The sequence below is a fragment of the Biomphalaria glabrata genome, chromosome 7 (assembly GCF_947242115.1).
Source record: "Biomphalaria glabrata chromosome 7, xgBioGlab47.1, whole genome shotgun sequence".
Lineage (NCBI taxonomy): Eukaryota > Metazoa > Mollusca > Gastropoda > Planorbidae > Biomphalaria > Biomphalaria glabrata.
In genome coordinates, this window is record NC_074717.1 from 18,595,884 (window position 1) to 18,716,199 (window position 120,316).

At 35.8% G+C, this 120,316-nt stretch overlaps 5 protein-coding genes across 23 annotated transcripts in view; 3 read left to right on the forward strand and 2 right to left on the reverse strand.

Annotated features, from left to right (window-relative positions):
- LOC106059697 (COX assembly mitochondrial protein 2 homolog) overlaps nt 1–1,977 on the reverse strand; it is a 15,415-nt gene extending 13,438 nt beyond the window's left edge. The window contains exon 1 of the mRNA XM_056036118.1: nt 1,836–1,977. The gene's annotated coding sequence lies outside the window, so the exon portion shown is untranslated. The remainder of the gene's footprint in view (nt 1–1,835) is intronic.
- A 2,038-nt stretch (nt 1,978–4,015) lies between these two features.
- Nucleotides 4,016–17,248, forward strand: LOC106059700 (centromere protein N-like). 2 transcript variants are annotated; one of them, XM_056036552.1, is made up of 9 exons: nt 4,016–4,245; nt 10,773–10,818; nt 11,208–11,258; nt 12,122–12,210; nt 12,813–12,992; nt 13,461–13,562; nt 13,722–13,797; nt 14,783–14,916; nt 16,232–16,826. In XM_056036552.1, the coding sequence occupies exons 1-9, from the start codon at nt 4,075–4,077 to the stop codon at nt 16,244–16,246; spliced, it is 864 nt and encodes a 287-aa protein (XP_055892527.1). In that variant the 5' UTR covers nt 4,016–4,074; the 3' UTR covers nt 16,247–16,826. The 2 variants fall into 2 exon arrangements, with proteins under 2 accessions (XP_055892527.1, XP_013072841.2); XM_013217387.2 differs by lacking the exon at nt 16,232–16,826 and adding an exon at nt 16,866–17,248 and having other exon boundaries at nt 4,017–4,245.
- A 280-nt stretch (nt 17,249–17,528) lies between these two features.
- Nucleotides 17,529–60,570, reverse strand: LOC106059698 (septin-7-like). 12 transcript variants are annotated; one of them, XM_056036546.1, is made up of 15 exons: nt 60,428–60,570; nt 59,267–59,736; nt 40,025–40,045; nt 35,936–36,215; nt 32,491–32,600; nt 27,704–27,804; nt 27,373–27,507; nt 26,778–26,895; nt 26,549–26,641; nt 24,967–25,115; nt 24,086–24,205; nt 23,645–23,780; nt 23,322–23,467; nt 23,010–23,049; nt 17,529–20,740 (listed from the first exon to the last, which is right to left on the reverse strand). In XM_056036546.1, exons 2-15 carry the CDS (start codon nt 59,612–59,614, stop codon nt 20,738–20,740), a joined length of 1,800 nt encoding a protein of 599 aa, XP_055892521.1. In that variant the 5' UTR covers nt 59,615–59,736; nt 60,428–60,570; the 3' UTR covers nt 17,529–20,737. The 12 variants fall into 12 exon arrangements, with proteins under 12 accessions (XP_055892521.1, XP_055892520.1, XP_055892523.1 ...); XM_056036545.1 differs by having other exon boundaries at nt 60,356–60,511; XM_056036548.1 differs by lacking the exon at nt 40,025–40,045 and having other exon boundaries at nt 60,356–60,511.
- A 7,959-nt stretch (nt 60,571–68,529) lies between these two features.
- LOC106062127 (antiviral innate immune response receptor RIG-I-like) lies at nt 68,530–87,975 on the forward strand. 7 transcript variants are annotated; one of them, XM_056036555.1, is made up of 6 exons: nt 68,539–68,678; nt 79,539–79,610; nt 80,642–80,694; nt 80,788–80,989; nt 83,039–83,131; nt 86,445–87,975. In XM_056036555.1, exons 3-6 carry the CDS (start codon nt 80,672–80,674, stop codon nt 87,003–87,005), a joined length of 879 nt encoding a protein of 292 aa, XP_055892530.1. In that variant the 5' UTR covers nt 68,539–68,678; nt 79,539–79,610; nt 80,642–80,671; the 3' UTR covers nt 87,006–87,975. The 7 variants fall into 7 exon arrangements, with proteins under 7 accessions (XP_055892535.1, XP_055892530.1, XP_055892534.1 ...); XM_056036554.1 differs by lacking the exon at nt 68,539–68,678 and adding an exon at nt 73,789–73,876; XM_056036558.1 differs by lacking the exon at nt 68,539–68,678 and adding an exon at nt 74,077–74,170.
- Nucleotides 87,976–96,600: 8,625 nt separating this feature from the next.
- LOC106051592 (uncharacterized) lies at nt 96,601–113,050 on the forward strand. Its single transcript, XM_056036608.1, has 5 exons — nt 96,601–96,856; nt 101,925–102,114; nt 107,346–107,441; nt 110,129–111,298; nt 111,600–113,050. Exons 1-5 carry the CDS (start codon nt 96,834–96,836, stop codon nt 112,860–112,862), a joined length of 2,742 nt encoding a protein of 913 aa, XP_055892583.1. The 5' UTR covers nt 96,601–96,833; the 3' UTR covers nt 112,863–113,050.
- Nucleotides 113,051–120,316: the final 7,266 nt, after the last annotated feature.

Sequence of the window (120,316 nt, forward strand, 5' to 3'; positions counted from 1 at the left end):
AAATCTGTCTTTCTTGATATGGCGTAAAAAGAAAATGATATAAAAAAAATATAGATTATAACACTTTTGAAACACCATACTTTTCACAAAATTTTAAGATTATAACACTTTTAAAACACCATACTCCTCGTGTGTTCGATAAGTTCTTAATATGTTCGATAAGATAAGATAAAGGTAAAAAAGTGTTCGATAATTTAAGCTTTTGAAATCATCAACCTGACCCATTTTAACATCAAATATAAGTTTAACTATGAGTAGTAATAGAATAAAACATGTCTACTTTTTAAGAAAAATGGACGAGGAGTTCACAGATACAATCAGTTTTTTTCTAGGTCTAATTTTTACGGAGATACACAAATTCAAACAAAAAAAATGTCGGCGAATGAGCTTAACTTGTTCGATAAACGTAAGTTACTGTAGCTAGATCTAGATACTAGATCTAGAGTCTATATAAATATAATCTTTTTATAGCCTATATAGTAGATTCTTATATTAGGCACACCATATTCGGGAACTAGGTCAAATTTTTATTTTATTTTTTTATTTGGTGACGGTTTAACTTACAAAAAAACTGAAAGCAGATTCTTATTCTGCAACCAAAGGACTATAAAAATAGCTGTGTTTCTTTGAATTACCACTCATAGTCAAGATTTTATTTTAAAATAAATCAGGTCACTTCATGCTCCTATAATAAACGCAGTTTTTGTGCTTTCTCCTTTAGCGCACATCGAGCACCGTTAAGAAACACCACTATATTATTGCTAATAAATTATATCTGTGTTAATTAAAAATTATTTAGATTGTATTAAAAGAAATAGATTCACTTCTGCAATATGTATTTATAGTATTTTGTCTCTTTATATATGCCTACCTATATAATCTATGTGTAGAAACAGACAGAAATAAATCTCTATAAATCATAGATCTATAAATTAATTATTATAATTTAATAAACATGATATTTTCAACTAGGCTACATGTATTCTCTGTTTCTTTTAATTCCCATCCAAGGACCCTCTTCTTTTCATATTTTGGATGTTCGTTTTGTTACACCTTAACATCCCCTCCCTCCCATAGATGCTTATAATTCTTTTCATGACTCTCTCCCCCTTCCCTCCACTGCCTGTATGATAGGTTGTGACACAACAGGCTTAGTGTATACCTCTCCTCACCACCAGCTCTCGCCTGGTGTGATCACCTGCAGTGGGCATGGTCTCTGGCTTCAAATTAGCAGCCCGCACTTTTTCTTTCATTCATAAATTATATATTCTAGATATCTCGATCTAGGTCACTTTTATTCATTGAAAAAATCATAGATTTATTAATCCCAGTAATATTTCTTATTACGATTTTGCCTTGTGCACTATAGGAGAATGTGTTAAATTCATTATTAATGTTGAAACACCTCCTTTTTTAATTTTATTTAACAGCTTACGGAATAAATGTGATTGAAATGTCTTTCTTAAGATTTTTGGAAGCTTATTTTGATAGATCCACCAGCCTACGATCAAACAGGCTCATAATATAGCCTTCATCCCTTATATGGGTATGAATTGCCGGGGAAGGTTTATACAATAGCTTTACATACTTGGTTACCGAGAATCTAAAAAACTGCCATCTGCTTTGGAAAAGCGGAACAAAAATATAGGAACTTATCTAAAATTGGACATGCACTGTCCCGAAACATCGTTTTTAGCTCCAAACATAAAAATAAGTTAATTATAAACAAAAAAAGCGACGTGTTTCTTAAAGGAGAATTTGATGAGCTGTGCCTAATATAAGAAGCTACTATAGTTAGTAGGTAATTAAATACATCGATCACTATCTTAAATTACTTGCTAGATCTACTTAGATCTATATATCTAAATCTAGAGTAGATTCCAGTAGATCTAAAAGGTCAAAACATCTGGATCTGGTCTTAGAAACTGTAAGGACGAAAAATATAAATAAAAAAAATTGTTACAAAACGGAAAAGGGGGGGGGGACACACTGACCTATATAATGTTAATACATAGAAATCGTAAACTATATTATTTTTTTTTAGATCTATATATTTATAGACTATAGTCTATATAGAATCTATAATAGGCTTAAAGACACATTTGAGGCCAAAAGAAAATCCGCTGCCGAGGACAGATGCAGATGGCGAAAAGAAAATCTTAATCGACAACCGGCGGACAATGGTTATGCTGCCCTAAATGTGGCAAAATATGTAGGTCCAGTGGCATAGCATCCATGGCGCGCAGGGTCTCAATAAAAACGCCCCCCTCCCACGCGGCCATTTGGTGCCCAATGTCTGTGACTTACCAAACATAAAAATATAGTTGTAAAAATATAGTTGCCGGTACTCAGTGATGGATTGTCTAACTACTAATAAATTAATAATAATAATTCGCTTGTCTTCGAGTCCGAAGATTGATGAGGAATACAGTATTTCCCGTGGCTGCGCAGCCCCAGCTGTGACATGCATATTTTGCAACATCCAGGGCAAGCATAACCATTGTCCGCAGGTGGTCGATTTAGATTTTCTTTTCGTCGTCTGCGTTTGTCCTCGGCAGCAGATTTTCTTTTGGTCTCAAATGTGTATGTATGTGAGTGACCTCCAGCTGTCTCGTTCCGACGCCGCATGCAGCCAGGTGCTCTCTTCTATGTCAGCAAAGGAAAGTTGATGACGCCTAAGCTGGTCTTTGAAGCGTTTCCGTGGGGCGCCTCTGTTACGTCGACCACCTTTTAGCTCACCAAAAATACGTTCGTCTTCCATACAGGATACGTGCCCTGCCCAGCGTAGCTGTCGGACCATAAGAAGTCCCTCTATACTGTCCATACCGGCGTTCGCAAGGACATCGCTGTTTGTGGTGCGGTCCTGCCACCGTATGTCCATGATGGAGCGCAAGCATCTTTGGTGAAAGCGCTCAAGAAGTTTTAGTTGTTTTTTTATATAGTGTCCATGTCTCAGAGCCATATAGAAGGGTTGAGAGAACCACCCCCTAGTAGACATTGATTTTTGTAGGCGGGTGGAGCGATTTGTTCTTCCAGACTCTCGCCTGAAGGCGTCCAAAAGCGCTACTAGCCCTGGCCAGATCTCGACGGTTATCAACTTCCCTAGAAAGTGAGGTGTCTTTTGACACTATACTGCCTAGATATGTGAAGTGGTCTGCCACGTTAAGTTGCTGTCCGTTTACTGTGATCCTTGGGTCTGAGTATGTTTCATTGGGTGACTTCTGGAACATGACTTCTGTTTTCCCGAGGTTTATATATAGACCGAAAGAGGCGGCAGCGTATGCAAATTCGTTTACCGCGTTCTGGAGGTCATGTTCATTGTGAGCTAGCAGGGCGCAATCATCGGCATAGAGAAGCTCCGTTATGACCATCTCCTTTGTTCTTGTATGGGATAGTAGACGCCGGAGATTGAACACATTGCCGTCAGAACGAAACCGGATGTAGATGCCTTCATGCAATCGCTGCCTCATTTGACCCAGCATTACGCCAAAGAAGATAGCGAATAGAGTAGTGGCAAGTACAGCCCTGCTTCACGCCATTTTCTATTAGGAAGTGATCAGAAAGGGCACCATTGTGTCTGATCTGGCCTCTTTGTCCTACGTGAAACTGCTTAGGTAGGTAGGCATCCCAGCCTAGCCAAAATCCTCCACAAACCATCGCGACTGACCGTGCCGAAAACCTTGGTGAGGTCCACAAAGGCAGCGAACAGTTTTAGGTTCTGCTCTTTGCATTTTTCTTGTAGTTGTCGCAGAACAAATATCATGTTAGATGTACGTACCTCTACCGGCTCTGAAACCACATTGGCTTTCAGATAAGACCTCGTCCACTAAAGACTGGTTTAGTCGGTCGGGCAACACTCGAGCAAAGATCTTTCCTGCTACTGACAGAAGTGTAATGCCTCGATAGTTGGAGCAGTTAGACTTGTCACCCTTTTTGTATAAAAAGTAATATTTTTTCCCCACATTGAAAAAGAGAGAGTTATATAGCTCAGTGCTGACAGCTGAGAGGAGTGAACGGAAATAAAGTTGTACGCAGACGCGGTTCTTTGTAAACAAATAAAAGTTTGAAAGTAAAATGTCATCAATGATAGAAGAAATAATACAATCTATAATTGCAAGATGTAGAGCATCGACTATTAAAGAAACGTTTTTGCGATGGGGACGTTTTAATAGTTCACAGTTAAACAACCAGATTTTCTCAGGACCTAAAAAACAAATTTATACCAAAATACTTAAACTTGTTCAGGTAGACCTCATACTTATACTAGATTTTTCTACTGACTAGACGTCACTAGATCATGAGTAGATCATAGATCTATAGATCTAGTTAAATAGTAGTTAAAAGTTATGACTTAGACTTATGACAAGTTATGATAGACTTATCATTATCATGACATGATTTTGATACTAACTAAGACTAAGTAACTGACTGAGTTCTGTCAGTTCTGACTCTTACTCATACTACTAATAGTAATAGTAATACAGTTATACAGTCTTGAGTCTAATACAGTAATTTTACTGGATCTAGTACTTGTACTCATACTCTTCTAAGTTAAGACTCATATACTAGTACTTGTAGTCATACTCTTCTATGTCATGTAACTAAGTACTAGTCTAGTACTAGTACTAGAGATTATAGTAGAGTACTAGATTTATAACTAGACTAGATCTACTAATAAATAATACTAATATACTCATAACATAATTGACATAATTATAATATTATATAGATCTAGTACTAACCGCAGTCAGTGTAGTCGTAGATTCTTGATCTAGATAGAATTAGATTATTGATTATAGGCAATTTCTTTACAAGGTATCCAGACACTGGAAATATTTTATTTTACCACATTTTGAAAGAATTTAGATTTTCTTCTTTCAGACCAATCTTTGCTGCAGAGAAGCTTTTTTTGCGTCATGTACAATAATAATCACTAATAAGACATTTTAAAGATTTTTTTCAGGCAGATAATCCTAATTAGTCATTGAACTTGTTTCTAATATAAATGCTGGGTTATTGAGACTGTTGAATAGCTGTTGTAAGATAAAGCTATTTATTCTGGTGCTTGAAGTTGTTTTAGAACGCAAACAGTTGTTGTGAAGTAGGGCACAAAGCATCAAGAATTTAATAATTTTTATCAGCATAGTTAAAACTTTCCTTTTAAAAACACACTCGGCCTTTTATGCCCCTGATTTCATTCTTTGAATTTAGGCCTACATAAGTAACGGAACCTAGCTAGTCGTTAGTGACTATAACAGTAGCTTTTGATCTGCCACAGAAAGATATGTTCTGCAAGTCAGGGAACATCAGTTTGATTCCCTTTATCATGCTAAGAGAGAGATTAAGCTCAACCAATATTTCAGTAGCTTTTGATCTGCCACAGAAAGATACGTTCTGCAAGTCAGGGAACATCAGTTTGATTCCCTTTATCATGCTAAGAGAGAGATTAAGCTCAACCAATTTTTCTTCTATTAAAACCTCTGCCCTTCTCATCTCAAAAGAACCCTCTCCTGAATTTGGTGGTTAACAAAATATTGAATCTAGATTTAGAAAAGATCTAGATCTGTATGCAACTTGATTAACAGTTGATTGGTTTTTAATGTGCATAGGGCTATTTAAAGGTATTTTAACAATCCCAATGAATTGTAAGCTCTATCGTAAAAGTGAGACCTATACAAAGTTAGAATAGCCATAAAAAATCTCTTTGTAGTATGGCAGAAATTGCTGCTTTTGAGTGGATCTAGGTCTAGTTACAGATGTATAGAGCCTTGAGCAAATAGACCTAGTCAGTAGTCTACATCTATAATTAGATGTACCCTGATCTAGATTAGTTCTAAATCTAAGTCTAGTACACACCTGGTCACATTTTGATATAGATTGGAATTAGATCTATATCTTAATCTAGAATTTAGTAAAATAGAGATATATTTAAATCTAGATCTAGATCTTAATTCTAAATCTAGATTTACCTAAATTCTATTATAGATGCCTGATATTGTAAAATATCTGTATTTCTAGATCCATTGTAGATGAATTAGAATTAATCTATCAATTAATTCCCATTCAGTATGAAGACGTCATGTGAAATAAAACATAGAAAGGAAGTCTGCTTTATTTAGATCAGTAAAATCGAGTAAACATTTAAATGTTTGTGCATCAGCGCGTGCGAAAAATAAAAAGCCATATTATCTCGTAGTAGATCTAATAGGAATAGTCCATTTCCAGGCATTGAGGTACTGATCTATATTTATGATTAGCAATAACTACTTTTTTTTTCTATTCTTTTTTTTTTTGGCTTTAGAGGGGGAAATGCGTATTTCAGATTATAAACCGTACTCGCGTATTTTTATGTCCGTTTGCGTAAAAATATGCAAGATGCATATTAGTAGGCAACTCTGCTATAAACAAAACTACTTTTAAAGAATTAGATGTTACTGATCCAGCTAACCAAACCATTACATACATCTGGTTAAAGTATAATTTCTTTAGTAATGAAAATTTCAATTCTTTTGAATGAATTTTCTGTTTTAGCTATTATGGAATGTGGAATACACTAGAGGCATTATGATCATAAAATCATTGCCAAGTGACAAGAACGGCATCATTCTAACATATTCTAGAAATGACAAAAACTAAAAGTTCAAACATTTTGACAAAGGTACAAAATGTCATGCCGTGCTTTGAAATCAATTTCTTTTCACAAGTGAAGTCTCCCACTATAATCTAAAGCTTCTTCCCTGTTCTGAATTGTAGTTGTATTTTATACACAACATTGCAATAATATGCCATGCAAAAGTTCTTTTTATTGAGCGACAGAATGTCAGTGCTCTTCAGCAATTGTTAAATTGGTTCAGAAATGCATAAAAAGAAGCATGAAAACTTGAAAAGGTTCCTTCTCAAAGAAGTAAGCATGCAACTCACTATTTGGATGACACAGGTTCATTAGGAAAAGGATGTAGCTGTGACCATTGTAAACTTTAAAAAAAATTGTGCTGAAGAATGAGTATTTCAGAGCGAGAAGCCGCCTATTTGACAGGTTAATGCTTTCAGATGAATCACACAGAAACATGGTCTATCTTGGAAAAGAGATAGTCTTTGTATTTTGACTCTATTTCTGTCAGAAAATCTTTTGGAAGTTATGTAGTTTAATATTTGTAATTTGATGAAATTTACAATACTGAACACAATCATCATCACATGGTCCAGATCCAACACCTTACCACAGTGAAAAATGCAATGAAGCGTGATACCTGGTTCCATTAGACTATACAACTTTTTGAATAATTCTTGCTGACAGCCATACTGCTGGCTCCATCAATAGTCACTCCGGCTAATTTTCCCCAAGAAAAAGAAAGATCCAATAGCCACTCTTCTGTTGTTTTGAAATAGCTGTTGATACCATGAATAAAACCATCCGTTGAATTCTTCTTCTTCTTCATCGTTCTCATTGTTATGTTGGAGTGTTCATATGACTAGACCAATACATGAGATGAACTGCGCAGTGGTTTCCAAATCAGGGAGCTCTCCATATAGTTTTCTTTCTATTGGGGTGATTTGGGGCCAATGTCTTATACGGGCCTCTTGGTAGAGAGAGTAGTTTTGGAGGACGTGGTCGGCATTTTCTGGTGATACTCCACATGGGCAGATTTCACTGGTTCCAATTTTGAGCTTCCGGAACATGTGTTGTCGCATTCTGTTGTGTCCGGTCCTGAGTCGAAAGATTAGACGTTGGTCTTGTCGGGATAGCTTATAGTAAGCATCATCTTTCTTGTGATTTGGATGGGAGCTCGTCCATTTCTCATTTATTTTATCTACAATTAATTTCTTCATTTCTTCTGGATAGAGAGCAGAGTTTACTTGTGAGTTTGTTCTCCCACTCTTGGCGAGTGTGTCAGCCTTCTCATTTCCTGCTAGTTGTATGTGAGCTGGTATCCATTGAATGACAGTTTTTTTGCTGTTGTGGTTGAGCTTTGTGAGTGCTGTTCTGAGGTTTTTAATATAAGGGGAATCAGAGTTTTGCAGGCTTTGGAGGGTTGTTTTTGCGTCTGTTAGAAAGACAATCTGACTGTGAGGGGAACTTGGATGATTTGCTAGCATGGTAGCAGCTAGTGCTAGTGCTTCCCTTTCTGCTCTGTGACTGTCAGTTGCAAAGGATTTTTCTAGTTTTCCTCCATCTGGCCATTCGATAAGTATTCCAGCTCCTCCATTTGTGGTGGCTTTATGGGATTAGCCATCCGTGTAAACTCTGATCCACTGATTGCTAGGGTAATTGGTATGTAGAAAACAGTTCACTATTTCCTTGAGCTCTGTTGGTCTGTAATCAGATTTTCTTTTTATGTTTTCAATATGGTCCCTTATAGTAGGAAGAGGGCTTTCGTCCCAGGGTAGAGATTCATTATAGTGTATCGAGGATTCCAGAGTAATTTTTTCAAGTTGGTGTTTCTTTTTTAGGTTTAGAGATTCCTGTATGAAATTGGTCCTTTTGAGACGGTTTTTTGTGCCAGTTTTGTGGATTTTTGTTCTGAGTTGGTGCCTCTCCAAGGTTTCCAATTTTGTGAATTGGGAAAGGATTTTTATTTCTCTTCTTTCATCCAGAGAGATCAGGGCAGCGGTTTCCTCCATAGCTCTTATGGGTGTTGTTTTGATTGCTCCTGTCATTATCCTTAGACCAATATTTTGACCAATATTTTGAACCTTGTCTATTTTTCTAAGGTTGGTTTGGGCTGCTGAGCCCCATGCTGTGGCACCATATTCTAGTACAGGTCTTACATAACTGGTATAGGTCTTTTTCAGGATGTTGTGATTTACTCCCCAATCTGTGCCAGCTAATTTTTTCAAGAGGGATAGTCTCTGGATGCCTTTACTCTGTGTTTTATCTATTTGGTTTTTCCAGGTTAGTCTCGGGTCATAGGTGACTCCAAGATAAGTAGGGCTGTCATTTTTTTCTAAAGCTTCCTTATCTAATGTTAATTTTATTGTTTGTTGTTTTGTTGACAGTGAGAATATGGTATATGTTGTCTTTTTTGTGTTAATGGACATGCCCCAGTCTTTGGACCAATTATTGAGTTTATCAAGAGCATCTTGTAATTGAAATTTCGATGTTCCTACATATTCTTCTGTGCTAATTAAGGCCGTTGAATGATATTAGATATGTCAGTGGACTGGTCAGTAGTGAAAAAACCCATTTTGAAATATACAGCTTTGTCTCCTATTGGATTGGAGATTGTCACCCATATCTTCCAATAGTGTTACACACAAAAAAAAGGCTTCAACTGCATTCTTCTTTTTAAAATACATTTCTCCCATTACAAGAAAATTTTTATGCATTTGCCATCACAAATTAAGGGAGGCTTGTATATGAATATTGAAAAGAAATGTCAATTAGAGACATTTTTGTAGATATAAAAATTTATATTTTATTTGTATCTTTGAGTCTGTTGTTCCCTATTTCTGAACTTTAGTTTTTATTCAGATCTAAAATGGTATGTTCAATTCATGTTTTTATGACACATAGCTCTAAAAGGTGAATGACATAAAGCAAGATGGTTAGTTTTGTACTTTATATATAGTCTATACAAATTTTATTTTTTTAAAATATATTTATTTATGCTTGAAAGCTGAAAAAAATTATTTGTTCTATACTAAATATTAAGAAATAAAAAAGAATTATGATTCAGTAACACATTTTAAATTATTTATTAAAACTTCAACACATATGTTGTTGTTTTTTAAGTCCATTAATGTGTCACAATCTGAGATGGTGCTATGATGTCACGTTGAAGATTATCTTGATCTATATAGCACAATCAATGATCGTGGTTGCCGAGGATTTAGAAATCATCAGTTGTTAAGATGATCATTTAGAAGTTGCTAGTTGATAAGATGATCATCTAGAAGTTGCCAGTTGATAAGAGGATCATCTAGAAGTTGATAGTTGATAAGAGGATCATCTAGAAGTTGCTAGTCGACAAGACGATCTAAGTATATTATTATATATTCAATGAAGAAACTTCTCTTTGTCTAAAACAAATACTTTAATTCAAAACTTGGAAAAGCTATTCACAAATAATTACAATGGTTATATGCACTTGAATATATATTTCTATTAAATAAATGATCTACACAATAATATAATTTATGTCTTCTTCCTTTGAGTTCTAACACGAGACTCTAGTACCTCTTATCTCTAACACGTTCCGCTCGACACTGCCGGTAATATCTCCAAGCTTACAGAGCTTTGGGCGTTTTGCCATGTGACTAAATATCTCTTTGCCACTTGGTTAAAATCGGACCAATAAATGCAGCTCAATGTACAATAATTAATATTTCAAACCAATCACATTTATTTCAAAACATAATTTTGTTGCATGATGGAAATTCCCGAGGTAGCTAAAATTCTGGCTGGCAGACCTTGTGCTAAATATAGATACAGTGTACGTGACAAATGAATATTGCTATTAATTGTGCTGAGAAATATTAAGAAGTAAAACATTCAAATTGTTGTTGAGTGTTAAATGCTACAGCTCTAACATACAAGATAAGAATTCTAGGATATTTTGTTTTTGCAAAGGAAATGTTATAAGTGTGCAGAATGTTGATATGCTATTGATGTTCACTTAACATAAACTAAAGTTGTAAGTTAGTAATAAAAAAAGTTGATTTGAGAACAGTCTTTGGGCCATGGTTATAATCAAGTTAATGTCTACCCATATATATTATGAATTTTTTCTAAATTTAAGGTATTTTAATATTCTTTTTATTGTGTCAATCAGGAGAGCAATTTGAATGAAGAAATTATAGGTGATCTTGAACTTGTCTGTGAGTACATTATATCAGTGTTTATTATTATGTTTAATATGTTTACTTTTGAATGAAACTTGATATAATTTGCTATTTAAATTAAATACTTAGAAAATGTATGTCAATGAAAGGTAACATACACCAAAGCTTCTAAAGCACATTTATTGAAGACAAATTGTTTTATTGTTGTTATTAATCCATTGGGGTAATGGTATGGGAAACAATAGCGTAGTTAATGATTAAACAATAGCCTTGAGACTATAGCACATAGTTAGCAGTGTTGTATTCTTTTGACAAGAAATATTGACAATAAATAAGTTTTAGTAAATTAATTTTATTGACATTCATTGATTTGTATAAGAGAAATTAATACTCTTCTTAAGTGTTGTTTTTTTGTTTTGTGCTAGATATGCAGTTACATTCCAGAAAAAAACAGTGGAAAGTGTATAAACTATCAGGTAATTTTATTGGTTTCAATGAATTAAATACAGGTATTGATCAACTTAACTTATATTATTTTTTAAGCTAAAATATTCCTTAAAAAAATTAATTACGTCCTACGCTTATCCATGTGTTAATCTTGTCAATTAAAGTCTTAAACTCTACCAAGTCATTGATTGTTTGGGATGATTTGACTTCACAAACACAATCTCTAGCCACAACTGGTATTTTCTACAAATGAATTTCTTTTTGTATGCGCCTGTATTTTGTATGTTTTGCAGTTGTCAAACCAGTTGTATTACTAATGTAATACTTGACTTAAACGAAACAAATGTAAAAATAAGAAACATATTGGTGCAGAGACAATACAAATAACATGAAAATTTCATATTCTATTGAAAAGAAAATAATGCTAAATATCTGTCGTGAAAGAAAAAATGATAAAATAGGGCCTAAAGATTTTTTAAAACATGATTTCACAGTACTTTACATACCCGTATGGCCTACTCAACTTACAATATCTATTCAATAGCACAATATTTGCAATGATTACTATGACATTAGGACCATAAAAAGATCATTCAAATGGATGAGCTGATTTTCTCCCAGTATTACTTATTTATTACTTTATAAACTTCATTTATCTATTGATTGCAAAACACTTGTCTACTTGGTCTACTCTTCTAATAAAATCTTTGCTAACAAGTTGTAAACTTATTTCTGTGAACATTCTGATTTTAACAGAAAGAGGCATCTTTGTTTTTACTTTGAACTTTTTGTATTTTGTTCATTTGTTACAATTATTATCAGTAATCTTCATGTATATCTTATAAAAAAAAAGTAATGCTAAAATATCTATGTATTTTTTTTAATCACAAAGGTAACAATTTGCACCTGAACTCTGACCCCAGAACTTTAAGAGCAAAAGTTTTGAGAAATTTACAATTAGACTGGAGGGATGGACAAGTGGTGAGATTTAAGTATTCTCTTTGTTCTGTCTTTCATGTGTAGATTTTAAAAGCTAAAAAACAATATTGAAAATATGGTCCATATGGAAAGATACAGGCCAGAGTCCTCCATGGGCTGTAAGACCACTGGGATAGCTAGATCCCATGCTTTGTCATGTAAAAGTCAAATCCTCTTCAGTCCTATAAACTTTTACAATATTTTATGGTGAGGCTGATAATTTTAAACATTGTCATTGTGTATCTATTATTAGACTAAACCTCTATGTAACTCTTATTGCATAATTATCAATAAAGAATTCAAACATCTTGAACTTCATATTATTTAGTTTCTATTTAATGTAAACATTCCAAGAAAAGTTATGAATGATGCAAACTTGAACAATAAACTATCAATCTAGAACCATAGGTTCAAAAGTCAATATTTTTAGTGCCTCATTTAAAGAAGAAGATACTTTTTTTATGTGTCCCTCTAAAAGTTTAAATAAATTCTCTTCGACCTTCAAACATCAGTTTCTTTTCTTAGCATGGCATTTCAAGAGATGCAGTATGACTTGATATGTGTCTTGGTGATAACAGAATCTTTTTCTTTTCTTTATTGTCTAGTTTGGGAACATGGGTTTATTTGCTGGTGGAGTGTGGCTGCGAATGCACATGAGCTCAATTAAAGGAAGCAGGAGGACGTCCTACAACCACAACAGTTCAGTGTTTGTTGTCACCTTCCCTGGATCCCCTTATTTTATTCTGAGTAAAGCAGGAGTCAAACATGTTCAGCTTGTCACTAAGGTAGGCAGCTTATGTCATTGAACTAGGCATGCTTACTAGGATAATCTTCATCAGGGAGTGACTTTGAAGAGAGTTGAAGTTCTCCCTCTGTCTCAGTCAATACTGTTAATATTCTGTTGTTATATATCCAATATGAGCAAAATAATTACAGATGCCTTGCCTTGAATCTTAAAACTGAGTTGAAGATGAACTGTTGATCTTTTCAGAAAACTTTATTTTCTTGCACCAAATAAAGAAAAGGATCATGGCATATTTATTAAGTTTGAATTACTGATTTGTCAATGCTTGAAATATTTTTTTTTTTTTTTTGCAAAGATCAAAACTGTTTGCCCCCACTACTTAATTACTTTCTATTTTCTAGTTCTGTACTTGACCATTTTCTGTCTTTCCTAGTTTATTTGTGTTCTTTATGGTTTCTTATTGAAAATTTTAAAGAATGAAAAGAAATATTACTCTGCACAATTACAGGCTATTACTACAGCTACAAATGCTGAGGGTTTAGTAGACATCCAACTCAGTGGTCACCATTTGGCATCATTGGCTGATATTGTTTTAAAAGGCAATGGACAGGTCAGTTAGTTATCTATTTGTGTGTCATTGCATGGTCATGATAAATTCATACTGTTAAGTTTGGGATTGTAAAATATACTGTTGCTCAAAATTTCATAACAAGGAAGTGACCTGAATGAAGTCATCAATGTATATTATTATATCTGATTTAATCCACAGATTCAGTCAACAGTGTATAGAGAACAGGAAGAAGAGGAAAACCCATTTGTTGACAAAGGAAGTAGAAAAAGAAAAGGTATATTCAGTTTAGCATTGTGCTGGCTTCAAAGAAAAGAAACACCAAATTAAAATAATTGTTATAAAATATATGCGAAATACCACTCATCTTTATGAAATCTTTTAAATTACAAAGCGGATTTACATGAAATTTTGTACACAGATTTTTCTAACAGTCTTGCCTCTTATGTGAAAATTTAAAATGGTTTTGATACACAATCTTGAAACAGAAATTTTAGAAAATATGCAAGCCTTTTATTACCATTTGTGATAATTTTGCGTTATTTTCCCAAAATATCTGCAGTCTATATATAATTTCTATATACACATTTTTAATCACACAAAATATTTCTTCCTTCTTTTCTTAAGCATTGGTGCATAATTTGACATTGTAGACACTTTATAGAAATAATTATTAATATTTCTTCTCTTCCAACATTAGAGGTGAAAGTACATGTGGGAAAGGGTTACAATGTGGGAGATAGAAAAGAAAACAGAATACTAGAATTCACTGGCTAATATTATGTATGTTGGGAATGTTATAATTTGTTGTTCCAATTGGAAGTGCAAAAAGGGGGGAGGGGGTGATGTTCCAGACAATATAAAAAATTAATTAGTTTAATGCATCGAAGACTGAATATGAGGGATACTAGAATTCATGGTTCAAGAGTATGTGTGGGAAGTATTAAATATTAGGCTTTAATTAGGCTAACCTTTTTCTCTTCACCAATTGGCTGACATAAGAGAGATGGGGGGTCATGTTTGAATTTTCAATCAATATGTTTTGGGAGATCTTTGAATTTTCAATCAATATGTTTTGGGAGATCTTTGAATTTTCAAAAAAGAGTAGGCCTTTAGTGTAATAAATCAGGGAACGAATCAATGAGCCTAGCCAGTTGGTAAAGCTAGTTTATATATAACAACATACAAATAATTCTGTCTCCAGTTATTCTTTGTTTTCACTTTTCAAAGCTTGGAATTTTTTTCTTTTTTTTTTCTTTTAGCTCCTGAAGAAGATACAGGAGATCTAAATGATATCAATGATGAGGACAGCGAAGAGAAAGAATTTAGAAAATCAAAATTGGTAAAACTCTTTGGCACAGAATCCCAACCAGTCCTTGAGAAGCTGGATTACAAGGTGAGCAGTCAAGGGATGACATTCTAATATTAAAGAAAGAATCTAGCATGTAAAGCAACAAATATCTACATTTGTAGAACCATCCACAGTTGTAAAAGCCATTTGTTCTGTGCTCTTACACTATATAGCCATTGACATTTTGTTTTCTAGATCAATGCTAAGACAAAGACAAACAGACACAAACACTCTTTTGTACCCCTGGCAATCAAATCATTAAATAGAAATAATTTGATATAATTTTTTTTCGTATGTAAATTATGAGTGAGTCAGGTATGGATGTACATATTTCTTCATAGTTACTATGTTCTGTTTGGTGTAATGCACTAATTGTAAGACAAATTTCCTCACGGACAATAAAGATTATTATTATATGTCACTTAGTATTGCATTAAGTTCTGTGACATTTCCCACTTTGTCATTTTCACACCAGCTCATCATTATCACATTTACAGAGTAACCAAGCTTTCATTGGATGTTGCATTTTATACAGTTCCTTAAGTTTGGTCAAGATATTTTTCTTCCTAAATAGAAATCCTCCTTGAACATTCTGTTTGACAGTCTCTTTTCAATGTTTTTTTTCTTTATGACTCTTTGATTCCCCAAAGGATTGTCTGCAATATAAACAAGTGCATTAGTTTCTGATGCTTACAATCTGTTTCTTGTCACTTATCTCATCTGCCCCTTGACTTTCGTCATAGGGTGCTGTAACCGTGCATAACTAAATCCCTCAATTTTTCCTGGTCAGCAGCTTTTCTTAGTAGGATATCAAGAGAGAGGTCGGTCTATTCTTTTACATTGTTCTTTCAGCTTTTTTTTGGACAATCCTTTCTTTATGCTCCCTCCATTGTACCTTGAAGGACGACTTTTGACAGTGAGTCATATCTTACAATATGACCAGCTCAGCTTTCGCCAGAATGTTGACTTGTAAAAGTACAAACTCATTAGTCATATTTTCCTGGTATCTGATACCCAGCATTTTTTTTGTAGCATTTACTCTCAAAGGTTTGAATTCTCCTTTGAGCCTCAGCGTTCAGTATATAACTTTCACAACCATATAGGAGTACAGAGACTACTAGCGAAGAATACAGCTTTAATTATACTTGGAAGCTGATATTACTCTTCCAGATTTTCCAGTTTGCTCATGGCAATGGATGCCAATCCTCAATGGGTTTATATCTCTTTATTGATCCTCCATCTTTAGTTATGTTTGACTCTAGTTAGATATTTAAATGTCAAATTTTTCTAATGTTTGACCATTCAACTGTATGCAAGATCTCCACCACATACAATTTTTTTCTTTTTTTTTCTGCATCAGAAATATGTTCAATAGAACTGTGGAGATAATACATCCTTGCTGCTCTCCTACAAGTACTGAGCTATTTGCATTATGGTGCAGGGCTTTGGTAACATCAATAATGTTATGTTCCTATCTATGTTGAACTTCCTCATCACTTGCTAACAATCTGTTGTTAAATATTTGTTCAACAGTGCTTCTTCCAGCTCTAACCCTGCCTGTTCTTAAGTAAGGACCTCCTCAGCTTTTCTCTTGAGTGTGTTGAGAATTATCCTTAGCATTATCTTTCTTAGATAACTGATTAGACATATCATTCTATAGTTTTGGCATTGTCTCAAAGTTTCCTTTCTTGGGCAGTTGAATACTAGACTGAAAAAAAAATTGTCAGGTAAGTAACATTGGTGTTTATAATTGAAACAGAAACTGAATCGATTGTACTTTCGTTTTAAGAGCAATTTAATATTGATGTGTATGGTACATTTATTTCATCCATATAGCTTGTTCCATACTAACTTGCCACTTGTGTTTATCTTCACATATGAAAAACTTGCCACTTGTGTTTATCTTCACATATGTATTAACTTCATAACATTCTTTAAAATATTCATCTATAAATTAAATGTTTTGAGTTACTTGAATTTTATTTATGTTACAGTTAAATGTAAAGTTCCATGGGAAACCAGTGATGGATACAATGTGTAAATCCAGTGTTGAGGTCAAAGGTCAGTCTGTATTAGATGGAATCTATGAACTAGCCAAGTGTGGTGTTCTCAAGTTCCCACTGCCAGCCCACTTAACCACAGTGGCCAGCAGTGCACAGCGCAACAGCTTCACAATACAAGCTAGGAACAAATGAATTCTGTGTCTGATAGCAATGTAATAATTATTTATTATAACTTACTTAGGTCCTCCCACCATTTGGCACTTTGTCTCCTCAAAGATGTCACTGGCAATGTCTGAAGCCTCTTATAATAGCTTACATTATGATTTCTTAGTCAAAACTTAAGAAATAAATGATGTTCTTTCAGTATTTTTTTAGGAAGTATTTTAAAACAGCTTTGTTTGTATATGTATATATTTGTATTAATTTTTTTTTTTTAATGTACATTTGACCAATTATAAAAAAGGTGTCTAAATTAAATATATGTATTGTATTTTGATCAATGGAGGATTTATTTTATGAATACTCAAGATTGAATAAAATATTCAACTAGTAAGTAGTATTGGATAGTTTGAATAATAGAATACTATGTACATACATTTTGAGAATCATCTCTTCTCTCAGTACATTACACAAAAACAAAGAAACAAAAAAAAGTTTTATTAAAATGTTTATTACGGTTGAGTTGTTTTCATTGTTGGTCTAGTAAAAAAAAAGAAAAAGGCCAAAACATACAGATGAGCAGGTTACAAAAGTACAACAAAGAATACAGTGTGTCATGGTGGTGGAGATGTAGTGTTTGATTCATCCAGTCAATATCTTAATTGCACACAAACAAGATCTTGATTTAGGATAACATTCAACCAGTTAATGCACCTTTGATTACCAAAGAAAAAGATTAACTAAGTAAAAAAGTAGTTTCTGTGTTTTAATTAGTTTATTTCTGTGAACTAAACCTGCGACTCTTTCTTATGATTCTTATTCTACTTGTAGATCTATGACTTTCACACAATATTTGAAAATTATTGAACTGCTTGATGTGTCTGCCAACTGCACCCATTTAACCCTAATCATATATGCACAGTATTGACAAAGTGTTCAGTATAAATTTAATGTTCATCAATAAATTATTCTTTAATTAGATTAAATGTGTGACTTAACCAAAACCTAAATGTTGACAAGGTTAAAGATAAAAAAAAAAAGAAAAAAATTGTAAAATTGTCACATCCTCACCACTGATGAAAGTGCTTGCATCTTAGTACATATAGATTAAAACTTGTTAAATCTAGATATAAGTATTGGCATATAGCGTTTTTGTTCTATGAGTTTCTTTATACATATACACTCATAAGTATGCTAGTATCTATGTACAAAGTGACATACACACAAATACAAACTGAATATTAAGTAGACATTATAAATTAGGTCACACAATAACACCCTAGTCTTCATACCATAAGAGTGGCACATGTACCCAGCAACTAGATTCTTCTGGATTCTAAGTCAGAGAAATGTGTGGCTCATTTAGGAAGACCACTTTAACAACAGGCTTTTTTAAACGTGTATGTACAGCCCTTTATCTGGGGTAGGCTAAGTCTAGAACTTAGTCTTACATAGATCTGTATGTACAGCCCTTTATCTGGGGTAGGCTGTGTATGTACAGCCCTTTATCTGGGGTAGGCTAAGTCTAGAACTTAGTCTTACATAGATCTACAATGTGTGCTCTTTTTTAATTCTAATAAGTTTTAATAAAAACAACATAATATCAAATGAAGTTTCCTTTCTGATGTTGCACTGTTCCAATAAATGGCATCTGATGGGAGTTACTACTAGTGACCATCAATTTATTCATTTCAACATAAGCAAGAAATGTATTTAATCCTTTTTTTCAAAATAGGCATGTACTTCAAAAATGAAAACAAAACAGTGTTGCCTTTGTTGACCCCATTTAAACTCAGTAAGATATCACCTGTGATTTACACACACAAAAAAAAGACATAAAACATGTTCACAATAAAAAACAAATGCTGTCCATGCAAATATAGAAGCTTCAAGCACAAGGATTACTATTTACAATGACACAAACATTGAATACAGCCAGAAAGAATGCATAGCACTGAAGAAATCAAAATCTTGAGTCCGAAAGAAATTGTTGAAATGTTTCTATTGGTGATCCAATGGTTGAGATGTCATTAAGTATTTTAATTCATAACTAATAAGAGTCAAATGAATTTTGGACATCTTCACAGATTCAAATAAATTTAATGAACACAATTTGGAAAAAAAAACATTCTTCAATAGTGCTAAACACATTGAGAAAATGAACAAATTTTAAAGGTCAAAGGTACATGTTTTCAAGTGTTTTCATCCTACCAAAAATATAATTATGGAAAATAATCAGTCCAAAGCTACTCCATTGTTGTCTATTCTCAACCTTACACTGCAAATCAAAATCACTGCTTACAGTAATGACCTGCTTGTAGAAGATTGATTTATTAAATTCCCAGAAGTGGAATTGATTTCAGCCTTAAAGGACACAAAGTTAGCAACTCTAAAAGTAATATATTAGTTATCTAATTATACAAATTTAGAATTAAGATTTAATATCTTGCTTTGGGATTAGATTTAGCTTTTTCCAAAAATTTTCAGTAGGTACAGCACTAGTTGAATAATACATTCCAGACTGCACATAGAAACAATGAGCCTTATAAAATAGTTTAACATCATAAAATAAAATAGATAAATATATACATTAGTCACTGTAGCACCTTTTCAATTATTTTGGCCAAATTTATCTCAAATCAGGAATATAACTATGAAACATAAAGAGAATGCCTACAACAGACAAATAATTATACTAAGCAAATTTAAATCTGAGACATTTGTTGTAATAAAGATGCTCCTGCTACAGTCTAATAGCAAATGTGTAAAATTAATATTTGCATATCAATGTCTTCATTCACATTGGTTTGATGTAATAATATAGTCACTATTTTTTGTTCAGGATTTTAAAAAAGGAAACATATCTAATCTATTTACATATAAAACAACCATCTCAGAAAGTAACGCAGAAGTACAAATTAAAAATGTTAACAAGAACTTGATTTAAAAAAATAATGTGCACAAATCAAATGAGTAATAACATGCTAATAGTGAGGACAAATCAAAAGGTTTTAATTGAAACAAAACACAGACCAGAATAATTAGGGTCAGTGCCATGAACACATGTGTCAGTATTATGTGGGAATAATATACAATGCCATACTGCTGCTCAACACATATTCAGTGATGAGTTGCAAATGTTTCATTGAACAATTTCATAACAATACATGAACAGATCCTTCTGAGAGAGAGTCCCTTCTTTTCTAAGTACTTCAGTATTTATACATGTTATTCCCAGACACTATTGGGCTTAGCATTATGTTTACACTGAATTATATTGTATGAAATAATTGGTCTAAAAACATACATAACTACTCCCATAAAAACATTTTGTTATTCTGACAAAAAAAAAAGTAACACCCAATAATTCCGTACAAAATAAATAAATTTCTAGAAATAAAGTTAATTTCACAATATATAAGAAAAAAAGACCAATTTTTAGCAAATGATAAAATTATATTCAAGTCGACTTCTTATTGACAATACAAGTGAAACATACATTTGAAATAAATAAAGCAAAATAATTTGTATACTCCTAAAATAAACAATTTCATAAATGACTTGGACGAAGATTGTTTTTGTGAGTAGCTTTGTGCACACACATTTGGTACAGTAGTAAAAAAAAAGTTCTAAGTAGTTCAAATGGCCCCACTTGACTTGAGTAGATATTTATGTTGTCTTAGAATAGTCCTTTCTTGGCTTTTTTACTGGGAATAATGAAAACATTAGACAAGAATTATAATGACCATCATGAAGTATGAATTACTATATTACTAAATAGGAAATTACTATAGCAATCTGGACAGGTGTTGTTTTTTTTTAAACTGAATTATCTCAAGTTTCTCTAATGATGATGTGATCAATTGTAATCAACACTAAATGAATGTACCAGTACTTCAGTCCAACAAGGCAGTCATGTCCTTAATACTAAGCTCTATCTTACCTATAATGGCCATCACTCTAAGACTTTAAATTAAATATATATTGCCTTTATCATTGAGTGATAACTTGTAAAAGAATGTGATGTATCAATAACCAAATAGTAACAGTTATGATTGTTTCAACAAAGGACTAAACAAAACCTATAAACAAGATACCAGTCTATACATAATCTCAAACTTGTAATTAAGTTTTTGTTGTTTTTTCATTCAATCTTTTATTTCTGTATTTATATAAATATAATACTAGTTAAAGAAAAGATGTTAGAGTACAATGTTGACACTATTAGCTGGTTTATGTCAATGATAATCATAGAACTTAAGGAGTTAGGAACAATGATTTGATACACTGTTGTCATAAGATGCTCATTGTTCATTCACTATGTTTGACTACAAGGAATTCTTTTTCACCATGTTGGGATTGGATGTTATATTTACAGAGTCGTAGGGCCTAAGTGTTGTATCACATGGAAGCATCAAACAGAAAGGATGAGGATGAGCAAAAGTACATTAACGTAACTCACAAAATGTCCAGTCTAAAGAAAACTAGTACATTAACGTAACTCACAAAATGTCCAGTCTAAAGAAAACTAGTACATTAACGTAACTCACAAAATGTCCAGTCTAAAGAAAGCTAGTACATTAACGTAACTCACAAAATGTCCAGTCTAAAGAAAGCTAGTACATTAACGTAACTCACAAAATGTCCAGTCTAAAGAAAGCTAGTACATTAACATAACTCACAAAATGTCCAGTCTAAAGAAAGCTACTGTCAAGTTTCCTTTTAAAACCTAAACGTGCAGTCAAGTTTCCTTTCAAGACCCCAATGGACAGAGCAGGTGAAGAAGAATTCACTTGTTTTTATAGTTGAGAATGGCCACTTGACTTTCCCTAACAAATGTGAGCTACTTATTTGAACTGGGTCTATTCACATATTTCCCTCTTTACCCAAAATTAAAAAGCCTGTCTCCATTGGGTAATGAAATCAAGACAATTGAGTTCAGCAATCAACCCAAAAAAAAAGGAACAATGTTGCTTGAACAAATGTAGTGAGCATATTGAAGTAAACCTAAGGCAACAAGACTTTCACTAGAAGGTAAGATGGCCAGTGTCAATCTAGGAAGCTAAGGAACCAAGAGAGAACAATGAAGCTGATAATACAGAGCTTTTTTTTTTTTTTGTTCTAAAGTTTGTAGCACATCCCACAATGCAGCATCAGCACAAAGAGCTTATGAACATGGCAAACAGTGATACAATGTGATGTCATACTGACAACTAGAAACATTAGGACAATGATGAGTCACTAAGTGCAAATAAAAATAATTTATCTAATCAGATCTTTGGTTCTAATGAGACACAGACTAAGAGATGGTGTTCAGTTTGTGCTCAAATGAACTGACAATGCTGAATATTAAAATACAAGTAATATGAACAGAGCTTCAAACAGAAAGTCAAGAAAAATACATTCCTACAAATAGATCATACAATAATTAGAAAAAAGAAAATTCAATAAAAACTACTAGATATACACTAGTTTAATGTCAACACAAGATATACTGAAGCATTCCATTGGGTTATTTTAAGACTTTGATACTACAGGATCCTATGTTTATATATACAATGTTAATCAAAGATTAATTATTGATATTAATAATGATGTCTGTTTTTAATCTTAAGACTTTTACAATATTTCAACATGGAAACAATGTGACAAGCACCCATCAGATAAAATCAGGAAGTCTTCTGTAGCAAGTCCAAGTGTGAAAATGAGATCACACAGAAATAGGCCCACTTTTGTGTGTGTAGGCCTTCTGTTTTATCTGATGGACTTCAATCTTGATTCTTTTCTATATTTGTAAGACATACACTTTCATTCATCAAGGCCATTCATTGTTCATAAATATAGGTTATAAAAAGTTTCATATATAAAAAAATAGAACAAAACAAAAACCATTTGAAAGGAAAATGAACTAGTGAACAGACTTGTTAAATGTTAAGAAACAATTAAAACAAAGAAATTAAGAGTTTGTAGGAATACCTTCAGTGACATCCACTTCCTGCCTTTAGTGTTGGGGGAGCTGAACAGAGAGTCAAGTCAGACATACACTCATTAAATCTAGGACTAACTACAAGAACATTATATAATCTATAAAGTCAGAAATGAAGGAAGCTGACAGCCTACTGAATTGGTTTCAACTTCCCAATAGGACATGAAAAGGTAGCTGTAAAGCTTTGGGTTGACAACCTAAAACACAACTAGCAAGAAGCCACTAATGTGTGCTCACTTTAACCTAGACCAAACTCTAGAAAGAGAGAGAAAACTTCTAGGCTGATTACTAAGTCTACTTACTCTTTCTGGTTCTCTAGAGAGCGCCTCCTCTCTCCCCACTGTTCCTCCCATGCAGCCTTTTCTTTTTCAAACTCTTTCCACTTCTCATCCAACTCTTTCTGTTGTTGTTCTAAACTCTTCTTCATTTGTTCCGATCTTTTTTGAAGCTGAAACACAGATAAGGCCAATAAGCTAGAGACACAACATGTGAATAAGCACTGAATAACTACCAATTTAGATCTAAACATTGCCTAGTCAGTGTTGGCTACAGAACATAAGGTTATGATATAGTCTGGTAAGATGATACTCTCATCATGTATTCATGAATCAACACAAAACCTTACATCTGCTTCAGAATCCTTCAGTTTTTGTCGTTTTTCTTTGACTTTCATTTCAAAGACTTGTTCCATTTCAGCCTCCATCTTCTTCATCTTGGCATTGTGCTCTGCCCTCTCTTCAGCCATCTGACTTAAAGGATCCCTAGACAACAGCATCATAGATTACAATTGGCATTATTAAATAGAAATGGAATTCACACAACACAACACATTTTATACAACACTGGTTTATGAAACCGTAACACATAAATTAATAATTTAATTTTATAAATCTGTCTATTGATTTTTAAAACTATAAGATGCACTGAAGTCTTACATTCATGATAGACATTAGCTTAAAATATAGGTTAGTGATACACTGAGGCAGAAGTGTAGAGTAGTTATATATAGTTAATTTACTATCATCATTTTTAGTAAATGAACAGATTATTTACAAAGATGACTTACTTAGTTAAAGAGCCTGGCTTAACTTTATTTCCTTCTGATGTTGAAGGAGCCAGTTTGTTGTAGCGGAAGTTTTCATAGTGGACATTGTTGGTCACATCCTTTAAGTCTTGCATGTGAGTCCTGGTTGGGACAAAGACATGGGCACCACATATTTACACCAGATTTTCAACTCTTTCACAAAATCTATTTCAAACATTAAGACATCTAAAGACCAGGAGATAAAAAAACAACAACACCACAACATTTGTATTTCTTTACTACTCAGATTGAAAATGTCAAGGATCTAGTCGTATGTTCACCAAACATAACCAGATCAACTCAGTTCATAGTTTTCCACTCAACAATGCAGACATCCCAAAAATTTGTTTTGGTTCTATGCTGTTCTTACTACACTGAAATAGTTCACGTTTTGGCATTATGCTAAAATTTAGTTTTTATAATCTTTTCATCTTGAAATATCTTTGACCTTATGTCTTTAACAAATCATCATAAGAGCTGATTGTATTAAATTTTTTGTTTGTGTAATGAAATGTTCATAAGTTTTTTTGAAAATCTCATTTTCAGTATCTGATACACCTAGGACATCCAGATTTAGTGCCCCAGAAAAAAAAAAAGATATAAATGACATTGTTTTCAAATCATATAACTTTTTATAATTAAATTCAATCAGGTTTCATAACTTCAGCAAGATTTATTTATAACATGTTTGTAAATCAGACTTCTAGCCTAACGCTAACAATACGCAATATAAAGTGACCAGGAATTGTTCCATTCATTTACTTTTTTTAAATAAAAAAAAACATACAAAAGTGCTACTTAAGCTATTAAAAACAAATTCTCCAAATCTGAATTATAACCAATGAGTACTATGTAATGTTTACCTAATGACCATATTCCTGAGTGCTATGAAATCATTGTGGTCTAAATTCTCCACCTCAACTACACCCCATGGATACTGACGACCTCTGACCTTTTTGCCACCAATGTCTATCACTTTGTCACTGCCGACTACCGCAAAAGGTACCCGATCCTGGTAGACAAAGTTCATACATTAAGTTCATGGAAATTCTTTGCTATGTGAATGTGTCTTCATAAACAAAAAAAAACCCTAAAGAAACTAAATATATATAAACTAAATAAAACAGAGAATGTAACAGCCTTGTAGGTGGACACTGAAGCTCAGTCACATAAGCTCAAAGCTAAATTGCAGGATAATTGAGATCTCATTTGTTTATTGATTATTACAAACTGTCTTTTGAATTTTTATCTTAAAATTTTTTAATATGTATGATTCTATGTGCAGTATGCATAAATAGTTTTTAAAATACTTTTAAATAGCTTTTGAACCAATGACCATATTTGAAACATGACGAAAATTAGACTATACAATAGCATACTAGAGAATAATTTATTTCTTTTTACAAGTAAAATTGACTATGTATTTCATTTTTAAAACATGTTTATAGAGAACTAGAAATAGCCTTTGCAACTATTGCAAGCTAGATGAAGTTTACTGGGGAAAAAAATTGCATTATCATATTTAGATTTTTGAGTTAATGTTTTTTTTAAAAAATGGTTTATGTATATGCATCAGTAATTTAAAAAAACAATAGGGTTCACTTCTTTTTTTTTTTTAGAAGACTTTCAGAAGACCAAAAGTAGTTATGGCACTTATACCAAGGCCCTTATATCAAGCAAGATGCAGGTGATCTTGAAAACAGATTTTCAATTCTGATTTTTGTGATATTTCCATGTCAGACAATACAAAACCAAATAGTGAGAGACTTCTCTGGGGAGGAAGGAAGTGCTCAACTGGTTGTCCAATAGTACATTTGCATGAGAAGTAAACACTAAGCTGAGAAGTAAATATGGCCAAAGACTACTTGAAGGTGTCCAAAAGCTATTGGCTAGAGACTCAAAATAAGCTTGAATATCAAATGTGATTTTTAATGAGTAGAAATAGGTAGATTAAAAAAAAAATTATTGTAATCTAAGTCATCCATGGAACAGTGTGTGATAAGAAGAGCCTATGTACTACATACAAAACTGGATGCACATTATACAAACATGATGTCTATAAATGTGAATTAAAGAAATTATTGATTCTCATGGACTAAATGGAATGTCTACTTTCATCAGAATTGTATTCACAAAAATATTTTAATTCATCAATGATAAGTCATTAATGATAGGAAATTTGACACCTTTATGTTTTATCACATTTAAATTTCATTTAAATTATTTCTATCTATAACACTACTTCATAAAAATACTTTCTTGTAAATACTTTTATTTTGTTCCTACCATTTAGAAAAGCAGCTACAGCTTTAAGCATACTGAGGTTTATGTCAACAAATGTTTTTGTAAGAGTAAATTCGGTCACATTTTTCTTTCAACTACTACTGATCTATTCATGTCTCTCTTTCTAAGTTTTCCAATCAGAGGTCTGCTAATCCTTCTTACCCGAAGTTTTTTCTGTATTTTCATCTCTTCTTCATCGTCACAGTCAGGGAATTCATAAATTCTAATCTTGTGTTGAGCTATTTCATTGAGTATCTGACAATTAAAATTCAATCACATAATTGTAATACTAGTCAACAAAAGATTGAAAACAAAATATGATAAATGCACTACATTAATTGTAGCCTATAAAAATTAAAAAAATTCTACTCTATCAAGTGAAATAACTTACAGTTTTCTTAAACTCTCGACAAACTTCAGGCGTTAGTGTATCAGCTTTGGCAATAAGGGGGATGATGTTGACTTTATCATGCAAGCGTTTCATGAACTCAACATCCAGAGGCTTTAACCTGTAACATATTGGAATAGAAACAATGATAAAGGTGTAGGGAATTACAATAGTACTAGAGAGGACATTTTTAAATCTGTATTACTACACAGCGATAAAACAAACAAACAAACAAACAAAAAAAGAGGGACATCTTTTTTTTTCTATATTTATGTGGGGCAAGATGCATGGGAGAAAATATCTATTCTAATCCTTTTGATTTATTTATCATTTTTAGGATGTTTTAGGATGATTTCTATGAAAGGGAATATGGAACCAAATAAAACGAATAGTTGTGAAAACAGGTCAATCCAACACAATATGTCAATTATGATTTGGCAGCAGAAATGAACATCTTCATCCAACTATATTGAAACATTAGATGTAGAACAGCATTCAGACTAACATTAACAAACACTTAACCAGGGTAAAGAAAAAAAAACATTACTCTTATTGTTTTGCATATAATTGCAATAAAAATAAAACAATTGAAATATACCCATGTCCAGTAGGTGCAATAAAATATAGACAACAATGGACCCTTGTGTCAGCACATGCTGTACGATTGACTCGAGATTCTGCATTTAAATATTCCTCGTATTTGCTATCTATAAAGTCTGTTATCGGCAACCAGCTGCAAAAAAATTCAAAAGGTCAAAAATATTAATATTGTTATATTTAAATATTGCAACAAAAGTACAAATCTTATGGATGATTTTACAAACAATAATCTACTGGATCATTTCATAATAATGTAATAATGCACCATTAATTAAATTCTTATACAAATAAAACATAACCACTGCATTTATCAATTGTGTATAACCTACCAGTTGCTATTGTCTACTGCATCACCGAATCCTGGAGTATCAACTACCAACAGTCTGAGCTGTACACCATTTTCTTTGAGGGTCACTTGTGTTGTGTTTACCTATAAAACAGTCAGTATGTATTCAGTTCAACAATTCAACCTCAAGTCCAAATTATGTTAGAATGAAACAACACAACAAATACAATCCCTACATCAAAATATGTTATGGTAGAATACATGATTGCAATAATAGAACAAATCTAATAATCCAGAGATGAAATTATGGATTTAATATAAATATTTCTATCATGGTGTAACATGTGCATTTGTTTTAGCAAACTTCTAAGAATTGCTTTGATCAGTCTGCTGTACTCTGGGCCTGTTTTAAAACTATATGACCCAAACTTACAAGATTTAATGGCTGCACCTTAGATTTCCTCATATTAAAATATCTATTTTCTCTCTTTAAATGTCATTTTCATATGCTGTCATTTTATTAGCTACAAGCATATCCATTTTTCGTTGTTTCAGCAATGAGCTTTACTTTAGTATTTACAGTTACATAGTATAATTTCAGTCACTGAAAATACTCGTAACAGTAATAGTTGATAATACAAGGTTGAGATAAGTCGCCATCACAAGCGGCTAAAAGCACTAAAGAGAACAATGGAGCAAGTCTCCAATTGTATACAAAGAAATAAACTTTGACTATCGATGTAGACTGGAATGTCATTTATCAATGACCACGGTTTGTGGGATGTAATTAGTCACAGGTCAGTTTGGAAACTCTGGGAAATAGGTGAGAGCTAAAGAGAAGATAGAATGTAGCTGAGATTTTAAAAACAATTAATGACTAGAAACAAGGTTTACACATAGAAAAAAATCTTAGTAACACCAAGCATTTTAAACTACATATGGGCAGTCTCTATGCCCTCTATTATGCTTATAAACAAATCAACCATCTAACAAGGTTACAAAAGACAGTTTGTGTGAAAACACAAACTCAAAATTGGCCCCCGAAGTGGTCCACCCAGGCAGGCTTCAATATTTTCACAAAGAACATCCGAATGAAATTATATCAAAGACAAATGAGAGATAAGAATGGAGAATGAAGGTTAACAGATCTTGTGTAGTGCCCCAACGATCCCGCAGATCAATGGATAGGTGAAAGTGAATGTAAAGTTAGATGTGAACCTGGCCTAACTAGTTACCCTTTCAGACCTTGTGGTCTATAGGGCAGATGATGTAAAGTTCATCTGTTTTGTGGCCTACGGTTAACGAGGGTGTCATGTAGCCCAGCACAACGACCAACCGCCTTTACTTTTCCTCAACTAATGTCAGGTACCCATTAGAGCTGAGTGGACTCAGAGGTGCCCAAAGATTCCAAAGTTGAAAATCCCAGTCTTCACCAGGATTCGAGCCTGGAACCCCCGGTTCGGAAGCCAAGCGCTTTACCGCTCAGCCACCGTGCCTCCCCTGGCCTAACTGATGTCATACTTGATCTAATTGTTTTTAAAAGGCTCAATCTCTTATTCGAATCCTCAAAAAAAAATTTAGAAAAATAATTTCTGCAATAAAAAAAAGTTCAGAAAAATGAAGTTTACAAGATTACTATTCGTTTTAAATTAGGTCTAACTAACATACTAATTAGCTTTCTCTCTTTAGAAAACTGCTTGCATAACTGATTTTAAAAATTAGATTTTCGCTTTCAGAAAAAAAAAAGTAGCCGTTGCATCAGAACTTTGAATGGTCTAAAACAGTGTTTCTCAAACTGTGTGCCGCGGCACACTAGTGTGCCGCCGAAGATTTGCAGGTGTGCCGCGGAAGTTTTCAGAACGCCACACATGCAGCGTTACACAGGTTTGTCTACTATTAAATTTTCATTTTACGTTGCGATGACATCTCCACTTGCAACGACCAGTAATAGCAGTGAAGCGTTCCATTATGACGGAAAGGGCTGTTAGCTATTCAGGTTATGGAAGTTTACACCATACATATATTATTATAATGACTCAAATGTAGGCCGCCTGTGCTGATGCATAGCAGTTTTTGAATTGGTAATGATAATAAGCGATGTGTTTCATGTAAATTGTTTAGGTTTATGCTAATAATAACAAATTATTACTAAGCCTTATTCATTGTTATCCATGAAGAAATACGTTAGCAAGAAGGAAACTGCGAAAGTGCTCAATGAAAAGCAAGGAACCAAACGAAGGCACAAAGAACATTACATCGGATATAGTTTCATATCTTCGGGACCTGAAGATGCTCCATTGCCATTCTGTCTGATCTGAAATGCAACTCTGTCGAATGAGGCGCTTGTTCCAAGCAAATTGAAAAGACACTTAGAAACAAAACATCCAGCTGTAAAAGCGCAACCAAAGGAATACTTCGAAAACATCAGGACTCAACAAAATAAACAAGCTAAGAACCTTACGAACTACCTAAAGCTGCCAGAAAAGGGATCGATTGCAAGTCGTAAGGTTGCTCAATTATTAGCAAAACGCAAGAAAGCACACATGGAGGCTGAATCAGTCATTGCACCAGCTTTAGCAATAGTTGCTGAAACTATCCTTGGACCCGATGCCGCCGAAAAAGTTTAAAAAATTCCTTTGTCAAATGATACTATCTCGCGCAGAATTGAAGACTTATCGTCAGATTTACAAGATCAAATCTGCGAACACTTCGACGTGACTGACGATGAAGTGTCTCTGCTGTGGTCTCTTCAAGTTGATGAATCCACTGACGTTAGCGGCCAAGCCCAGCTGCTAGCTTTTATTCGGTTCATAAAGGATGACAAATGTGTCAACGAATTCTTATTTTGCAAAGACTCACCAACTACGACCAAAGGCGAAGATATTTTCAAAGTGGTGAACAAAAAACATTTTGCTATTCAAACTACAGTGGAAAAACTGTGTCAACGTTTGCACCGATGGCTGTCCTTCCAAGCAGGGTAATAGAAAGGGATTCGTCACTCTTGTGCTTCAAGAAAATCCAAATGTGTAAGTTGTTCACTGCATGATCCACAGAGAAGCTCTTGCCTTCAAATCTTTGCCGAAAGATTTGATGTCTGTTCTGGATCAAGTGATTGAAGTTGTAAACTTCCTCAAATCTCGACCGCTTGCATCCCGACTTCTCTCTCAGCTCGTGAAGCAGTGAATTCAGACTACAAATGTATCCTGTATCACACCAACGTTCGTTGGCTCTACAGGGGAAAAGTGTTAAAGCGTGTCGTCCAACTCAAGGCTGAGCTGATTTCATTCTTGGAGGCTGAAAAAAAAAACTTTGGATTTTCTATTCATGGCGAGATCTGGTGGGTTACGGTGACATCTCTCTCTGATTCATTTGACAAATTAAATTCATTGAATTTAAGTCTTCAATGACCATCGGAAACCATCATCACTGCAACCTAAAAACTGAAGTCATTTGGTGAAAAATTGTCTTTGTGGCAAAGTAAGATCTCGAAAGGAGTCTTCGACTGCTTTCCTACTTACAATGAATGTGCTTCAAATAAAAAAAATCACCCCCGAAATTCTGGACACTTTGACACACCTGAAGTCAGCATTGCAGCATTATTTTCCAACAGTTGGAAGTAATGAATATGGATGGGTCAGCTATCCATTTGGAAACAATAAAGCTACAAATCTTACAACTGAAGAAGAGCAGCTCATTGATTTAACTCTTTCTCTCCTAACTGACGATACCATCGTTGATTCCATAAGAATGTGGTAAATAATTACGGAGAGAAAGAGTTAAAAAACGATGCAGTTCTCAAGTCAAGTTTTGCCGAGAAAAGCCTGGATGTGTTTTGGATTTCAATCAACAAGTTATATCCTGCAATCAGTTTAAAAGCAATGAAAATAATTCTTCCATTTGTATCTTCATGGTTTTGTGAGTTTGGATTTTCAGCACTGACTGAACTCAAGTCAAAGAAAGGAGAGAGACTTCTTACAATAGACGATGAAATGCCAGTTTGTTTGTCGACTCTGGAGCCTCGATTAGATCGCATTTGCTCTCAAAAACAGGCACACCCTTCACATTAAATGTAAATACTTAAAAACAGGTATAATATTTTTTTTTCTTTTTATTATAAAACAGCTGTTGCTCTTCGTGGTGTGCCGCGAAATTTTTGTAGTGTTTTTACTGTGCCGTCAGACAAAAAAGTTTGAGAAACACTGGTCTAAAATATTGTGATGTCGGATTTTCAATATCTTTTGTAGTTTACGAGATCTAAACGGGACGGACGGACAGACATTTTGCACAAAACTAATAGCGTCTTTTCCCCTTTCGGGGGACGCTAAAAATCAATGCAACTTTGCTACACAGGTAAAACTATTTTAATTGTAATTAGGCTTTCAATATTTGAAGAGATTTAAAACTTCATAATATTTTCAAATAGGTCTGTTTCTTTGTTACCAAATAAATCTTCATGTGCCTTCAATTGTGTCAGTAAATTTGAGATAACTGCTTAGCAAAAGAATAAATAAAATAAACAAATGATCACTGTTTTATGATACCAACCAAAATGGCTGATGTACTTAGTGCATACAAAAATAAAAGGCATTTATTAATCTCATATATGCGTTACTAAAAAGCTCTTTCAGATAAAATAGTGTTTAACTTTAGTGCGATTGCATTTATTGTTAACATTCTCATATACCCAGTTCTTTGTTTTCTAGAGTGATGATCAGCAAGTCTAGCATTTGTTTAATAGATTGATAGCTGGCTGGAGGCTTTCAAATGATTCTGTGAGTCTTCCATATAAATCTGATGTAGCTTATTACATTGTAAAAATGTGACCCTCACCTTGACAGTTTTCTGTATTCTATGTGATGGACCAGGGTATTCAGCAGCACTGTAGAGATCAGTTAGAAACAAAGAGTTGATCAGCGTGGACTTGCCCAGGCCTGACTCACCTAAATAATCAAACAGAGGATGTTACAGACTTTTCTCCTAACTTATTGTATTTATCAAATTATTTTTAGAAAATGTAAGTAGATTCCCTGTGTTAAATGTTTAGAGATCATTGATATAATGAATATAGTACAACAGATGCACACACACACACAACTGCAGGATGGCTGCCTAGTTATACGGTAGGCACTCTGGACTGTCTTGATAATCCCAAGTTATAACCCAAACTGCAACCATCCCCAGAATGTCAAAAACTTGTAATGACAAAAAACAAAACAAAATCAGAAATGTAAACTTATGGTTCAATAAAGTTATTTGTAGTGAAATTATGAAAATGTGTGCCTAGTTTTTCAAGTACCATTACTAAGTTGATCCATTGTCACTAATCAACTTTGCAAACAAAATGTAAAACAAAACTGCAACATGACATTACAATCACAAAGCAGAGACTGTAAAATCTACATCATGATAAAACAAGATTATTAGATTATTAAGTCACTCAGAGTGGGGGGCAGTGCATTGTTAACAGAATGACTGATCTCTTAAATCTCTGTTGGTGAACTTCTAAGGTCCCTGAGGACTGGCAAAAAGGAGTGATTGTAAAGCTTCCAAAAAGGGCAACTTGGCAGACTGCAACAATTGAAGGGGCTCTGTCCCGGGCAAAGTTTTCATCACTGTTCTGTTGAGACAGCTTCAGCTGTCTGAAGATAAGAAGCTCAGAGAAGAGAAAGCAGGCTTCAGAAAAGGCAGATCATATGCAGAGCAGTTCTTCGATCTACGAAATATCATAGAACAAAGTCTCGAGTACCAACAACGGCTAATGATCGGTTTCGTAGACTTTAAGAAAGCATTTGATAGTGTCCACTGAAAATCACTATGGAAAATAGAGAATACGGCATCCCAGAAAAATTTGGCCAGATTCTACGACACCTATTCAGTCAATCTAGTTGCAGCATCAAAACAGAAGAAGGAACAACCCATTTTTTTTAGCATCGAGACAGGTGTGAGACAGCGGTGCATCCTATCTCCCTTCCTCCTCCTCCTAGCCATCGACTACATAATGAGGAGAGCAATGAACCAGACTGCCTTTGGTATCCAATGGCATGAACAAATCCAAATGACAGACTTGGACTTCGCCGATGACGTTGCACTACTCGGGGCTACAAAATAAATGCATACAAGAAATGACAGAGAGCCTAGATAGAGAGACAGCCAAAATTGGCCTCCACATAAACTTGGATAAGACTATAATTTTGCGAGTAGGATATATGTCAAAGGATGCCCTAGTCAGACTTGGCAAGTCGAAGCTTGAAGAGTTAAACAAGTTCACATATCTTGGTGGCATCATAACAAACGATGGGGATGCCTACCATGATGTAGCGTGCAGAATAGGAAAGACAGGGAGAATTTTCCAAGGCTGCAGCCTATTTGGGCAAGTCAAGCCATTGGACTTGAGACAAAAATACACCTTCTCAACACAATCGTCATCACAACAGCAACATATGCATGTGAGACATGGAAGCCATCTGCTGAAATTGAGAAAAGACTAAATGTGGCTCAACAAAAATGGCTGAGACTGATTTTGGAAGTCAGTTAAAAAGATCGGGTCTCAATCCTATGCCGAACTGGAAGTCGAACACTTAGTGAGGTAGTGACAGAGCATCGCATGAAGTTTACTGGACATGTTCTCTGACAAAGTGAACTGCGCATACCAAGAGTTCTAATGACATGGAGGCCAATACAAGGAAAGCGCAAACAGGGAAGTCCTCGTATAACTTGCCGCCACACTTTCATGGAGGACCTCAGAAGAGTGGACACCAGGTGGGAGGAGGCTTCAGACATTGCCAGATCTTTGTAGAGACAGTTTGCCACCCAATGTGCTGAACGACGAGGGAGGACTTAACTTAGTAAGTAAGTAAGAGTGTTAGTGTTTTTACTCAGATGCAGGTCCTTGGACATCTGATTGGTAATCAAAGCAGGTAAAAAGGCTGGTTTCTAATATTTTAAGTACGAATGTCAAAAACTATGAGCTACAAACTATCAACAACCACAATCATACCTCCATCTCCCCATAAATACATGAGGGCTAAGTAAAATTGTTGATGACATGATTATGTTGTTCAGACAATGTTATTATTATTATTATTATTACTGATATTATATATTGCTCATATTTATAAGTATTCAATGAACTGATTGTTATGAGGATATAAAAATCTCTCATTCATAGCCTCTAGAAGAGGTCCTTACCTTTCGTCAAGTGTCTAAAGGGCCATTGGCATCTTCTTTACCGGTGACAATAGTAATAAATAACACTAAACACTGACTAAAAAATCTTGTTTAAAACAAAATATAAAAAATCCTTTTTATAAAAAACAAAGCTTATCTAAACTCTGCCCTTAAATCAATATCCATCAATAATGTACACATTTCTTCCCTTTTTCAATATCAAACAAAATAATTACCAATTAATAACTGTTTAAAGTATCAACTTGACCGGATATTGTGCGAGGGAGAAATAGTGATAACAATTAATAAAGGGGACTAAACCCAACAAATTAAGCCATATCTGTGAATACTGAATAATTAGATTCCCTTGTTGGTATCAAACAAAATAATTAATTACCAGTAATTGACTAATTGGTTCCTTTTTTATTGATCCATGCCTTGTCTACGCCAATGAATAATTGTGCAAGGTTGCAAATCCCACAAAGGGTGTCTTATCTTATCTTATATAATACAGACGTTACTTCAAAAAAGAAGATGATTACGTCCTACGCGTCATGCATTTAGTTATGCATATTACCAATGACTTAAATTCTGCCAAGTCACTGGTTTTCCTGGCTAGCTCAGGCAAGCCATTCCATGCTCTAATAGCACTAGGGAAGAAGGAGTATTTGTACAAATTTGTCGTAGCATATGGGACGAGGAATGTGCCTTTATCTTTGTGTCTTTCAGAGTATTTTATTAAATTTTGTTTTTGTATTTGAAGATTATGGTTCAGTGTTTTATGTGTGGGAGAAATAACGTGTACACACTTTTTACCATACAGACTGACAGAGATAGTTGATATAAGCTTTGTAAAAAGTGGCTACTTATATGCATACAAAAAGCTTTTTTTCTACAACACTTCAGTTATTTTAATTTATTTTGAAAAATATCAAAACTATAAGTAAACATGTTTTGAAAAATATACAAAACAACCAGCTGCCTTACTGACTTTGGTCTTTTAGATTAGTAAATAGTTTTAAAATGGTGATTGTGCTGTATTTTAAAGAAAAAATGAACATTTTCAATTTTAAAATTCAGGGTCTACACAAAATAAACACATACTAACCTACTACCATGAGCGTAAACTCAAATCCACGCTTGACTGACTTCCTGTACACCTGATTTGGCAAATTAGCAAAGCCTACATAGCCTTCCAACTCCTTGCGAGTCTCTGCACCATATTTACGTTCTCTCTCCTTCTCTTTCTCCATTTCAGAGTGTGGATCTTCCTTTTTGATTTGACGATCTCTGTCTCCTCCTACAACATATCGCCCCGTTGGATCAAACTTTGTCGTTGGCCCGTCACCTCCGGCTCGAAAAAATGCATCTCTTTTTGCTGCGTTGATCTAACGAGTGTACAAAATTAATTAATTTTGAAATGAATACTCTTTAATGTCAGTATAATTTCTACTCTAAATGACAACAAAAAATGCACATCTTCTAACAGACAATTTTGTCTTAAGCATGTAAGCTCTAGCTGCTAGCATTGAAATGTTCCAGATCACTACAACCAGTCAGGCCTAATAGTAGAAGTGATAAATCTTAAAGTAGGGCCAAAGTTCCTTGAGTGACACACACATTAGTTACAATGTAATATGTCAACAAAGATGTTTACTCAGATAAGAATGTAGTAGTCTACTGTTCATTATAATCTGCAAAGACATGACCTCAATGTTAAACATTCACTGACTTGGACTCAATACTTAAAGTAGTCAACACATATTCGAATGTAGGTCATAGGTCATCACAGATTAGCATTGTTTCAACTGAATCTGTGTAGTCAAGTGAAATACTACACTCATCCTTGATTGTCATATCCCAATGCCAATGATATATTTATATATATATAAATAAATAAGCAAAGCGCTTAACCACTCAGCCAATGCTGTTGTCTTTATAAGTCCTTTAAGATGTATTACAATGATTGAGATATAACAAAATCTTAATTTATTTGCAAGCTTGTATAAATATTTTATCAATATAAACAATGTAATAAATAAATAACTCCTTAGAAATACAACTTACTATTTCAAAACTGTTGTCAAAGCAATAAACCTTATTCAAGTTCAAGAAGCAAGCCTGCTACTGAACATCTATATCTACAAATACATTGACTAAGCTTAAGGCTGCGACTGCAATAGGAATTTTTTTGTTGTCTCCTATACATGCAATGTGCACAATAGCAAGACTTTTTTTTATCAGTGTTTCTGAATACCAGTGGTTCTAAATCTTGTATCAAAGCAGCTTAGTAAAATGACAAATGTGTTGTTTACTTGGACTACTATCTAACTGAAAGTAGCAAGAAGGACTAGAGAGAATCTGTAATTCTTCTAAGGGATTCAGTTTCTTTCAGCTGCATGTCTCACAAACTTTTGCACTATTTTAAGCTGATCAAATGATTTTCTGTTCAAACTTTGCTAATTTAGCCCACACTAGACTTTAACTAGCATTGAGAAATAGGATCAAATGAAAGGTTCTCTGCTTCTTGTAAAGATCTTAACATAGTTCAATCAAATACTTACACCTACAAGAATGTCAAAGCACCACACCCACAATGATGTGAGAATACCTGACTCGTCTATGAGGGGAGGCTGGGAGGGAGGACTGACAGGACAGGGTGGAGGGGGGGCACAGAGATAACATTGTCTTGAAGCCATCTCAGATGTACACCCCACTCAATCTCTGGCCTCTCCATAGAAATACAGCCAGAGACTTGTTGTTTCTAGCTAGATGTAACACAAACAGGTTGGGAGGAGGCTAGACATGACACACTTGACTGTGTTGTCTCACCTTGACACAAACAATTTGAGAACCATGCCCTCTCTCTGCTACTGGGCAAGGTTTTGATTTCTTCAGCCCTATACAATTTCTTTTAAACTAAAACATTATCAGCTAATATCAAGTAAGCAAACTGACCACTCAGTCATGTCTGTTGAGTGACTCAATCACAGAGAGAAAGTCCCATAGATTTAGTGTGTGTGTGTATATATATATATATATATATATATATATATATATATATATATATATATATATATATATATATATATATATATATATATATATATATATATATATATATATAAATGAATAAATAAATATATATTCTCCACCAGAGACTGTAGCTATCAGTAAATGAAAGTGATACTGCAACATGACCTGTGGAAGTGTTGGAGGTGGTACCAATATAATGATATGGACCTCCACTCAGTACTGTGGCATAAAGCTGATGAGGAGAAGTATTCTACATCCAGTGATTGGATATCTGACAAGCTTTCACTGACTAAAGAAACTTTTTGTTCTCTTTCTACAAATATTTATGATCTGTTCTTTTCTAAAGACTACATGAACAAAAGGGCTCAAAATTTGTTGTCCAAACTAATTGCACTGGAGTCATTGTAGTGGCCAAGATAGTTTCAAGCTAGGGTTACAGAATGAGACCAAATAATGACGAGAAATACATGCTTTCAAGTCAATCACAACATTGAATTTGTTAAACATGAACAAAACATTGGAGCTTTTAAACAGGACAACATGCATTTGAATCAAATCTACTAATCAATAAGTCAAGGTTAGACATTCCAATCAAACAATGACAAGTCTACAACAGAAAACATTCACATGCAACTGACTCATCAGAATGTCACAATATTTACAGTCCTAACAAAATAAACAATACTAATATGTAGGCAATAACTGAATACAATTAAAACATTCAAACTTTACATCTAAATGTTGTGAATTAGTATTCAACATAAAACTTTCCCTAGATAGAACAAAACTATATAACACACAGACACTGAGATATTACAAAAGTCAACCTGCATGTACCTTGGATTAGTGACTAGAAATAGTATTGAGTCCATATAGATTTTGTCAAGTCAAAATATTAGGAAAACCAATTAGCCACAGTTTATTTTATAAATATTTGATGTGCACATTAAACAAGGAAGAGAATGAGAAATACATCTCTAGCACTGACAGATATCTACATGCACAAACAGCAACACCTTACCACCTTCACGTATCAAAGTACTGAAACTACAGTCTGTAGTACCCTTAACAAAAGACACTGAACAGTCAGTAGACCTGTAGTACCCTTAACAAAAGACACTGAACAGTCAGTAGACGATAGAATTCCCACCAGAAACTAGATGCCGGATAGTTCCCATAATACATAGCTCTAGATTAGATGAATAATCTCCAGTATCAACAGAGTGGCTAATCTAATGTGTGTATGCACTGAACACAGATACCAGCCTTGTAGTTTATTGCAGCCGTTTAGTGTAGTCAAGCAGTAAAACAATCAAGACCATGGACTGGGTTACGGTATAGTGAAGAAGGGGTGGGGGAGGAAGGGCTGTAGACATTTGATTAGACAAGGGAAATAATTCTTCTAAAGTGAACAGTTCACTTGTATGCAGATACACAAATATCAAAGTAGCCAGATAAAATTGAGATTTTCTGTACATTTTTTTCTAAAATCAGTGTTTGGTTTTTTTTTAGTTTTTTTTTTAAAGAAAACGCTAAATGAACAATTGGTACGAACAGCTACAGAAACCATATTATTGTACGACCATCCTATTCCATTGCACCGGGTCTACAAGTGATCTCAAACAAAATCTAAGAAGTAGCCTGGATAGAAATGGAAACGTTCGTTTGATGCTCACCAAATCTCACGAGATGAAAGAGGGAAAGAGAATGACCAACAGAGAAATGGGCCAATGAAATGACATCACAACATTTTCTTTCATGAACTTTGACATGTATTTTGGTGGATAGACTGCTGCCGTGTCTAGATCTAGACGTCAATATCTAGTGTAAAGGAGATTCTCATACCAAAGAACAGTACATTAATGTTAAATTGGGTCAAATTGTAAATAGTTTTAATGAAATATTTGCATACATGTATTTGAATTAATAGTGAACTGTTTAAAAAAAAACAACAAAAAAAAAAAACAAACATCGCAAGTCAATGTAAAAAGTGGCTAAAGTCACAACTAAAATGGCATCACACAAATGTGAAATGAAAAAAATTAGGACGTTTTTAAATAATGAAACAAAAGAACTGAACTGATTCAACGAGCAAAACGTCAAACAAGAAAAGCTGTTAAGAGCAGACGACGGGCAGTGACACGTGGTTTCCAATACTTACAGATTCCGTGGTTTCAATATGCTGAAAATAAGAGATGATTGATGAGATTGTTGTTGAACACATACAAGGAAGTGGAAGGATTGGACACACACACGTTGGGGGAACACAGGAAGTGAATTAACAGTGGAGTGTACATAGATCTATGTGTTGACATGACGATAGCACTTGGTTAGCTTGGTAGAAAAGCGACAGTCAATTTAATGGTGCGTATCGTGTCACGTGACGACACGGAGCTACGGACAAATGAGCATTGTCGTGGACAAGAATGTCTGCTAGGTGAGCATTCCTAGAGTATAGATTAGGATACAATGTGTGTTACATGTGTATGGAGGTGTGTGCTTTGTAGAAAGTAGTTCAAGTCTGGAGCTGTATTTGCTACCTATGAAACAAAAGATGCGACTAGAGGTTGCAAGGTAACATGCTATGGTAGTAGCTACTCTTATCTGAAACTCCTTTAGTGACAAGACGACCGCGCTGAGACTTTCGTTGCACAAAGGAAGCGGTCAGTGCGTCTTAAGGTCTCCTTGTCCCACTACAAGGATAGACCCGGCCATGAACTAGATCTCTCGCTCAAAACCTTGTGCAAGATGCGACTCACTGCCAAAATTTGATTAAATATATGGTCGGCTCAAAGTTTTATTTAAATCGTCCAAAGTACGCGCCTATTGAACCTTGACCGACAAGCCGAGTGCCCACCAAGTATCCTTACGATCTGGTTTCCTCAACTGCATCCAAAGCTCTCTTTCTATCTCGGACTTGTCTCAGTCATCGATCCAAAATGTCTGCTCCTGAACACAGACTAACGCTGGAACACAATTGTAAGAAATCGGCACATTAATCATGGTGTCAGAAGGCAAGCAAATGTTGCTACAAGATTGCTAACCACGCTCGCTGCCATCCACACAGACATGTGCAGGTTTCTAGGTACGCAACAGACTGTGACGACATGTCAAGGCTATTGTGAAGCCATTAGGAGAGAAGACTTTTTCCGAATTCATTCAAGTCAGTTCTTTCAGTTCAATGACCTATTTACATTTCTATTACTTAAAAGCATTACTTGTAGAAACTTTTGTGTTCGTCAGTATCTGCTGTGTTTGTGAGTGTTCCAATACGAACCAGCAGGACATTTGAAAGACAAACAATACACAACGAATTCATCACTATTAGAAGCAACGTCATATAGGAGGGGCACTAGATTGACATATTGGTTAGGGTTTACAGAATTGTTACATGGCGGGAACCAATACATGTAAGGAACTAAGATTGAAATTGATTGTGTTTCAATGATTGTTGTCGTGGGAATCAATGAATTTAAAATTATTATTATTATAGCTTTTATAAAGCGCTACTTTCATGCTTATAGCATGCTCAGAGCGCTTTTGGTCCAATCTCATTTGTGGACCAGTGGGGGGAGGGGGTATCTAGGAGTTGGTTTTCCGTGCTGCCTTTAGGCGCTCAGTAAACTCAACTCTGCCCGAGTCGGGTGTCGAACCTCGAGCCCTCTTCTAGGTAGCCAAGCCAAGTTCAAGCGCACTTGGCCTCTCGACCATTCTTCCCACCAATTTAATGAATGAATGACAAGGTTGAGGTCAAATCTAACGTATTATGGCAAGGAGATAATTTTACTCATTTCGAGTGTCAAGTAAAAAGACTAGTATAAAGTACGGACACTCGCGGGCTCACGCTCCCATTACAAAGACTCTAATGATATGGTCAACACAAGTCACTCCCTTTCAGGTAAGCACTTCTTACCTGGTTGTCCAGCTTAGTCAGAGAATCCTCTTCAATCTGAATATTGTCCATAGCCGTAAAGAAGACTTGAGAAAAGACACGGTGAACTACTGACTGCAGTGTTATCCAAGTAGTTCAACCCAGTGAGACGTTATCCTATTGTACACTTAATTGTTATCTGAGTTATCTGAACAAGGGAAGTGTTCAATCTATAGGCGAAGTCTCTTTACACCCTAGAACTTGTGCCTAGCATATCTCAGGGTGTCTTTATACCAAATGCAAACCCAGATTTACCATGCTTGTGTTTCAACCCAACTCCAATAAGCACAAAGGCTAAATGTGTATTTCACTTCCTACAAACATAATGAAAGAAAGTAGAAATGGATCTAGACAGAACGCACAATAAGCATTAAAGGGACGTGAAAATGCAGGGTGACAACTCTTGTGTGGATTCTCGATGGCGCTTTTAATTTGACGTGCTTCCTCACAGACAGCCACACGACACAAAGGCTTTTTAAGTCTAAGAAAGCAACTTAAAATGAACGTAAGTTATATTTGTGTCCAAAGTCTCTGCGTTTTGTTTGGTGGGGTTTCCACTTAACATCCAGATAATTGTTGTTCTTTTATCAATACAAATCAATAGAAGTTACTGCCAAGCCTCATCATATAATCGACTGTCAAATATCCAATACTGTCGAACGTAGATACATACAAGTAATGTCTAGTTCAATGATAAAGAATGGCCATATAACAAATAACTCAGTTAATTCGCACACTCTACTGTTTTTACCCCCTGGATCCAAACTTTGAACTATGATAAAGTAAATGTGCATTGATTTAGTTGAAACATCCATTCTAAGAAAATGAGATGTAACCTTCGGCATCTTTCTACGTACAGTGAATGCTAAATTGTATTTTCTTGTGATTAAATCCAGCTCTTACATCTAGGCAATTAGTGCAGGCCAAAATTAAAACAGTTTAAAAAAACAACTATTTATAAACTTGTTACATAATAAAGCTTGTAGAAATAGATTTTAGTCTTTTGTTGAATTGCCTACTTTGTGTGACAATAGCGTGAGTTGTTTCATTTCGAGAAGACTTAACAGGACATAAAGACTGAATCGCTCAGTGTGCTGAATGAAACGTGTGGCGCACAGACTTCTTGAAACTTACTACATTAGCTTTCAAATACTAAGTCTCGCTACACGGAGATACACATCTACCACACTATCACTACATGGAGATACACATGTACCACTCTATCACTACACGGAGATACACATCTAGCACTCTATCACTACATGGAGATACACATCTACCACTCTATCACTACATGGAGATATACATCTAGCACTCTATCACTACACGGAGATACACATCTAGCACTCTATCACTACAAGGAGATACACATCTACCACTCTATCACTACATGGAGATATACATCTAGCACTCTATCACTACATGGAGATACACATCTAGCACTCTATCACTACATGGAGATACACATCTAGCACTCTATCACTACATGGAGATACACATCTAGCACTCTATCGCTACATAGAGATACACATCTAGCACACTATGGCTACATGGAGATACACATCTAACACTCTATCGCTACATAGAGATACACATCTAGCACTCTATCGCTACATGGAGATACACATCTAACACTCTATCGCTACATAGAGATACACATCTAGCACTGTCTCTAAACTCTAATGCGTGCATGTGATAGAGGAACACGAAAGTAGTTTCACACTCAAACCTTTTTCTCTTTCCCCTCCATGTCGAGTCTGAATGAACATGACCTGCTGATTGTATCTTTCAAGGAAATGTCCAGCACCTCACGCTACAACATTCGGTAGAACAAGCTCGTTATGAGCACATGTGGACAGGAAGTGAGTCCAGTCCTAAATGAGCATCCCGCACCACTTAACTCACACACTTGTGTTTGGTGCAAGTCATGTGCACTAAGCCAAGGGCTGCAGTACAGCCAGTCTATTGAAGGCAACGAAAGTCTGTGCTGAAGGTGAACAGTGGAGCCCCATAGAGGAACTAAGCACCGTGAGGGAAGTCATTTCACTCCTATGACAGCTGCTGGTTGTCTGCACAGTTTACCCAAACATTCAACACTCACAAGATGGTCTTCATCAAACTAGCAGACCAGAAGTGGAGCTGATTCCACCAGTCTTACCTATGTCAGAGGGGGGGGGGGGGGAGGGCGGATAAGAAGAGGTGGACGAGAATAGCTAGTTCAAGCAATAGTCGTTGTTGTTAAACGAATTTTAATGGAAAAGTTACACGTTGACTCTAATGATATGAGTGTCAAGAAGAAGAATGTGGAAGTTCAGACCCAATGATGTTTTTTTTTTTAAATAATAATAATTAAAGAATAAATAATAATAGACCTAATCTCAAGTAAAATTGGGTGATAGACACAGCACAATGCGGTTACAAGACAAAGTATTTGATAAGGTTTTAAAGTTAAACAATTGCATAATTGCGTATCGATGTGTACAAAGCGAAATGTCCATTTGAGAGCTAAATATTTCTGGAGAAGACATCTGTGTTTATAACAAACGTTCAAACGGTTATCAAAGGCTTAAAGTAACACTTCACGCTATATTGAACGCTTTCTTAAATGTGTGTTGATTCAAATCAATGTGATCTCAAACTTGAGTTCGTCTTGCCTACAGTTACTAAGTCTCTTTAGAATATTCACGTGTAATGTTGAAAGTTTCTGTGGCAAGCCTCCTGTTACCTGTCTAAAGCCGGCACTGACTCATCTAAGATGACGCACGTAAGCCGCTCTAAGATAAAGAGCTATCCTTTACTTTATCGTTAGCGATGTCATCTCTACCAAGCGCGGGGTAAATGCACATAGCAGGGAGGCAGGCACGATGATAGATAAGGAGGAGGTAAATATAAGCTGAGGGCCTAACCATTGATACATTTACGTCTGGCATTCTCACACAGCATTCCTCCGTTCATTTACTGAGAGGCAACACAAGAAGGAATCTTACAAACAAATGACAAACTTTAATTCTGTCCAAAATAAAATGTAACAAAAAAGTTATATTAAACCGTATTAAAAAGTAGATAATTTAAAAACACTTTGGTGTGTTTAGTATAGTATTGTACTTTATTTTTTTATTTGCATTTTTAGCCTGTAACTTTCAGTACGATGATCGGCCTCTAACGCATGTAAGTCACAGTATATATCTACTTTATAAAGTAGAAAGTAAGGCGTATGTATGTATGTATGTTATGAATAGAAATCAAAACCGTTTGACTAATGTTGATAAAACTTGGCAGAAATGTTCCTTGGGTGCTAACTTAGACCGTAGTGTAAGTATTGTAGCCCTAAAACAAACTTAAGACCCTCAAAAACAAAAAAAGTTTTCCAACTCTATGAAAGCATTATAACTTCATCGATCCTATGTTTACCATATTTACATGAAAAGATCGAAAGGATCTAGATCTAATTTTAAGAACCACACTTTGCGCAGATAGTTTTTTACTGATACATGAAAATATAAAATATAGTCTATTGATTTCATTATTTAATCAAATTAAACTTCAAATTTGTGTTTCAAATGCATTTTTACATAAATTCGTTCCTTATATCTGCGAATTTAGAATTCCTGAAGAACATTCTTTCATTAGACATTACGCGAAATGTTTCACATCTTAAACACATGAACATACTAATTATAGTTCATGCATTTCATATTTTAATCAAAGTAACATTCAAATTTGTTTTTCTAAAGCATTTTTCATACATTCGTTCGCTAGACCTGCGAAGCCGTGTTTAGATATATTCTTATTCTAATAGTTTCATTCATGAATCTAATTAAAAAAGGTCACGCATGCGCAGAGCGAAGCCTTCACGCGCAGAATGAAGTGTAGCCTCTAGATTAGTCTAGATATCTTAATCTTATCTTATATAATACAGACGTTACTTCAAAAAAGAAGAAGATTACGTCCAACGCGTCATGCATTTAGTCCTGCATATTAACCAATGACTTAAATTCTGCCAAGTCACTGGTTTTCCTGGCTAGATCTATGTCTAGCTTAAGATCTAGATCTACTTTATACTTTAACACATGAACATACAAAATTAAGTATATTCATTTCAAATTTTAATCAAATATATGTAGGCCTACAAGCAAATATTTTTATTTGAAAAAATGGATTTAAGTCCATTAGCTATTTAGATAGCTCCATTGATACTATTTTTACATTCACGCATTCCCTTTACTTATAAAATTATTATTTCGTTTAATTGTTTGCAAAGTACTCTCAATGACTATATCGAAAGTGATACGCAAATTAAGACCCGCGGGCCAATTATGTCTAGTATATATATATATATATATATATATATATATATATATATATATATATATATATATATATATATATATATATATATATATATATATATATACAGAATAATTATCATTTGTGAAAATGGAAATGAAAACAATGTTATTCACAAATCCATTGCAAAATTTTCTTAATAATTCATTAATGCACATACAGTCTTTGAGATAATCGTGACATCAACATTGAATTATTTTATTTTACTCTATCTTTCAATTCTTAGCGCCTAGTTCTCTACACAAGGCCTATCTACCCTTAGCTTAATACACGCAAGGCCTTTAGCTTAGTACATTTTTGTTTCTGTATATTATACATAAAATTAAGTAATAAGTAACTAGTAGTAATTAGTGAACTAATCGGTTGATATATGACTCATGTATGTGTTGCCATCGATCATGAGTGTGTATACAAAATTTGATGGCGATTGGATGAGTTGAAGTGGTACAAAATTGATAAACAACATCCAAGAAAGATGAGAGCGGGTTCATACAATTTGCAGTCAGAGTTGAAAGTATAAAACTGGACGGGTCTATCCAAGTCTCACGCTACAATACTACCAATACTAGTATATCAGGACAGGGCAGATATTCAATGTAGCATTTCAACATTCAACAGAACATTTAATAACCAATATACCTCGCTAGAACTAATCAATTACTTTCAAACAACATGACTCATTAAAGCATTCTACAAGCTAACTTTTGAACAATACATTTTGAAACTGGTAAAGAGCAATGTGCATGCAGCCAAACGAATACATTATCTCCTGGTTATCAGTTTTCCGAAAGACAAGAACTGAGTGACCAGAATACATAAAGAAAACCTTTTTCCCAATGTGCAGTATAGTTCTCTCTTTGTCTTGTCAGTACAGAAACACCAAAACAGAGTTCCGTAACACTGCTTGCAATCGCCTGATGCTAAGTGCAACGCTTTCCAAGCAGAAGAATGTCTTTTCACAACACTGGCAGGATTAGATCCACGGAAATATTGTTCAAACTGTGAGCATTACTCGCCCATCACAAAACGCTGCTTCTCTCAAGACTATAGAGCAAGAGGAAGTCTTGCCTTTATGACTCGAGCGATCTGATCACGTGCCAGCAAAAAAAAAAAAAAAAACGAGATTATTGCATACACAATTTTCGAGGTCATGGGCGTACACCTAGTCCTCAAAAAAAAAATTATTTTTTTTTTGAAAGAAAGAAAACTTACATGGAGGAAAAAGTAGAAAGAAAGAAAACTGGCACAGGCCTACGTTACAGCAGAGCTTTAAGAAAATCATAAATAATAGCGCCGGTAAAAACTTCCAAAACTTGTCACGAAATGGACGGTATAAATGTACAGTGTACAAAATGTGTTCTTTATCAAAATCAGGCTTATAACACACAGTACAGTTTCTCTGCTAAGTGGTGCTCATGGACGGATTGCAGTTCTCATGACAACTTTGTATGCTAGTCAATATGCTCTTCCTAAATAAATCACAACCTTCGCCGGGATTCTAGCTCTCGACCATCTGCAACGTAGGCTTAGACTTTCATCAAATAACCAATAAGAATGAGTATTGATAAATAGGATATCGGAGAACAGGAAAAGAATAGGCCAAGAGTAATACGAAGAACACGCGAAAGTTGTTTTTTTTTTGCTCATTATTTCAGAAAGACAAAAACTGTCCTAATGCTCCTTCGTTTCGGTGTGCAAGTGATGGCTAGCATGGTACAATCAAAATAAATAGTACACATTTGTATTACATTCTGTAAATGTTTGCAACGATTGCGTTTCATGTTTTAAAAAAAAAAGCGTTGGAGAACTTAGTGGAATCAAATGAACAGCTACTTTTGTGGGTTGATACTGATAGTATAGAAATAAAGTTGTTGATACTGATAGTATAGAAATAAACTGACTCTATTGACTAAATATATATAAATTGTATTTAAAAAAAATCTTAACTAAGGGTAGAACCGAACCAAGCACTGCCACAACTCTCAAATACTGCAAGGGTTAACTGCCACTTTTGAATATAAAATAAAAATAAGTAATTAACACGAATAGGTTAACTTTGTATTGATTCAAGTAGTATCATCGACAATGAATAACAGTGCAAATGTTCAACTGAATCCGAGAATGGGGAGTGGGAGAAAAAAAAAGTGTAAAAGACTCCCCCCGCCCTCAGACGCAGCGAGTTAATATAATCTTTGTCAAAATCAAAAGAATCAAAAGATGTGCAAATTGAAGCCATTCACATCTAGATTCTAGTCAGTCAGGTTAGTTCATTTAATCATAATAAAATAGTGTTGAATTGAAAGTAAACTTTTCTGCTAGATCTATTGGAATGGTGTACGACTTCTACATGCTTGCCACTGACCACTAGGTGAATCGATCTAGATCTAGTCCAATAACACTCGCACACACAATTACCTGTTGTTGTTGTTTTTAAGAAGGTCTAACCAATGGTCATAAAGTTTGATTCACTCAATGATTCCAAGAAGTAATCCGACAAGATGCACACTTTAACCCAGTGCAGGCTCAGTTAATCCTAGGAATGAACTCTCTGCTAATGTACAACTACTATTTGAAACAATCGCTCTCTCGTTCCTGAATGGCGGCTCACGCTGCAGCAGACAACGCTAAACCTAGGCCCAGGCCAGTACGCTGTTGTCTGTGTACACGAGGGAGGGAGGGGGTAAGTGGTGACAAGGGCTAGACCATCACTTAATGACTCACACCAGTCCAAGGGGATACAACTAGAAGAGGCTCCACAATTACATACACCCACCATTAGATAATGAACTCGCTACATTCAATCTGCATTCCCGGTAACTAAATCTAGTACTTGGCATAGTACGACCCAAACTGAACACTCTAAAGCTACAAATCAATCTCCTTAGCTACTTGTGTTCCAATCCAACAATACCACTAAGTGGATCAACTTTGAGACTACAACTATGCATGTAAGTTTCATGAATGAGAATATGTTGTAGTGGATGTAGCAACGAGGAACATGTTGGCCTCTCATTCATCCCAACAGTTTTTTTTTTGTTTATCTGAAAGTAATAAAAGACAAAAAGTCGACACTCTCCACATGTCAAGCCTTTACAAAATGCACATGGCGGCAAAATGGGGGTCTAAATTTGCCTGAACATATAAACTTGATTCTAGCCTAGCTGACTTCCCCGCTAACTCGCCATATTGAATGACTTAACATGTGCTAGAACGTAGCCAGCTAATGTTCTGCCACCCATCCTTCCGTCTTCTGTCTGCGTGTTTTTGAACACACGACCTCGCAGTTCCCACGCCTCCATCAAAGCATTTTATTCAGCCTCACCGCCCTCCAACCTAAACAACCCCCAGCGCCCACACTGTACCTATACAACAAGGAAAACCAGGCGCCCTAAGAACCACAGCGTAAGAGCTGCCAACTACATCATATTTTTTTAAATTCAAGCTGCTCCCGACACAAGTTCTTGAAGTTGACACCAACTTTGAATGCGTGAGACAAATCGATAAAGTTTTGATGAAAGTGAACAGCTCACGTCCACCTACTGGCTGGCGGATATAGAAACAGTAGTACGAGCTTCTGCTCATGGAGCATGTCAATCATGTTCACGGTGGGGGGGGGGGGGGGGGGGGGTGTGTGTGTGTGTTGCATGTGTTATTGAAATCAAAATAAAATGTAACAAAAATATGAAATCTTTTAGAATGTAAGCTGTTTAAATAAAACACAACGAACTACAGGTCAATGTACATGTTGCTTGTGCATTTGTTTCTAGGGAAAATGAGATGGGTTCGTTACAAACAAATATATAAAGTCTCTCTACTAACAATGAGATGGGTTCGTTACAAACAAATATATAAAGTCTCTCTACTAACAATGAGATGGGTTCGTTACAAACAAATATATAAAGTCTCTCTACTAACAATGAGATGGGTTCGTTACAAACAAATATATAAAGTCTCTCTACTAACAATGAGATGCTAGTTCACTGGCATCCACATATTTTTATAAGTGGCTAAACATACTACTGTCTAAGGAGAGTGTCTAGCTTTACACATGCGGAAATGTTTCCGCGGTTGTGTTTCTTTGTGTGAGCATAAAAAGTATTGGCCAAGAACATAGTCAAGAAATGTCCAAAGTAAAGCGAGACAAGCCCCTTTTATACGTATGTATTACCTACCATAAACTATACATAGATCTATTTACAGGATTTCTGAAGACGATATATTTATCTTTTTTCTTTAGACTCATTAGACAAACATCAAAACATGATAGAAGTGTTTGTCAGAGATAAAAGAGATTATATCTCCACTTTATATTGTTACCCATTATGTACACCCTTGTACACGAGACTTCTTCCTGGAGTATCATTGGTGTACGTGTAGTAAAACAAACCACACGGGCTTATAACTTTTGAACTGAATATGATTGTAGAAGAAAGTAGAGAATTCATGCCACGTTCCTATTGAAAGATCATTCTTATGTGAATCAAAAATATTAGCATAAACACTTGACAAAATGCTGCAATCGTTCGCTCGCACGGTAATTGGACCAATTCGTCTCTTAAATAACTAAAATCAGTACAATATTTAAGATGTTTCCTCGTGACATGTTGCACTAAAGCTTATTATTAAAACTCGATTTTGATTTTTTTTTGATTTGTTGATTTGAGGCACATCGGCACAATTTAGGTCATGTCGTGCCTGCAGTCCCTTAAGGATCCCTCTCTCTCTAAACAACAAGGGCCAGATTCTATACAGTCATATAATTAAAATTAAGGTCTGTTCACAGTTAAAATAGTAAAGGTAGTAAAAATTTAAATATTTGGTAAAAATCTAATGTAAATAGTGCATGTTCACAAATTCAGAAATCAGATCTTCGTAGATAGCCCCACTTCCCGAATAAAGCCCAGTACCTTCCCAGGGTCGACATTATCAAATAGTGTATTTAAATTAGTGACTCTAAAATATTTTGCCCTGACATCCTGGTATCTGGTGCAATCAACGAGGATATGTTCCACGGTGAGGCGAGAGTCACAGTACTCACAAAGTGGGGGCTCCTCTCTCTTCAGTACAAAAGAGTGCGTGATGTAGGTGTGGCCAATCCTAAGTCTGGACATGGTTGTGCTACCACGCCTTGTCAGACCCTTAGATGTGGGCCGCCACCTGACATCCGCCACAATCTGCCTGAGTTTACTGTGAGTCTCAGCCTCCCATCGGTTCTGCCACTCTCGATAGGTGGCAGAGGCAATACTTTGTCTCAGGTCCGAGTAGGGAATTTGGGTTCCTGACACCGCATGATTTAGGGCTCTCTTTGCTTCTCTGTCTGCGGCTTCGTTTCCCTCAATGCCAACATGGGAGGGGACCCAGATGAAGGTGACATCCCTACGGTCGGCTGTTATTAGGTCCAACAGCTTCAGGCTCTTATGTACCAATGGGATGTCAGTCTTCATCCGCCCCAAAGCTTGCAATGCAGATTTGGAGTCGGAGCAGATTATAAATTTACTCCTTTCTGATGCTTTTACGGCCATAAGTGCAAGCAATATTGCGTGCAATTCGGCCGTAAAGATGGAGCAGCCATCGGGGAGTCTACGGGAGATTGTTTTGTTCCGAAAGGAGCAGGCACACGCGACCTTTCCCATTTTGGATCCGTCTGTGTAGATGGTGCCACAATCTCCGTAGCTCTCCTGCAGTTCCCTAAAGTGGACTTGTAGTATGCTTGGGTCTGTATTTTCTTTTTTGAAATTAAGGAGGGATAAATTTAATTTAGGTTTATTCATTAGCCAAGGAGGATTCTGAGGGGTTTCTATTTTAGAGATTTGGTCAATGGGTGGGGTTAAATTTTGGATGGGTTCTCTCATTCAAAGGCCCAACGGCTGTATGACGTTAGGCCTTCGATTGTATAATTCTACCTCTGTGGGGTTAAATATGGGGTCAAAAGCAGGGTTCGTGGGGTTGGATTTTTAGCTTGACTATATACTGCATTGCAAGCTTTTTCATTCTTATATCCATGGGGAGTTCTCCAGCCTCCACATGGAGACTTGGGATAGGTGATGTACGAAACGCGCCGAGACAGAGACGCAGGGCAGCATTTTGTATTGGTTCCAGTATTTTTAGGTACGACTTCCTTGCTGCTCCATATATTATGGATCCGTAGTCTAGCTTGGATCGAATTAGACTCCGATAGAGCAGCAGCAAGGTATCTCTGTCAGCTCCCCAGTCCGTATGGCTGAGTACTCTTAGTATGTTTAATGACTTTTGGCATTTCTTCTTAAGTTCCTTAATGTGGGGGAGAAAATTAAATTTGGAATCTAAGGTGAGGCCTAAAAATTTTGTAGTTTTCACGACAGGGATCTTCTTTTTGTGTATAAATAGTTCAGGGTCTGGGTGGAGCCCCCTTAGATTACAAAAATGCATACTAACTGTTTTGGAGTCAGAGAATTTGAAACCATTATAGTTTGCCCAACCCTGAATTTTGTTTAAACATAACTGTAATTTCCTTTCTAAGGTGTTCATGTTTTTCCCATAAGTAAGAATGACAAAGTCATCAACATACAAAGAGCACTCTATGCCAGGGGACAGCGCATTTATGATGCTATTTATTTTAATGTTGAACAGGGTGACTGACAGAATGCTGCCCTGGGGTACACCCATTTCCTGGTCATGAGTGTCAGAAGCGGAGTTGCCCACTCGGACCTGAAATTTTCGATCTTTCAGGAATTCCTCCACAAAACGGGGGAGGTGTCCCTTAAGCCCCATAAGCGCCAGGTCACGTAGAATGCCATGTTTCCAGGTTGTGTCATAGGCCTTTTCTATATCGAAGAATACAGCTACTAGATGTTCTCTTCTGAGTAATGCATTTCTAATATAAGCTTCCAGCCTTACCAGGTGGTCAGTTGTTGTCCGCCCCTGCCGGAATCCGCACTGGTAGTTTGAGATCACTTTATTCCTTTCCAGGTACCAGACCAGCCTACTGTTAATCATTCTTTCCATGGTTTTGCAGATGCAGCTTGTTAGTGCTATTGGTCGATAGTTAGCTGGGTCAGAGCCGTCTCTTCCCGGTTTAGGTATCGGTATAACTGTGGCTTTCCTCCAGCTGTTTGGGAAAGCGCCTGTTTGCCACACACAGTTATAGACCCCTAGTAGGACTGCCAATGAGGGTTCGGGAAGGTGCTTGAGGAACTGGTAATGGATTTCGTCTTCTCCAGGCGCTGTGTCATGTGACTTGTCCAGCGATTCCCTCAGTTCCTCAAGCGAGAACGGTTTGTTGTAGTCTTCATTGTTCTCTGACCTGAAATCAATGGGGTGTCTTTCCTCCCTGGTTTTGACTTTTTGGAACTCTGGCGTGTAGTGTGCAGTGGATGATTTTTCTGCTATTGAGGATGCAAGGCAGTCAGCTATTTCTCTGGGGGACGTGGCAGTTCGTCCTTGGTTTTTCAAATGCCCTATTGCATTTGATTCTTTCCCTTTGATTCGCCTTACTGCCTTCCAAACCGCTCTAGCAGAAGTTTTGGCATCCAGACTGCCGACAAAACTTCTCCAGGAATTCCTTTTGGCTGACCGTATAGTTTGTCTAGCCTTTGCTCTAGCTATCCTGAATAGCTTTAGGTTTTCCTGGGAAGGATTCTTTATAAATGCAGCCAGTCGTTTTTTCCTATCACCAGTAGCACTTTTGCAAGCTGTATCAAACCATGGTTTGCTAGGCCGTTTTGGATTTGCAGAGGTTAGGGGTACAACTTTCCTGGCTATACTTAGTAGCTTGCTAGCAAAGGTATCAGCTGGGTTCTGTTCATGGAGGATATTTTCTGTGATATCCTCAGAGCATCTTTTTTGGAATTGTTCCCAATCGGCCTTATTCAGTTTCCACCGCTGAGGTCGTCCCAATGAAGGGAGATTGTTAGTAATGATGATTGGGAAGTGATCACTTCCCCGTAGATCATTGCTAACTGACCCTTTAAAATCGTCCAGAAGTCCGGGGACGCATACGGTGAGGTCAATGCATGTGAATGATCCAGTTCCTGGGTGCAAGTAGGTCGGTGATGCATCATTAAGTATGCATAAATCATGTTGGAGGAAGATATCCTCCAGCATACGACCTCTTGTGTCGGTATTGTTGGATCCCCACATGGTGTTATGGGCATTGAAATCCCCAAGGATTAAGTAAGGCCGGGGGAGTTGTTTCAATAGGTCCTCCATGTCTGTTCGGTTTAATGGAGCGCCTGGTGGTAGATACAGGCTGCAGCAAGTGATAACCTTGTGAAGGGTTATCCTAGCTGCTACGGCCTGTAGTGTGGTCTGTAGTTCTACCCTCTCATGGGGGATGCTATCCTTCACAAGGATACAGACTCCACCTGATGCTCTCTCTGCATCCTCAACATTCTTGGTGTAAGCACGGTAGCTTCGGAAGCTGATGCAATCTTTTAGAAATGTTTCCTGTAAGCAGACAGCTACAGGAGTCTCAGAGTCCATCAGTAGCTGCATTTCCTCGTAATTGGCCTTGAGGCCTCTACAATTCCACTGTACAATTCTGGAATCCATGGCTTATTCTAGATGACCTACTTGGAGCTATTTGGCCTTGGGAGGCCCCCGGAGGGGTTTCCCTTTATTCCAGTGACCTTGGTATTTTTATTCTTGGGTTTGGATGGGGAGGAGGACAACCCCCTTTTGGGGGAAGTCTTTCTCTCTGGAGAGGGGAGATCCCTCTGGTTAGAGAGGAGGTTATTTCCTCCTCTCTCACCTCGGGCATCCTCTCCGCTTTGATTTCTCCCCTTAGGGAGTTGGTCAACCTCTAACTCAGTAGAGGTTGGGGTGTCTGGCTGGGTTCTCTGAGGAGAACCTGTGTCAGACATGATGTCTCCGGGTTCTCCCGGAGTATTGGTTTTGACATGCTGCTCAGTCTCCATGCTCTCATCAGCGAGCACAGAGAACCTGTTCTTTAGCATGACAACAGGGCTTTCTTGTTTCTTCAGAGGTGTGTTCTTTGGCGGTGTTTTCTTCTGAGTTGGGGGAGGAGGAGGGGGTGGTGGGGTCAATGTGTCCGTCTGTGTGGCTATGGATCTTCCTTTCTTAGCAACAGCCTGGGCGTAGGTCTTTGTCAAGCCGAATTGGCCCTTGGGTAGGGCCAGTACAGCCGATTTCGCCTGGCTAAAGGTACATCCGTTTCTTGCCTTGTACTCCTGCACGGCAACCTCCTGTTTCCACACAGGGCAGTCCTTGGAGTAGGCTGAGTGGCCAGCTTGACAGTTTGGGCATTTGAACTGGGCTGTGCAGCCCTTGTCCTCATGACCCTCTCCAGCACATCTGGCACACACAGTGTTCCTCTTACAGACTGCCGCGCCGTGTCCATAACCCTGGCACTTGAAGCACCTCATGGGGTTAGGTATGTAGGGCCTCACTGGAACTCGTAGGTATCCTGCCTTCACATACTCTGGCGGTATCCTAGTTCCGAATGTGAGGATAATAGTGGCGGTTTTGACCTCCTCACCCTCCCTGCGCCTGGTAATGCGCCGGGCATGGGTGACTCCTTCAATGCCCTCCACTATTTCCTTCTCGGAACATTCCAGTAGGTCCCTAGAGCTGATTACACCTCTGCTGGTGTTCAGACTCTTGTGTGGCATGACTTCCACTTGGAGATCACAGAGTCTTCTGCATCTTAAAAGCCCATCAGAGTGTGTCTTGCTGTCTACTTCTACAAGGAGTTCCATTGTTTTGTGTAGCTTAGACACACTCTTGGGCTCTCCCACTACTGACTTGAGTCCCTTATAGATAATAAAAGGGCTCAACTTGGTCAGGCTTTTTCCCTCCTCTGTGCATCTAACCACCAGAAATGATGGCCAGGTGGCACAGCTTTTTGGGACCTCCTCTTTTTTATCGTCAATTCGTCGTTTCTTGCCCAGACATAGGTCTGGGGCAAGTAGTTTTGTGTGTGTTTTTTTGTCCATATATATTTTGGTTAATTCGGCACCTGTGCTCCCCACCCGCCATCGAGTCCAACAAGGGGACGGGCCATTCGGATGTCCAGAATGAGCCCGCCAGGGCTACACAGGTGCTATACTCAGTCAGCTGCTACATCGGACATGTGTCCGATACAGCAGCTCCCTGATTGACCCTCCAGCCACCGCCCTCCAGCATAGGTCGACGACCTATGCTGGTAGCTCGGCATGACCAGCCGGTTGACCCAGAGCGGGCCATCTGGGTCTCAGGTCTAGGGGAACTTGGAGCCAAAGTATTGTGTTGTTGTGGTTTATCCTCAGATAGCCACCACTCAAACACCAGGATCTCTTTATCCCCCCTTACCCGTCGCAGTCCACGGCAAACGGACTGGTCTAGGACGTAGTGAGAATTTAAAGTTAAGGAGACAGTGTGATGATCAATGAAGGCAGACTTAGGAAAAGAGGAGGCAGACACAATGATAGAAAAGAAGTAGGGCACTTTTGAGCTCCAAAAGTGCTAAGGAAAGAGGAGCGCAGTTTAACGTCATGTCTCGGGACGAATTAAAACTCGACACAGAGGTGATCACAGGATCCATCTCCTAGTGATAGACACACATTTCCAAAGGCGACCTGACAACAAAGCAATAGCTAAGTTCCTATCTAACATGTAACAAAAAAAAAAAAAACGTGGTATTGATGACAGAAACTACACCAGAGCACTTGAACTTTGGGTTTGATAGGAAGTATAAAGTTATGAAAATGTCCCAATGCTTACAATAACGCAACCTAAACAGCAAAACTTAATATTACTTCTAGATCTAGTTGCAAAGAAAATCTACATACATCTCCAGCTGCACATGCCAATTTATATAATTGGGTTAGTTAATTAGATGATGGAAATGGTTGCGTTTAACAGGGTCGAGTAAATAGCGCTTTTCGCAGCAAAACGTATATGTTTTTGAGTGGACCTGCTAGTTCGTATTTCGATCTCCGACAGAGGCCCCCCCCCTCTCCATTACTTCTAGGGTTACTCAGCGACATAACAAGAAATGTTACAGCAAAAGATATCCCACTCCCCAGCCCGTGTCTCTAGCTCAGTGGTTAACGTGTGACCTGTACAGAAATGAAGCTTCGTGAACAGAAAACATGTCACATATTTTATTTCCAGATCCCGAGTCAACAGCACTGGGAAGGGGACGTGAGTATTGAGAGCAATCTTTTTAAAACTAGCTGTAGGACAGCAGCCACACACAGAATAGACAGCTGTAGGACAGCAGCCAAACACAGAATAGACAGCTGTAGGACAGCAGCCACACACAGAATAGACAGCTGTAGGACAACAGCCACACACAGAATAGACAGCTGTAGGACAGCAGCCACACACAGAATAGACAGCTGTAGGACAGCAGCCACACACAGAATAGACAAACACAAGGCAAACTAAGACGAGGAGTTGCTATAGTAACGTGAGAAGTTGTCAAGTCGAGCACCATTACGTCACATCCAAGAAATACAAGGTAGCCTTGATGAGCCGGAGGTGAAGGGTTGAGGGTCTGGGACTAACATGTTCCCGCAGGACGCTGAATACAAGGTAGCCTTGATGAGCCGGAGGTGAAGGGTTGAGGGTCTGGGACTAACATGTTCCCGCAGGACACTGATAAGGCTAGGCACCTGTGCCTCCAGCACCGCACCAGGATGGGTGAGGGAGAATTCCTGGCATTCTAGTCCCAAGAAAACACAACTTGTATCAAGCCAGCGAGTCTCAAATGTTCCGGTGTTGTCATAGAGCTACATTTAGAATGGGAAACAGAAAATACAAATAATATCTAGATCTTGTATATCTTTTGAAATGACTTTTTGAAAAAGTTGTTTGTCCCAAACGCGAATAGGATACTATATCCCATAAGGTCTACGCGTCATTTCTAAGAAAAATAAACCTAACCTAGAGGGTATTTTTAGAGTGGTGACAAATGTTTTGTTTTAGATTGTAGTATTTGTACGGGTGTAATTAACCTTCATGTAGATAACGTTTTTTTTTTAATTTAAGGCAAACAATAGACACACACACAAAATCGTTATGAGTCATTTGGAACTACAAAATGTGCCAGCCTCTAAACGAGATGTTGTACTATACATGTATTAGGAAGCTTCTAAAACTTTTTGTACAATCCCTTTGCCCGTACTCCATACAATCGAGACTTGTAAACAAACAAAAAAAAAGGTTCTAGTGAATGACATTTTGTTGGACAGTATAGAGACACTGTTGGACAACTGGTTTTGGTTTGAGAACCTTTCGCTAATGAGGGACGAGCATAAACCAACAAGCTAAAGGAGGACGGCGTGACATGACAGAGGCGCTCTCAGCCCCAAAAAATGCTGCATAGACCAGCGTAGACATCAGCTAGACATACTGGCAAAGTGAAAAAGGGTTAAGACAGAAACAATGAAGAACTCTGTACAATAAGAAAACAGACCTCCATCTCCCATTAGATAAATGTCTCGTGTTAGATAAGACATGATAACAGATAAAAACAGCTGAGCTCACATACCTACGTAAAATAATGAAAATAGCTCTAATAACATGCATGCATTTAATTATTGCAATTATGTCGTAAGATGTACTTCTTATGTTCTGGGAAATATGAATACAATTCTATTTGTAGGATCTGTATGTCAGACTAACATACATACTCTAATGAACATAAGTTGTTCGATTCTGTCTAATTGTTCAAACACCTCAATGACATTTCGCTCAACATAAAACGAGTACTGCACTCCATTTGTAGCAGACAAAATAGTCACTTGGCATTCAATAGCTAGTGTTGCCAAATTCAACGTGTTTCCCAGGACTGTAATAGATGACTAGTGTCACAAAGTTCACACCATGCGTCATTGTGTAAAGCGATTGGGAAAACCTATCTATTATGTGAACAGATGGCTAGCATGATTTTGTATCAGACTGGTGCAACATGGAGTCTACATAGTCAAATAGTTCTATTGTATGTCATGGTTTTGATGCTTGAGACTTGGGGGAAAAAAAAAGGGGGGGGGTTCAAGAACACAACAACAAAGACACTAGAGTGGGAAAGGGGGGGGGGGGTGTTCAAGAACACAACAACAAACAAAGACACTAGAGGTATCCTGGTAGTATTAAACTTTAAAAATAACGTGTTGGTGTGTATTGAACAGAAAGGATACCTACAGGCTGTGGACCAGTAGGAGACGGCCTGCCATTGAATTCCTTGTTACTGTCCACATTGTGAATCACTGGGGATTTCTCAGGCACTGGCGGTTTCTGGGTGGAGGGGGCGTTGTGTGGTGGAGATGGCGAACGCTCCCCGTTGATAGAGGCACTGGAGCCCTTCAGGTCAGCGCCCTTGCTCTTGTTGTCAGGCTTTTCCGGGACCTTGGGTTTATCTATGTCTTCCTTGCGGAAACTAGATCTCAGAAGACGTGTACGCTCTGCCACTGAGGGCGGCTTTTCTGGTAGTGGCGGTGCAGGCCCGCGTGGGGCGGCCGTGGGTTGAACGACGGGTAGCTGTTCCGACATGGTCAGGGAATCAAAAGGAATAGCTCATGAAAGTATTAGTCGAAATGATGCTCCTGTAGGTCAGCCTTAAGTACTTAAGAACACAGAAACAATCATCCAAGATCTGTGTTTAAAATCTAAATCTTGACACAAAATTTAATAGAAACAATAATCCATCATTTGTTGTTGTTTTGGAAGAAAATAGAAAATATTTCAAACACGATTCAACAGGCTCACAAAAGAATATGACAAAAACTGCTAAAACACTCACAAGGCAAACAAACAAACAGCAACAACGGTTTTTACTTCAAACTAGATTATACAATACGTCCTAAGCTATATGACTAACTAACACAATAAAGAATGCAATACCACATAAGTAAAGAGGATTTATATTTTAAAAAAGTATCACGTGAACAGCACCACTGACATGTGAATGAAATCACGAATGGACACAAGACAACAAAGCTTTCAATCTATATCTAGACACTCGAATGTTTCAAGAAAAGTCCAGGCTTCACTGAGATCTCTAACTAACCATCTGAATTCTAGTTCTAGTTCGCCTTCAACAGTTTTCAATCAACAAATGAAAGTCAAAAAGTGGCAAAGTCAAAAATCTGTTTGAGAGTTAAAAGAAACAAAAAAAAGAGTGACCAAGAAACGCCATCAACAAGAGTGACTAAACACTGAGGACAGCAGGCGTCAGTTGAAACCAGTCCAAAAAAAACAACATGACTAGAAAACACGCATGCACACACTCACAAGTTTCACTTATTCAAAGAATAACAACTATCAGCGCTATAGCACGGCATCCAAGAAAAAAAAAATACACACTGCATCCACCGCAGACTCAAGTTCCTTGTTGTTTTTTTTATCCTTCTAAACACAGAATCTCTCTTCACCGACCATGACACGCTGGTCGATGTGCTCAGTCTTCGACCACAGTGAGTATCGATATAAAGTGTAGTGGTCGATACCATGTTTTATAAAGAACCGCTATTTGTGACGAGTAGCGATGCATGATCTAAGTTAAAGACATATTTTCAAATTGAACTGACTAAACAATCAATGCAAGTATTTTTGTGTAACAATTTCATTTTTCTTGTTTAAATGGGCACAATACAAGAAACGATACCGGTCGTAGATCGAGGCCGCACGTGAAATCTATAAAGAGAAGCACAAAGCAGCCGACACTCACGCGCAAACACACACACTCGGCGAACGTGTTGATTGACCTCTCAACCCACGAGAAGGCAGTGGTGCGTCGTGAGTGGGAAGAGAGAGAGAGAGAGAGAGAGAGAGAGAGAGGGAGGGAGAAAACGTAAATGATTTTATGAGGTGAGGGGGAGGAGGAGGGTGGACGATCACAGCAAGACATTTTTCTCCTACAGGTCTGTAAGGCTGTAGCCTTGGCCCCATAACGCAGTATAAAAGTTCACTGCTGATTGGCTGGTTGAATTAGTCATGGGCTTCACATATCATTAGGTAGATCCTAGAGCTAGCTATAATGTAGTGTTCACATCTTGTGGATTCATTCTACTTTAAATCAGATTAGGGTAGCTGAAAGGCGCCATCGGAGTAAATCTACACACGACCGTGATATTAATATTTCAACAAAAGACTGTCTATAAATTTAGTGACTTATGTCTTTATTTTATTTTTTGCTTTAAATACTGTCTCTTTCTATTTGAAAGCTTTCATTGGATGAGATTTCTCTTGCAATACATTTCAATGACCACGCTGCTTTTTCTCTAACAAATACTGACACAAAAAGTCAACCTAAGTGAATAAATCTAGGCCGTACTTTGATCACTGTTTTCAGGGGAAGCTTAGAAAAGAGAAACAAGAGCGTGTAGTCAAAACGTTCATTATGTGAAGTGTGCACTCTAAAGAAATAATACAAATAAGTTTGTTTCTAATCGTGCCCTACCACCACACAAGACTGCTCACGTGTTCCTCAAGTCTGAATGGTCACTAGAGACATACAGACTAGTCCCACATGTTTTAGTCTTACAAGTCAACTGTCTCAACACACTCACACCGCCGGTAAACTCAGTTGGTCGTTGTAAGTTGAAACATATATAATGGCTTCAAGGCTACAACACTATAGTTGTACACGTGTGGATTTAGAGGTGATGGATGCAAGGGACATAACAATAGTAACGGTCCAAATGAAGGCCAAGAAGAGTTAGTGGACGTAGTATACTCAATATACCCTCTTGTTTTTTTTTAAGTCACATTTTTTGTTTTTAAATACATACGTTTTTTTTTTGTTAATGTTGTTCCTTCCCCAAAAAAAAAAAGAAAGGTGTATAGTTTCCGCCATTGATTTTCAGTCTAAGTAGATCCACCAGTTCATTTCACAATTTTGTTTTAACTTTCAGTCAATGAGTCATAGCAATCAAGTGACACTTATTGGAGGAGTATTCTATTTCCGACAAATATTCTACTACAGCCTGCTTGCCTCCACTTTTGTAATATAACACTGCTATGAATATGGTGTGATAAAGATTAATGTCAATGAAGATATTGGTATACATTTATACAAACTTTGTTTTCATTGGTCAGATAATTAAAGAGCAAAAATACAAATTGAAAGCCTTGTCATACTAATACAAATAAATATAAGATATTTAGTGGATATCTTTATATATGAAAATACATTTTAGTAAATAAATATTTGTACAGTCCAACATAATCATCACAAAAAATAAATTCAAAATGAAAAGTTGTTGATTTTCATATTGTTGTTTTAATAAAACAATTAATATCAAAATAGATATTATTATATTACAATAAGTTTTTTTTTAAAAAGGCTATAACAATGTTTTCAAGAAATGTATCCTGTATCTTTAAATAACTGTGAGACATCATTCTCAGTGTATCAGAAAATGTCTTAATTTGCAAGATTATGTTTGAATGAAGGTTTTGTGTTGGGATCATTTTTTGTATTAAAGACAACAAGTTCATATACCCCAAGACTAATTGAACTGTGGGAGTAAAATAACTTTTAAATGTTATGTGAAATTAATCTAAGAAATATATTGAGTCAAAGTAAACAACATAAAAATTACTTACAGAAGCTGTTTGTACGAGGACACGATAGAGCAGAACATGAAATGAAAGGAAACAAAGAATATCAAAAACATTTCAGAATACAACCCAATTTAGTAGTGATTCTTTAAATAGTTGACATTTCTACAATTTTTGAAATATTTTGCAAGATTCATCTTGCTGGTGGTATGGATATCAGTAATTTACCATGCTTCAGATTTGCAAAATATACATTAGTATTAGCAGTTCTGAGTAATTTGTTGTCAAGTAATACTTGTTTCTTTTTGTTTTTCAAACATTAAGATGCATTTTACAACATGCAATAGTTGGTTTAATCTTAAAGATGACCTGTTACATATGTATAATATACATTTGTTTGAGCATCTTAGTTAATAAGGGTAGCATGTGGATAGCATTTCGCAACAGTAAATGTCAGGCACTGATTATAAAAGCTTGATGGAAGTGGTCTTTTTCTAAAATCCCTAAGCACAAATATAGTCATTTTATTTTTTTGCTTGTTATACATCTAATAGTCTTGTCTATAGCTTTTGACAGTAAATTGAGTTGACCTGTTGATTTAACAAGTACTTGTGAAAGCCTGTAGAATAAAATGAGGGAATGGACTCCAGCTCAGCCTTAAAGAGCTTTCACCAATAATCACCTGTTCTATCCCATATATGCCCCTCAACAAAAAAAATAAAAAAATTAAAAAATCATAAAATACTAACCCTGTGTGAATATTAAAAAATCAAGAACAGTTTGAATAGTGACTCATAGTATAGTTTGAATGCAATTTAGTATTTGAAAATTTTAAAATATAGATGTTGTTTGTGAACATATTTTGGCTGCCATAGATAATGCATAAGACATTTTTTTTTAGGAAAACAAAAAGGATTTTTACAAGCTAACAATCTCCTTTACTAAATAACATTTCCTTCATTACACAGGATCAATTATGTACTATCATTTTCCTCATGTTCTTATTCAGTTCTAATCTGCAAGTTTATGAAACACTTTCAAATTTAAAAAAAAAAAAAAAAAAAAAAAAAAGAAGTAATAAAAAAAATATAAAAGTAACTGAATATATCTAACAAAAAATTGTGTGTGTATATATATATATATATATATATTTGTCTTACGGATAATAAAGATTATTATTATTGTTATTATATATATATATATATATATATATATATATATATATATATAACTAAATTATTTTTTTCTGGCTACTAATAGTATTAAAAAAATACTAAACTCAGGTATTGAATAAAAAAGAAAAAATATCAAGTATTTGAACTTGACGTGGAAAGAAATATAAACTACATTTGTAAAGAAAATTCTTCCTTGAAAAATTGTATGACAATGTTAACATTACAAAAGAGTAATTTACAGTAAGCCTAAGTTATAAAATAGTTTTCAAAAAAAAAACTTCTAAATTTATATGTAGACTAAATGAAATTAGAGGTCTAATTTCATAGTTTAAAACTAATTATTAAGTATAATTAACTTCAAGTAAAGCATTAATAATGACTTTCACATTAATGCTTGACTAGTTAGTCTGAGTTTTCGTAAGATTGATAGATCTAAATAAATGTAAGATTAAAAAAAAATCAGAATTTAAAAGCTATTTCATTATAATTTTGTTATAATTTTTTTTTTAGTTTGTGGTAATGGTAATGCACTAGTCAAGCAGTTCAAAAACTAACTATAGCTGATCTTGTTTTAAATGGTACTGCACTAGTCAAGCAGTTCATAAACTAATAGCTGATCTTGTTTTAAATGGTAATGCACTAGTCAAGTAGTTCACAAACTAACTATAGTTGATCTTATTTTTAATGGTACTGCACTAGTCAAGCAGTTCACAAACTAACTATAGCTGATCTTGTTTTAACTGGTAATGCACTAGTCAAGCAGTTCACAAACTAATAGCTAATCTTGTTTTAAATGGTACTGCACTAGTCAAGCAGTTCACAAACTAATAGCTGATCTTGTTTTAAATGGTACTGCACTAGTCAAGTAGTTCACAAACTAACTATAGTTGATCTTGTTTTAAATGGTAACGCACTAGTCAAGCAGTTCACAAACTAACTATAGTTGATCTTATTTTTAATGGTACTGCACTAGTCAAGCAGTTCACAAACTAACTATAGCTGATCTTGTTTTAACTGGTAATGCACTAGTCAAGCAGTTCACAAACTAATAGCTAATCTTGTTTTAAATGGTACTGCACTAGTCAAGCAGTTCACAAACTAATAGCTGATCTTGTTTTAAATGGTACTGCACTAGTCAAGCAGTTCACAAACTAACTATAGCTGATCTTGTTTTTGCCCCTTTCTTCCTAACCCTAACCATTTGCATAAAACACAGATCCCAGACATTATGCCATACAGAATCTTAGACCATACTAAACTCTATAGGAAAGACACAATAAAATTAGTTGTTTTTTTTTTCAGTTACTGGAAGATAGATCTGAAAAATTAATGAGGCCGAGAACATCAAGTTGATGATGTTAGGAATGTGGGTTTTGAGTTTATGCACATCTGCACAATTTAGGCAATGTCGTATTAGGAATGTGCCAAAATTTGGTTCTAGTCTAGATCTATAACTATATAGTGATATCTAGATCTAGTTGCTGTTTAGCATTAAGTTAGTGAGGCTGAGAACATCAAGTTGATGTTAGGACTGTGCCATAAATTGGCATAGATCTATAACTATATAGTATATATTATATATAGACTATTATATAGATATATCTAAATCTGGTTGCACAAAAAGTCCAACACTGCAAAATTCTTTTACTTCCCATAAAAGTTAAAGTTACTGATCTATCATGATTATCTAGATACTAGATCTAGAATAATAGCTAGATCTATTAAATCTAACTATAGTAGACCCTCTAGTATTGATCTACTAGTAGTCTAGTTTATGATAATTTAGAATTGATCTAGATTTAGATCTCCATACAATGTAGTATCTAGCTGTACTATGTAGATCTAGGATCTAGTTAAATATATAGTAATTCAAGTAATTCTGCTTGTTCTAAACTAGGACTAGAGTCTAGAGTCGTAGGGATCTATTCTAGAGTCTAGATGGTAGATGTTACTAGATTAGAATTGATTAGATCTAATCATCAATATCGAATAGATCTAGAATCTAGATGATGATATTTAGAATGTGAATGTCAGACTAGATACTCATACTGATAGTATTTTAGTAGTGATAGTAGAGAATCTAGAATAAGTCGCATGATCAATGATCATCAATGTCATTTAAAATCTTTCTTCTAGTAGAACTTCTTGAGTATTCTAGACTCCTACTAGATTTAACTTTAACTAGATATATAATAATAATAATATAAAATAAAATATATTAATATATATAGCCATTATAAGCATTATAGTTATAGTATAGTCATAGACATAATCATAGTCTATTATTAAGTATTATATTTATAATATATTCTAGATTTATATTATTCATTTATTTAAGTTGTGATTGTGAATCAGTGATAATGTTTTGTATGTGAATATTGTGATTCTCACTGTGAACACAGCGTGAGTGGCATGACTGCCTGACTGAGTAGAGTTAAAGGGAAACTCCGATGGTTTTGACAATTTTTATATAATATGTGTTTTAATTTACAGATAATGAATATATGATTCTTTTTTTTTTCTTTGCAATAATAACTTAGTAATTGATGTTTTACCGACGTAATTTTCCTGCGCATCCAAAACAGTCAGATTTTCACGTCACAAAGGTGTTTTAATCTATTGACTTATTGTATAACAGGAGACCATACAGCAAAGTTTACATTCTCATAAAAGAAATATATCTTGGTCTATGCAGTTAGATCTAGGATCTTGTAAGCAAAGAAAAAATGCGTATTAAAAGTAGATTTACATGCTTGACTAACCACGGCAGTCTGTATTGTCTCGTCAGACCACTCAACACACAACAAACACTATCGCTGGGTTGTCTTGTCATGACCGACTACACGTACTCTCAACTAGCTTTACACTGACCAGTTTGTTCGAATCAGTCAGACACACGATTTATTTACTTCTTGGGACAGAGAAAGGCTTAGATGAAAATGTTACTCTTTTTCTCGAGTTGATTATCCTAAGCCTAATGCTTTTAGATCTATCTTATACATGTGTATATATATACGTATATATAACTGTATCATAGCTCTGGACTAGGCCGTCACTAAGCTTAACAGCCTAACAGCTACTGTAAGAATGAAGCGATACGATTTGTCAAATCTAGTTTCTCTTTCAGTATTGTTGATGGAAGTGACGTATGAACTAGCTTAAAACAAAATCTCCTAGAACCCTGTTTTTTTTTAGATGTCAAGAATTTACTAACTAATTTATTAATTAAATATAAAAATGTTTCTAAATCTAAGGCTGTCTAAGCATTTAATATTATGTTTAAATAAAAAATGGTAAAATGTTTACTTTTTACTATTACAACTTTTTATGCAGAATTTAAATATGTCAATAACTCAAATTTGAAAAACCATCGGAGTTTCCCTTTAAGTCAGTGAGTGAGTGATGAGTATCATTATCATGAGTGTGTCACTAGTCACTAGATCTAGTCACTAGTGTTAGTGTTAGTGTAAGTGTGAGAAAGGTGAGCAATCGATAATTGGTGTGTGTTTTTTTTTTTAATAGTAGGTGTTCAATAATAAAGAACCGATTTTGGATACATAAATATAAAAATTACGTAAAAACATGAATAGAGGATGCATAGGATTTGAAGCCGAAAGCTATAGTAAATTATTGATGGATCTAATAATTATAAAAATAACGTACATACCCATTATGATTATTTTGTTGACTATTTTGAAGTTCAACTATTTCCTGTTGAATATACGCCAGTATTTTAGTCCGCAACAACATGTAGCCAAATATGTTTTTTAACAGGCCTAGTAGGATAGCGCGACAAAGCTTAAAAAAAAAAAAATCCAAACCTAGAGTATTGATTAATTGAACTTAGTTATATCATCATTGTTCGCTAGAGTCTATATAAAGATCTAGTTAATAGTCCTAGGTCATTTTACTTTCAGAATTAGTATATTTTTAAGCCTTTTTTTTTTATTAATTGTCGCTAAGTATAACTCCAACTCTGTGACAAGGGACTAGAGCTTATAAGGAACAAAAAAAAAAGTCTGACCCAAAATATGCCTACAAATACATAAGTGTCAACATACGGATTAAGAAAGAAAATGAAAGAAGCGAAGAAAAAGTGGATATATAGAGTGTCAAGAAATTGAGGAGGAACTGGACAGAAATGATAGTAATTAAACGTTCCAACTGGTAAAGGAGCTCACAACCTCAAAGCATGGCAGAACTACGACTGTACCTACAAGACAAATACAATAGATGTTTAACTGAGCAAAAAGATGGGATAAGAAGATGGACGGAATACGGTGTATAGTTGTATAACTTTGAAATCTTGGGAGATTCTAGGGTTACTCAAGTCAAAGTCCCTGTCGTATCCAAGACTGACGAATATCAGCGGTGAAAGCCCTGAAAAGGAGATAGTCCTCCGGAGCTGACAACATATTCCTTGTGAAAGTCTACAGGCTGGAGGAGAAACCATGATAAAAGTACTTTTTAAGATTTGTAACAAGATCTGGCAGTCAGGAAAATGGCCCCACACACACATATATAGACCAAAGGTAGGCCTACTAGAGGGGAAGAGTTGAGCACCGGGAATTCGCTGCATACGTTTAACATTTAACAATTAAACACCTACATTACAGACATTTTTAAAACAAAACATCATTACCTTAGAAATTGAAAAACAATTTACACTGACCGAATGTCCGTAAAGGGGAAAAAAAGTCTGAGACAATACCGCGGTAACATTTCAATGTTTTTAGTGCGATTCTAGTGAAAGGAAGTGAATAACAGCAAGCCTGGAGTCTAGATCCAATTTTAGAGCCACATGAACTAATACTAATAAAGAACCTTAATAGGCTTCTTTATCAAGTTTATCTAAAGCCCTAAACAGATGTTAGAAGGTATGTGGAATTGAATTGTCTAAATACTAACAAAGAATGATGAATGACAACCAAAAAAAAAATAAATTAAGTATGACTATCACGATGCCTCTTTGATCTAATAAATAATAAAATATTAAATACATCCACTATGATCTATATCTAATTCTAATAGACTCACATACACGGAAAGGCCTTGATCTAATTACACCTAATCTGTGTCTTTTCCTTGAGTTTAGCCCCCCCCCCTTTTTCTTCAGTAGGGTATGAAGCTAAAAAAATATCTCTTCAATATAAAAAAAAAGCTAATTACGCACTCAAAATGTTATGAGCGTGGCTAAATGGGTTTTGACTGAGTTTTGAGTTTAAACCCCTCCTTCAGCGGCGTTTGAAGGTAAAAAATACCTCTTTAATATTAAAAACAAAGCAAATTATACACTCAAAATTTTATAAGTGTAGTCAAAGTGTTTTTGAGTTTAAAATTCCCTCCAGTGGATTTTAAAGCTAAAAAATACCCTTTCAATATAAAAAAAAGTAAATTCCACACTCTAAAATCTATGAGCGTTGCCAAAGGGGTTTTGAATTTAAACCCCCCACACTGGAGGATCCAGGGGGGGGGCGGTAGGGGCGATCGCCCCCACCCCACTCTGCCGACCCCCCCCCCGAAGGGGAGGGGGCGGACGAATTTTAGTATAGAATTCACAAAATTTGTATACGAATTTATTACTTATGTTAATAATATATACTAATTATTTATATTTCAACCTATTATTAGATTATTTCGCCCTCTCCTTCCAGTATTTTGGTAGGGTCGGGAGGGGGCGATAACATCAATCCGCCCCCCCCCACCATAAACTTTCGAGTGGGGGGGGGGCGGTCCTATTTATTTGTAGAAATCATAGCTTGCTAACAGAATCAATTAAATATCTATATGATTAAAACTTGTTATTGGTATTTTAACCGGTCTTTATATTATGTCGTTCACCTGTTGGCCGATTGGAAGGGGAGGAGCGAATACCTCTACTGCCCTTCCCATCTAAACCCTTTGAGTGGGGGGGGCGGTCCTACTTTTATGGAGAAATCAAAGTATGTGAACAAAATTAGTCGAATATCTATATAATATAAACAGGTGGAAGTGCGATACATGCGATACCTTCCCCCCATCGGACAAACCAATACTTTTTACTTTTTGTATTATAGTAAGAAATTACAAAAAAAAAAACTGTCACTATATAATTTATATATGCTATAAAGTAAATTCTTATATCGAGTCGCCCAACCCCTATTCTTTAATGCAAAATGCAATCATTAGCAGAAATTATAAAAAGGAGCGAGGATTAATCGTTTTCATTTTACCGCCATTCCCCTTTCCAGGCAGAGTTTGTGTAATTTCACATGAATTTATCATAAATATTTTAAGAAAGACTTTGCTTTGGAAAAGTTATAATTCAAACGAAATTTTCAATATAACAGTCACGGTTGAGATGAGTTCAAAAGCGAGATCATCTTCTCCTAGTCGACTTTTTCCAACCTTTACTCTAACTCAATTTTTCTAGTTTATTTAAATTTAGGATTCTAACTCACAATTTATGATTGAATTTTATTGAATATTATCAATCGAATTTATTTTTTTTCGGCGGCGATCCTCAAAGCCTTAATCTAAATATGTGGGGTATCTTATCTTTTCAAAGAACAAATCGGTTGTATTTGCACTGTATCAAGGGACTATAAATTCATATTAATATAATTTTCCACATTATTCAAAAGGTCCTTTATAATAGAATGAATAATGAGCTGTAGGTCAGGAGAACGCGTTACTGCAGTGAAGAATGCCAGAAAACGCTTTTAGCGTCGAGGCTTCGCCCCGAACCTCACTGATGATTATTAGGTTGTAGATGTCAGGAGAATGCGTTTCTGCAGTGAAGAATGCAAGACAACGCTTTTGTAGTCGGGGCTTCGCCCCGAACCCAACTAATAAATAATAAGCTGTAGATGTCAGGAGAATGCGTTTCAGCCGTGAAAAATTGAAGAAAACGCTTTTGGCGTCGGGGCTTTGCCCCGAACCCCACTAATAAGTAATAAGCTGTAGATGTCAGGAAAATGCGTTTCAGCCGTGAAAAATTGAAGAAAACGCTTTTGGCGTCGGGGCTTTGCCCCGAAACCAATAATCAGTAATGAGCTGTAGATGTCAGGAAAATGCGTTTCAGCCGTGAAAAATGCAAGAAAACGCTTTTGGCGTCGGGGCGAAGCCCCGAACCCCATTGATAAATAATGAACTGTAGATGTCAAGAGAATGCGTTTCTGCTGTGAAAAATGAAAGAAAACGCTTTTGGCGTCGGGGCTTTGCCCCGAACCCCACTAATAAGTAGGCCTAATAATCTGTAGATGTCAGTAAAATGCGTTTCAGCCGTGAAAAATGCAAGAAAACGCTTTTGGAATCGGGGCTTTGCCCCGAACCCCATTGATAAATAATGAACTGTAGATGTCAAGAGAATGCGTTTCTGCTGTGAAAAATGCAAGAAAACGCTTTTGGCGTCTGGGCTTTGCCCCGAACCCCATTGATAAATAATGAACTGTAGATGTCAAGAGAATGCGTTTCTGCTGTGAAAAATGCAAGAAAACGCTTTTGGCGTCTGGGCTTTGCCACGAACCCCACTAATAAGTAATAATCTGTAGATGTCAGTAAAATGCGTTTCAGACGTGAAAAATGCAAGAAAACGCCATTGGCGTCGGGGCGAACCATTAATAAATAATAAACTGTAGATGTCAGGAGAATGCGTTTCTGCTGTGAAAAATGCAAGAAAACGCTTTTGGGTGTCGGGGCTTCGCCCCGAACCCCACTGAGAAAGCTTACAGCGCTCTCCCAGACCCCCAAGTTTGCAAGAGAAAGGCCTCAACATGACTGTTTTTGGTTCTGTTTTTTTTCGCCGAAGATTGAGAAACAGTCTTATTTTATTCTCATATGTCGAATATATATATATATATATATATATATATATATATATATATATGCTGTACGCACGTTTATGTATAGGGTTAGGGTTTACTCGGCGTTAGGGTTAGGGTTTGGAAAAAAATCGCCCCCCCCCCACTCCAAAGTTCTGGATCCCCCACCAGCGGGATTTGAAGCTAAAAAAATACATCTTCAATGTAAAAAAAAAAAGCAAATTACGTACTCAAAATGCTATGAGCGTTGCCAAAAGGGGTTTTGAGTTTAAACCCCCTTTCAGAGGGGTTTGATGCTAAAAAAATACCTCTTCAATATAAAAAAACAAATTACACGCTAAAATTATTTGAGCGTAGGCAAGCCAATTGGGTGTTTTGAGTTTAAACCCCTCTCCTACAGAAGGTTTTTTTTTAATTTTAAAAGCCCTCCAGATGGTTTTGAGTTTAAAATCCCCTTACAGAGGGTTTTGAGGTGGAAAACCTCTATCTTTAATATTATTCTAAAGCAAACTACAGTTACCTAATTCTATGACCGTAGCTAAATGGGGTTTTGAATTTAAAAAAAAATAACTCCAGAAATTTTTTAGTTTTGACGATAAAACTTCCCTTTTCGATATAAAATCTAAAGCAAACTACAGTTACCTAATTCCAAGAGTGTATTCAAGAGAAGTTACACATTTCTACAAGTGGCGGGGCTACATTAATAAAGTGCAGTGAATAAGTTATCTGCGAAATTGAAAAACACTAAATGTGGCTTAACAAAGATGGCTAAGACAGATTTTAGGAGTCAGTTATAGAGATCGGGTCAAAATCAAGGAAATCCATAGGCGAACTGGGAGTCAACCCCATAGTAAGATTGTGACAGGGCATCGCATGAGGTTTGCGTGACATTTTCTCCGACAAAAGGAATTACGCATAATAAGAGTTGCGATGACATCCTAATTAAATACAACTTGGCGCCACACAATCATGGAGGTCCTCAGATCAGGTGGGAAGAGGTTTCAGACATTACCAGTGACAGATTTTTGTGGAAACAGCTTGATGGCAAATGCGCCGAAGGGCGCGAGAGGGTCTAATAAGTCAGTAAGAATAGCACATTAGGTTTTTGCAATAAAACTTTTTAATAGCAGGAAAATGCACTGTAGATACCTCAGAATATGCATTTTGTTGGCTTTCAATACCAGAAATAGTGCCTGGCGGCGGAGCTCCTAGCGCTCGCCCAGACCTCCTTGCTGGCAATGGCGGGGAGTCTACAACGTTTCTGTTCTGAGGTATCTACCGTCGAGTTACTCTTCTATTAAAAACAAATTGTAGGTCAAAACCAAATCTGCAACTCACTGCACTTTATTAATGGAGTCTATTGGAAGAAATTGTGCACTATAGGGACGGGTAGCCTAACCACAAATCCCCTTTGGCCTCGCTCATGAAATTCAGTAATTATAATAGCTTTGCTTTTCCTTTTGTTGAGAGTGGGGGTAACCTCAAAACACCTCTTGGCTACGCTCATGGAATTTGGTAACAGTAGTTTGCTTTAGTCTTTTTATCATAAAGGGGAGTTTTATCGTCAAAACCATCTGTTGAAAGGTTTTAAACTCAAAACCATCTGGAAGTGTTGTTGTTGTTTTTTTTTAATTCAAAACCCCTTTGCACATTGCTCTTAGAATTTGGTGACTAGTTTGCTTATTGAAGATGGATTTTAACATCAAAACTCTCAGGAAAACCCTTTGGAGGGGCTTTAAACTTTACCTTCTAGAGGGGGATTTTAAACTCGAATCACCCCCTCCCGGTAACGCTCATAGAATTTGGTGACTGTAGTTTGCTTTAGTTCTATATTGAAGAGGGATATTTAACGTCAAAAAACTCTTGAGGGCCCGTGGGGTTTAACTAAGCCCCCCCCCCTTTTCTTGGCTGCGCTGGCTCAAGTGATGGTTTAACATTAAAAATGTATGATCTCCCCTACAATAAAATAAAAAATTAATTTAAAAAAAAAGTCACAAAATTCCACCCACCCTCTGCGGGTGTGGGTGGATTTAATTTCCTGGGGGGGGGGATCCCCGAAGTCCCTGCCCTCTCACGGCTACGCCCATGTATAGATCTGTTTTAAATATGTCAAGATTTCACACCAGCTCCTACTCCACTTCGAATCGATCAGCTGTATACCGCTTTTAATGCAGCAATTGTGATGTCTAAGCTGTTAGAATTGAAGGTGTACTTCCGTCCGAAACTCTTTTTGTAGGGGTCGCAGGTTAAGGGGCAAAAATGATGTCTAAGAGGTTAAAATCATTGCCATTGAAAAGATTAGATAGATTAACTTTGATTAAGATTAGAGATCTAGAATCTAGATTTCTAGATCTAGCACTAGAGTCTAGAGTAGTTCTAGACTAGAATCTAGATCTAGATCGAAACTCTAGATTTATTTATATGGCTATAATTATAATATGCTAAATCTAGAAATCTAGATTTATATATTTATATAGATCTACTAGAGAGATCTAGGTCTAGATCTATAACTTATAACACTGTTACCAGTAACTATATTAATAATATAGTGAGGGTATCTAGATCTAGTAATTCAATCTTAATTTTCTTAATCATTAATCTAGAGTCTAGTTAGCTAGTCACTACTGGAGATCTATATATTTATATAATAATATATTATTTATATAATAATAATTATTATATAGACATCTATATATATATATATCTATATATATATATACAGATACACATGTCAACAGGGGACATGACAATTCGTTCACTGACATTTTGTTCACCGACAAATCGTTCACGACTTTTCGTTCACGCGACTATTCGTTCACCAGACATTTTGTTCACGTGACTATTCGCTCACGGACTATTCGCTCACAGACAACTTGTTCACCAACAACTTGTTCACCGACAGTTGGTTCACGACAAATTGTTCACGCGACAAATCATTCACTAACAATTCGTTCACAGACAAATTGTTCATAGACAAATCGTTCACTGGATATTTCCAAAAAAAAAAATTGCTAGAGATCGAACCTGATCCGAAATTCTTTGTTAATTTTTGTTTGTTTGTTGTTAATATTTTGTTAACGAGGACAGTAGGTGATACAAAATTATACTTAAAAGAAAAAAGAGATCTTACAAGCAAGCTGAAACATTTAAATGGGACCTCACTTTACTATAGGTAACATTTTTACTTTCAACATGTAGGCCTTCTTTTACACTCATGTCCATCATGTAGTCTTGTTCGATCTACCCATATTTGCTTATCTTGTTAATAGCGGTCCAGATGTTTAATTAACATACCCATTTTATTGATATCTTATTAACAAAACAAATCTTATCTTATATAATACAGACGTTTCTTCAAAAAAAGATTATGATTATGTCCTACGCGTCATGCATTCTGCCAAGTCACTGGTTTTCCTGGCTAGCTCAGACACACTAGTATTTTTTCCACAATCCTTTCAGTGTTTTTATGAGAGATAATTTAGATTTTTAACAATGGTACTAGATTTGGTACAATATATGGTTTCACTGTTCAACTCTGAATGTCACATACTAGATACAGATCTTAGATTAATACTTATCAATTAAGACATCTAAGAAAAAAACAACTAATTACATTTACAACACTAGGAAATATTTCGGTTCCCTATCAAAAAATTATAATTTATCGCAATACAACACAATAAAATTGTTTCAATAAATTTGTTATTGAAGTCCAAGCAATCAAATTAGTCTACCAATGGGTGGTCACATATAGAAACAAGTTAACTAAAATAAAAATAAAATAAAACTTCTTTTAAACTTGATGGAAAGTACTATACTAGTGTCTAGTAGATATTTTCAATGTTAACAGATTGAACATGTGTATAGGCAATGTCCAATAAAGTTTTATTACTTCCAGAGGAGCCAGTCTGTCTAGCACTCAACTGGGTGTTAACTAGAGTATCCAGATGAATGGGTAGATTCCCGGTAGATGAAAAAAAAGAGGGGGGTGTAAAGGTGTATTAAAGGTGAAAGTAAAAATGTTACCTATGGTAAAGTGAGGGCCAGCTTATATTTTTCATCTAGCTTGTAAGATCTCTTTTTTTATTTTTTTTTATTTTAAGTATAATGTTTATCACATACTGTCCTCATTAACAAAATATTAACAACAACAACTAAATTAAATAAACTCGGATTTGACCTGATCTCTAGAAATTTTTTGCATTTGGCAATAATAGCTACAAAAGTTTTAATGTAAATAAATTAAACATGCGACGAAAATATATAAAATTAACAATATGTTACTATCCAGTGAACGATTTGTCTGTGAACAATTTGTCCGTGCCGTGAACGAATAGTCGCGCGAACGATTTGTCGTGAACCAACTGTAGGTGAACAAGTTGTCTGTGAGCGAATAGTCGCGTGAACGAATTTTGGGTGAACGAATAGTCACGTGAACGAAAAGTCGTGAACGATTTGTCAGTGAACGAAATGTCAGTGAACGAATTGTCGTGGAACCATGTCAACATAAGGCTCATCAGACTCTTATTCACATTATAGACTGGTATTTTTATGTATTGGTATTTTAAAGATTTTAGAAATACATTCATGATTCAATGAAAAACACTTGTGAGTAGTGTGAGTGATCTTAATCATAATGACTGTTAATGACAATGTAGTAAAAATATGCTATGCTCATTTGACAGTCAGATTGTCTTTCTAACCGATGCAAAAACAACCCTCCAAAGCCTGCAAAACTCTGATTCCTCATATATTAAAAACCTCAGAACAGCACTTACAAAGCTCAACAACAACAGCAAAAAAACTGTTATTCAATGGATACCAGCTCATATAGAACTAGAAGGAAATGAAAAGGCTGACACACTCGCCAAGAGTGGGAGAACTAACTCACTAATAAACTCTGCACTCTATTCAGAAGAATTGAAGAAATTAATCATAAATAAAACAAATGAGAAATGGACGAGCTCTCATCCAAATCACAAGAACGATGATGCTTACTATAAGCTATCCCGACAAGACCAACGTCTAATCTTTCGACTCAGGACCGGACACAACAGAATGCGACAACACATGTACCGGAAGCTCAAAATTGGAACCAGTGAAATCTGCCCATATGGAGTATCACCAGAGAATGCAGACTACGTCCTCCAAACTGCTCTCTTTACCAAGAGGCCCGTATAAGACATTGGCCCCAAATCACCCCAATAGAAAGGAAACTATATGGAGAGCTCCCTGATTTGGAAACCACTGCGCAGTTCATCTCATGTATTGGTCTAGTCATATGAACACTCCAACATAACAATGAGAAAGAAGAAGATGAAGAATTTGACATTTGTATGTCCCTAGGTCAGGAAATATCTTCTTATATCTTATATAATACAGACGTTACTTCAAAAAAGAAGATGATTACGTCCTACGCGTCATGCATTTAGTCATGCATATTAACCAATGTCTTAAATTCTGCCAAGTCACTGGTTTTCCTGGCTAGCTCAGGCAACCCATTCCATGCTCTAATAGCACTAGGGAAGAAGGAGTATTAGTATAAATTTGTCCTAGCATATGGGACGAGGAATGTGCCTTTATCTTTGTATCTTTCTGAGTATTTTATTAAATTTTGTTTTTGTATTTGAAGATTATGGTTCAGTGTTTTATGTATAATTGCTACTTTACTTTTGAGTCTTCTGTTCTGAAGGCTTTCTAAATTTAGTGATTTTACTAAAGGTGTTACTCTAGTCAAATATGAATATTCGTTTGTTATGAATCTCACTGTTCTATTTTGTGTCTGTTCCAGTTGCTTAATGTTTTCTTGAGTTGAGGGGTCCCAAACGGAGGATGCATATTCTATTATTGGCCTAACCAAGGTTAAATAACATTTTAGTTTTATGTTCTTATTTGATTTATAGAAATTTCTTTTAATAAATCCTAATGCTTTGTTTGATTTTTTTTATAGTTTTTTCAATATGTGGATTCCATGACAGTTTTTCATTTATAATAACACCTAGGTATTTTGCGTTTTTAGTCTGTGTTACTGGTTTGCCATGAATAAGATAAATGGAATTAATTTGTTTTAGTTTTTGTGTTACTCTTAACAACTGACATTTTTCTGGGTGGAAAGACATGCTCCAATTTGATTCCCATTTCTGTAATTCATCTAATTCTCTTTGTAAAATATCTGTGTCTTGTGTTGTTTTTATTGTTCAATATATTATGCAATTGTCTGCAAATAATCTGACTTTTGTTCCTGAAGTAACGCAATTTGGTAAATCATTTATGTAAATTAAAAATAGTAGTGGACCCAAGACTGTTCCTTGAGGTACACCTGAGTTTACTGTTATCGGTGTTGATTTAGAGCCATTTATTATTACAGTTTGTTCTCTCCCTATCAGAAAATCTTTAATCCACTGATGCAGTGGACCATTAATGCCGAAATAATTTAATTTTTTAAGCAAACTATGGTGGTGAACTTTGTCAAAAGCTTTAGAAAAATCTAGTAAGATAGCATCTATTTGTTCACTATTATCTAAACCTTTTGAAAAATCATCAATTAGTCCTATTAGTTGTGGTTCACATGATCTATATTTCCTAAAGCCATGTTGGTATGGGGTGAGGACATTATGTTTGTCTAAGTGGCTTATGATGTTGCTACATATTATGTGTTCTAGGATTTTACATGTGATGCTGGTAAGTGATACTGGTCTGTAGTTTCCTAGGTCAGATTTTTCTCCTTTTTTAAATAGGGGGGTGACATTAGCTTCTTTCCAGTCCTTTGGTACTCTGCCCTGATTAAGCGATGCCTGAAAGAGTATTTTGAACACTGGGGCTAGCTCATTGCTTAGTTCTTTGAGTAATCTAGCTGGAATACCATCAGGTCCAGACGCTTTATTTGGTTTGGTGTTGGCTAATAGTTTTTGAATTCCATTTTCTTGTACTACTATATCTTCTATGTTGTCTACTTGGTTCAAATTAAGTAATATGTCTTTATCTCCTGAGGCTGAGAATGCTGATGCAAAGTATTTGTTTAGGATGTTTGCTTTAGTTTCATTATCATTATGTATTATGTTATGTTCATCTTTTAATGGCGCTATGCCTGTTGTTTCCATTTTCTTAGACTTAATGTATGACCATAGGTTTTTGTTGTTATCTTTAGATATTACATTGTTTATGTATTCACTCTGCAGCTGTCTGCTTACTTTTTGGGTTAAGTGTTTAATTTTTATATACTTTTTGTAAACTCTTTCTGCCTTAGTTTCTTTAAATTTTCTATATAGGTTTTCCTTCTGTTTACAAAGCTTCTTTAGTCTATTATTAAACCAGCATTTATTTATTTTGTTTCATGTGTATTTAGTTGTTATATGATTTTCTATAATGCTTTTAAGATGGTTTTTAATGAAATTCCAAAGGTCATCTACTGGTTGGTTAATGTCTTTTTCTAATAAGAATGTTTGTTGAAAGTTTAATGCAGCTTGGTGTAGTTGTGTTAGGTTACATTTATTCCAGAGTAAGATTTTTCTTTTGGGTTATGTATTGGCTACTGCTTTTATCTGACTGTGTATTTTTATGATCTCATGGTCTGATAGACCAGGGATAATATCATAATCAACTACTAATCCAGGTCTGTTGGTTAAGAAGAGATCTAATGTGTTGTTTAATCTAGTTGGCTTTTTAATGATTTGGTCTAAACTTAGGTTGTGTAAAGTTTCTATGAAAAGCTCATTTATGTCCTTAAGGTTTTGGTGTTTATCTATGGTTAGTGTTTTCCAATTTATATCACTTTTACTTTAATAAACAATGAAAATTCCACCTTTTACCTTGATTCCAACTCTAAAATCTTACTTATATTTGTATGTATGATTATCACTGAGCTTTTACATAATTACAACAATGCTAACTACTATTGCATAATTAGTTTTCTCTTTTTTTTTTTCTTCTTTCAAGCACTGAACTTTTTTATAACAAAAAGACACAATGATTTTGTTAGCAGGAAATACAAGGTTTAAATTGTGAAAAGTGAGTTTTTAAATCTGTCTTTATAAACATTTTCAACTTGTTTATTCTTATTTTAAATACTATAGCTTATACAGTATATGCTTCTTGCACTTTAATTGTATTCTAATTGTGGGTGAGGTATTTCTGTCATAATTTTAATACATACTTTTAGGTGCTTATGAACACAAGACAGCTTACACATCATCTTGTTGTATTGTTAGAGAGAGAGATGCAATTTCAATTAGGATCTTTGTCTTTGTAAGAAGCCTTGGGCTCCAATATGTGTTGACCCTAAATATAAAATTATTTTTGTGGACTATGTATTAATATCTTAAAGGATGAATCCTTTTTTAACAGTCGAGGATTTGGCTGAATAAAACATATGCACAGTAAGAGCACCAGATCACTCCAGCATTCGTCTATACTCTCTTAATCAAATTGTTTTTATCCAACCATTCATATCTTTATGTTGTCCATCTATATATTATATTAAAGATGTTAGTGGATGTTTTTGAAATATTGGAATGGCAGCAAGTGATAATTCTCAAGCTTGAATCCCTATAATCTGTTACAATACATGATTTAGTTTAGATCTATATTGCAGGAAAGTTGAGGAAAGATTTTAAGATGTTTCTTTCTGAGTCTTCTTATCTCTGCCCATTGTTAAGAAAATATTAAAGTTGGTTGATAGTTATATGCATTAGCTAAAGTAAGAACTGTTTGAAGCACTGGCTATTGAAACAAGTGAATTGGACATCTGCCTAGCATCTACCTGTTTCTAAAGCATACAACTTGACCTGGTCAGCTAGCAAATACCTTGACATTGGCGCACTGCTGTAATAGCTGAATAGTAATGTTATTTAATCCCAGTTCAAGAATTTGGCTTCTATCTGCACATAAACTCTGCCATTTTGGCTCAGTTGCCTAATGCTTTACCACTTAGGTCATAGGTCCTATTAGAGAACACACTATACAAAGGATGCAACACATAATAATTATAAATTTTTTAAAGTGCATTTCCTTTCAAAAAACTGTTTTCTATTCATTTATAGGTTAGTGGTCTCGGATGATTTATTTGTACAATGTCAAAGAATAGTCTGACTGTGTAAGTATTTTGTTTTGTATGGATCCATTGTAGTGTTAATTTTTGAAAAAAAAAAGGAATGTATTAATGCACTATGACATTTTAAACTTGCAGAGCTAATGTTCATCTGGACTATCTAGTCAATGAAGTGTATCGACCTTATATAATATCTAAAGTTGTGGTTAAACATTTGATGTCCTATATGCCATTCATGAATGAAATATTGCCAGAAATTTACACTTTAAGTGATTCCAAAACGTCAGCTGTGTTATTTTTAGACCATCTTAAGAAAGTTGATGAGCCTGGAAAATATCAAGTAAGTCATGTGTGGCATCCATTATATATCTGCTTGCAGATATATAACACATTTAAATATTGCTGATACCTTGGCCATAATTTCAGTAACACTATTAAAGATAGTCTCCTTGTTTTCTTTGCTATTATTTAGTTTTAAAAAGTAAAGTTCCTCTTTCAGATCTTGTGATCTATAAGGCAGATGATGTTTCTGTGGCCCATGGCCATACAATGTTCAACTGCCTTAACTTTTAACCAACTAATGTCCGGTACCCATTAACAGAGGTGGCCTCAGCAGTGCGCGGGGCCCTGGGTGAGTGTCATATGCGGGGCCCTATACATATTGTTCCACATCACGCTAACAGGCTTATGCACCTCTAACGCTGTTGGCAAAAATGTTGATTCGTCTATACTCTCTTAATCAAATAGTTTTTATTTCTTGCTTCTGACTCTTTGTCTAACTCTTTATTCTTTGAATTTTAGATCGTCTTTCATTTCAGAAGCAATTTATTTTGCTGTGAACGTGATCATTGCACCAGAGAAATCGATGTACTTTCTAAAATGTGCAAGAAGGCCTTTGTGTGTCAGCAGATTGCAAAGTTTTGCTGGCAGTATTCACAACAAATAAAATTTAGCATAGGATTAAACTGAGAATAAACTCGAAGCTTCCTTGTTCATAGTTTGCTAGAATTCGGCTTTACTTTTCACCAGTGGATCATTTACGGTGTCAGCGACAATCAACAGTGCCTCCCTCAATTCTTTTGTTTGATAGGGTAGCCCTGTATAACTTTCGAGGCGGCACTCCCACCATGTTTATGACAGTGATTTTGTTGTTATGAAAGGCACTGCTTCTTCCAAAACTTTTATAGATTCTCTGTATGAAATTAAAAAAAATGTCACTGTTTGAGAGTTGCATTTAGCCATGTCCCTAAAGCAAAGTTCAGATTAAGGCAGTCTCATAGAGTGTAAAATGCTTGACTGTTAATACGAATTATGTGTTCTTTTAACTCCTTGGTGCTTTCCTTTCATATTCGCACAATTGTCATATCTCTTGCTACGACAATAGGAGATGTCCAGACCAAGGTTTTCCAGCATGGCGAGAAGGGTCTCTGACAAAACATTTCCTGTTGCGTTTTCAACATCTACAATACATCTCTATCTGATATGTCCACAAAACACAATATAAGGGACATCTGCTCCCTGTGGCTAACATCAGGCTTGAAGTCAAGGAAGACAGAAAAATATTTACCAAGTTTGATTTTATCAATGACTTTCCCTTTTACTTCTGATGCCTTCAGGTCCATAAGCTCATTTTGAATCCTATCCCTGAATTAATGGTCATGAGCTTTGTCGTTCTAAATTAGTAGAAGATGGTTGGGTGGAATTTGACCAGCATCTCAACCAAGCCTAAAATTGATCATTGTTTGGCGAAAAAAGTTAAACTGTTTTCCCAAGACATGCTTCTAGAGACTACACACCAATAAAGTTTTTCTTTTATAATTTGGTTTAGCATCATTTTATCCATTGTGCTACCATTGGACATTCTCAGAGCTAAATCCAACCACATTGACACACACTTAACGTGATTCACAAAAGCATCATTCTGCTGAGGTTTAACACCAAGATGCTTCCAGTCGCAGTAGCCTTTGTTTGTTAATTGGCCTCCAGTAGCCATCATGCCAAACAATTTACAAGGAAAACACAATGCTCTGTTTTTGGTCTTTTGATATAAGAACAAAGTGTGAGATAGGAGCTACAGTAGTTCTTTGACTTTCACAGATCCGACTTTTGCAAAATGGTTTTCAAAAAAATTAATGACAATAATACTTCTGCTGTGCCTGGGGGGTGGTTGCCCCGCTTGCCACCCCCTACTGCCCATTAGAGTTGAGTGGACTCAGAGACACCCTAAAATTCTGAAACTGAAAATCCCAGGGTTTCAAATCCTAGACCCCTCAGTTCAGCGCTACTCAGCCAACACCATTATTTAGTATGTCATTATAGATTTAATGTTTGTATAAAATAATATCTAAAATATCATTAACATGCATGACTTCTACAATATTATTTTTAGGCATTTAAAGAGGCGTTAGGACATGCAAATTATCAAAACATTGTCAAAGCTTTAGAAGATGAAGATATACGAGATGACTTCAATCATAAAAAGGTAAAAACATTTAAAGAAAAAGCTTATCTTAAAACTTAGTTGACCCACTTTAAAAAGTAGACAGCTATTACAGATTCCCAAACATTTTGGATTTTAACCTTTTAATTGCACACTTAGGCTGTGTATCTAGCAATGAAAATATTCTCATTCTTAGAGCTGGTATATTTGTCACTTAAGTTAGCTATCACAGCAAGGCATGGCATCATTATTGTGTGGCATGTGCTTTGAATTGCCATTTAAACGATCCAGGGTTCAAACCCTGCCTGCTACCAACCTCTGCTATCCTACAGGAGCTTTTTCCTTAATGGAACACTTCACACATTGAGTATTTAGTGGAACACTTTGCTTATTTTTTAGATTAATTCACCTAGGTGGCCTACTAGTTAATTATTCAAGTAGTTCGTGGAACACCTGTTCAGGCCTCTAACACAGCTTGTAAACAATGGGCAATATCGTCTTCATTTTTAAAGGAACGTCTGAAGAACTTACTCAAGTCACAAGCCTGCACCTTTATTCTTAGATATATGCTTTAGTATAGAATGTACATAGCTTAATTCTAGAAATTAATTCATAGGCAGCTAAAACTATGCCACATATTTTTTTTAAATAGCAAAATTAGAAAGAACATTTTTTACAGATATGATTGCAAAATCATATCATATTTATTTACTACAATAGAAAATAAAATGCTACTCTGACCAATTCATTTGGCATAAATTTACTGGCTGTCAAGTCAACAAAAGAGAAACTGGCTGTGCATCCAGGATTGAGTGAGAGAAACAATACTTGTCTTGTTTTAGTTCAGATGGCAACTGGCAAAGAAACTTCAGATGTGATGTGATGAATGCCTTTTTTTTATGCTTTTTATTTTTTAACACAGAGGTTCTCAAACATTTTTAGTTCAGGGACCCTTTTAAAGCCATATGATATTAGTGGACACCTGATGCATACTGATTTGTCTGCCCAAATCAAATATTTCTAAAGCTGCTGGTATAATCAAACTCTCCAAAATGGTTTGTGCTTTTTTGCACTGTGCTGTTCCCAATGCCTTTATATATGAAGCATTAATTAGGAGCTTTTTCATTCACTGTTGTTGCATTGCTAATAATTTTGTACTGATTTGTCTACAACTCCAAGTGACATTTGAAGCAATTTACGGGTTTATCACTTAGTTCATTATGATTTGTTATAAGATGATGCTTCAGTTTAGCAGATTTCAGAAATTGTATTGGATAACACATTCAAACAAATGACACATTGTGGCTGATCTCTGTTGTCTTTGTATGGTATAAATCTGAATTGTAAATTTTTGTAATTTTGCCTTATATGGTGTGGCCTCTCTTACAGCATCGTGTCTCAGTTCATTGCCACTATTTTCATTATACTCTTGCTCTTCTTCAGATGTCTGCTTACCTTACAAATATTTCTCCATAATCTAAGAGTTAGTTGGGCGTGTGAAAGACAATTGAACTAACACAAATTACACTGTACATCTGAACAATTAATTATAAAATATGCAAGATTAATAAGAAAACTGATATCCGTGTGGCACAAAGTCTCATTGTCTTTGGTTGGAAACTTTAAAATGAAGATAGGCTTAGTTCTTTGAATGGTGTGATAAAGCAGAGAAATTGAAAGGCCCACTTTGATTGGCATAGAAAGTAGTGTTATTAAAAGAATGATTAAATTGTAAAATAAGTAAATTTCATTTTCATGTGCAAAAAAAATATCTATAACAGGACTGTTAATCATTGTTGTTTTGCTAAGCTGTGTCAACTATGTGTCATCATAGAATAGTTGTAAAAGAAATATTAAACAATAGTGTCGGGCGAGTTGATTATTATTTAAATAATCCAATTTGGAAAAACAAGATTTTAGTGAAGAAGTTATTTTAATTGTATATAATTTTCAACTATCTGCTGATCCCTTGCAGACATCTCAGGTTCTGCAGACCACAGTTTGATAACCACTGTTCTAGCACATTGAAAGAAAAAAGGAAGATATAGAAGCTGATGCAAAAAAAAATTGTTTTAATATTTAAATATGGCATGGTTCATTATTGTGATTTGAGTGAAGCATCAATTTGAGTTAATTTCAATATTTCAAAATAAAAAAATTAGGAAGTTACCTTGTTCTCTTTTTTACAACATGATTTTCTAACTGTGATCCCATTTCAGATTTCAAACTTTGATGGCTTTTAGGGTTTCTAACGGTCATGATAGCACTTTGATTTTCTGTGATGGCATTTTCGGTTTTAAGCTTTGATGGCATGTGGGGTTTCTGTCATGTTGAGTTTCAAACTGTTATGGCATGTAGTTTGCAAACCGTGATGACATGTTCGGTTTCTAACTTTGATAAAATGATAAGTTTCTAACTTTGATGATATGTAGAGTTTCTAACTGTGATAGCATGGTGAATTTTTGTGATTGAATGTTGAGTTTCTAACTTAGATGGAATGGGGATTTTCTAACTGTAATGTTATGTTGTTCTGTACTTTTTAACATTTCTATTTTTATTAAAACAGGCCTTTACAAAATTCTTAAACTGAATTCTAAAAATTGAATTGAACCAAACCATTTGAAATTTTTTTCTCCCTAAGAAAACTCAAGACATTAAGTAGATTGAGTAACTTGTAATCTGTTTCACATCTTTCTTTATTTTTCTTGTAACCACCATCATCTACACCTGCTATTTAAAATAGTTAATGACTAACCTACAAACAAATATACATACACAAGTAGTCTACAAATGCAGTATCAGTAATTAATGATATTAATTTTTATTTTAGTAACAGCTAAATGAAAAAAAAAACTTGTAATATTTCATTTGCTCCTAAAATTAAAAAAATTAGGGGAAAATAATATTTAAAAGCAGACAATATATTTTGACATTATGTAATGACTTGTCTAAGAAAAAACAACAAGTTTGAACTAAGTCTCTTCATTGACTGTGTAAAAACATGATTTTAATTAATTGAAAACAAATCTTAAATTTGAAAATAATAGAGTTAAGAACAATATTCCTACTTTAAAATAAATCCACATCAGATAAAATTGTTCACAATATTTACACATAATTAGGCACTAGATTTTATATTCTGCATACTTCTAGACTGCTCTGTAGTCATTGCACAGAGTAACAATGTCAAAATATTTTTACGCTCATAATATTATTTTGCTTCATAATGTGAAAACTCTTAAACATTTTGTAATCATCTCTAATGGATGTTGTTTGCATGTTTTGATACTGTAACTACAAAACTGTGACTTACAAACTACATTGTTCTGAAACAATCTATGTTAATATTTTTCAGATTATGGAGCTCTTCCATAAGGAAATTCAGCAAAAAATTGATCCATCAATTTTAGCAGAAGATCTTTTAGCTGAAGAACTAATAAGTCAAGATCAGTTTGATGAAATCAGAAATTTAGAAGAAAAAAAAAACACAATGGATGCAGTGTTTCTACTTCTGGACTCTATCCCCAGGATGAAAGATCAATGGTTTGAAACCTTTCTGAAAATATTAGATAGGAATGAACGTAAAGAACTAGTTGAAATTTTAGATGACACGTATTATTCTAAACAAGGGGACGGTGCTGGGAGTCAAAACATATCTGATACATTAACCACTTATCAAGACATTAACCATGAGGCTGGAGATGTGAACCCTGACCTAAAGCAGCCTAGCCTTGCAGTTCATCAGATGGCTGAGCCCAGTGGAGTTAACAGTGATGTATTTCAAGAAATACATGCCCTGAGACAGATTCTTCAAAAACAGCAGCAGTTATTATTGACACTGAACTCTAAGGTGGAAAATATTGAACATTTGTTACAGAGATTAGTGAGCAGTAAAGGCAGAAGTGAGATTAGCTAGCAGTAAAGGGGAATGACTTCCTTTTGAGAAAAATCTTTTTTCTCTTATGACATTTATACTTATTTAAGATGTGCTACCGATATATAAACAGTATTTCTAGAAACATTGATGGTGACTTTTCCAAACAGTTTCAATGTGGTAAATGGCAAGGCACTATCCTTTCTATTTAATGAAAACATTTCTTATTGCAAGAAGTTTTTTTTTCTGTCTTGTCTTCTATTTGGCATTTAAAAAAACAACAACTTTCTATCAATTTTCATCTGTTGTTTACATTAGACCTCTAGTCCAATATAATGTCTTACAGAGTGACAATTTGTCTAGTCATTAATGATCTGAACAAACTGGTATGAGCTTAAGTATTTATCTATATATCTTGAGCTGATTAAAAAGTAAATTAAAAAAAAAAGCTCTTTAGCTCAGAGGATGATTATGTAGTCTGACATTTGAGAACTTCAGAGTACATAGTGAAACAGAAACAAGATTTAATCTTTGAGTTATCTTCCTGACTTAAAGTGGAAGATACCTTGGCATTTTGCTAGTCAGAAAGAAATTCTCATGCACTAAAAGATATCATAAACACCTTCAGGTTGAAAGATTGCAGCATCCAGTTTGTCCCCTGGCCCTTGTTTAAGGTGCTATAGAAAATGAAATGTATTAAAAAGAGAAACCTTTAAACTAAATTTAATACCTTTTAAGGCATATCTATTTATATATATAACTATGTACAGCTGACATAAAATGTACACAAATCAACTATCTTTATAAAATGTATATAACATGTTGCATGCTTAAACTTTGTATTAAAACTTTGATATTGTCAGTAAAACATTTCTTTGGACATTGCTTATTTATATTAGTAAACCCAAACTATGATATTGTCAGTAAAACATTTCTATGGACATTGCTTAATTGTATTAGTAAATTCAAACTATGATATTTTCAGTAAAACAGTTCCAAATGACATTGCTTAGTTTATTAGTACAAGTTGTTTCTTTGACTTTGTTATACTAAAAAAGAAAATTTCACTTGCATTGCATATCTAATAACTTTTGTTTTTCTGTTTCACTGATTTTTTAAATTCAGAATTATTGCCTAGATCAGGGATAACCAAAATATGACCTGTGGCCTTATCTGACCCTCAACGCAGGTCTTTCTTGCCCTTCAAAACCTATGTTCCCAATATACAGTACATCAGCATGTTAAACAAAAAGGGTGAAAAAGAAGAGTGTAAAAAACAAAAAGGAACGTGAAGACGCCACTCCATTGATTTGGATAGATTTCATTCCATGATATAATATTCATCAATAGTTTCAAATGATCTAATACAACTTTAAAAAAAAAAAAAAGTTTTTATATAGCGCACCTTTCATTCTTATAACATGCACAGAGCGCTATGGACCAATTCCTTTTGTGGTGCAGTAGTGGGAGGGCTTGTGTATCTGTGCTAAGGTTTCAGTGATGTCTTAAGCTGTTTAGCAAACACTACTCTGCTCAAGTCCAGATTGGAACTCAAAAGCCAGTCAGGTAGCTAAACGGTTTTTGACACACATCTCATTTTAGATTCAATTCTTGGATATTTGGATGTGGCCCAGAATGGGATTGATTTAAGATCCATTTTTAACATTAGCAACACGAATGGTAACTTGCTACTCAACATTTGTATGGTCATGAAATGTTAACAAGCAAAGAAAGTTAGGGACACAACAATAAACGGTATTATGATTAAGGAAAACAAAAATGGCAAGCTGTCGTGACTCTAGATGCTTGCTAGAAGATATCTTTAATGAAAGAAGTTTTTAGCTTTTTGTACAAAGCTTAGATCAACTCTCTCTGGCTAAAGGTTTGAAACTTTATTTCGCTAACACCCATTCTCGGATCAAGTTGAAATTTTACACAATTATTCATTGGCGAACAAAATACATGAAACGATAAAAAGAATTCATCAATCAGTCAATTATTTACTGTGTTCATTATTTTGTTTGAGATTGGGATTTAAATGATAGTTTCAATTAATATGTAATTTTTCATTTGAAAATTGAAATCGTCTTTTCGTTAAGTTCCACGACACACCTGAAACCGATAGTTTTTAAAAACCGATGTCACTGCCAGTGGTGTCACGCGGACGTGCGGTCCGCACCGGGTGACACCCAAGGGAAAAAATGCAATTTGCAATAACTAACAATTAATCGCTCAATATTGGAACATGTTATTCACAATGAATAAATAGATCAATGCACATTTTAGTCTCGGCTAAACGTATTTTATCTTTTTAAAATTAAATTCTATCAAACTGTCCAAAACATAGTATACTTTATAGCACAAACAAAAGGTAAAAGCTGTATACCAGCTGCATGAACACTGCTTTGATTTGAACAATATTTGTATCGGATCCATGTTATAGAAATGAATGAAGTAGTAGCTACTAGCTTGCATCGTAATGAAAGATGGCAACCAATAGTCACTGTTTATCAAAGGATGACATTCTTCAGGCATAAAATATGACACAAATCTCACAATGCCAATAATGTTAATTCCGTAGAATTGAAAAGTAACCACGTGGCTATTGAGATGTCTCAAGACTATGATGTAATTTGGCTGTAAAAAAAAAAAGCTTCAGCCAAGTAGAAGGAAATGTTACAATGAGTCAGTCGAATTATATAGTCTTCAATATTTTAGGAAATAGTTCTCTTTGACATGCGCCTAATTCACATGATGTATGCATGAAATTAACCAAAGCTTAAGGAAAAGTACACCAGTTGTTGTAATGGTTCTATAAGAGGCTTTTGAAATGGAATGAATTAATAACTTATTAGAAAATCATTTTGTTTTTCTTTCAATTATTTTCATTCAATTCTATAGAAATGTTTTGAATAATTTAATAGGTGTCGGAAATAAAGTCTTAAATTGAAATATTCATCTGGATTGGAAAATAAAGCCCTCCGGCTACAAATACAAATAAAGAGAACTCGTTGCTATGATTGATGTAAAAACAATGGAAGGATATATTGCACACATTGTTTCTATAAAAGCAGAAGAATTGACATTATGTGACCATATTAACGACGTGTCTCAATTGAATAGAGAGTTTCCTTGATATGATGGAAATGTCAATAAAAACCAAAAGTGAAAGTACATCTATAATGTTAACAAGTTTATTGACGATTTAGCAAACAACGTTTAAGTCAGAATGACTGTAAGAACCTTTGTATTTTGTTGGACAGCACAGCTGACATAGCAGACACTGATCAGATTCTGAAATTATACGATTTTAAGGGAGAAAAAAAAAAGCTTAGGAGATGAACTTAATATCTTAAAATGTTTAGAAACAGGTGAGCTTCAATTTCTCATCTGTGGAGCTCAGGGATATGAAAATGCAGCTCCAATGTCTGGAGCCATGGAGGAGTACAGGAAATTTTAAGAACCATCAGAAAAGCTATTTAATTGAAGTGTATAACATTCACTCAATCTATGGGGTCAACATTCTTTTTCAGAAAATGCTTCTTGCCTAAATTTTTGTTTTACTATTGAAAGAATATTTTTGTTCTGAAATTACAGCCACTATAAGTCTATAACCATCTTTTTTTTTTTAAAGAAGATGTACTAGAAGGCCAAAGTATCTTTAAACTTTTGACAAAGTGGTGACCAATTAAACCTTTTCTTTACCACAAGCACAACACATTAGGTCAAAGTGTTATTGAATACTCTTTAAAAAAAACAACAACTTATGATTCAATGGGGACAATTTAAAACAATTTAAAACAATAAGAAAATATCAGGTGAGGAATCATTGTTTAGTAGCAAGTTCCGGAGCAGTTAATGTAATGGTCATCTGTTTCTGTGACCCACGGTTAACGAGGTTATCATGTGGCCAGCACAACGACCAACCGCCTTTACTTTTCCCCAACTAATGTAAGGAACACATTAGAGCTGAGGGGAACTCAGGCGCCTAGATCCCGAAATAAAAAATCCCAGATTTCACCGGGATCCCCAGTTCGGAAGCCAAGCGCTTTACCACTCAGACTCGAGGCATCTCTATGCATTTTTAATGTTTTTTAATGTTGAGCTTCTACTCCTACAAGAAGCAATCATTGATGCTGCTGATAAAACAAAAAGTCTTAAGTTCAATAACTGACGAAGTATTGTAGATTTTAGTCTCAAAATTATTAGCGTATTTGATGATTCTCCAAAAGACGACATTTAAACAGATAGACCATGATTGAGAAGAGATCTAAAGGCAGCAAAATTTTTATTGAAGAAAATAAAAATTGACAGTGCACGATTCATATATCACTAAGACCTTAAAGAATATCTCTGAAACATTAACAAAGTCTTCAACTATTTCTTACTATCTTCATAGGCCTATATATGGACTCATGCTAAATATATTTTTTTAAAAAATAAACTAAAGTTAAGAAATATTTGAGATCGACATTAACTTGTGTTAATCAGTTTTCAAGTTTGAAATCTAGAAAGTCTACTTAAGGCCGCATTGTTGCAAAATTGAACTATAGATAGATTACGTTGTAATAGAAGAAATCCTAAACTAGAATCGACACTCATTCTAAAGTTATTTAAAAATTAACTAATGTTGTTAATTATAAAGTATATCTATAGGTAAAGGGTAATCTATTATGCCTTAACGAAAAAAAAAATTGAAATTTTGGAGGGGGGTGACACCCTAAACTGAACGCACCGGGTGAAACCCACTCTAGTGACGCCACTGGTCACTGCTCAATACATTTTCAGCAGAAAATTGGTTGCTAATGCTTGATTTCCTGCAACATACCAGATATCCGAAAAATAAGATTAACCAGAATGTTTTCAAGCATTTTTGTGAGTGAATTTTTTTTTTTTTGGGGGGGGGGGAAGGGCATAACTGATTAAAACTTGTGCTCTGACTATGTGAAGCATTTGTGAAACTCGTCAGACGTCTTTGTGCTCTGACTTGGTGATGTATTTGTGAAACTCGTCAGACGTCTTTGTGCTCTCACTTGGTGATGTATTTGTGAAACTCGTCAGACGTCTTTGTGCTCTGACTTGGTGAAGTATTTGTGAAACTCGTCAGACGTCTTTGTGCTCTGACTTGGTGAAGTATTTGTGAAACTCGTCAGACGTCTTTGTGCTCTGACTTGATGATGTATTTGTGAAACTCGTCAGACGTCTTTGTGCTCTGACTTGGTGAAGTATTTGTGAAACTCGTCAGACGTCTTTGTGTTCTGACTTGGTGATGTATTTGTTGAACTCGTCAGACGTCTTTGTGCTCTGACTTGATGATGTATTTGTGATACTCGTCAGATGTCTTTGTGCTCTGACTTGGTGAAGTATTTGTTGAACTCGTCAGACGTCTTTGTGCTCTGACTTGATGATGTATTTGTGATACTCGTCAGACGTCTTTGTGCTCTGACTTGATGGTGTATTTGTTGAACTCGTCAGACGTCTTTGTGCTCTGACTTGATGATGTATTTGTGAAACTCGTCAGACGTCTTTGTGCTCTGACTTGATGGTGTAATTGTGAAACTCGTCAGACGTCTTTGTGCTCTGACTTGGTGAAGTATTTGTGAAACTCGTCAGACTTCTTTGTGCTCTGACTTGATGATGTATTTGTTGAACTCGTCAGACGTCTTTGTGCTCTGACTTGATGATGTATTTGTTGAACTCGTCAGACGTCTTTGTGCTCTGACTTGATGATGTATTTGTGAAACTCGTCAGACGTCTTTGTGCTCTGACTTGGTGAAGTATTTGTGAAACTCGTCAGACTTCTTTGTGCTCTGACTTGATGATGTATTTGTTGAACTCGTCAGACGTCTTTGTGCTCTGACTTGATGATGTATTTGTTGAACTCGTCAGACGTCTTTGTGCTCTGACTTGATGATGTATTTGTGAAACTCGTCAGACGTCTTTGTGCTCTGACTTGATGATGTATTTGTGATACTCGTCAGACGTCTTTGTGCTCTGACTATGTGAAGCATTTGTGAAACTCGTCAGACGTCTTTGTGCTCTGACTTGGTGATGTATTTGTGATACTCGTCAGACGTCTTTGTGCTCTGACTTGGTGATGTATTTTTGAAACTCGTCAGACGTCTTTGTGCTCTGACTTGGTGATGTATTTGTTGAACTCGTCAGACGTCTTTGTGCTCTGACTTGGTGATGTATTTGTTGAACTCGTCAGACGTCTTTGTGCTCTGACTTGATGATGTATTTGTGAAACTCGTCAGACGTCTTTGTGCTCTGACTTGGTGAAGTATTTGTGAAACTCGTCAGACGTCTTTGTGCTCTGACTTGATGATGTATTTGAGAAACTCGTCAGACGTCTTTGTGCTCTGACTTGGTGAAGTATTTGTGAAACTCGTCAGACGTCTTTGTGCTCTGACTTGATGATGTATTTGAGAAACTCGTCAGACGTCTTTGTGCTCTGACTTGATGATGTATTTGAGAAACTCGTCAGACGTCTTTGTGCTCTGACTTGATGATGTATTTGTTGAACTCGTCAGACGTCTTTGTGCTCTGACTTGATGATGTATTTGTGAAACTCGTCAGACGTCTTTGTGCTCTGACTTGGTGATGTATTTGCTGAGCTCGTCAGACGTCTTTGTGCTCTGACTTGATGATGTATTTGTGAAACTCGTCAGACGTCTTTGTGCTCTGACTTGGTGATGTATTTGTTGAACTCGTCAGACGTCTTTGTGCTCTGACTTGGTGAAGTATTTGTGAAACTCGTCAGACGTCTTTGTGCTCTGACCTGGTGATGAATTTGTGAAACTCGTCAGACGTCTTTGTGCTCTGATCTGGTGATGAATTTGTGAAACTCGTCAGACGTCTTTGTGCTCTGACCTGGTGATGAATTTGTGAAACTCGTCAGACGTCTTTGTGCTCTGACTTGGTGAAGTAATTGTGATGCACCTGGAATTGGAAATTGAGGGAAAACAACTTCAAACATCCAAGTAGTTTCTATTGCAATATTGTTTGGAGTCTACGCGATTCTTATCCAAATTCTGTCTGTTCTATTTTATTTCTAATTGCTGAGAGATGTACCACGTGACTAGAGTGTGGGAAGTTCGTTTGGCCCGTGGGCTGAAGAAAGTTGGACAGACATAGATAATTCTTTTTTAAAAATGTGCATTTCAAATCAAGATGACATTGTGTGTGTGTGTTTCTAGAATGTCTGTTTTCGACTTGAAGAGAATGCACGATCAAGAAACAGTTACATTTGTTTTTATTACTTTACTTCTGAACATCTAAAGAAACAGTTGCATTAGTTTTTATTACTTTACGTTTGAACATCTAAAGAAACAGTTACATTTGTTTTATTACTTTACTTCTGAACATCTAAAGAAACAGTTGCATTAGTTTTTATTACTTTACTTTTGAACATCTAAAGAAACAGTTACATTTGTTTTTATTACTTTACTTCTGAACATCTAAAGAAACAGTTACATTAGCTTTTATTACTTTACTTTTGAACATCTAAAGAAACATTTACATTAGTTTTTATTACTTTACTTTTGAACATCTAAAGAAACATTTACATTCGTTTTTATTACTTTACTTTTGAACATCTAAAGAAACATTTACATTAGTTTTTATTACTTACTTTTGAACATCTAAAGAAACATTTACATTAGTTTTTATTACTTACTTCTGAACATCTAAAGAAACATTTACATTCGTTTTTATTACTTTACTTTTGAACATCTAAAGAAACATTTACATTAGTTTTTATTACTTACTTTTGAACATCTAAAGAAACATTTACATTAGTTTTTATTACTTACTTTTGAACATCTAAAGAAACATTTACATTAGTTTTTATTACTTACTTTTGAACATCTAAAGAAACATTTACATTAGTTTTTATTACTTACTTTTGAACATCTAAAGAAACATTTACATTAGTTTTTTATTACTTACTTTTGAACATCTAAAGATACAAAATGATAAAACATCAACCTGTATACAGTTACATACTATTTTAAACACTTATTCTCGTGAATACTGCACAATTCCTACATCAATAGGCTCTAAGACAGTGGCGTAGCTAGGGATTTGGGAGTCCGGGGGGATGGAGCCATTTTGACATCTGACATCTAAAAATGAGATAATAATAAATATATAAGTCAAAATTCCAAAGGGTACAGTATATAAGTAAAATTAACCAAAAATAATCATGCAGACTCCTTTAATGAATAATAACATTGTTTATAGGGGAGATAATGCACCAGTGACAAATTCATATCACCTCACATCGTGCTTCATAGGCGTAGCCAGGATTTTTTTCGGGGGGGGGGATTTTTCTCCCCCCCCCCGGCCAATATGTATATATATATATATATATATATATATAAATATTATATATATATAATGGGCTCCGTGTCATCGCAACTCTTATTATTCGTAATTCCTTTTGTCGGAGAACATGTCCCGCAAACCTGATGCAAACCCGGTACGTGACGTTTTGGCGCCGCCGTTTTGGCGACGGGAAGTTTTGGCGCGAGATATCATTTGACGATAATTTAATAATCACGTAGCTTTTATAACAATGTTTATTTCACTCTATCATAATATTGTATGTATAGTATGAATTCTAACACCGTTCAGTGAATTGTTGTTTTTTTTAATTATAAAGGTTTTGCTTATTTCATGAATAGAGCCCTATAATAAGTCAGATTCCTGAATGGTAATGACATGCTATATGTGAGTTCTGCTAATCGCACTGGATGACATTTTTTGGATCTCTTTCCAAAAGATTTTTTTTTTTTTTTGACATTAGTGTAATATACGAACTAACCAAGAGTCACACTTTAATATAACAAAAACCATGTTAACATCTAAAGCTCTATTACGCTGAATGACGACAATAACTCCACACATAGTAAAGATCAAGACACGGAATGTGGTCAGTACAAACTCTAACGTGAATAGATATATTTTGAAAAATTGGGTAGGGGTGATTTGGGGGACATCTAGCATTGACGCAGGTAGAGTTAAACAAATGAAGAGAAGACCAGCACCGAGCACTGGTCGTTGGCGTCATGCGTCTGGCGATCATCTCCTTGGGAATGGTCATTACATGTGACACCTATCCCGACCCCTCTCTTCTGCTCATATTTCACTCCTTGTATATACTCTTTCCTCCACCCTCCCCTCTCTCACGCGGTTTTTGTTTTTAATTTTAAAGTAATATCTTTAAAAACCTTTTTTGGTCACAGGATTTCCTTAATTGAGACCCGAAACTGTCTCCTAAAATCCATCTTAGCCATCTTTGTTGAGCCACATTTAGGCTTTTTCAGTTTCGGCAGATAACTATTCAACTCACTTTAGTAATTGAGCCCAGCCACTGGTAGGAATTTGTAACCTCTCTTGGCTACGCTCTTGGAATATATGTAAGTCTATGAAACAGACAGATAGAGTGGTCGACATAAGCTTTGTTAAAAAAAAAAGAAGTATCCTACTCATGGTCTTTAAAGGTCTTTAAAAAAAAAGCCGCGCGTTTATAAATCAAGACAATTTTGTAAAATTATAGCCAACTAAATTTTTCCGATGCTAGAGTAATTTTTGTTTTGTTTTCTGGTTTATTTTTGACTTCCTGAAGTAAACAGAAAGACGTCATTCCGCTTCCTTCAGTCTCAAAATGTAAACTTTAATGTAGTCCTGTTCAATTGAAAACAAGAAGGATTCATAGAGATGTAGATAGCCATAGTTCTCTGTGTGTTCATAGTCAACAAGAAATGGGTTAGTCTAAGCCTCACTGTTCAGAAATAGTCTAGATCTTCTAGTTTCTAGCTATAAATGAACAGACATTCTAACATAGACCTACAATAATGCTGAACCATGGAGTTCGTTGAAAGCCCAAGGTAATCCCACTACTATTTTGTCTAGATCTGTGCAGTCTCCAGGTAATGAATTAAGCAGAATGACTAGATCACCATGCCCAAACTTCTTCAGCCCTTAGGCCAATAAAATTTCAACAGACTCTTGTTGTTAGCCGTATCATCGCAAAATAGAAATGTAATAAAACAGACATCATTTAAATAAAATTCATTTGAATCCAACTTATTTCAATGATAAATAGTTTGACGTTTTGAGTTTTGACCAGAAACCAGGTTCTGAACCTCCTGCTGCATTGCCAATACCTTCTGGTCGTTTGGTTACTAAAGAGTTAATTAGCCCATAGAAGTACTAGTAAACATCGTGATCAACCTTAGAGCTTGTTTTCGGAGATTCGATACAACATAGACAGTAGTTTTAATCTCAATTAATTCAACATAGACAGTAGTTTTAATCTCAATTAATTCAACATAGACAGTAGTTTTAATCTCAATTAATTCAACATAGACAGTAGTTTTAATCTCAATTAATTCAACATAGACAGCTGTTTTAATCTCAATTAATTCAACATAGACAGTAGTTTTAATCTCAATTAATTCAACATAGACAGTAGTTTTAATCTCGATTAATTCAACACAGACATCTGTTTAATATAATATTGGGAAGAAGCAGCATTACTTGAATGCACAACATTTCTTTCAAAACATAGAGTTTTTAAGAGAGAAAGTAGTGAATTAAAATGCTATGAAAATAAGGGGATGCTCGAACCTGTGACTCTGGATTCGACACCACCGCCTAGCGATAACGCACTAATCTATCGAAGTTGTTAGTGAACGGATGCTGCGAAGGTGGGGGAGGGGCCGGCTGGGGCTTGTGACCTTTAACCACTGGGGTGGTAATTTGCATACGGGCGAACTGACTCTAGATCAGAAGAATGTTCACTGGACATTCCGATGGTCTAGAGCAGTGTTTCTCAAACTGTGTGCCGCGGCACACTAGTGTGCCGCCGAAGATTTGCAGGTGTGCCGCGGAAGTTTTCAGAACGCCACACGTGCAGCGTTACACAGGTTTGTCTACTATTAAATTTTCATTTTACGTTGCGATGACATCTCCACTTGCAACGACCAGTAATAGCAGTGAAGCGTTCCATTATGACGGAAAGGGCTGTTAGCTATTCAGGTTATGGAAGTTTACACCATACATATATTATTATAATGACTCAAATGTAGGCCGCCTGTGCTGATGCATAGCAGTTTTTGAATTGGTAATGATAATAAGCGATGTGTTTCATGTAAATTGTTTAGGTTTATGCTAATAATAACAAATTATTACTAAGCCTTATTCATTGTTATCCATGAAGAAATACGTTAGCAAGAAGGAAACTGCGAAAGTGCTCAATGAAAAGCAAGGAACCAAACGAAGGCACAAAGAACATTACATCGGATATAGTTTCATATCTTCGGGACCTGAAGATGCTCCATTGCCATTCTGTCTGATCTGAAATGCAACTCTGTTGAATGAGGCGCTTGTTCCAAGCAAATTGAAAAGACACTTAGAAACAAAACATCCAGCTGTAAAAGCGCAACCAAAGGAATACTTCGAAAACATCAGGACTCAACAAAATAAACAAGCTAAGAACCTTACGAACTACCTAAAGCTGCCAGAAAAGGGATCGATTGCAAGTCGTAAGGTTGCTCAATTATTAGCAAAACGCAAGAAAGCACACATGGAGGCTGAATCAGTCATTGCACCAGCTTTAGCAATAGTTGCTGAAACTATCCTTGGACCCGATGCCGCCGAAAAAGTTTAAAAAATTCCTTTGTCAAATGATACTATCTCGCGCAGAATTGAAGACTTATCGTCAGATTTACAAGATCAAATCTGCGAACACTTCGACGTGACTGACGATGAAGTGTCTCTGCTGTGGTCTCTTCAAGTTGATGAATCCACTGACGTTAGCGGCCAAGCCCAGCTGCTAGCTTTTATTCGGTTCATAAAGGATGACAAATGTGTCAACGAATTCTTATTTTGCAAAGACTCACCAACTACGACCAAAGGCGAAGATATTTTCAAAGTGGTGAACGAAAACATTTTGCTATTCAAACTACAGTGGAAAAACTGTGTCAACGTTTGCACCGATGGCTGTCCTTCCAAGCAGGGTAATAGAAAGGGATTCGTCACTCTTGTGCTTCAAGAAAATCCAAATGTGTAAGTTGTTCACTGCATGATCCACAGAGAAGCTCTTGCCTTCAAATCTTTGCCGAAAGATTTGATGTCTGTTCTGGATCAAGTGATTGAAGTTGTAAACTTCCTCAAATCTCGACCGCTTGCATCCCGACTTCTCTCTCAGCTCGTGAAGCAGTGAATTCAGACTACAAATGTATCCTGTATCACACCAACGTTCGTTGGCTCTACAGGGGAAAAGTGTTAAAGCGTGTCGTCCAACTCAAGGCTGAGCTGATTTCATTCTTGGAGGCTGAAAAAAAAAACTTTGGATTTTCTATTCATGGCGAGATCTGGTGGGTTACGGTGACATCTCTCTCTGATTCATTTGACAAATTAAATTCATTGAATTTAAGTCTTCAATGACCATCGGAAACCATCATCACTGCATCCTAAAAACTGAAGTCATTTGGTGAAAAATTGTCTTTGTGGCAAAGTAAGATCTCGAAAGGAGTCTTCGACTGCTTTCCTACTTACAATGAATGTGCTTCAAATAAAAAAAATCACCCCCGAAATTCTGGACACTTTGACACACCTGAAGTCAGCATTGCAGCATTATTTTCCAACAGTTGGAAGTAATGAATATGGATGGGTCAGCTATCCATTTGGAAACAATAAAGCTACAAATCTTACAACTGAAGAAGAGCAGCTCATTGATTTAACTCTTTCTCTCCTAACTGACGATACCATCGTTGATTCCATAAGAATGTGGTAAATAATTACGGAGAGAAAGAGTTAAAAAACGATGCAGTTCTCAAGTCAAGTTTTGCCGAGAAAAGCCTGGATGTGTTTTGGATTTCAATCAACAAGTTATATCCTGCAATCAGTTTAAAAGCAATGAAAATAATTCTTCCATTTGTATCTTCATGGTTTTGTGAGTTTGGATTTTCAGCACTGACTGAACTCAAGTCAAAGAAAGGAGAGAGACTTCTTACAATAGACGATGAAATGCCAGTTTGTTTGTCGACTCTGGAGCCTCGATTAGATCGCATTTGCTCTCAAAAACAGGCACACCCTTCACATTAAATGTAAATACTTAAAAACAGGTATAATATTTTTTTTTCTTTTTATTATAAAACAGCTGTTGCTCTTCGTGGTGTGCCGCGAAATTTTTGTAGTGTTTTTACTGTGCCGTCAGACAAAAAAGTTTGAGAAACACTGGTCTAGAGTCTAGAGTAGTGGTTCCCAAACTTTTTTGTCTCGTAGACCCCTTGCCATGTTTTCTGGTTTTCGGTAGACCCCCTGCTTAACTTATATTGCATTTTTGCCCATTCATAAACTAATTTTTTAAACTAAGTTCTAACTGCAGTGAGTTGAAGAGTGAAAAGGTAATTTAAGGCTACATCATAAGTTAGAGAGATCTATCTTTTTTTACAGATAAAATTCAAATTTAAACCTATTAAAATAACAATTACTATGTATTGCTGGAATCACCACATGCACATTGGAAATGTTGTTTGTTTTTTTTTGCATTTTCATCATCCGTTTCTACGGATATGGTTTCATATAGGAATTTGTTGTTCTATGAAGTATTCCTTCAAACATTAAATATTAATTAATTAATTTCTCTTAAGTATTATTATAACAGTTTTTGCAAAGAGTTTCTCGTGTATTTCTTGATCTTTCACGTCTGGCCCAAAACTAGGGCCCGCGGAACTGTTTTCACTAACATGAGATGGGTCAAAGGTGAGTTACTGGCGCCTAAACAAGTAAGCTTCGGGCAGGAGGGACTCATTAGCCTTGGCTGGCTACCCACCTAGCCGAAGGAAAACATAATTTAAACTACTGCTGCTTTGCTGCTATACCCAAACATGGGAAAGGTTTCATGGGTCAGCCCTGGGGAAAAATATGGAGCTGAAGACCATTAGGTAGTTTTCAGTTTTATGCTCATCCCACCGATACGCCCTTGAACTTTAGTGTTGCTTAAAGAAATTCGTTTATTAATATCAGATATAGGTTTGTATAAAATAGTTATTAAAACTAATTCAACGGCTGGTAAAATCAATGTTTTATCTATAGTGTTCTCCATATTTGGCTATAAGTAAATAGATGTTGTAAGACGCTCACAAATCACTATCTTCTCTATATGATGTTGAAGGGATATTTTGTGGATCTATTCTGAACTTAAATCTTTGAGTTTTCGAAATGTTTTCACACCTTTATATTTTTATCAGCTCGACATAGTTTCAAGTAATCCTCCACTGTAATTGGTTCCATATGGTCATAAAAAGGCAGTTAGACAACCGCTTATTTGACAAGAGAATAAATAATCAACGCTGTAAAGTCTAGATTTCTTTTTGTTAAACATAAGTTACATGTAAACAAAATTAACTATTTAAATTAGTATTAAAATTAAATACAACTGTTTTACTTCTGAATAGTAGGATAAATATTTATAACTGAGGTACAAATCATTTATAAGTGTATGAAATAGTTAAATAACGGGTGTGAAAATTAAAGTCATGACTTGCTTAAATGAAATCCACTTTCGTAGACCCCCACGGACATCTCATAGACCCCCAATTTACTTTTTCACTTTCGTAGACCCCTTGAAAGTCTTCGTAGACCTCTGGGGGTCTATATAGACCACTTTAGGAATCACTGGTCTAGAGGTTAGTTTCGCTTGGTGCGTTATCGTTAGGCGGTGGTGTCGAATCCTGAGTCACAGGTTCGAGCCTCGGTCGGCGCATGCCCTTATTTTCGTAGCATTTTAATTCACTACTTTCTCTCTTAAAAACTTGGTCCCTGGTGCTGTTATTCATTTATGTTTAACATTTCTTTCTGTTGCGTTTTCATTATTATTCTTCAACTGCTCATCATCCTGTTGGCTAATTAAGAAATAAGAAATACCGTTTTTTTTCTTCCTTGTAGTTTAGAGTATATGATCTCGTGTGTGTATAGACCTTATATAGAGGAACATGTGAATGTAGTGCAGCTAGCTGAGATGATGCCATGTATGGAGGACGCCTTAAGCTATTTGAAAAGTGTGCGCTCGCTTTCAGAATCTGTTGACATCTTTTTAAACCATCTACACACGTCGAGAAGCTCAGAAAAGTATAAGGTTAGAGAACTCTTTAGTTTTGAACACTAGTCTAATTATTAGACAGTTGAGTGTTCTTTTGAGAGACCACACTGGGGCCCAAGGACTGGGTTACCAGGCGTCCTAAAAAATGAGGACATGTCCTCCGCCTGGAGGCATTAGCCCAAAGTGTGAAAATGTCCGTCTTTCACTCTATTCTTTACTGCACTAAAATCTTTTTCGTCAGTCTAGATCAAACCTTCATATCTTAGAATGGCTTACATCCTCCCGCCCCTTTCGGTAATTTCTCTCCATAGAGATTGGTCGCAGGTGACTTTCTACGGATCGGGCTTAGGACTTTCTGTCGAATTGGGTTCAACCCCGCCCTCGTGATTGGCCGCCCTCGTTATTGGCCTCCCTCGCCGCCTGTTAGATTTGACAAGAGCTAGAAGGTGAATGCGTTGCAACACAAAACGGCCAACATCGAACATCATTTGATTGAAACAAACTCCCTGGTTGCAAATTGAAGCTTGACCGCACCCTTAGATAATATGAGGCCCTAGGCGAAGTGAATTTGGGGGCCCCAAAGAAAATAGAAAAACAAAAAAGGATACGTTTTGCTATATCTTTCCTCACCAAACGGAAACACTTTGCGGCTGAATAGTTTGCCTATGCCTAACGCCGGCCCTGACCGCACGACAATGTTCAACGTGGGGATAGGAGCACACCTTCTTCAGATAATGAGTTGTGAGATCTTTTGCCTTCTCAATATATGTGGCAAACTTGTTACCATTCACCATGACTAGTGTAACTGTGTCTACTATCAGAACTGAGTGGCTTACAAATGAGTCGGAGAGTGGGGAGAGAGTGAAAGAAAGGAAACAACTCTAACACAATTAGTTGGGAAGGAAAGAGTTAATCGACTGATATGATGTCTTCACTTAACTATTGCTTTTGTTTGCAAGAGGATTTGTTTGATGCCAGCCTTACGGCTCAGATTGGACCAATAAGCAAGAAAATATATAAATATTTTTTTATAAAGAAAATACATCATTTATACAACTTACATGGGCGCCCGCAGGGGGCTGCAATTGCAACCCCCCCCCCTTGCATTCTGGGCAGCCAAATTCTAGCCATTTTTTGCACCATCAGATCAATCAAAATCTAATTAACAACTGAACAAGTAGTGCTTCCACTGGTGACTGAAGTAAGTTATAGTAGACTAGCCTAGTCTTATCAGGAATTGATGGCTAACTATGTACCTGTACCCCTCTGAATTCCGAGTAACCAAATTTTAGCAATTTTTTTACACCATCAAATCAATTAACTTCTGCTAGGAAGCAACTTAACATGTAGTGCTTCTACTGAAATAAAGTTAATAAGGATAAGCTGTTAGTGTAAGAAACTAGAATAGGCTAATCTGTAGTTCATGTTCGACCATGTACGCTTTATTTTAGGCTTGCAATTCAATATTCTATAGCACGCGAAGCAGGACGTTTTGGCGCCGCCGTTTTGGCGCCGCCGTTTTGGCCCCGCCGTTTTGGCGCGAAGGTCGTTTTGGCGCGAGCCGTTTTGGCGACGGGACGTTTTGGCGCGAAATACATTGTGTACGTTTATTGTATTATTTCTTTTAAAAGAATTATTCGTATCTATGTTTTGCATTAGTGTTTGTGTTAACACATATTTTTCACGTACTAAATGTAAATGTGTGTTTGTTTTTCACATCATTTTGTTTAATAAACATTTTGGCTTGTGTACGTGTGTTTATTAAGAGGCACACTTTTATTTTCAAAAAAGTTTTTTAAGATATTACTTTAAAATTAAAAAACAAAAATCGCGTGAGAGAGGGGAGGGGTGGAGGAAAGAGTATATACAAGGAGTGAAATGTGAGCAAAAGAGAGGGGGCGGGATAGGTGTCATATGTAATGACCATTCCCAAGGAGATGATCGCCAGACGCATGACGCCAACGACCAGTGCTGGTGCTGGCCTTGTCTTCATTTGTTTAACTCAACCTGCGTCAATGCGAGATGTGTCACCCAAATCACCCCTACCCAATTTCTCAAAATATATATTTTCACGTTAGAATTTGTACTGACCACATTCCGTGTCTTGATCTTTACTATGTGTGGAGATATTGTCGTCATTCAGCGTAATAGAGCTTTAGATGTTAACATGTTTTTTGTTATATTAAAGTGTGACTCTTGGCTAGTTCGTATATTACACTAATGTCAAATAAAAAAAAATCTTTTGGAAAGAAATCCAAAAATGTCATCCAGTGCGATTAGCAGAACTCACATATAGCATGTCATTGCCATTCAGGAATCTGACTTATTATAGGCCTATATTCATGAAATAAGCAAAACCTTTAAAAAAAAATAATAATAATGAACGGTGTTAGAATTCATACTACAGATACAATATTATGGTAGAGTGAAATAAACATTGTTATAAAAGCTACGTGCTTATTAAATTATCGTCAAATGATATCTCGCGCCAAAACGTCCCGTCGCCAAAACGGCTCGCGCCAAAACGTCCCGTCGCCAAAACGGCGGAGCCAAAACGGCGGCGCCAAAACGTCACGTACCGATAGCACGTTAGTCGTGACGATTTGTTTTCATTTGCACACAATTATAGTTATCATTATATTTAATAAATGCCTAGAATATGATAAAAGTGCTTTTTTTTGTCTTGGGGGACAAAGCCTTGCCAGCTATCTTTCGATTTGATATATGGGAAAGTTTCTTTGAACAAGATTGAGGAATGCAGTTATCTTGGTAAATGTATTTACGACTTGCGGAGTTGCGGTCATTGTTAGCGTTTGATAAAATAGCAGGTTAAACACGTTCACCAGTTTACGATAGAAGAGATATAAGAAAGTTTTCCCATGCCATCTGAGTCAAACGTTGATTTGTATCGACGGAGCACTGGCAACAGCATGAATTAAATGCGTTTTCTTGGTATTTCGGTAATGAACATGCAGATATCTCTGGCACTAAATTGATGTGATAGTGCGTTGGATTTGTGGATGGCGATTGCACTCGAGAAGAATTTATAGGTTTTATCCCTGCCTGTGACTAACGTCATTGTCGGCGAATACATTATGTACAGTCTGGACATGTACAAACTACTCGGCCAATGCTACGATGGCTTCCCCCGTGATATGTAGCATTCAGAACTGTGTTCATGCTAGGATTCGTGAAAAATATCCAAAAGCAGACCATGTCCGTTGCGCGTCCGACAGACTTAAACTTGTTATCTTCTACCTGCTGAATGACGTTTAAGAAAAACGTAATGCTGTTGGTGTCATCAAGAAGATTATTTATCTCTTCCGTAACAGTCCCAAACGAGAGCGTTTGCTGTTAAATTTACCTCTTTTGTGTGAGACACGATGGACAGAGAAACAAGAATTAATTCGCACTTTAAGTCACAACTTTGAGAAGATCTTTGATTGTTTTAAAATAACGATTGTAAGTGAAACCAGACAATCTGCATATACGTGTAATCAGTGCCTGTTTCTCGGGTGTTTCTGATTTGTCTTTTAGTTGTCGTCAATTAGTTGTCAGTTCTTGAACCTGTTTCTGCGATGTAGCAGTCTGTCCATCTGAACACAAGCCGCCGCTCAACAGCACATCAACAGTCACATCAACAGTCACATCAGCAGTCACATTAATGACATTATCAAAAACTAACTTGACCATGCTGAGGAACACTTCAGTGATAGCATCCTGAGTAAGGTGACACTGCTGGCAAACAAACTTGGTAATGAGTTGGTGCTGGCGAGACCTTGCAGTCGACAGATACACCGAGCGAAAACCCCATGTTTGCATTTTGGGATTGTTACAGAACTCGACTTTACATTCTGTATCTTGATTCACTAGTTTCTTCATTAACGTCTCGCTTTTCAAGCAATACTAATGTTCAGTTCAACCTGTTTTATCTTCTTCCTACAACGATTCAAGAATTGCAACAGAACAATATCAGAACTGCCAGATACGCGTTCATCGCCGGCTTGTCCATCGCTAAGAGAAACAATTCAGTAGTAAATTAATTGAGTTTTAACAGCGTTTGCATTTTTTGTTTGATTGACAGTTGGTATGCACGGGCCGCATGGATAAACATAGTATTTTCACGTTAGTTTTCTATTTATTTTTTTTTATTTCATGAAACAAGTATTTACAGTGAAATTAATATCACATGGGGGGGGGGGGCAGAAATTCTTTTCTTTAATATTTTCTGTAATAAAAAAGTTGAAGCTACGACTTTGAGCCATAGGTGGCAACTTACACCCCCCTCCCCTTTTGCAAAAAATCCTGCGGACGCCCATGAGACAACTTAGGCCTATTATTTAGCTTTTTAATAACTAACGAATGTTAGATAAAAAAAAAAGTAACATTTGTCAACCCCCCCCCCCCCCCCCCGCCCACGAGAAAAAAAAACTGGTTAAGCGAATATATAAGTCTGATAGGTTTTATAATAATCTAATGATAGAACATAAGATCTAGATTTAGAAGACTTTGCGCACAATATTCCTGAATATGAATTTTGAGAAAATACCCGAAGACGATCAAGATATAAATGTTTTAGTTCTCTAGCCAAATCTAAATTTATTTATTTCAACACCGGTGTTTTGAAAAATTATAACGATCAAACTAAGTGTGTCCAACGAGCTAGATCTAGGATATAGCAATTCTTTTCCCAGCGATATATACCAACTGTCGAATTTCTTGGAAAATCATTAGATCCGTTTTCGAGATCCATGCCCACAAACTCACTCTGTCTGTCTGTCTGTCTGGTAAAAAGTTTGAACATGTTTTAATTCTCCCATTTCCTATTCTCGGATCAAGTTAAAACTTTGCACAATTATTAATTAAACCTGACAAGACACGAATCTATAACAAAAAATACCAATTAGTTAGTTAATTGTTGGTGATTAATTATTTTGTTTGATACGGTTCGATACGGAAATAAGGGACATAAAGGCTACTTAATGAATGATGTGGATGTATGCATGGATTTAATCCCTTTATTACGTTTTGACATTTTTTTTCTCCCACTTCCCATTCTCTGATCAAGTTAAATTTCGCTAAATTATTCATACAAGAAACAATCCAAAATATAACCAATTAGTTGATCATTTAATAGTAATTATTTAATTTTATTTTATAGAACAGAAAGATATCTAAACCCTGTAATTTCCAGATAAGTCACAGTAATTATATAGCCGTTCGTCCCCTTAATTAATTAATTAATTTTTCTTTTCTTTTATTGTTAGGAATTTGCGAAGGCTCTAATGAATGCAGAATACACTGTTCTGTTTTGTGCTCTTTGTTGCGGTCCAGTTTATTTTGATAATGAGCATCATAAAAAGGTTCGTTTCAGATATTTCATGTCATAGAATGTTACATTAATATGAAATATATTCTACCATAGAAATATGTATAAACTATAGAACAGTAAGTTGAAATGAGATATTTCATATTACAACAACAACAACAACAACAAAGACAATACCACCATCATAGAACTTATAGAATTATTCATTTGCTTTTAATTAATTTTAGAATATATAAAAGGAAAATTTTTTTCTCATTCCATTCTCCCCTTCCCTTTTTTCCGAGAAAAAAATCCTGATTTATCGAATGTATAAATCTACTACAGTGTCACTACACTTTAATCGAATGTATAAATCTACTACAGTGTCACTGCACTTTAAGCGAATGTATAAATCTACTACAGTATCACTACTCCTTAAGCGAATGTATAAATCTACCGCAGTGTCACTACACTTTAATCGAATGTATAAATCTACCGCAGTGTTACTGCACTTTAATCGAATGTATAATTCTACTACAGTGTCACTACACTTAAGCGAATGTATAAATCTACTACAGTATCACTACACTTAAGCGAATGTATAAATCTACCGCAGTGTCACTGCACTTTAATCGAATGTATAAATCTACCGCAGTGTTACTGCACTTTAATCGAATGTATAAATCTACTACAGTATCACTACTCTTTAAGCGAATGTATAAATCTACCGCAGTGTCACTGCACTTTAATCGAATGTATAAATCTACCGCAGTGTTACTGCACTTTAATCGAATGTATAATTCTACTACAGTGTCACTACACTTAAGCGAATGTATAAATCTACTACAGTATCACTACACTTAAGCGAATGTATAAATCTACTACAGTGTTACTGCACTTTAATCGAATGTATAAATCTACTACAGTGTTACTGCACTTTAAACGAATGTATAAATCCACTACAGTATCACTACACTTTAATCGAATGTATAAATCTACTACAGTATCACTACACTTTAAGCGAATGTATAAATCCACTACAGTGTTACTGCACTTTTAGCGAATGTATAAATCTACTACAGCGTTACCTCACTTTATAGAAAAATATTTTGTAGTTCTATAGTGTAATGGTCAAATGTAAATGTGGTGGGTTTGGCACAGAATTGAATAAATGTTAAGGCAAGGTGTGGGCCGATTTCAAGCTTTTATTACAGATAAAAAAACCTGCTAAAGGTAAACATAAAACATAGTTAAATACAAGCAAAACATTTAAAAAAATAAAGACTTCTAAGAAGATAAGCTTGGCTCAACAAAAAAACAAAATAGGAACTGAAATTCCAAACATAGGACATAATAAATTACAATAGAAACCAAACCCTGAGCGAGCTTTCCTTCTAAAACACATACTGAAAATACTAGCTCAAGCAATTATGAATATACAGTCAATAGAAAAATTAAAAAGGTTTCCGTATATATGTACACAATGCGATATCAAGGGGTTGAACCAAGCTTCAGCGAAAGATGCCAGCAGAAAGGGACAGTGACCACATTGATTCTTTATTTTAAATCCATGATTTGGCGGCTTTTCAGGGCAGAGGTCAATTCATTCTTTGCCCACCGGTGTTTGGTCAAGTTTGGCCTGCCAGTAGATTTCATCCTCCCCACTTCATAGATTTATTTCTTTTTATACTTTGAACAATTATAAACTAGAGTTTTCCCAGTGTGGCCTACGAGCTAGTAATTAATTTCCAATCAATAGAAAATCGTTAGAGTCGTTTTCGAGAACCGTGTCCAGGTTTCATTCAGAGAGTTTTTCCACGAAGGCACTAGGTGAACAGAGGAATTGTAAAAACATGTACAGGATATGTATAATATATTTCCTATAATAAAAAGCCTTGTTCGGTATGGTCGTTAATGCGGAAGTGGAAACGGATATAAGCACTCCACTACCTACAGAATGCTCCCAACGGGTTGCGTCTTGAAGAGACCCTGACAACCAGTCAAACCCTTACCCTTCAAGTGTGGCTCCGATATTCGGTCCGGCGGAATCGACAGAAATGCAAAGGCGAGTAACTGGCGCCTAAACCAGTAAGCTTGTTGACGGAAAAGCTCGTTAGCCTTGGCTGGCTACCTACTTAGGAGGTGGAAAACGCTGAATTCAAATCTCATCATGGCTTGCAGCTAGACTGAAACTTGGAAAAAGCTTCGTGATTCAACCCTGAAAAAAAAGTCAGAAGCATGCCCGTAGCACACATTAGTAGACACTGCTTGCGACGTCACTGATGCCAAACTGGAACATCCCTTGCGGTTCATTGGAAGTGGAGCTGTGTGGTCGACAGCGTTCCGACCAAAGCTAACGTCCAGCATTCAGCTCATTTCTGTGAGACGTTACCATAGCCGCTTTGCGACTGAAGGAACCTATAGCATTGAAGGTTTGTTTGAATGACAATTTCACATAATAGAAACATACTTATAAAGGATATTTCTTATAACAGAAAGGTATGTTTAAATGTGGTATTTTATATTATACATAATTATATGGGATATTTCATATTATATTTTATATTATTTTATATGTTTATTTTGGGATACATTTATTTCACGACTTCCAAAGGTAGGTCTCTGTGATATTTTACGACATCGGCAAGTGTTTATAATTTTCTAAATCTAGCATGGCATTTGAAACATAGTTTCACCTAATAATCCTTTTTATCTCTCTCACTGTTTTTTTTTATTCTGTAGATGATGTCTTTATTTGTCAAGGGTGTTAGTCAATCCTTTAGCCCAACTGAAGTTGCCCATCTACTTTCTAATCATGGAATTCTGTCAGCCACACACGCTATGGGCGTGAACATTCTGGAAACTGAAGGCAATCACGCAGATGCTGTTTTTCTGCTTTTCGACTCTTTGGCCCGACAAAATGAGAATTGGTATCAGCATCTCTTGGATGCACTCGCCTCCTTGAATTACTCCAAACTTGTTTTAGAGCTGGAATCAAAGTACTACGAGCAGAGTGGCCATGTTTCAAATGCTCCTATCAATTATCTAAGCCGAAGAACCCACAGCGTAAACCAAAATGAATTTGCTGTAGACCACTCTTTGTATTTACCAGACTCGTTAGACAATGCGTTGACTCCTTTTGGTGCAACAATTGATGTAAACAAAAGAGTTCAGTCTGAAGAAACAATACTTATGAATGAGTTTGTACCGACAACACAGACAGAACTCAATAGCTCTATGAAGCTAGCTTCTAAGCAAGTTACTTGGTCGAATGCATATCCTCAACACCTCTCAGGTATTGGATCTCAAGAATATGAACAAAGGAAAACGTCTATTAAAAATCGAAAGCCATCAACATACTACATTGACAATATATTGGTCTCTTCAAGTCGTATTATGAATCCAGAAGATCTAAATGGTGCAACAATTGATGTAAACACAAGTGTTAAATCTGAAGAAACAACACTTATGAATGAGCTTTTAGAAGCAAGAAAGACAAAACTGACTAGCCCTACGCAAGCTACCTCTTTAAATTGCTTCGCTGATACATACCAATACCTCTCAGAGGTTGAAGCCCAACAAGCTGAACTCAATAGCTCTATAAGACTAGCACCTAAGCAAGTTATTTGGTCGAATTTCTTAGCCGATAAACCACAAGACCTCACAGTTATTGGATCTCAGGAACATGAAGAAAGAAAATCGTCTATTAAAACTCGAAAGCCATCAACATACTACGTTGGTAATACATTAAAACAAGACGGTTCCCTGGTCTCTTTATCAAATCAGATTGTCAAACCAGAAGATCTAAAGGATTCTATTTTAACGGATCAAAATGCGATTATTCAGCATAGTTATTCTATGCCAGAAGAAATGTCATTTAGTCAAAAAGATTCTATTTCTCCTGAAGAATTGGTGAGTAGAAAAAAGGTTCTTTAGAATTCTATGAGACTTAATATTGAAACATGATTATACATCATACCTTTATACTACAGAACAATCTGTTGACATTGTTATTTCTTTCCTAGAAACACATTGTTTACGGACTATTATATTTATTGTATGTTTCTATGGGATATATCAACTTCATGTCCTAGAAAGGTGGGTCTGTTATAGTTTACGAGATCGGCAAGTGTTAACAAATTCATTCATGCAAAAAGGCATTTAAAAATCATACCACTTTTCGAGTAAATTTTCCTTTTTTTTTATTCTGTAGATGAAGTTCTTGTTTGTCAAGGGTGTTAGTCAATCCTTTAGCCCAAGTGAAGTGGCCGATCTACTTTCTAATCATGGAATTCTGTCAGCTACTTACGTCAGTGGTGTGAAACTTCTGGAAACTGAAGGCAATCATGAAGATGCTGTTTTACTGCTTTTCAACTCTTTGGCCCAGCAAAATGAGAATTGGTATCAGCATCTCTTGGATGCACTCGCCTCCTTGAATTATTCCAAACTTGTCTCAGAGCTGGATCCAGAGTACTACGAGCGGAGTGGCCATGTTTCAGATGCTCCTATCAGATTTCCAAGTCAAGAAAGGCACAGCTTAGACCAAAATGAATTTGTTGTAGACCAAAATTTGTTTCCACCAGACTCGTACTTAACAGAAGAGGCAGGTTCAAATCTTGGTACGGATACAATCGAAGTCATTTCTTATGAGACGCAAGATGTAAACACAAGAGTTAGTTCTGAGGAAACAACACTTATGAATGAGTTTTTGAGTAGGCGACATGATTCTGTAGTCTCAGAACAAGGGAGCGTTACTCAAACTGCAAAGGACGATGCTCAACCTGGTGTTGTATACCCAGAACAGAAAGAGGGTAGCTCTGAGGGCTTAGAAGAAACAGAAGATATTAATGAACCTGAACCTTCTAGGACTCAAGGAAAAAAATCAGTGTTCTCAGATAGTAATCGAAAAAGTTCATTCCCAACTGCAAAAGATGAAGAGCCCCATGGTGTTCTATACCCAGAACAAAGTGCGGCCCTCTTTGAGGGCTCAGAAATAAAAGACAAAAGTCATGAGCAAGCATTAGAGCATTCTGGGACAGAACGACGAAGTACAGCTAGACCAGATAGTGCCTTGGGAACATTTTCATTACCATCTACCTCTAATCGAAACAGTTTAACACTCCGAAAGGAATCTTCTAGTTTTGTCAAGGCCGCCAAGATTCACGTGACAACTGACGAAGCCCCGTTGATAACAATATTTGGACAAAGTATAGTGGTACCCGAGTTGACGATTTCTACTAAGACTTTTCAATTCGACTCTGAGCATTCGGTAAAAAGCCGGAAAGGTTCTGAGGTAACGTCCAAAAGAAACTCTGTGCGTTCAGAGTCAGGCTCAATCAGCATGAAAAAATCTAGTCTCCAATTTTCTGAGCATCCACAACCTTCTCGTGACAACTCTTCACCTACTGAGGAAAAAATGTATAAACATGTCGAGCGCAATGATGCCGAGTACGAAGAAGACGATCCCCAACCTTAATCATGAAATTTCTACAAATTGACATGAAAATCTCATTAGCCTTGTTGGAAGAAACTCCTGACAGCGTAGAAGGGCTCAATATTATTGGATCTCTTTATATAAAACAAGAATGTTATTTCGATCATTGATTCAGACTCGTGCGGGAAGAAAAAAAAACGTGAATAATGAAATGATATTTTTGCAACATTCTGTTATTCTTTGTATTTTTGTGTTAATTACCTTTGTTGTAATCATAAATCATAAAATAGAATTTACCAACAGGTTGAAAAGAATACATGGCAGTGGCGTAGCTAGGTCTTTAGCGGCCCCCGAAAGGGAAAAAGACGCTATTAGTTTTGTGTGGCCTGTCCGTCCGCCCTGTTTAGATCTCAGAAACTAGAAGAGAAAATGAAAGTCGGACATCATGATATTTTAGAGCATTCAAAGTTCTGATGCAACGGCTACTTTTTTCTTTCCCTAAAGTGAACCATCTAATTTTTAAAATTATATGCAAGCATTTTTTTCAATGAAAAACTTCAGGGGAGGTAACTTAGACTGTCACGTGTCGGCCCCTAAAATGCGGATATATCATATAAAATTAGTTCGTTTTTTTTTAAACTTATAACTAAAACGAAGTTCGTATCAAAATTCTTTTTTAAAACAACATTTGAATAAGTATTCTATTATATGAGTTAGTTAATAAATGGAAAATATATTTTATAATGATTCGAACTATTGACACTTTTACCATTGTGACATTAGATGCAAATTTTTTGTACCAATGCGCGAAACTATAAATGAAGCTTGAGTTATTAATGAAGAAGTCCATGACCTTTTTTAAAAAAAACAGTTACCTACCCTGAAGTTTTTCATTTGAAAAGTGGTGTAATTTTTTGAAAAATCTGCTTCTTGCATATATAATTTTAAAACTTAGATGCTTCACTTTCGGAAAAGAAAAAAGTAGCTGTTGCATCAGAACTTTGAATGATCTAAAATATCATGATGTCCGATTTTCCTTTTCTCTTTTAGTTTCTGAGAAAAAAAAAGGGACGGACAGACGGACACAAAACTAATAGCGTCTTTTTCCGTTTCGGGGGCCGCTAAAAAACAAAACAAAACAAGATTACAAAGAGAGAGGCGGCCCCCATCAAATTCACCAATGTTTTGATCGTTTAAAGAAATTTGGCGTTATTTTTCACATAAAAGAAAAAAGTCGTCGTCTTTGATAAGACTCTTCTAACACTTCTGGAATAAGCAGAGTAGCGTTAAGTGACCAAATAAGATCAGCATGCAAACCTCCCGATACAGCGTGAGCTGATTACCTAATTTTATTGATTTTTACTCAAATGTAAAATCCCAATGTTAATTACATTTATTCAATTATTGCACATTTTACAATAATACTTAATTAAAATTATAAACACACTTAACATCATATGAACAGGTTTCTTTTGTTATACTTTAAATGGTATAACGTTGTGCTGTGTCATTTACACTTATACTACCATCTAGATGTGTCTAGGCATATTTGGACATATATCTAGAGATTTTATTATTATATTTTTCCATGTGTCTGCTTTTACCAAGTTATAATTTTTCCAACTTGGTTGTCACCATCAAAATGGTGTCGACTGGTGCCGACCTCACCACTCACACCCCCCTAGTGACGCCACTGCTCCAAGATATATCTCGAGATTTTTAAAATTATCTTTTCAATGTGTCTGCTTTTGCCAAGTTTCAATTTTTCCAACTTGGTTGTCACCCCCAAAATGGTGTCGACTGGTGCGGACCGCATTACGGTTCATAACTGGCACCTTTAGGACGAGCCAAACTTGCGCTGCAGAAATAATGTGCAACGTGCCTCCTCTCGGCCTGAGGAGAGAAAGGGCGGTACTAGTAGCCCTGGAGCGCTATAAAACGGGCGATCCAGGGCTCCCCACCCACTTGCTAGTCAGTCGATGGAGAGAGAGAAACAGGATCCAACGGAAATCATTCACGCACATTGCGTCAAATTTGAGTGTGTAAGCTGAACTCTCAACCGACCAGGTACCAATCCGTAGGATAAGTACCTGCCCTCCATGGAGAAGCCTGACCAGCCCTCCTATAAACCTCACACTGGAGGGAGGCACTAGAAGACACATACACCCGGACATACTCAAAAAGATGGCAACATAAACTCTTAAATCGTACCCATCAGATGCCATCTTCTGCTACACAGATGGGTCCGTGCTTAAGGACCTTGCGAGAGCCGGGTATGGGGCCCTTGTATGTTACCCGGACCTCGATCCATGTAGTTTTGACGCTGAACTCACGGCGATTATCACGGCACTACGCCACACATGGGAAAAACTCCGTAAAAAGGAAACCGTTGCGACTTCTGTTGTAATGGTTACCGATTCCAGCTCCTGCCTCCAAAGTCAAAGGGAAAGTCACCTTTGGTCGAAGAGACATTAGGCGCCGCAAATAACATCCGCCTATTTATTGGAGTTGTCATCTTTATGTAGTGGGTGCCCTCGCACTGCGGTGTGTGTGTGTGTGTGGGGGGGGGTAACGAGGCGGCTGATGCTCTAGCACGAGAAGGAGCGCTGGCCGTGCCCAAGTACGTTTAACCAAGCAACGACATTAATCCGAGAGTGGGTACATGACAAGTGGTTGAAATCCTGCGATAGCTCCAACAAAGCCCGTGGAGTTTGACAGTATTTGCGTCGCCCGGACCGCGACGATCCACGGTGGAGGCTAAAAAGGCCGGAACAATCAATCATTGCACAGTGTAGAACGGGGCACTGCCCTGTTGGTGCTTATTTTGCCCGGTTCCGGCCAAATTTTGATGCCCGTTGCCGACACTGTGGAGAGTCGGTGGAAACAGTGGCGCATCCCCTGCAAGAGTGTCCGCAGCTCCGAGAGCTGCGGGGTAGTTTGTCTGCAGAGTCCCTTGACCTGTATGGGAGCTTAAAGGCACTACGCCTAACAACAGGGTTTCTCGCCAAGGCTCTACGGAAGGACTGATCCTTCCAGCCTTGCCATCAATTGGAGTTCATCTCAGGTGCAAACCGCCCCCTCGCCCCTCCCCCCATGACGCCACTGCTCCAAGATCCCTGCTTCTTCCCAACAATTTCGATTAATATATTGGAGTAAACGTAGTAAGAAATAAAAAAAGGAGCCTGCACAACTTAACAGGTTTCCCATGTGAACAGAATAGGCTAATACACTATTAACCACTAGTAGGCCTACTAATCCTGATCAAAATAGCTTTAGACTCTATTTACTTAATAGGTCTAGTCTAGACTAGATCCATATTATAGAATATATATAGAATCTAGATCTAGACAAGATCTAGATTTCTTGACTAGTTCTAGATATGATATAGATCTAGTTTACATATGGATCTAGACTCTTGAAGATTTAGATCTATCTATATCTTGATCTAGAATCTCAATCGAGAATCTAGACTAGGCCTAGAAAATGGTTGTAAAATGTTTGACATGTTTCGGATGTTCCTTCAGAGTTAAAGATAGTTCACTTCCTAGTCCAAACCTTCCGCAGGACGAAGAGGGATGGGAGCGGGCAGGGTTTGAACCCGGGACCAGGCAGCCATCCTAGACTAGGTTTAGCACTAAACTAAATAGACTCTAGATAAAGATCCAGAACTAAATCTATAGCCTAATCTAGACTAGAATCTAGACTAAATCTATAAATCTATAAATAGAATCTAGATGCATGGATGTGATACTACTGCCTACATAATAAATAAATCTGCACCCCCTAAGCTGTTAGAAGATAAACTATTTTCTTAATGGATTATAAATGTAAATTTTGTTCTAATTGTTTAATACAATTAAATCTAAATCTAGAACTATGCCTGGCCTCTGATTATATCGATTGTCGTCAAGTGTATAGCCTAATGATGATGTGTGAAAACTGAGCGGTATAAAAATAGTTTGTTTTTAAATTGAAACGAAGTTCGTATTAATATTCTTTTTTAAAAATATGGTCGGACCTAAACAAATCTAACTATTCTATTTTCTTATAATACTAACCTATCTGTAGAACTTTATTTCAGTGGAAGCACTACTTGTTAAGTTGTTACTTCGAAGAGAAGAAGTTCATGGATTTGAAGGTTTAACAAATTGACTAAAATGTGGCTACTCTGAATTCAGAGGCATGCACCTACTTGGTCGGCCATCAATTCCAGATACGCCTAGGCCTAGGCTAGTCTTTTAGTACATTAACTTATCTTTACATTTGTACTTCAGTCACCAGTCACTACTCGTTTAGATCTTAATTAATTTGATGGGGAAAAAAATTGGCTTGAATTTGTCTACTCAAAATCCAGGGGGGTAAATGTGCACTACCTTGAACCCTTCACAAAGTGCGCTCATGGACATCTAGGATGACTTACAGTTTGAGAACAGCTGGGCACTATTTTGTTTTATATCTCTATTCAAATAATGAAAAGCTTTTAACAGACTGATCTAAATCTCAAAGCGTTACTAATAATAATTTGTGGGTGGATTAAAATGTAGGAAGATTCATCTGGCGCAAACTAAGTCACTAGCTCTGAAAAAGAAAAGTTTTGCAATTTATATCTAAAACAAGCAAAATAACAAAATAGTTTTTTTTTTAAACAAAGTTTATAGAAGCAAAAGAACTGCACATATCTCTCTATGCTTCAAGATTTATCTCCCCTCTTCTATATAAAACCAAATTAACATATATAACTAATTAATTAGCTAATTGGTTAGTTGTTTTTTCATTGATTCATCGACAATTAATCATTTCTATTTAATCCGAGAATGATAAGAGGGAGTAAGAACGTGCACAAGATCTTTACCAGAGTGAGTTGATATATACTTTATAAAAATTGACCAAAACAAAATTTTGGCTATATTTCATCAATCAAATGAAGACTGACAATATAACGCTATGCTAAAATATGGTTTTAAAATGTATTCCTCAAATTTTGATTCCCGAAAACCTATTATTATTTGTTACTAGATTTAGATCTATGTTATGTTTTTTTTTTATTGTTCTTCAAATTTAAATAAAAGTTTTAAAATATATATTGCAAGTACTGATTATAGCAGCAAAAAAAAAAAAAAAAAAGGGCAGCAAAGATTACGATTACTGAAAAAATTATCCTCGTTTGATGTTAGCGAAAAGGTCTTCGCTATGTTTTATCACGCTTACATCTGCAATATTTTAAGTTTTAATATTACTGCCTTGTATGGCAATCTGAACATTAAAAATAAGAATAAACTTGATAGAATCCTAAATGCTGCTGGTAAAGTCATTGGCAAAAAACAAACCCCATTTGGGGGCAGCTGTTTGAGACAGACATGCATAAAAAACTAAAAAGATTCTAGAAATAAAAAATCACCCTTTGGGTCAGGATTTTGTGATTTTACCATCACAAAAGTGATACAAGACACCGATAGCAAAGACAAACAGACACAAAAAACTCTTCTGTTCTCCTGGCGATCAAATAATTAAATAGAAACAGGGGCGGATTGAATATCAAAATCGGCCCGGGCATTACCATATAAACCGGCCCACAAATGGCATGTCATATATTTTCGGTGTGTGGGGGGGATTTTTACCCCACTCCGCAATTTATATATAAATATATATATATATATATATATATATATATTAGTGTGTGTGTATATGTAATTAATCTTCATTACATTCTGATCTTTCATTCTTTCAAACGTTTTTTCTACCCTAGAATACTCTCTTCCTATAATTAGTGGAAAGACAGTACACACCGCCAAAGGGCAGCTAGGGAGTCTGGGGGAGCGCTGTGAGCTCCCTCCAGTCGGGTCCGGGGTGAAGCCCCCAAACCAAGCGTTATTTCCGTTATTTTAAGCTTTAAAAAACGCAGATTCTGAGGTATTTACAGTGCAATTAGCCTGCTACTCTTCCGCTAAAAAAATTCAAAAACAAAATCTGCTATTCAATAGAGTACAGCGCCTCTTAGAAAATGGTAAAATGCTTTAGTTTTTGTATTGGAGGGGGAAGGGAAACCACAAAAACCCTTTTAGCTACGCTCATGAAATTTGGTGACTGTAGTTTGCTTAAGTTGGCTGCACTGGGGCAGTAAGTAAAGTTTCCATTTCAGACAACGAGGTCTGAGGCAAGTGATGGTTTGAAGACCCTCCCCTCCCGGCTACGCCCATGTGTTACATTATAGGTGTAAGCCTAATTCTCTACAAATTTATAAAGTTTGATAACGCATCGAAAACTGGATGTATGTATTCGTAGGATTACATAATGTATTCTATTTATACATGCATGTAGTCTGAAAACTATAAAAGTATAAACAATACAATTGAAGCCTAATGAGTTTGAAGCTTTTTGGTATTACTTATAGATTACTGACGTTTCTTCAAAAAATAAGTCAATCTAGTCATGCTTGTTGATCTGTGACTTAAAATATGCTAAATCATTGGTTTTCCTGGCTGACTCAGGCAACCCATTCAATTAAAAGATAACAGAAAGCAGAACGGTTATAGAGGCACTTACTTAATTAATGTGAAAAGCTCTTGCTTCCTCCTAGTACATTCTCAAAAACAGGATTTGTATATGAATATACTATGACCCATTATTTAAAACTAGTTGACCGGCGGCGTAGCATACGCCGCTATTTTGCATGGCCGGTCTTAGGCCACTGCAACTAAGCGACAGAAGTGGGCCCCCACTTTCAAAGGATCCGCACTTTCATAGGACCCGCGCTAATTCAAGGTGTATAAATTATTAAATTAAACCATTTAGGAAACAGAATTATTATGATATTCTGTTTGACTTTGCAATACGCAAGGCTCGTAAAGTAATTCTGTACGTAGTAAAGAATGAATAAAATACATAGACAAATTTATTTTCTAATACAAACTCTTAAATCTCACATATTATCCCCTTGCCTACCCAAAATTGGCCCAGCGAAATCCGTTTCGCATAGGGCCCCACAATGGTTAAGTCCGGCCCTACTATTTAGTGTTTGTAAAATGTTTGTTTGTAAAATGTTTGACATGTTTCGGATGTTCCTTCAGAGTTGAAGATAGTTTACTTTTACCTCCAGCAAGACGAAGGGGGGGGGAAGGGGCAGGGTTCGACATTCCAACCGTGACGTGTGAATACCCATGTGATCTCTCTCCCCCCTCTTGTTTTCTCGTGGACTATCCGCAGAAATAAGAGAGGGATCTTTCTTTTAAGAAGAGAATTATATATATAGATATAAATCTCCTTTCATTAAATATCGGATGTGACAGCGTATAATAAATTATTGCAATTATAGTAATTATTTTCATCATTAATGACTTCATACTAAGCATAAGTTTGCCATTAAAAATTGATTTAGATCTAGATTTATTTTTTAATTAAATATTTTTTTTTCTAAGCCTTAAGTGTAGTATTTTTAGATCTATGTTATTAAAAATAAACAAAAAGAAACTTGCTTTTTCTTTTCAAATCGCAGAAAG

Bases quoted from the DNA above. Each gene is read 5' to 3' on its own strand.
- LOC106059700 (XM_013217387.2), top strand. From the start codon at position 4,075: ATGTCATCAATGATAGAAGAAATAATACAATCTATAATTGCAAGATGT. The intron at 12,211-12,812 runs GTGAGATTTAAG...TTTATTGTCTAG, and splicing joins ACTGGAGGGATGGACAAGTG to TTTGGGAACATGGGTTTATT. The intron at 14,917-16,865 runs GTGAGCAGTCAA...TTTATGTTACAG, and splicing joins TTGAGAAGCTGGATTACAAG to TTAAATGTAAAGTTCCATGG.
- LOC106059698 (XM_056036546.1), bottom strand. From the start codon at position 59,614: ATGTCGGAACAGCTACCCGTCGTTCAACCCACGGCCGCCCCACGCGGG. The intron at 27,508-27,703 runs GTAGGTTATACA...ATTTTTTTGCAG, and splicing joins GCAGTAGACAATAGCAACTG to CTGGTTGCCGATAACAGACT. The intron at 25,116-26,548 runs GTAAGAAGGATT...TTTGTCTACCAG, and splicing joins AAATACAGAAAAAACTTCGG to GATCGGGTACCTTTTGCGGT.
- LOC106062127 (XM_056036560.1), top strand. From the start codon at position 80,672: ATGTCAAAGAATAGTCTGACTGT. The intron at 80,990-83,038 runs GTAAGTCATGTG...TATTATTTTTAG, and splicing joins ATGAGCCTGGAAAATATCAA to GCATTTAAAGAGGCGTTAGG. The intron at 83,132-86,444 runs GTAAAAACATTT...AATATTTTTCAG, and splicing joins ATGACTTCAATCATAAAAAG to ATTATGGAGCTCTTCCATAA.
- LOC106051592 (XM_056036608.1), top strand. From the start codon at position 96,834: ATGGAGTTCGTTGAAAGCCCAAG. The intron at 96,857-101,924 runs GTAATCCCACTA...TCTTCCTTGTAG, and splicing joins GAGTTCGTTGAAAGCCCAAG to TTTAGAGTATATGATCTCGT. The intron at 107,442-110,128 runs GTTCGTTTCAGA...TTTATTCTGTAG, and splicing joins ATAATGAGCATCATAAAAAG to ATGATGTCTTTATTTGTCAA.